Source organism: Festucalex cinctus, chromosome 17, assembly GCF_051991245.1.
Source record: "Festucalex cinctus isolate MCC-2025b chromosome 17, RoL_Fcin_1.0, whole genome shotgun sequence".
Lineage (NCBI taxonomy): Eukaryota > Metazoa > Chordata > Actinopteri > Syngnathiformes > Syngnathidae > Festucalex > Festucalex cinctus.
In genome coordinates, this window is record NC_135427.1 from 17,940,566 (window position 1) to 18,076,538 (window position 135,973).

The 135,973-nt window shown below is 45.0% G+C and overlaps 13 protein-coding genes and 2 long non-coding RNA genes across 26 annotated transcripts in view; 10 read left to right on the forward strand and 5 right to left on the reverse strand.

The window, feature by feature from the left end:
• The first annotated feature begins 4,532 nt into the window (after positions 1-4,532).
• LOC144004939 (PH and SEC7 domain-containing protein 1-like) lies at positions 4,533-21,176 on the forward strand. 2 transcript variants are annotated; one of them, XM_077502672.1, is made up of 14 exons: positions 4,533-4,659; positions 4,874-5,128; positions 5,763-5,909; positions 5,988-6,068; positions 6,643-6,755; positions 7,902-7,960; positions 8,913-9,002; positions 13,281-13,324; positions 14,806-15,002; positions 16,964-17,034; positions 17,103-17,260; positions 18,339-18,495; positions 18,603-18,746; positions 19,954-21,176. In XM_077502672.1, exons 1-14 carry the CDS (start codon positions 4,589-4,591, stop codon positions 20,167-20,169), a joined length of 1,803 nt encoding a protein of 600 aa, XP_077358798.1. In that variant the 5' UTR covers positions 4,533-4,588; the 3' UTR covers positions 20,170-21,176. The 2 variants fall into 2 exon arrangements, with proteins under 2 accessions (XP_077358798.1, XP_077358799.1); XM_077502673.1 differs by having other exon boundaries at positions 5,991-6,068.
• Positions 21,177-21,834: 658 nt separating this feature from the next.
• On the forward strand, positions 21,835-35,196 carry LOC144005199 (inhibitor of nuclear factor kappa-B kinase subunit alpha-like). Its single transcript, XM_077503212.1, has 22 exons — positions 21,835-22,000; positions 22,233-22,371; positions 22,721-22,815; positions 24,382-24,499; positions 24,581-24,650; positions 24,752-24,840; positions 26,076-26,165; positions 26,243-26,367; positions 26,449-26,556; positions 28,309-28,444; positions 28,525-28,719; positions 28,808-28,910; positions 29,735-29,858; positions 29,936-30,087; positions 30,179-30,240; positions 31,443-31,552; positions 31,794-31,843; positions 31,917-32,022; positions 32,948-33,095; positions 33,168-33,304; positions 34,521-34,620; positions 34,747-35,196. Exons 2-22 carry the CDS (start codon positions 22,264-22,266, stop codon positions 34,807-34,809), a joined length of 2,289 nt encoding a protein of 762 aa, XP_077359338.1. The 5' UTR covers positions 21,835-22,000; positions 22,233-22,263; the 3' UTR covers positions 34,810-35,196.
• On the reverse strand, positions 35,129-45,729 carry tubgcp2 (tubulin gamma complex component 2). 2 transcript variants are annotated; one of them, XM_077503209.1, is made up of 18 exons: positions 45,380-45,729; positions 45,158-45,314; positions 44,958-45,086; positions 44,318-44,488; positions 44,079-44,238; positions 43,319-43,526; positions 43,024-43,223; positions 42,762-42,951; positions 38,689-38,834; positions 38,382-38,562; positions 38,049-38,229; positions 37,810-37,982; positions 37,616-37,744; positions 36,523-36,643; positions 36,315-36,458; positions 36,169-36,246; positions 35,941-36,089; positions 35,129-35,344 (listed from the first exon to the last, which is right to left on the reverse strand). In XM_077503209.1, the coding sequence occupies exons 1-18, from the start codon at positions 45,442-45,444 to the stop codon at positions 35,269-35,271; spliced, it is 2,658 nt and encodes an 885-aa protein (XP_077359335.1). In that variant the 5' UTR covers positions 45,445-45,729; the 3' UTR covers positions 35,129-35,268. The 2 variants fall into 2 exon arrangements, with proteins under 2 accessions (XP_077359335.1, XP_077359337.1); XM_077503211.1 differs by lacking the exons at positions 35,129-35,344; positions 35,941-36,089; positions 36,169-36,246 and having other exon boundaries at positions 37,842-37,982; positions 45,380-45,728.
• Positions 38,847-42,747, reverse strand: LOC144005203 (uncharacterized). Its single transcript, XR_013279523.1, has 3 exons — positions 42,189-42,747; positions 41,517-41,744; positions 38,847-41,243 (listed from the first exon to the last, which is right to left on the reverse strand). It is a non-coding gene; the product is annotated as an uncharacterized LOC144005203 (long non-coding RNA).
• LOC144005205 (uncharacterized) lies at positions 39,472-42,483 on the forward strand. The gene is made up of 3 exons (XR_013279524.1): positions 39,472-39,886; positions 40,253-40,339; positions 40,421-42,483. It is a non-coding gene; the product is annotated as an uncharacterized LOC144005205 (long non-coding RNA).
• Positions 45,730-46,740: 1,011 nt separating the features above from the next.
• kctd2 (potassium channel tetramerization domain containing 2) lies at positions 46,741-52,220 on the forward strand. The gene is made up of 6 exons (XM_077503217.1): positions 46,741-47,281; positions 49,161-49,269; positions 49,346-49,437; positions 49,508-49,603; positions 49,912-50,037; positions 50,221-52,220. The coding sequence occupies exons 1-6, from the start codon at positions 46,976-46,978 to the stop codon at positions 50,248-50,250; spliced, it is 759 nt and encodes a 252-aa protein (XP_077359343.1). The 5' UTR covers positions 46,741-46,975; the 3' UTR covers positions 50,251-52,220.
• Positions 52,221-52,374: 154 nt separating this feature from the next.
• On the forward strand, positions 52,375-60,885 carry slc16a5a (solute carrier family 16 member 5a). Its single transcript, XM_077503216.1, has 7 exons — positions 52,375-52,469; positions 53,713-54,133; positions 55,757-56,106; positions 58,333-58,476; positions 58,559-58,859; positions 59,341-59,846; positions 60,575-60,885. Exons 3-7 carry the CDS (start codon positions 55,821-55,823, stop codon positions 60,829-60,831), a joined length of 1,494 nt encoding a protein of 497 aa, XP_077359342.1. The 5' UTR covers positions 52,375-52,469; positions 53,713-54,133; positions 55,757-55,820; the 3' UTR covers positions 60,832-60,885.
• A 404-nt stretch (positions 60,886-61,289) lies between these two features.
• LOC144005200 (antigen peptide transporter 2-like) lies at positions 61,290-70,710 on the forward strand. Of its 3 annotated transcripts, XM_077503215.1 has the most exons (13): positions 61,290-61,695; positions 62,558-62,650; positions 62,891-63,041; positions 64,824-64,938; positions 65,027-65,157; positions 65,303-65,508; positions 66,281-66,478; positions 66,553-66,681; positions 68,062-68,253; positions 68,373-68,546; positions 68,670-68,832; positions 68,907-69,043; positions 70,167-70,710. In XM_077503215.1, the coding sequence occupies exons 2-13, from the start codon at positions 62,567-62,569 to the stop codon at positions 70,344-70,346; spliced, it is 1,860 nt and encodes a 619-aa protein (XP_077359341.1). In that variant the 5' UTR covers positions 61,290-61,695; positions 62,558-62,566; the 3' UTR covers positions 70,347-70,710. The 3 variants fall into 3 exon arrangements, with proteins under 3 accessions (XP_077359341.1, XP_077359339.1, XP_077359340.1); XM_077503213.1 differs by having other exon boundaries at positions 62,558-63,041; XM_077503214.1 differs by lacking the exon at positions 61,290-61,695 and adding an exon at positions 62,184-62,431 and having other exon boundaries at positions 62,558-63,041.
• Positions 70,711-71,884: 1,174 nt separating this feature from the next.
• Positions 71,885-97,191, forward strand: acsf2 (acyl-CoA synthetase family member 2). Of its 2 annotated transcripts, XM_077502080.1 has the most exons (23): positions 71,885-72,044; positions 72,589-72,637; positions 72,840-72,894; positions 72,968-72,991; positions 73,119-73,167; positions 73,257-73,409; positions 73,547-73,688; positions 77,346-77,465; positions 81,360-81,558; positions 83,163-83,291; positions 83,357-83,410; positions 84,782-84,900; positions 84,983-85,145; positions 85,548-85,643; positions 85,722-85,873; positions 85,951-86,042; positions 86,405-86,481; positions 94,363-94,470; positions 95,798-95,949; positions 96,122-96,263; positions 96,336-96,446; positions 96,901-96,969; positions 97,038-97,191. In XM_077502080.1, the coding sequence occupies exons 7-23, from the start codon at positions 73,666-73,668 to the stop codon at positions 97,098-97,100; spliced, it is 1,869 nt and encodes a 622-aa protein (XP_077358206.1). In that variant the 5' UTR covers positions 71,885-72,044; positions 72,589-72,637; positions 72,840-72,894; positions 72,968-72,991; positions 73,119-73,167; positions 73,257-73,409; positions 73,547-73,665; the 3' UTR covers positions 97,101-97,191. The 2 variants fall into 2 exon arrangements, with proteins under 2 accessions (XP_077358206.1, XP_077358207.1); XM_077502081.1 differs by lacking the exons at positions 71,885-72,044; positions 72,589-72,637; positions 72,840-72,894; ... (2 more) ...; positions 73,257-73,409; positions 73,547-73,688 and having other exon boundaries at positions 77,453-77,581.
• On the reverse strand, positions 88,051-94,774 carry chad (chondroadherin). Its single transcript, XM_077502082.1, has 3 exons — positions 93,292-94,774; positions 89,654-89,817; positions 88,051-89,462 (listed from the first exon to the last, which is right to left on the reverse strand). The coding sequence occupies exons 1-3, from the start codon at positions 94,240-94,242 to the stop codon at positions 89,318-89,320; spliced, it is 1,260 nt and encodes a 419-aa protein (XP_077358208.1). The 5' UTR covers positions 94,243-94,774; the 3' UTR covers positions 88,051-89,317.
• A 1,572-nt stretch (positions 97,192-98,763) lies between the features above and the next one.
• a1cf (apobec1 complementation factor) lies at positions 98,764-106,113 on the reverse strand. 3 transcript variants are annotated; one of them, XM_077503223.1, is made up of 13 exons: positions 105,984-106,113; positions 104,335-104,483; positions 104,128-104,262; positions 103,618-103,748; positions 103,312-103,550; positions 103,084-103,248; positions 102,020-102,117; positions 101,790-101,945; positions 101,577-101,727; positions 100,521-100,732; positions 100,301-100,437; positions 99,234-99,382; positions 98,764-99,138 (listed from the first exon to the last, which is right to left on the reverse strand). In XM_077503223.1, the coding sequence occupies exons 2-13, from the start codon at positions 104,434-104,436 to the stop codon at positions 98,990-98,992; spliced, it is 1,824 nt and encodes a 607-aa protein (XP_077359349.1). In that variant the 5' UTR covers positions 104,437-104,483; positions 105,984-106,113; the 3' UTR covers positions 98,764-98,989. The 3 variants fall into 3 exon arrangements, with proteins under 3 accessions (XP_077359349.1, XP_077359348.1, XP_077359350.1); XM_077503222.1 differs by having other exon boundaries at positions 100,521-100,756; XM_077503224.1 differs by having other exon boundaries at positions 99,001-99,138; positions 99,222-99,382; positions 100,521-100,756.
• Positions 106,114-107,938: 1,825 nt separating this feature from the next.
• LOC144005043 (cGMP-dependent protein kinase 1-like) lies at positions 107,939-112,025 on the forward strand. The gene is made up of 10 exons (XM_077502906.1): positions 107,939-108,382; positions 108,459-108,558; positions 108,656-108,795; positions 108,888-108,977; positions 110,298-110,439; positions 110,512-110,705; positions 110,837-110,959; positions 111,048-111,107; positions 111,190-111,256; positions 111,806-112,025. Exons 1-10 carry the CDS (start codon positions 108,267-108,269, stop codon positions 111,902-111,904), a joined length of 1,131 nt encoding a protein of 376 aa, XP_077359032.1. The 5' UTR covers positions 107,939-108,266; the 3' UTR covers positions 111,905-112,025.
• Positions 112,026-112,181: 156 nt separating this feature from the next.
• asah2 (N-acylsphingosine amidohydrolase 2) lies at positions 112,182-120,137 on the reverse strand. Of its 2 annotated transcripts, none has more exons than XM_077502904.1 (21): positions 120,091-120,137; positions 118,756-118,892; positions 118,564-118,670; positions 118,345-118,488; positions 118,101-118,277; positions 117,270-117,397; positions 117,124-117,201; positions 116,927-117,047; positions 116,719-116,844; positions 115,182-115,268; positions 114,990-115,094; positions 114,841-114,922; positions 114,635-114,750; positions 114,463-114,557; positions 114,329-114,368; positions 113,955-114,059; positions 113,787-113,882; positions 113,571-113,720; positions 113,440-113,496; positions 112,501-112,589; positions 112,182-112,433 (listed from the first exon to the last, which is right to left on the reverse strand). In XM_077502904.1, exons 2-21 carry the CDS (start codon positions 118,877-118,879, stop codon positions 112,235-112,237), a joined length of 2,226 nt encoding a protein of 741 aa, XP_077359030.1. In that variant the 5' UTR covers positions 118,880-118,892; positions 120,091-120,137; the 3' UTR covers positions 112,182-112,234. The 2 variants fall into 2 exon arrangements, with proteins under 2 accessions (XP_077359030.1, XP_077359031.1); XM_077502905.1 differs by lacking the exon at positions 120,091-120,137 and adding an exon at positions 119,095-119,316.
• A 256-nt stretch (positions 120,138-120,393) lies between these two features.
• On the forward strand, positions 120,394-135,124 carry LOC144005041 (kinesin-like protein KIF20B). Of its 3 annotated transcripts, none has more exons than XM_077502901.1 (27): positions 120,394-120,505; positions 121,435-121,536; positions 121,774-121,851; positions 121,926-122,045; positions 122,115-122,253; positions 122,324-122,508; positions 124,528-124,570; positions 124,645-124,793; positions 124,868-124,940; positions 125,238-125,349; positions 125,430-125,501; positions 125,582-125,728; positions 125,832-125,994; positions 129,853-130,137; positions 130,441-130,544; positions 130,619-130,709; positions 130,779-130,925; positions 131,768-131,875; positions 131,964-132,094; positions 132,431-132,576; positions 132,648-132,722; positions 132,795-132,964; positions 134,315-134,383; positions 134,459-134,515; positions 134,611-134,686; positions 134,761-134,870; positions 134,942-135,124. In XM_077502901.1, the coding sequence occupies exons 2-27, from the start codon at positions 121,435-121,437 to the stop codon at positions 135,020-135,022; spliced, it is 3,033 nt and encodes a 1,010-aa protein (XP_077359027.1). In that variant the 5' UTR covers positions 120,394-120,505; the 3' UTR covers positions 135,023-135,124. The 3 variants fall into 3 exon arrangements, with proteins under 3 accessions (XP_077359027.1, XP_077359028.1, XP_077359029.1); XM_077502902.1 differs by having other exon boundaries at positions 134,614-134,686; XM_077502903.1 differs by having other exon boundaries at positions 130,782-130,925.
• Positions 135,125-135,584: 460 nt separating this feature from the next.
• The window catches only part of bbs1 (Bardet-Biedl syndrome 1), an 8,800-nt gene continuing 8,411 nt past the window's right edge, over positions 135,585-135,973 (forward strand). For both annotated transcript variants that reach the window (XM_077502685.1, XM_077502686.1), the window contains exon 1: positions 135,585-135,793. The gene's annotated coding sequence lies outside the window, so the exon portion shown is untranslated. The remainder of the gene's footprint in view (positions 135,794-135,973) is intronic.

Here is a 135,973-nt window from a genome sequence, read left to right on the forward strand (position 1 = left end):
TTCAAACGTCACGCCGTCCCACGTGTCCTTCATCAAGCGTCACGTGCACTGCTGCGGCAGGGGCGTCACGTGATGCTCGACACGCACGCGCCTCCGTCCCGCGGCTTTGCGCGCGCAGGTGACGGCGCGGCGCATGCTTAGTGGCGGCTGACCGGCCGGCAGGGAAGGACGGGGCTGCGGCGGGGGTGGGGTCTCTTCTCCCACCTGACGTCGAGTGCGCGCGCACGCCAGGAGGACCAAGCAAGCAGATGCGGTGGTTCGTCGACTCGTCGTGATGGTGATGCTCGTCGTCAACATGGCCACCAGCTTCCGTCCGCCTGTGAGTACTTCTTCCTCTTCTTCTTCCTCCTCTTCGTCGGTCCACCGTGCGGGTCCTCCGGACGCCCCCGCCCCCTTGTCCCCCAAATGCCCCCGGCGTGATTGACGGCGCGCGTGACATTCACACAACTTGGAGTGCCTCAAAGTTGTGTGACGTCTTCATCATCTTCATCCTCCTCGGTAACTCTTTGCGTGACCTCTACGCCGCTCATGTCTCGTGACGTCACACAGTAGACATCAACACTTGCACGTGATCACACGATCGCAGCAAAGCAAAACACGCACACACAGATGACACACATGTCATCATATACTTCACGACTCACACTTGCAACACACACACATTCATCCATTCACAGAAACGTGTGTGCGTGTGTGTGTGTGTGTGTGTGTGTATGTGCGTGTGGGTGTGTGTGTGTGTGTGTGTGCGTGTGTGTGTGTGTGTGTGTGTGTTAGCATGACTCATCAGTTTTGTGCGTCCTTGGAAGACTCTCAGTTGATTGGCCGTCCCAAAAACTTGTCATGTCTTTCAAACCCACTGATCTATATAATATGAGTGGATAAGGCCCATGTGTGGCTTACAAGAAGTAAGCTTGTGTGAGTGAGTGGATATATAAAAAGAAAATAAAAAAAAAATAAAAAAAATAAAAGAAATAATATGAGTGGATAGCTGATAGACTGAAGACTTTTGAGGTGGCGAGGCTGCCATATTGCTCCTCCCTTCTCGCCATCCCAGCCGATACATTTCCAGAGTCCAAATTGGAAAACATTTGAGATAATACTTAGTAGAAACAGCATGATTTATCATGTTTTCAATTTTAAACACACATTTTACAACTTGCCTTAAATATGTCTCATTTGTACGTATAGCGTATAGTTTATACAGTAATTTGCTCACGTGGTGGGAGTAACAAAATGGCCACCCTGTGACTTCAACAGCTTGCACTGGCATTTATGTGCTTTCGGCACTCATATATACAGGTCAGACCAAAACAAACTCAACCAAAACAAAGTCAACCAAGTCCTCCTCTGCCTGTTCCAGGTTGCGAGCAGTTGAAGGGATCCTCCTCCCGAAGCATCTGATTGGCTCCCCGAGGGAGACACAACGCGGGAGGCGAGCATGTCCCAATCAGGGAAAGTCCTCCACGTGTACGTGGAGGTCAGGTCGGCTTCTGATATCAGCACGGGTGGGAAGACCTTTGGAGAACATGAACAGCGTCTTCCTGTGGACCACTCGGGACTTAAGGACAATGCCGAGGAGCTCCTGTCCCAGCTCTCGCACGGACAGACCCCCACCATGTGTCCAAACCCGGTCCGGCAGTCTCCTCCAGACTCTGGAAGATCTCGTCTCAGTCAAGCCGTCGACTCTCCCAGGTCACGCAAGCGCTGGAGTCTACCATGCGACGTAAAGACCTCCACCAGGTCCTGCTCCAACAGGAAGGAAGAGATTGCCGGCAAGCGGTCCGTGGTCTCCTTCAGCTACGTGCAAAAGTCCAACGTCAAAACTTTAAGCGGTCTTGGGAGCGGTCAGGAAAGATCCAAGGAGGTTCACAAAAGACTTTGTGACCCACTGGAGTTTGGGAGTCCCGCTTGCTCACGCAGGACATCGCGATCCGCCGTGGATTCCATCGGCAGGGCCGCAACTCGACGTGCTCTGGAGGAGTTTGGATCGCCGTTATTGCGGATCAAAGTGGCACACGCGCTGGAGCGCTCGGCCTGGTCTCGGACCTCCCGTCCGGCCCGTTGTCAGTCCTGGTCCGGTTCTCCGGTTCTGCACCGCGACATGAAGACACAAGAGCGCCGAACGTGGGGCTGGCCTCTGAGTCCGCCGTCCCAAAGTCCAATTTTGAGCTCGTGTGGACCCGCCCGCTTGGCTGATGACATCACGGAAGGCTTAAACCAGTTGAGCGAGGTGGCGAAACCTTCGTCCGTCCGCCGTATTCGTCCCAAACCATCTGGACGGCAAAGCCTGAAGATGAACATCCCGGTCCACGTGGTGGCGGCTGCGGAGCGGGATCCCGCTGTAGGGTCGCCCTCTCTTCCACCCCGCATCCACCAACCCTCGCACCCTCCCACCGACCTCAGCTCCCCCATCAGGGACCCCGGGGCGTCCCTGGCTCACCTGCGACCGTCCGACAGCCCCGGCCTGCGTCGATGCCGGCAAACGTACGCCGGCTTTCGCCGGAGGGGCTCCGGATACCAAGAAAAGGGAGACGACTTGGATCTGATCTTCCAAGACTTCACCAGTCCGAGGATGGAGGACCCCTCCGCTGAGACGGTGAGTGGCGGTCCGGTCCCGGACGGTGAGGAGGCTTCCGGGTCCCTCAGCCCGACAACGCGACATAAGCGAGCTGAGCAGAGAAGGCGGGAGCGCCTCCTACTCGGACCCGTTGTGGTCCCGGACTCTCCCGACGAGGAGAACGAGCGCCTTTTGGAGGCCACGGGAGGATCCTCGCCCAGCTCCAGCGGCGTGACAGGAAGTTTGGGGGAGCGCGAGTGCTTGTCGCCGGAGTCCGTCCTGTCCGGACACCACCACACCACCTCCGGAATACAGGTGGGACCCGCAATCCCCAAGCCACAACCGGGCTTGAAACATTGTGCCAATTTCAAATGTCAATATTTGTTGTTGTTGTTGCTGTTGCAGACGGACAGCGCGCCGCCCATCCTGTCGCTTCATTGTCAGAAGATGGCTCGCGCCAAGTGGGAGTTCCTCTTTGGAGTCGGCGAGGACGCCGGCAGCGGACCCGCAAGTAAGCCACAAGTCGTTTGTGCTCTTGTTGGACGTTGTCCGCTCGATCCTCACTCAACACATCCAAACGTTCACGTCTTGCTTTGTTCTGATTGCCACTTTGTTATGTTGCCACTTTGTTATGTTGCCACATCCGACTGTTGCCACCTCCGACTGTCACTGCATCTGACCGTTGTCACACCCGACTGTCGCTGCATCCAACTGTTACCACATCCAACTCTCATCACCACATCCGACTGATGCCACATCCGACTGTTGCCACATCCGACTGTCACCACTTCCGACTGTCGTCACAACCGGCTGTCGTCACACCCAACTGTGTCGTCACACCCGACTGTCATCACATCCGACTGTCATCACACCTGTCTGTTGTCACATCGACTGTCGTCGCATTCTGAATGTTGTCACACCCGACTGTCGTCACATCCGACTGTCTTCACATCCAACTGCCGTCACATCTGACTTTTGTCACATCCACTTTCGCCACATCCTACTGTCGTCACACGACTGTCTCTACATCCGACTGTCATCACACCTGTCTGTCGTCACATCCGACTGTCATCACATCCGACTGTCGTCGCATTCTGAATGTCGTCACATCCGACTGTCTTCACATCCAACTGCCGTCACATTAGACTGTCGTCACATCCACTGTTGCCATATCCTACTGTCGTCACACGACTGTCTCTACATCCGACTGTCATCACATCCGACTGTTGTCACACCAACTGTCTCCACATCTGACTGTCGTCACATCCGAATGTTGTCACACCCGATTGTCTTCACACCCGACTGTCATCACACCGACTGTCTCCGCATCCGACTGTCGTCACATCCGACTGTTGTCACACCCGATTGTCGTCACACCCAACTGTTGTCACACCGACTGTTGTCACATCCGACTGTCATCACACCCGATTGTCGTCACATCGACTGTCTCCGCATCTGACTGTTGTGACATCCGACTGTTGCCACGCCGCCTCCGTCCATTTCCACAGCGCCACTGGACAAAACGCTGACACTTGTCAACGTGCCAAGAGCAATTTTCAACATCTGCTCAACTTTTTTTTTTTTCTTCATGCAGATGTTGTGGACGCTTCCACAGCACCGCCCAGCGCAAACTCCAGCGAGTCGCCCACCCCTACGCCCCCCTCGTCCCTGCCCCCGCTCGCCGCCGGTCAGCACCTCGGACACGTGGAGGTGGAATTGGTGTCCCCGCCCCCCGAAACGCCCGCCGTCCACCGGACCCTCAAGTACTCGGAGACGGACCTGGACGCCGTCCCGCTGCGATGCTACCGAGAGACGGACATCGACGAGCTGCTGATGGACGGGCAGGACCCGGCTGATGCAAACGTCCCTGGGGCGAGTCCTCGACGGAGTCCTCGGGGGCCCGGGTTGGGCTTGCAAGCTAAGGAAAGGGGGAGCGGCCAGAGAGACCGCCAGGAGGAGGAGGAGGAGGAGGAGGAGGAGGAGGAGGAGGAGGAGGAGGAGGAGGAGGTGGTGAGCTGGGCAAGCGTGAGGATGCAAGGAGACGACAGGAAGCAACAGGATGCGGTGCAGGAACAGGAAGAAGGCTTCCCATGCAGGAAGAGGTACGCCACACACGTGACTCGTACCTGATATTGATGAGAACCTCGTCACTCAAATCCATTTCACGACTTGACATCAACATCCTTGCGAAGGAAAACAAAAAAATGTTGCTGTTCACTTTTGTGTTGAAATTGTGCAATTCATTTTTAAATTTTAAATTTTCATTTTCAAAACCATCCCAGCGAACAAAAATGTCTTCTTTTTTTTTTCGCGCAGATCGTCAGCGTGCTTCTTGGACGAACATCAGCCGCCGCTCAAGTCGCCCGTCTCGTTGCGGGCGGGCGGCAAGGGCGAGGACGCCTTCAGCCGCCATTTTGAGAGCATCGTGGAGTCGGCGCGCGCCAAGGGCACGTCCTACCACAGCCTGGACGCCGCCGCCGACTCGGAGGCCACGCGGCCGCCGTCCAGCGAGAGGCTGAGCGCCGGCTGGGAGGACACGCCCCCCGGGAGGCGGGCCTACTTGCCACCCAGGTCAGCTGCTCCGCTTTCGAAAAACTGCCAGTTCCTTTGCCGGCCGGCTCCATTTCAGTGCTGCCGCACCGATTGGTCGCCAGACGTGGCAAACGACCGATTGGTTGCTAGCCAAAGGATGAAATGGATGGAGGACCAAAACTGACAAAATTCAAAAGAAATAAATGACCAAATAAATAAATGAATGAATGACTACAAGTGAAATTAAAAACAGACAGAAAAAATATCATTTAAAAATTATATCCAAAAAAATAAATATAAATGGAAATAAAAAGAACAAAAAATAATATGTACATAAATAAATAAATATATAAATAAATAAATGCATTTGTATTTAACTTTTGAATTATATTTTTTATGTCCGTTTTTATTTTCACTTTTACGCATTTATTTATTTATTTATTTAGCCATTTATTTAATTATTTTATCGGCGAGACCCAAGACAAGCTGAGGACCGTCCCCTCATTTGAATAACATTTCGACTTGGCAGACCAAAACTGCCAAAATTCAAAATAAATAAATGACTAAATAAGTAAATAGATGAGTAAAAGTGAAAATAAAAACAGATATAAAAAGTATAATTAAAAATTTAAAAACAAATGCCTGAGGAAATGAATGTGGTGGTTGTGTGCAGGGAGGAGGCGATCCTGCGGGGGGCGACGGAGCGCCGGCGAAACGACGACGACGCCTCTCGGCGGGCCACCGCCCGCCACCTGGCGCGACGACTCTACCGCTTGGATGGCTTCTGCCAGGAGGATGCGGCGCACCGGCTGAGCAGGAAGTAAGTCGCCTCACGCCGCATTTTTCGCCATCGTCATCTTCTTCTTCTTCTTCTTCTTCTCTCGTTGTCGTGTGGCAGCAGCGACTTCAGCCGCCTGCTGGCCGACGAGTACCTGCGACTCTTTGACTTCTCCAACCTCCCGCTGGACCGAGCACTCAGGTGTGTTTGTGTGCATATCACTGACCTGTATATATGACTGGATATCCGATAGATGCAAGTGCAAGCTTTCAAAGTCACAGGGTGGCCATCTTGCTCCTCCGAACTCGCCAGCAGACGACTATATGCTGGCTCTATGTACAGATGAGACATATACAACTTGGAGGCACTTAGTAACAGGCTGGAGGCGGGGTTTGTGCTAGGGTAAAAAATAAATAAATTAACAAGTGGGTGTTGTTTTTGCGGCTTTGAAGACCCCCTTTTTCTTCCTATTGCTCATTTCCTTCAACCCCAATATTCGATTTGCCAGAGACATCTTTTGTTGAATGACAGTTACAATTCTTTCATAAAAAAATATACACGTATACTAAACATTATTAAGCCTATCGTTTATACATAAGTCCTATTTAAAACATGAAATGTTTCTTGGGAGGAGCAATTTGGTGGCCTCACGACCTCAAAGGTCTTGTATTATCCACTATCCAGTCATATATATATAGATCAGTGGCGCTTGCGCATGTCAAGATGCTGTACATTTGTCAACAATGCCCTCTGGTGGTGAACTGCATGTGTGCAGGACCTTCCTGAAGCAGGTGGCGTCGTTGGGGGAGGCTGAAGATGACGACAGGTTGCTGTGGCATTTCTCCCGCCGCTATTTTGTGTGCAACCCCAGCTGCCTCGCCAACGAGGGTGAGAACACGCAACACTCTCGTGCAGACACACGTATGCGTGGCCCGCACGTCGCATACGCACCAGCAGTCGGGAGTTGGAATTTGCTGAAAGAAGAAAAACAAACAAACAAAAAAAATTCAAGATCACCTTCCAAGATGATCAAGCCAAATTTGATATGAAAGTATTTTACAGGTCCATACTTTCTTTTTTTTTTTTTTACATACTTACTTATTTATTTGTTATTTATTTATTTATTTATTTATTTATTTATTTATTTATTTATTTATTTATTTAATTTTAACTTACTTACTTCCTGTTTTGGCCGCATGGTGGATGACTGGTTAGCACGTCTGCCTCCCAGTTCTGAGGACTCGGGTTCGAGTCCAGGCTCCGGCCTTCCTGGGTGGAGTTTGCATGTTCTCCCCGTGCCTGCGTGGGTCTTCTCCGGGTACTCCGGTCTCCTCCCACATTCCAAAGACATGCATGGCAGGTTAATTGGTTGCTCTGAATTGTCCCGAGGTGTGCGTGTGAGTGTGGATGGTTGTTCGTCTCCGTGTGCCCTGCGATTGGTTGGCAACCAGTCCAGGGTGTCCCCCGCCTACTGCCCGAAGCCAGCTGAGATAGGCGCCAGCACCCCCTGCGACCCTTGTGAGGAGCAAGCGGTTAAGAAAATGGATGGATGGATACTTACTTTTTTATTTTTGATATTTATTTTATTTTGGATGACTTTTAACTTTTTATCTTCCAAGTGCAAATGTGATATGTGACGAGTGTCCCGTTGTAGCAAACGCGAGCGAGCGTGTCCCGCGTTTGAAGCGCAATTGACGAGTTGCGCTAATTGAAAAGCTGAATGCGTGGGACAAATTGGTCACACGCGTGCGACTTGATCACGTTAACGACTGCAAAAAAGTACAGACGATCGATCGAGCTCGCGACGATTTTGTCAGGCGCCGTTTGACCTTTGCACTCGGGCCGTTTGAGGCCAGCATGACCATCCGTTGGTCACTTGTTGCATAAATGCGACGCAAGTTAATCCCACAAATGCAGATCTAACAATTCGAATGGATTGAACAAGCGATCAATAATCCATCTTATTGGCAGAATTTGCCAATTTGACAAATGAAAATGTTGGCGAGCGTGTCAAATGTTGTTTTTCCTCCTCAGATGGCGTCCACGCGCTGACGCGTGCGCTCGTGCTGCTCAACGCCGACCTGCACCGACCCGTAAGTGCGTGCGTGCGTGCGTTCGTTGTTGGCAGGGTTGTTATTGTTTTGCAATTTTGTTTTGAGTTAGTTTTGATTTTTTAATTAGTTTTCAGGGTGTTTTTATTTTTTTATTTTTTATTTATTTTAGTTCTTTAATAAATGCTTAGTTTTAGTTTAGTTTTAGTTAGTTTTAGTATTAGTTTTATTTTTTATGTGTATGACTTGTGCACAATATTTCAAAAACTGCATGGGAGCGACATCATCTTTTGGTGCTTTGCTATTGGCTGCTGCGAGATGACGTCACTTCTGTGTGACAGACACACTGTCACAAACATTATTCCGGTTAATGTCAAATAAGTCTTATTTTATTATTTTTTTAAATGTATTTTTTATTTGATTTTTTATTTATTTATTTAATTTTAATTAGTTTTCAGGGTGGTTTTGTTAGTTTTTATTAGTTTTAATTATGTAGTTTTTATTAGTTTTAAATATTTAATAAATGCTTAGTTTTGGATTAGTTTCAGTATTATTATTTTTTTAATTTTATTTTTTTATGTGCATTACTTATGCACAATATTTAAAAAAAACAGCATGAGAGCGACGTCATCTTTTGGTGCTTTACTATTGGCTGCTGCTCGATGATGTCACTTGTGTGTGACACATTTTCAAACATCCTTTTTCCAGTTAAGATCAAAAATCATCCTCAAAGTCTCATGCATGAAATTAATTACCCAAGATGAAAATGGAGGGCTTCTTTTTGCTATAATAATAATAATAATTAGTTTTAATTAGTTTTTTAAAGATAAAATGTGGTTTCAGTGAGTTTTCGTTTTTTTAAAAAGCAAAGTTTTGGTTTGATTTGATTGTTGGTCACATGACAGGAAAAGACCACATTTGTTGCTTGCTGGTTCGAAACATTTTCAAAGCACTGTTGATGATTTGAAATGTTTTTTGTTTTTGTTTTTTTCAGAATGTTGACGAGCGGACATCTTGGCCGCAATTTGCCCGCACGTTGGACGGCCTCAATGACGGACGAAACTTCCCCAAACATCTGCTCAAAGTAAGCACGCACACGCACACACGCATGTGCCACGTTTGAGTGGAAATATGGCCGCCGCGTTTCTGCATTCCCATCTTACTTTTCTTTGTCCTCTTTTTTTTCCTTCAATGTGTTTACTTTTTTTTTGTTTGCTTTTTTTTTTCGTCGCCCCCTCCCCTCCTCGTCCCTTCATTAGCTCACTGTCTTCATTAGCTGGCGTCAAAGCTCTATCTTTATTTTTATGCGTGTGCGTAAACATGCCAAATGCGTGCGTGGCTTCCTTCCTTCCTTCCCGCGTGAAGTCCCCAAGCGCTGAGTGGTTGCCACGGTAACACATAGATGCCATCAATCCCCCTTTTGGTCTCTCGGGCCGATCGCCATGGAGACGAGGCGTCGGCCGCATCCGCCGCTCGGCTTGTGGTTTCCTCTTCCTAACGAGCTCGTTAGATGTGGTTAGTTTGTCGTCTGGCGCTCATGATGAGCTCCCGTCAGCCAACAACATTCTCATTAGCGTTAGCATCACTTTGGTATTGTTCCTCTTTGCGTTGGTTAGCGTCGCCTTAGCATTAGCGTTTCCATTTTTTTGAAGCAAGATTGTCTTCTTGTTTGAGCTTGCAAATTGCCAAAATGCGATTTTTGTTATCGTTTGCAGCAAAAAAACAGGAAGAACAAAAAGCCGATTGTCAAAATTGGTCTTCGTGGTGGTGTCGCCCCCTAGAGGCCGCCGTGATCAACACTTTCATATTTCTCCTTCTCACATACACACTTGTTATCTCTCATATTCACCTTCGCTCTCTCACGCATACACACACGTACTTGTACATATATCATTGTGGGGACATCCACTGACATAATGCATTTCCTAGGCCCTTACCCTAACCTCAACCATCAAAAATGATTGCCTAACACGAACCCCAACCACAACCCAATTCAAAGCTAAACTCTAAAAGCAAGTCTTGACCCTCAAAAGGAGGTCTTGCAAAGTGAGGATCAGCCAAAATGTCCTCACTTCACAAAAATGTCCTCATTCGGTTGGATAAAGTTGTAGTTTGGTCCTCACAATGTCATATGTACACTTACACACACACACATACATACACACAATTTTTGTATCATTGTGGGGACGTCATTGACATCATGCATTTCCCTAAGCTCAACCATGAAAAATGATTGCCTGCCACCATTACAATCCCAATTCAAAGCTAAACTCGAAAAACAAAAGTCTTAACCCTCCAAAAGAGGTCTTGAGTTGTGAGGACCGGCCAAACTGTCCTCCATTGTCCATCCATTTTCCTAACCTGCTTACTCCTCACAAGGGTTGCGGGGGTTGCTGGAACCTATCCCAGCTGGCTTCAGGCAGTAGGCGGGTACTCAATAAAAATGTCCTCATTCTGTTGTATAAAGACATATTTTGGTCCTCACAATGTAGTATGTACAAGTGTACACACACGTTTGTGTTTGTATCATGGTGGGGACATAATATAATGCCTTTCCCTAAGCTCAACCATCCAAAAATTCCTTCGCCTAACCTCAACCATAACCCAATTGAAAGCCAAGTCTGAACTTGTGGGGACCACCCACCAAAATGTGCCCACAATTTTAAAACCCTAACCCTGGTCCCCATAATGGTAGTTCAACCTGGAAAAAACATGCATGTATGGATCCCAGAATAAGGCAAAGAAAAAGGCACTTTCCCTAACCCTAAACGTAACCCACACAAACGCACACTGTGACGCACACTTGGTCTGCCTCTCTCTCTCTCTCACTCACACAGAGAGTGAGAGTGCGACAGGAAGTGGATGGTAAGTTGCTGGCGAACATTTGCACCTTTCTCCCACACGAGCTGCTCGTCAGCGCCTGAATGTGCGAAGAGCAAACGGAACGGGAGGGAGGGAGGGAGGGACGGAGGAGGGCGGGCGACGGTACGTACGGGGGCGGTACGAGCGAGCAGCGAGAGGAAGTGAGCGAGAAGACGGAGCGAGAGCGAGAAAGCCATTTGGGCTGGTGACATTCGGCGGATCTCGCCTTCTGGTCGCCGTGGCAACACAAAAGGAAGGACGGAAAAAAGAATATGCCTGCTGGGACAAAACAGAGAATCACCGCTAGCAACAGGAAGCTTATTTTTCGTTTTTCGTTTCGCTCGGCTTCGCGTCAGCTTGTGACGAAAGCGACGCTCTTTTGGAATCCCGACGGCAAGTCTGAGCGTTGACGCCCCGCCCCCCCCCCCCACTCGAAATCGGCGCTCCTCGCCTCCCCCCGTCTCCGCACACGCCCCCTCACAGAAGTTGTGCAGCGGCCATGGACGCGGCCGCATCAGGTGCGCGCACGCCAGGACACTGATTGACCGCCACTCTCGTACCCGTCCGCTTCCCGTTTTTTTTTTTTTGCCACCATGATCGGCGTGAACAGCCTGCACTCGGCGGGACGCCTGCGCTCGCGTTCGCTGTGCACGGTGCGCTACGGCCGCGATTTCCGCATGATGGACCCCTTCCGCTATCCCAGGACGCCGCGCTCGCGATCCCTCAAGCCGCTCGTCTTTCCGGACCTGCTGGGGAAAGCTCAGGACGGACAGAACCACCCGCAGGCTCGCAAGAGGAGGAAGGTACATGCCCAACGGCGTCGCCGTGGCAACCAAGTGGACTTTGGGTCCGGGTGTCGCCACGTCACCGCTTAACGGCTTGCTGACCCGTCGCCAGCTGCTCGCTAGCTAGCATGTTGCTAACCGAGACATTGGTCACTCGCTAGCACGGATGGAACCATATCCAAACATCACCATACCATCATTATCACCATATTGTGGGGAGGTTGGCGATACAAAAAAAAGGTCTTATACTCAAAAAAACCCACACAATTTTGTGCAATGCATAAACAAGCTAATCTCGAATAAACAACTAATATTGAGGAACTTACTTGCTAATGCTAGCACAAGAGTTCTTCCACATATTGACTCGCTTCACAAGCATATTATTATTCATCTGACCATTAATGTGGATTTTAAAGATAGAAAGGCCAAAACATACCTCGTGAAAATTCAACTGCACTAAAAAACTAGCCACCAGAGGGTGCTACAACTGCACAAATGCAAATCAAACTGACTTTTTTTTTTAACAGATGTGCTGCTTTTAATATCGTGACATGACCACAATGCTATATTGTGGCAGTTTTAATATCACCATATTGCCATTATCGTTACATCCCTACTAGCTACTTGCCATGATTTGTGCAAATGACTTCCTGCTTCTGATGATATCATCGCCAGCTAATTGCTCACTAATTGGTTGCTAACTGACCCCGAACGGAAACCTTAATACTCACCTCAAGATCAAACATACAGTATAGAAGAGGTCACTGGGCCCTCTTGTGTGACAAAAAATGTCTTTTAACTCATTCAAACCCAAAAATGTATAAATACATTTTTTATACTTTGTCACGCACTCCCAAAAACACATTTATACATTGTCGTTGTTAGCGTTGTTGATTTTTATGCTAGTGCGTACAGAAGACTTTGATGTGTCTTCTGACATGAAGAGGTCACTTAAAGCAATGGTAGTTATTACAAAAAGCGGCCAGCAGGTGGCAGCAGAGTATAAGAGCTCAACCAGGGCCATGTTGCAACAAGCTCTTTTCCCCACTGTTTTCACCAGAAATGTGAATCTTGATGAAACTTAGATATTTTCTAATGCTAATTGCTGCAAAAGAGAAACAGATAGAAATATACTTTTTTTTTCCTGATTAAAGAAGAGACTTTATGCTGGGTTCCATGTTTTGATAGCAATAGAACACAACACTGTGAGCCTTTAAAAAATCCGTCAAAATCCAGTAAAACAGCCGGAAGCGAAGGGGGTTGCTTCTGTCAAAATGGCTGCCAGTCAATCAGTTCAGCAGATGTAAAAACTTTAGAGTTGAAATGTGAGCATCTTCTTTATCTGATGCTTTTCAGCAAAATTGCAATTTTTTTGGTCTTCCTGAAACTTGACATCTACACACTTATGCTAGCAGACACTTTGAGCTTCCAGCAAATTTGTGAAAATGTGACGTGAAACTTGTTTGTGTCTTCTCAAAAAATGCACGTGAAGTCATGGAACCAAATCGTGGCCTCCAATCGCGATCCCATCGCTAATTGATCGCCAACTGTTAGCTAACGCCCAGTTAGCTTGTGCGATGCTAACGTTCAGTTAGCTTGTGTGATGCTAAACTTAGTTAGCTTGTGCAATGCTAACACTTAGTTAGCTTGTACGATGCTAGCGGTCAGTTAGCTTGCGCGATGCTAACCAACACGTTTGTTGATGTTTTCGGCAGGCGCTCTACAACTCGATCAAGACTCAGAAGCTGCAGTGGACCCTGTAAGTCGTTTGCATCCCCACAAGCAACAAGCGCCGATTGTTTGACACCTGCACGCCGTCCGACCATTCAACGATTGCGTTGTCGCCGAGTCCACAAAAGCCAACAAGCATTCGTCCTGAGTCGTTCAAAATGAGAAAAGGCGTGAATGATTGTGAACGTTGACACCGCTCGCCTGCCCAAGCTGGGAGGAGGTGCCAATTAGGCAGGCGAGCGAGTGGATGGCTGGGCTTTGTTGCCATGGCGACCGCTCACTCGCTCGCTCACTCCTCTCGCCTCACCTGCTTCCTCCCACTTCCTCTCCCGGAATAGCTGCGGGAGCAAAATACTTCATCTCCATGACGACGCCGTTTGATGACGTCACATGACCACCTGAGGGGGCGTGGTCGTACCCTCTGTGTGTGTGTGTGTGTGTGTGTGTCTGTCTGTGTGTGTGTGTGTGGAATTGGCACAGCACGGTGAGGTGTAACCGTGGAAACACATCCCTCTCCACTCCCTCCCCCCTTGTTAGTAAGAAGGGGCTCAAGGCAGTGCAGCAGTTGCCAGGCAACAGGCTCCGTGCCGATTGGCCTGCTTGCGTTTGGAAGCGCAGGGCGCCCCCTGCTGAGCCGACGAGTGCCACTCGTTTGCCTGCTTACGAGTAGACTTTGATTTGTTTGACTTTTTACCTTTCAAAACATTCTCCTAACTATTTGTGTTGCCAGCTGAAGTTGCTGTGCGGTTACCACGGCAACGTGACACCGCGCACGCAAGCAACCGCCTTAGTTTGGGTGGCGCTCACTAGGAGTGTGACGATATATCGATCTTGCAATAAATCATGATACTTTGTCTCTCCCAATCGATTATCGATACGTCTACACAAGTATTGTGATATTTGTCGTTAATACACAGCCACTAGAACAGCTCCATTGTTCATGACTTATTGAGCAATGACTTGGTGGGCCACTAGGGGGAGAACTTCATAAGTGTGGCGGGGAAATGGACGCAAGTCTTCAGGCGAAGAAGACTCATCAGCTTAGTTTATTATTATTGTTATTAGCATTATTATTTATTATTATTTTTATTTTTATTTTATTTTTTATTTATATTTCATATATTATATATATATATATATATATATATATATATATTTATATATTATATTATGCATTTATATTATATTTATATTTATTTATATTATTTGTATTATAATATTATGAATTTTTTTATTCTTTTATTTTTAATATTTATTTTTAATTATTATTATTTATTAATATTTAGTAATTGTATTAGTATGTTATGTATTTATTTATATTATTATTATTATTATTATTATTATTTATTATTAGTTTTATCTTAGATTATCATGGATTTATTACCTGAGAAATATATGGATAATGGCGGTATCGTCATATGATGAGATAATGGTTATTGTGAGCCTTGTATGGCATATGGTATCGTAGCCAGAGGTTCCCACAACTCACGTGATTTGCCGTCTCCATAGTGACGAGGAGGAGCTGCGGAAGTCCTTCTCGGAACTCGGCGACAGCCTGTGTGACTCGTCCCGGTCGGCCAAGTGCGGCGGCGGCGGCGACGACGACGACACGCTGGCGGCGGACGAGACGGCGCCGTGCGGGACGCCGCTGTACAAGAACGGCTTCCTGGTGCGCAAAGTGCACGCCGACTCGGACGGGAAGAGAAGTACGTCAGAAGCACATTCGGGAGGGATTCGCTTTCGTTTGTTTTTTTGAGTTTTGAAAATGTGGAACTAGTGAAGCACTTTGAAAAAATATGAATGCATATTCACGCTGCCTCCGTTTTGGATGAGTGTTCAGAAATGAACCATATCCAAACATCACCATACGATATTCTCACCATATGAAGGTCACTGTATGATAATTATCACGATATGGGGTATATGCCACGGAAGAGGCGGGACTGTTTTTGCACATCAGTTTGGTTCCGGTTTGGTTTGAGACGTGTGGGCTGTGTCAAAACTTGTGCTTCCGACTTTGTACCCCTCGGTTGCGCGTTCGCAAACCGGACCGGAACCAAACTGATGTGCAAAATCACGGAAGTCGGAAGTCCCACCTCTTCCGTGGCATATACCCCATTGTGGGGAGGTTGGCGATAAAAAAAAAAAAAAAGACACAATAGTAAAAAAAAAAAGAAAAAAAAGAGCTTATACAAAAAAAACCACAATATGCATATTAACGACCTACAATCTTTCATAAAACTTCATATTGAGGCACTTACTTGCTAACTGACTCTCTTCACAAGCATATTACATTCCCCTTCATCTGGATTTGAAACATAGAAGGGCCAAAAGATGCCTTGTAAAATTAAACTGCATTAAAAAAATAATAAAAATCCACCAGAGGGTGCCAAACTGCACACATGGAAATCAACCTGACTTTCTGAACAATTGTTCTGCTTTTAATACATGACGACAATGAAATATGGTGGCAGTTTCAATATCACGATCAAGCTGATTTGAGTTAACTAAAACTAACGAAAAAACTCAAATTCAAAAAACAATTTCGTTAACGGAATCAAATAAAAGTGATAATGCTGTTTAAAAAATCAAAATAACTCAAGGTACATTTTATGTTTACAAAACTAACTATAATTAACGCAAAAATGTCTTTTGTTTTAGTCTTTGGTAATGAATTGAAGCATGAGCCTTTGGGGATGATTTGAAATATGATTTTTAAGTACATTTATTTTGATATGAACCGCCTGAATAAGGACGTTTGAAAGAGTGTCACACAGAAGTGACGTTATTTTGCAGCAGCCAATATAAAAGCACCAAAAGATGATGTCCCTCCCATGCTATTTTTTAAATAGTGCACACAATTCATACACGTTTAAAAAAAAATAACTAAAAGGAAACATTTATTAACTCATTCACTCCCAGCCATTTTCACAGAAAAATCCTGTTCGCTCCCGGCTGTTTTACTGGATTTTGACTGATTTTGCAAGGCCCACAGAATATTGTGTTCTATTGCTATAAAAGCAAAAGAAAGATTAAAGTCTCTTCTTTCATCAGGAAAAAAAGTATGTTTCTATCTGTTTCCGTTTTGCAGCAATTAGCATTAGAAGAGAGCTAAGTTTCATCAGTTTTCACAAATGATTTAAAATTGTAAGTAATTGAGCTTTTTTTTCTAGATGGCCCTGGTTGATCTCCTTTGCTCTGCTGCCACCTGCTGGCCATTTGTGTAATAATTACCATTTCTGCAACCGTTCTTTGCAGTTGAGAGGTTGCACCAAAGCCTTCTGTATGCTCTAGCATTAAAAAACAAAAACAAAAACGTATAAATACGTCTTTGGGACACTTAAAACATAAAAAAAAAACGTATTTACATGTTATTGGGAGCAAATGAGTTAAAGAACTAAAACTGATCAAAACTAACAGAACTACTCTGAAAACGAATGAAAACTAACTACATTTTAAAAAAAACAAACTCAAAATGAAATCAAAAGAACTCAAATGAAAAATTGCAAAACTTTAATAAGCCTGACGGCGATATCGCAATATTGCCATTATCGTGAAAAAAAAATCCTTGCAGATGCAGAATGTTATTTTTTCAGGTGAATGCATTTGTTCCAACGTGTTGCAAGTGAAGCCTATGTTGTTTAGTTGTTTTGTTTTTTTGTGTCAGCGCCGCGAGGCAAGCGCGGCTGGAAGACTTTCTACGCCATCTTGAAGGGGCTGATCCTCTACCTGCAGAAGGTGAGTCGCGCCTAAAGCGCCGCCGGCTGCCGCCGCCGCCGCCGCTAACCCGCCCGCCGATGATCCAGGGCGAGTACCGCGCCGACAAGCCACTGACGGACGACGACCTGAAGAACGCCGTTTCCATCCATCACTCGCTGGCCATCCGAGCGGCCGACTACAGCAAGCGCGCCAACGTCTTCTACCTGCGCACCGCCGACTGGCGCCTCTTCCTCTTCCAGGCGCCGTAAGTCACCTTCGAGAATGTGCGTGCGTGAGACACAAAAAATGAGGCCTTGCTCCAGTTCCAGCCGGCGTTTGTCCCACATAATCAAGCCCCGCCTCCCCACGCTGCCCGGGCCTTGAGGGGCCTTTTCCCATTGGCCGTTTGCGTAAGATGGCGTCAATGTGTGATTTCGCTCGCCAGTTTGGTGGTTGGGTGAGCGGAGGTTGGATGCTGACCTTTCACCTTTGAACCACTGTGGGCCAGATTCTGCCAATCTTCAACTCTGCGAGTTCGTAAATGTTGGTTTGCTTTTGCAAATGTTGACGTTCAGTTTTTATTTTTACTTTGAGCCAAAAAAAAAAAGAAAAAGTCGACAGGTTGTCCACTCGTTGGCTTGCGGGTGTCATGATCAAGTAACTAAAAGTCAAATTCAAAAAACAATTTTGTTAATAAAATAAAATAACAATGAATTTTTTGTTGTTGTTGAAAACTTCATTTACAGTTTCCATCTTTATTACAAACAACAAAGTGGCCTTGAGTTGGCAAGTATCAAAAATATATTAAAAAAAAAATGAAAATGCTTTTTAAAAAAACAAATAACTGAAACTACATTTTATGATTACAAAACTAACAATAATGATAGCAAAAATGTCCTTTGTTTTAGTCTTTGGCTATTCATTTCATTTTGGGGATGATTTGAAATGGGATTTGAAGGAGATTAATTTTGATATGAACCGGAAAAATGACATTTGAAAGTGTGTCACACAGAAGTGACATCATCTGGCAGCAGATAGATGACGTCGCTCCCATACTATTTTTTTTAATATTGCGCACAAGTAATACACTTTTTTTTAAAACTAAAACTAATACTGAAACTAACTGAAACTAAACTAAAATAAAGTATTTATTAAAGAACTAAAACTAATAAAAACCAACAGAAAACTAATTAAAACTAACAAAATTAAAACAAACAAAACTCAAAACGAAATCAAAAGTGACTAAAAATGAAAATTGCAAAAGTATAATAATAACAATAATAATAATCAGGATTGACGATGTGTTGAGTTTGTTTCGCCGGCTGATGTTTTGTCCCACACAGAAACGCCGAGCAGATGCACTCGTGGATCACCTGCATCAACACGGTGGCGGCCTCCTTCTCGGCTCCGCCCCTGCCGCCCGCCACTGCCGCCGCCGTCGCCTCCCACAAGAAGTTCAGCAGGCCGCTGTTGCCGGGCAACATGTCCAAACTCAGCCAGGTGAGCCAGGAAACGATTTGAGTGACACGTGAGCTGATTCCAACACGGGAGGAACATGCATGATGGCATGTTGATGATGAGGCGTGTCGTGTCACGCGTGTGTGTAGGAGGAGCAGCTGCGCTCGCACGAGGCCCGTTTGCGTTGCGTGTCTTCGGAGCTGGCCGAGCTGCAGTCGTGCCCGCCCGGACCCAAACTCAAAGCCAGGGAGCTGGACCAGTACCAGCAGAGGGACCAGCATCTACACTTTGAGGTGCGTGCGTGCGTGGCATGGCCACCGTCCGTCAACACGTGTGTGATGATGATGTCATCAGTTCATTGACGTCGGACGACAATGGCGCCCACTTTTTCACCGCCAAATTCCTTCAAATGGATTTCAAGACTTTGGAATGTCAAACATACGGTGGCCCTCAAGTGCAAAAACAAAAAAACAAACGGTGGCACAAGTCCAAATCAAAAAGACACAAAAACAAAACAGCAAATCAAATCAAAAATCACACTAACAAAAAGGTCATCCCAAACACAAATCAGTATTTAATTTTATTTTTTTTATATTTTTTTAGCATTACTGTTTTGTTTTTGTATTTATTTATTTTTTTTTGTGTTGTTTTGTTTTGTTTGTGTTTTCTGATTTGTGTTTGGGATAACTTTTATTTATTTTTATTTATTTTTGTAATTTTTTTTTAGCATTACCTTTTTGTTTTTTTTTTGTTTTTGTTTTTGTTTTTGAGTTTTCTGATTTGTGTTTGGGATTATTATTATTTATTTATTTTTTTTACCATTACCTTTTTGTGTTTTTTTTGTGTTTTTTATTTTTTATTTTTGTGTTTTCTGATTTGTGTTTGGAATTACTTTTTCTTTTTCTTACCATTACCTTTTTTTGTTTTGTTTTTTTGTTTTTGAGTTTTTTTTAACTTTTTTTGTTTTGTTTTTACCATTACCTTTATTTTTTTATTTTTTGTTTTTGTGTATTTTTTTATTTTTTTTTTTGGTTTGTGTTTTTTGATTTGCAAGTCGTGTTCATTTTTTTCCATTTTGTGTTTTGCACTTGAGGGCCACCGTACAAACTGCTAAAAGTTTTGCATCACGTATTTGCATGCACAAGTCAATAAATACCCCGTGGCATTATTGACATTTCTTTTAATTGTATTTCCAAATTGGTCAGAATGTATTTTTCCATTCCAAAATGTTGACGTCATATTGGCTGTTGCACGCTTGCATACACATGAAAACCTTCCAAAAAAAAGAACAAAAAATGAAATGAAAAACTTCACAAAAAAAGAAATGAAAACCTACAAAAATTGGCGCCATTGAATATTTGGACAATTCATTCTTCTTACTTTCCATTCATGGGATGAAAATATATTTTGCATAAAATGTTTATGACGTGAGAGTTAAAAAACACACTGGAAACATGTTTGTGACATGCTGAGCTGCAATGCTGACTTTGACTTGCGCAGAAAACACGCTACGAGACGTACGTGGCCCTGCTGCGGTCCAAGGTGGACGGCGGCGGCGATGATGGCGATGGGCAGGAGGCCGACTTGGAGGAGGAGGACGACGGCGACCTGCAGAGGGCGCAGTCCAGCCCCACCCTGCGCGATGCCCCCCGAGCGGCCGGCAAAGCTCGCCACGACGTCCAGCGACACAGTTACCGGCAAGCCGTCAAAAAGTGATGACGATCGCTCGCTCGCTCGACGGGATTTTTCTTTGCTTTGGAGCCAGTTGGCGGGGGCCCTCGCCCGCTACGTCCCGCCTCCTCGGCCCGCCGCCCCGCTGGACGGGCAGGGAGCAAAAATGGCACCCGCTCACAACAGGAAGGGGCGCGGCCAGGCGCCGCATGCGCTTCTTTGACTTGTTTGCCGTCTTCTCTCATACCATTTTTTGCTATCTTGTCCTTTCGTTCCTTTTTATCTTTTGTCACCACCTTTCAACTTTTCCTCCTCCTTGCGTCATCACTTCCTGTTTGGCCACAAGAGCGCGTACGGACGCTTCTCATTTTCTCTTCTCTTCATCTTTGTTCTTCTTCACTTCCTGTCTGGTTTTGTTGTTGTTGTTGGCCACCACCAGTAGGAGGCGCTGTGCTTTGACTCACCAGACAGATCTGGAATGTTTTGACAGCAGGTGCGCAATTGCCTGCCCCCTGCACCAGACGTGAACACGCCCACGGAGGTCGGAGCAGGATTTCCAACGTGTCAATCATCTTTTAAACTGGCTGTTGATTGGTTGGCAAGCAGCACGGTGCATAGGGCCCGCCCCCTCGCATACTTTCAGCTCTTCTTCACCTTCAATTAATCGCATTTATTTGATAGGGGCGTGTATGTTTTGTGTGTGTACATATATGCGTCTCTTGTGTTCTGTGTGCACATGCACACTAGGTGTGTGGCTAGGTTTTAACGTCCAAGATGAAGGCCCACGTTGGTGACTGACTTCAGGTGGAGGCGGAGGCTGGTTACCATGGTAACCATAGTGCCCGCATCCACCTGGTGGCTGATGGACACAGGCGTGCTCGTGAAGGAGGTGCGTGAACGTGACAATTGTAACTAAAGCATGTTCGTTAGATTCCATTTACACTTTCGGACCCGTTAACATTTGCCGCCGCGTCTTTCTGCTCATTTGTAAACATTTTCATCTGGTTGAATAAAAAAAATCTTCTTGGTTCTTCATTGGGAAGAGAAATGTACACTTGTGTATTGCATTCACTTGGGGAAAAATTATGCTTCTGAGTAGGCCTCATGTATCGTTTTGGTTTTTTTGTTGTTTATGAAAAAGTTTTTTGAAAATGACTCCAAAAGAGTTTTTTTTTGGGTTTTTTTTTCTTCTTCAAATGAACGCTTCTGTACATTCATGTTAGTTGACGTTCTGGATAGAAAGACACATGCACATATACATGCAATTCACTGCACAAAACACATTTAACAACGATAGAAAGATTCACATTCGTTCAATAAAGGAACACATTTGTCTATTAGTGCAAATTTTCTCCAAAGGGGTGGGAAATATCCCGAAAAACAGGTTGGGAGTTCACCCAAACACAAAAGAAATTCACATGTTAAGAAAACACAAAAATAAATTAATCGTGGATTTGTTGTTTTTCTTCAGGCCATTACAGTATATATATTTAAAAAAAAAAAAGATCCTAGTGGAAACGGGCATCTGTTAGAAGAGCAAAATTTAAAGATTACTGGCGATTTTTATTTTACTTTATTTTATTTGTATTTTTATTTATTTTTTGCCTGTGGAAACCCGCTTCCTTTCTGGGCCAGTAAAATAAAAAAATAAAAATAAAAATAAATAAATAAAAACTTGACGCAACAGCAAAATGTTGCCCCGCCCCCCAATCAACTCGCGCGCACATTTATGACGTCACGCAGAAAAGTCCTACGTCCAGTAGCTGGCGGAGTTTGACGTGACAAAAGAATAAGCGAGACGAAGACGAAGAGCAAAGTGCGCTCGGGGTTGATGCGGCTCATGTAGGACGACGCCCGCCCGCCTTCGCGCGACGACGTGAGTGTTACGGCGACATTTTGTCGAGCCTGTTGACGTTAGCATTAGCTGCCAGCTAGCAGACGAAAGATGAAGGCCAGCTACTTCCGCGTCTTGCGGCCAACATTTTGTTGACAAACGTTGAGTCGCCATGTTGAAAAGTGGACGCGCTTGTTGTCGGACAAGAGAAAGGGATTCCATTCAATTCGATGTGATGCCGTGCGAGTCATCGGCTGCATTGTGCGTCTTCCAGGTTGCGGCCAGCCGGCGGCGGTAGCGCGACCATGGAGAAGCCTCCGTTCCGTCACAACAACCACAAATGCGGCGACTGGGAGCTGAAGGAGCGGCTGGGCATGGGGGGCTTTGCCCACGTCTACCTCTACCAGCATCACGTGAGTCCCGCACGGCACACGCGCCTCATCACGTTCCCAACTGAAAACAACAACATGCACCCCCCCCCTCCCCCCACAAAAAACCTTGTTGATTTGCAAGCTCACGTCGCACCGAGGAAATGAGACGTTTGTTGCGATGTCACAAGATTTGACTGTCAAATTGCTGAGTTTGAGATCAACGTCCCAAAATTGTCCACTCCAAATTGTCTTCGTCTTCAAAGCGAAACCTCCTTCCTTCCTTCCTTGACCTGCGCTCGACATTTTTGTATGATAGTTGGAATGAAAGCTTGACCTTTTTGCGGCACCTGCTGCAATGTGGTGTTGATGGTTCCATCGCTCGTTGGCACAGGTGAGCAACGAGAAGCTGGCGGTGAAGATGTGCCGACTGGAGCTGACGCCCAGGAACAAAGACCGCTGGAGCCGAGAGATCCAGATCATGAAGAAGTGAGTCGGAACATCCTCATCTTTTTTTCCACTTGGGACTCGGCCTGGCTGCTAAATCAAAAATACAAAAACATTAACAATCACGAAAAAGTTGATTTCCAATGACAATCTTTTTTTCTGCTTCCAAATGACAAGAAGTGTTTGTTCAAAACAAATTTTGCTCTCCACCCTCTTTCTGGGCTTTATTTCCCCCCAGCATTAATATGCATCAACTAGCACAGAAATTATATATTGGAGACATTTTTATTGTGGGAATGAGAAAATCACGTTTTGGTTGACCAAAAGGAATTGGCAAAACATGAAATGAAGATTTTTGACGTGAAAAATATTTGTTGAAATTGTGCAAATGTCAGCACTGCCAAGCGTGTGCTTCTCTGTTGGCCGCCATGTTGGTAGTGTGAGCTGTGCGCGTGAGTGGCAGTGTCAATGAAAACAAAACAAAAATCATTTCGTCAGCACACTTTTCACCGGACTAAAACTAGACCAGACTAGAATAACGCCTTCATTAATAAACAATAACTGGGACTAAATCGGTCTGCATTTTCGTCGACTAATGAAGACGAGATGAAAATGTACTTCACTTCATAAAAACTGGACTCAAAATCTATGGACATTTTAGTTCATCAACAAAAACGAGACGAATATTATATGATTTTGTTAAATATTGTCTTTTCTAATCTATTACTGTGAAATTGTCATGTGACACGCCCCCTTCCAAATCTGCAGGTAGCAAATGCAACATGCACAAACATACGACAGACAGGAGTTGGATTTACGGTAAACGTGTTACAAAAAAAAAAAAAAAAAAAAGTATTATTGCTATAATGTAACATTAATCCAACGGTGATAACAATCCATCCATCCATCCATTGTCTTGACCGCTTATTCCTCACAAGAGTCGCGGGGGGTGCTGGCGCCTATCTCAGCTGGCTCTGGGCAGTAGGCGGGGGACACCCTGGACTGGTTGCCAGCCAATCGCAGGTGATAACAATCCAACATAGTCATTTAAGTACCCCAGGAAGATTAGCTTCTGCATTTTGCAAGAGCTAATGGGGATAAAAAAAACAAAACAAAAACAAACAAAAAATAATGTGAATCCGAGAGCTAACTCATCCTTGCTAACTTACTAGTTGATAGCATGGAGCCATAGTAGACACTTTTTGATATATTGAAATTGTGTGTCAAGTTGTTTTTCTTCAAAAATGATAGAAAATTTCATGTGAATTAGTTTTAGATCCCAAATGTTCAACATTGTCTGCTGACAAAAAATATACAATGACTAAAATGTTTCTAGTTTTTGTTGACTAAAACTAGACGTATAAAATGTTTTCTTGGACTAAAATAAAGACTCAAATGCTCGATTTATAGTTGATTAAAAATGGACTAAATAAAAACAGGATGAAGATGACTGACTGTTATCAACTGACAAACGTGATTGAAACTGGACTAAAACTGAGACGAAATTTCCAAATGGATGATGAAATGAACAGTAGTGGGCGGGGCCATGCGTTGGTCTCGGTCGTGTGCGAATGTGTCTTGACGACGTGCGTTTTGCGCCCTCTTCAGGTTGAACCACATCAACGTGGTGACGGCGCGGGACGTCCCGGAAGAAATCAACCTGATCGCCTTGAACGACCTGCCGCTGCTCGCCATGGAGTTCTGCTCGCACGGCGACCTGAGGAAGGTGCGAGCGGCCGGCCCGACCCGGCCACGCCTCACTTTTGCTTTGAGCCCCGCCCCTCCGCCTCATGCCATCTTTGTTCAGGTTCTTAGCAGGCCGGAGAACTGCTGCGGTCTGAAGGAGAGCGACGTTCTGTCCCTGCTCCACGATGTGGGTACGTGGCTGATCTCGGCGCCCACCGCGTGGCGCGCATGTCAGGTGTGGCGTGGGTGTTTGCTGGCTGGCGGGTGACACATGTGCGTTGGACTGTGGCAGGTTGCGGGATCCAGTACCTGCACGAGAACAAGATCATCCACCGGGACCTGAAGCCGGAGAACATCGTGCTGCAGGATGTCAACGGAAAGGTAACCTCTGACCTCTCACCCCGCCGCCGGCCGATAATCCAAATGCTCGTGTCATTAATTAATCGCCCGAGGAATTTGTTCCGGAATGTTGACAAGCTGTTGAATCGGAAGCAAGTTGACCAAAGTTGACATTCTGGAAAAATGGTGCCAGCAGATCCTTTTCTTTTTTTTTTTTTAACTGGGCTGGCTGCCAATCACTTCATTGGAGAGCTGTCCAAATTAATTGTGTAATTAATTGCCAACTATTGGAGCCATTTAGAATGTAAAATTGTGCAAATTGTCAGATTTCTCTACATAACAGTATTTTCTGTAGTGCTCGATGAAAGAAGACCGATTATCTTCTGTTTCTTCAGAAGAAGACATTTGCAAACATCTGCTTTTGCTTTGACCTTTTTATTTAATCACTATACGAATACAAAGTATCAGTAAATAAATGATAAGCGCCAGTTAACAAACAGTTATCTGTGGCAAAAAATGCTTTAGTGATACATTTGAATGGAAAATGAAAATGAAACCGATGAGTCGAATAATTGATAGATGAATCGATTGTAGAAATATTCGATGGTCGATTGATGCAAAGCTTTCATCAATCAATCAACAGATACTTGATTGTCAGCTCTCAAATGATTGAAAGCACAAGATGAGTAACGTTTGACAAAGACCATTTTGTGTGATTTTCTTTTTTTCTTTTTTTTGAAGGCGCTCCTCATTGACATTTTAATCGGACAACTTGTTGACCTTTTGGATGGAGGACCAAAACCGCCAAAATTCAAAAGAAAGAAATGACTACATAAATGATACATTTTTATATCCATTTTTGTTTTCACTTTAAGTAATTTATTCATTTATGTAGTCATTTCTTTATTTATTTAGCAGCCAGACCAAAGACACGCCCCCTTGTTTGAATAATTGAATAACATGTTGACCAAAACTGGCAATATTCAAATAAATAAATGGCCAAAAGTGAAAATAAAAACGGATATAAAATATCATTCAAGAATTAAATACAAATGTATTTATTTATGTATATATATATTTTTTGTTCTCTTTATTTATTTTTTTGGGATATAATATTTGAATTATATATTTTTTATTTTCACTTTTAGTTATTTATTTATTTAGCCATTTAGTTGTTTTTTTTTAGTTTTGTCAGTTTTGGTCCTCCTTACTTTTTTGAGCAGCTGACAGCAGCTGCTGATTGATACGCTCGCTCGTTTGCTTGCTTGCCGCTTCAGCTGGTGCACAAGATCATCGACCTGGGTTACGCCAAAGATTTGGACCAGGGCAGCCTGTGTACGTCCTTCGTGGGCACGCTGCAGTACCTGGTGAGCCGCTCGCTTACTCACTCGTCTCTCACCGTCCGTCGCCGGCTTGTCACGTACGCGTGCGTGCGTTCGCTTAGGCGCCCGAGCTGTTTGAGAACAAAGCGTACACGGTGAGCGTGGACTACTGGAGCTTCGGCACCATGATCTTCGAGTGCTGCTGCGGCTTCCGCCCCTTCCTGCACAACCTACAGCCCGTGCAGTGGTACGTACGTCCCACGCATCCGACGCGGCGAGCGACGCACAAACAAACATGACGTGTTGTTTGCTGTGTGTGGCTGCGCAGGGCCAGCAAGGTGCGCAACAAAGGTCCAAAGGACATCATGGCGGTGGAAGAGGCCAACGGCGACGTGCGCTTCTCCACGCAGCTGCCATACCCCAACAATCTCAGCAGGTTGACACCCAACGTCTACCAACTATTTCCATAATTGATGAATCCTTTTCAGCCACGTTTCTCAAATTAAAAACCAGTTTTGAAAAGCTGATTCGTTAAGTGGGGGTCATCCAAAAAATATTTGCAATCTTGTGACGGCGTTTGAAACAATGCGCTCTTTTTGATGAGCCCCTCCCACTTATTTTGACCTGAAACTTGTCAACCAATAGCAGAAGGCTTTTAACAAGTTGCTGACCAAACGAAAATTTTGGAGTACCCAAAATGAACTTAATTCAGTCAACCATGTGCTCAACAAAAGGCTGTTGATACTTCAAGCAAAAAAATAAATAAATAAAAGTGAAAGTCCTTCTCACCAGTAGTTGGCGCTATGCTGCATCAGTTTGATGATATTTGGAGGGTCGTAATTCATGTATCACTTGTACAGTCATTTTCCCAAACAAAACGGGAAGTAAAAGAAACCAAAAAAAAAAAAAAGACTTGTTTTCTCAATATTTGTTCCATAAACAAAAATGAAGAAAACAGAGAACGATTGATTTTGTGCAAAAATGGGAACATGGACAATGGGCAATTTGGGACCTTTCATCCAGTTTAGATATTTGCACTTGACACAACTTGCGTGACCTGGAAGTAATTTTGTTTTTGTTTTTTTCTTAATCTGACTTGTGGTCATGCACTGATCTGTATATAGTACTGGATTAGCAGCGAAAGAAAAAGGGGGGTCTTCAAATTGTCCACTAGTTAATAATTAGCTTATATGAGCTGTCTCTGTCTAATCTGTACGTCGTATACCTGTACATATCTGCTCGTGAGATGGGAGTGGTAAGATGGTCGCCCCGTGTCGTCAATGGTGTGCATATGCGTGTATGGGCTATCTGTTATCCACTCATATCTACAGATGAGTGAGTGACGCTATGAATTGCAAACCTGGGCGATGACGTGTTCTTGAGCGGGGGTATGAGGCCAGAAGACGTGACCGGCGTCAAAGTCGAGCCGTGAGTCCGGTACCGTAAAACAAGCCGAAAAATGGCTTCCGGGTCGCACAACTTGGATGAAACTAGGGGTGGGACGATACGGGTAAACCATGATTCGATACCGTGATGATATTTGACTCGCGATATCGATAATATCACGATACATGATATCTACGATTTTTGATATATTGTCAAAAAAAATATACAATATATCACTATATGCGACTGAAAAAGCCAAACAAATGCCCATAAAAAGGAAAATATCTAATTATGCATTTATTTAATGCCAAAACATGTACAATGTACAAAGTTCTGCAATGTGCCTCACTGCCTCTTAGCCTTATAACTATAAACATTGTAAACTGAGACAAATTAAAGTGCATAAACATTTATAACACAACTAGACACATGACATCGATATCTACTGTCAGCGTATCTATAATTTATTGCAACAGAGAGCGCAACAATATATTGCGATACGATTTTTTTCCCCGCCCCTAGATGAAACGTTTTCCCCATTTTCCATTTGTGCATAAAATCGGAAAACAAAATTGTTCTCTGTTTTCTTCATTTTGGTTTTTGGAAGAAATATTGAGAAAACAAGTCATTTTTTTTGTTTGTTTGTTATTTGTACTTCCCAGTTTGTTTGGAAAGACAATCGAACAAATGACACATGGATTGGTCGCCAATGACAACAAATGCCTTCTCAGTGGACATTTTCCTGTTTTTTTTTATTTTTATTATTATTATTTTTTTAAACATGCGTGGTGTCGATCGTCAGGACGCTGCTGGTGCCCATCGAGGCGCTGTTGCAGCTGATGCTGAAATGGGACCCGGTCCAGCGAGGAGGCGGAGTCCACCCCGACAGCAGGAAGCCTCTCTGCTTCCATCTTCTGGATCAGATCCTCGCCATGAAGGTCGGCCACCGTGGCGTCGCGCTTTGCAACAAGCTGGCTGGGTTGGGCTCATCCGTCCGTCCGTCCGTCCGCCTGCTCAGGTGGTCCACATCCTCAACATGACCACGGCCCAGGTGCACTCGTTCCAGCTGGCACCCGACGAGTCGCTGCACGGCCTGCAGAAGCGCGTGGAGGCGGAGAGCGCCATCGCCGTGGTCCATCAGGAGCTGCTGCAGGAGACGGGCGTGTCGCTCGACCCCCGCAAGCCGGCCGCGCAGTGTGTTCTGGACGGCGTGGTGCGTGCGTGCGCGCGTGCGTGAGCATGAACGTGCAGCCGTCCCGTCCGACCGTCCTAACGTGCCGCTTGTCTTTGGCCCGGTGCAGCGCGGCTGGGACGCGTACATGGTTTACTTGTTCGACAAAAGCGCCAGCGAGTACTCGGGCCCCTTCAGCGCCAGGCAGCTGCCCGAGAAAGTCAACGACATCGGTGAGTCTCACAACTAACTCAAACTACATTTCATGTTTACAAAACTAACCATAATGATTGCAAAAATGTTCTTCATTTTTGTCTTTGGTCATGAATTGAATGCATGAGCCTTTTAAACTAATACTGAAACTCGGGCTGTGCAATTAATCAAAACTCAATTACAATGTCAATGATTACACTTCACTATTACAAAATCAGCAAAATTGTCAAAAAAAAGATTATTAATACTCATTTTTGTGTTGTTTAAATTGATACATTTGCACCTTTTTTTAAGTTTTAAAATAACGAATTGAATAAATTTTGTTTCATCCAAAAGAAACTTGCATAATTATCGTGTTTCAAAGATTTTTTTATTTGTCTTCATATTTTTTTTTTTACATTTTCTCGTTTTGTACCAAAGAAATCGTCCTGCTGCACTCCAACTTTTATATTATTACAAATATATATTTTTATCATTTTTGTTTGGTCCAAAAAGAACTAACATAATTAGTGTTTCTATTTTTTATGAATTGATCTTAACATTTTTAAATACTGAAGCATTTTCTTGTTTTGTACCAAAAAAGAAATAATCTTTTGAATCATCGTGACTTGAATTCTTGCCAAAAATAATGGTAATGATTTTTTTTTTTTTTCCATAATCAAGCAGCCCTAACTGAAACTAAACTAAAATGAAGCCTTTATTAAAGAACTGAAATGAATCACGAGTAACAGAACCACCCTGAAAACAAATGAAAAAACTCAATTGAAGAAACAAACTCCAAACTCCCGCAAATGACAAATTGCCAGGTAACGCACGTGATGACGGCACGTCGTGTGTTTTTCAGTCCAGGAGGCGCGCACGCCGCTGCCGCTGGCCGTCCTCAAGAAGGTTTGGGCGCAGGCGCTGAGTTACATCTGCGGCCTGAAGGACGACTACGGACGCCTGTTCCAGGGCCAGCGCGCCGCCATGTGAGTCGCCGGCATGCCGGTCGTTCGCCTCAGCTCGCTCGCTGTGTTCACGCGGCTTCTCGCTCGCGACCTTCCAGGCTCAGCCTCCTGCGCTTCAACACCAACCTGACGCGCTGCAAGAACAGCATGTTTGGATTCTCGCAGCAGCTGAAAGCCAAGCTGGACTTCTTCCGCAGCAGCATCCAGTACGACCTGGAGAAGTACAGCGACCAGATGCACTACGGCATCTGTGAGTGCCACGTCGTCCGGCGCCGAGACACGTCCCGACCCGACCGGCATGCTCGCGTTGTCCGCTCACGTCCCCGTCTCGTCCTCTGCAGCGTCCGAGAAGATGCTGAAGGCCTGGCAGGAGAACGAGGAGAGGGCGGCGGCCTTTGCGCAGGTCACTGATGATGTCATACATGATGATGATGATGCAATTAGCCTTTCCCCGCCATGAGACACCACATCTGTCAAAATGTTGAGTCTGCTTGAGAGAGGATTCAAATCACTGACCTGTATATATGACTGGATAGCCAATACGCGCCAGTGCAAGCAGTCAAAGTCACAGGGCGGCCATCTTGCTACTCCCACCTCACAAGCAGACGACTGTTTCAACTATACGCTATACGTACAGATGAGACATATACAGCTCGGGGTCACTTAGTATAGGGGCGGGGTGGTCACTATTTTTAAGTATTTTTAAATACATTTAAAAAAAAAAAAGTATGTTGATATGTGTTGCTTTGAAGACCCCTTTTTCTTTTATCGCTTAGACCCCAATATTAGATTTGGCAGAGGCATCTTTTGTTGAATTACAGTTATAATTCTTTCATTAAAAAAAAATACACAAGTTTCCTCCTGTACTAAACCTCATTAAGCATATCATTTATACATGTATTGAAGGCAAGTTGTAGTTTATAGAAATTGAAAACAGCATGATGCTGTTTCTACTAAGTACTGTCTCAAATGTTCTCCAATTTGGATCCTATAAATGTATGGAATGACATGACAAGAAACATCTCTTGGGAGGAGCAATATGGCTGCCTCACGGCCTCAAAAGTCTTGGCCTATCGGCTAACCGGTCATATAATATCAATCAGTGATTAAAATCCACTTCTTGTGACGTCACTTCTTGTCCCACATCCCAACTTCCGGTCTAAGTCCCGCCCCCTTTACTCATACTTGGACTTCCTATGACCTCTTACTTCCGGTGGCTGAGGACATGTCCGGACATCCTGTTTTGATCCCACCCCCTTACACCCATATTTGGACTTCCTATGATGTCATACTTCCGGTGGCTGGGGACATGTCAGGCCATGTCCTGTTCTGAATCTATGGGCGGGACAGGAAGTGACATCACACCTGTCCAAATGATTTGAGGCGAAGTGCATTTTAACACTCTTGTTGGAGTGGTTTCATTCCCTAAAAATGGCCACGCCCTAAAAAGGAGACACAAATGAAACGTCAGGACGTCTCACTATGATTTGTCGGCGATAATTTTGGAGGCGGGGTCCGCTTGTGTCCTGTCAAGACGGGGGCGGCGGCCGCTCATCACGCTTGTCAATGAGCGAGCGTGCACGCGTTTGTCGTGTTGTCCCGCAGGTGGCCGAGGTGAGCCACCTGGACGACGAGATCATGGCCCTCCACTCGGAGATCGTGGAGCTGCAACGCAGTCCGTATGCGCGGCGACAAGGAGATAAGATGGAGCAGCTGTGAGTCGCTCAATTTTGACCCTTCCCGCCATTTTGCATGTGTGCAACTTATTGCTTTTCAATCCGCTTGCTGACCCGGAAAAAACAGTCTTACATGTGGCTGAAAGAGATCACATCTTTTTTTTTTTTTTTTTTTTGAAAGGCCGTATATCATGCTTGCAATCAGTCTGTCAATCAATCAATCAATCAATCTGTCAATCAATCAATTGTTGGGTGAGTGTTGCTGTTGTTTGTGTTTCAGGGAGGAGCGAGCAGTGGAGCTCTACAAACAGCTGAAGATGAAATGTAAAGGTCAGACATCTGATGATGATGATAATAATGATGATGATGATGATGATGTTAATGAAGATGATGGTTTTGGCAGTGCCGGAGGCAGACCTGAGCAGCGACAGTTCGGAGATGGTGAAGGCCATCATCCAGACGGTGCAGAACCAGGACAAAGTGTTGAAGGATCTCTACACGCATCTCGGGTACGAGTCGCACACGCACGCCTCATCTGCGCCATCTTGAATGTGGCATGTGTGCCTGTAAGCTTGTAAACTACCTTTTCACCTGCACAAACGTCAAAATTGTCCAACAGATGATTTGGAATGTTCCATTTTCCAAAAAAGTCAGCTTTTGCTATGCGACTGAGAAATTGCTGCCGTGTGCGCACAAAACATTTTTCCAATTAGCAAGAAAGGAGTGAAAAACATTTGATTGGATTATGAAATTAAGTTTTTAAGTTCACTAAAACAAACTGAAATTCAAAAAACAATTTTGTTAACGAAATAAAAAGGAAAATGCTTTTCACAAAACAAAAACTAACTGAAACTACATTTGATGTTTGCAAAACTAACTAAAACTTACTATAATGATATATATATAATATAAGCAAAAATGTCCTTTGTTTTAGCCTTTGGTATGCATGAGCCTTTGGGGATGATTTGAAATGTGATTTGAAGTCGATTCATTTCGTTATGAAGCGGAATAAGGACGTTTGAAAGTGTGTCACACACAAGTGACAGCATCTTGCAGCAGCCAATAGAAAAGCACCAAAAGATGATGTCATGCTGTTTTTTTTTAAATATTGCACACAAGTAATACCATTTTTTTTTAACTAAAACTAATACTGAAACTAAAACTAAGTATTTATTATATAACTAAAGCTATCAGAACCACCTTGAAATCTAATAAAAACTCAAATGAAAATTCCAAACGTATAATAAATAAAATTTAATTAAAAAAAAAGAAGGGCCTCCTCCATCCATGTGACTTTGTGTTGCTAAATTTATTTGCGATCAAATGTTGACAAAATGGCTTGTTGACATCTGCTCAATACAACATATGCAAGTAAGTGCAAGCTTCATTTTCAAGCTAAGTAACTAACTGGAAACATGTAACCCCGCCCCCCAGTAAGATCCTGAGCAGCAAACAGAAAATCATCGAGTTGTTCCCACGGATCGAGAAGACGCTGGAGAGCATCAAGGAGGCGGACAACACCGTCATGCAGATGCAGATCAAGCGGCAGCGGGAGTTCTGGCACCTTCTCAAGATCGCCTGCGTAAGTCGCCGCCCCTTTTTGCCGTCACGTCACACGGCCTGACGCCGCCACTGCATCTTCCGCCACCGCCAGGCGCAGAACTCCACCCGCAACTCGTTGGCCGCAGGTCCAGAGTCGGCCAACCTGCCTCAGGTGTCACCGTGGGCCCAGTCGGCGCCGCCAGCCAGCGCTCCTAATCCGCTCACCTCACTCCCCGGGCCCAACGACAGGTACAAACATTAAGCGTCGTTATGATACGCGTGGAGATGGAAAATCTCGTCTCCAACTTGCAACAATATTCAAACAAGCCATTCAAAAAAACGTTAAGAAAATCATCATCTTGTATCAGTTGCAAATAATTGCACAGGTCAATTGTGCCCATTTCACAAGCAGTCTCGTCGTCCAATCAGATTTGTTTCACCATCCAATTCATTTGGATTGCATTTGTTGGGCTGTGTTTGATCAACTTTCAATCCGTTGGGTTGAAAAACGAGAAAACCGTTGTCACAATTGATTTAAATGACGAATGTCATGAACGAGTTGCGCTTGAGTCAAATATCAGCTCCAGCATCAAAATGTTTCATCCTCGGCAATTATTGCCAGCTGACTCCTCCCCTAATCGTCATGTGGGCATTTTCAACAGATGTTTTTGGACCCTTTTGCAGGTCACAATGTCAAAATGTCCAAGTGGTGAGTGAATGATTTGCATCGATGCTAAGAGTGTCACAATACTGCGATAAATCGTCATACTTTGTCTCCAGATAGATTATCAATTCAAAGTATGGCAATATTTGTAGTGAATAAACAGCTGCTAGAACAGCTCCATTGTTCATAACTTATTGAGCAATTACTTGGTGGGCCACATAAGAGTGGTGGGGAAATGGACGCAATTCTTCAAGTGAAGAAGACTCATCAGCGCACTTTGATTTGTTTATCTGTCCAGCAACGGGCTCACTTTTGCATATGTTTCTATGAAAAATGTGTATTTCATCTTCAAGTTTAACATTTTAAAACATATTTTAACACAATTTCTGAGGAATATTAATATTGATTTAGTATTTAAGTCATTTTATTTACTTTTGCAATGTTACACGAAAAATGGTGTCAAGTTTATAAAATGAAACAATTGACTATGTAACTGACATTTTGCATGACACTCGTGTTTAAGACAAATTTGTTGTCTCTGTTAAGAAGATATTTGTATTTGTTTAAAAAAAAAATACACTAAAGTACTCACTGTGAAGACGACACCAGTTTGAATGTGAAAAAAATAACGATTTTCTTTGAAAAAAGATCCGTTTATGTCTTGAGTAGTTTTATCATAGATTATCGTGGATTTATGACCTGACCAATATATGGATATATCGTGAAATCATCGTTATCGTGAGCCTTGTATGGCATATGGTATGGTGAGGTTCCCTCCCCTAATGGATGCCCCTCCCACAGTGATGCGGCCCCCCGCCTGCTGCAGGAGACCCAAAAGTACCTAAGTCAGCTGACCAGCCTGATGCAGGAAGCGGCGGACGAGCAGGCCAAAAGCATGGTGGTAAGTTCCCTCCCTCCTCCCAACACGCCTCATTCATCATTTGAATCGGGTGCGTCGGAAGAGGGAGACGTCGAGCTGCTTTCGTTTGTTTGACATTTGAAAATTGCTCTTTTTGGTGTCGCCAAGGATCAAGACTGGAGTTGGACCAAGTACGAAACGTTAAGCGGCAAATTAAAGAGAAACGCGTGAGCGCTGTGTTCACTGCCAAACACTAACGATGGCACAAACACTGATGATGATGATGAACTTTGACCCCAAGAGGTGCTGTCGATTTTCTTCGTTCATGTCGTCCTGCTGCTGCTTCTTCTTTTTTTTTTTTTTTTTTGCGGTGTTAAAAAAAAAACAAAAGTCATGGCGCTGAGGATTTGCGGGCAGCCGATTGGATGTTGGACAGGAAGTGGAAAAGTGCACTTTGTCGCCTGCTTAATCAAGTTGATGACATCATCCAAATGGATGATTTTTCTGCTGGGACCAAACAAAAACAAAAAAACAAAAAAAAGAATCCAAGTCACATCACACACATGTCCTTTTAATTAAACACTTTTGAAACGTTGAATAAAGAGGAAATGGATGGCGTCTGCCGAGTTGTCCTTCCCAAGAACGCCAACCGTCATCGTGCGCTTGGCTTGGGGACGTTCCGGATGCTGCTCACGCGGACGCTTTGTGACTTCGCTCTACCGCCATCTTCTCCAGACGCTCTGTGTAGAAGCCGTTGAAGTCCAGCCTGCCAGAGGTGGGTCAAAGGTTAATTGGGCTGCAGTTGTCACCTGAGGTCAGATTGATGGCAGCGCAAGCTGATTTATAATATGACTGGATAGGCAATAGGCCAAAACTTTTGAGATGGCGAGGCTGCCATATTGCCCCTCCCAAAAAATGTTTCGAGATACCATCCGATACATTTACAGCATCCAAATTGGAGAAGATTTCAGACAGTACGAGATAGAAACGGCATCATTTATGATGTTTTAAATTTATATAAACAGACATTTACCAACTTGCCTTAAATACATGTATAAATTATATGCTTAACGATGTTTAGTACAAGAAAAAAAAAAAAAATGCTAACGTTGCTAACTAACTAGAACTCTGACGCTCTAATATGATATGGAAAGAAAAACAAAAGAACAGAGGTAAAATGAGTTTCATGTTGAAGCACACTCAGCTACAAAAACACAAACTGGATCACGTCAAAAGCAAAATGTTCTCTTGTGAATTCTGTACCAGTGGAAAATTGCTGTCTGTTGTTAATGATTGAAGTTCGACTAATCACTAATTGACTAATGGTATGGTAGGCGGGACTGCAGTCAGGTGCGCACGCACCTGTATATGATGCTGATCATGCTGTGCTCGCAGTTGTTGGAGCTGAAGATGCTGAGTTTGTCGAGCAGGTCGAGCAGCAGAAGGCTGAACGTGTTGTCGAAGTTGACGATGGACGCCTCCAGGCCCGCGTCCGCCTCCGACGACTCTGCCTGCACGCAGGCAAACGACAACAACGTCGGCAAAACGAGCACAACGGAGCGCAAGGCTGAGTTGCCCCCCTGCTCTGACCTTTGACCCTTGGCTCCTCTTGCGGGCCTCGTCGTCGTCGTCAGGGACGCGCTCCAGCAGGAGGGTCTGCGCGAAACGCTTTGGGACGTAACAAAGATGGCGGCTCAAAGAGAGTACGGGAGAGCCGTGGCGGCGGCGTGTCTCACCTGCATGCGCCCGGCGAACATGACGCAGACGGACATGAGCTTGGAGAAGATGCGCAGCAGCTCGGGATTGGTCAGCATGCAGTCCTTCATGCAGTTGTCTAGGAAGCTGGTGTGGTGCCACAGGACGTCGTCGATGTTGGACGCCTGAAACAGTCCACCGCCACCAGTTGATGTCAGTTCCTTTCATTTTTTTTCCTGTCCCACTCACCGTTTTCAGGTTGTTCTCCATCAGATGCCAGGTGGGCTCCATCACCTCAAACATCATGTAGTACTGGATGTTCTGCACAAAGTTCAACATGCGCTGACGCAGCGCAAACGCCGCCGCAAACCTGCAAACGCCCACCCACAGGTCAGCTAATGTTCATTACGGCAACAAAAATTCAACCAAAATCATTTTGTCAATGCACATTTTTCATCTGACTAAAACTGATTGAATCAAATCGCATTTTTGTCGACTAATGAAGCCAAGGTGAAAATGTACTTCACTTAATAAAAACTGGACTCAAATCTACCGGGCATCTGAGTTCATCAACAAAAACGAGACGAAAATATTTTGATTTTTGTCTCTGCTAATCTGTCACTGTGACACACCCCTTTTTTACAGCTAGCAAGTGCAACATTCATAAACACGTGCGATAGACGGGAAGTGGAATCACGGTGAAAGGCAAAAAATAAAAAAAACTTAGAACATTAATCCAACTGATAAAGTTCCCACTATAATGTTAATCCAACCATTAACTAACGCTGGCTAACTTACTAGCTCGTAGCATGGAGCCATAGCAGCTAGCTTGCGAGCAGCTAGCCTGCAGCCATAGTAGTCACTTCAGCAGCTAAGTGGCTAGCAGCTAAGTGGCTAGCAGCTAAGTGGCTAGCAGCTAAGTGGATAGCAGCTAAGTGGATAACTTACTAGCTCATAGCATGGAGCCATAGTAGCCACTTCAACAGCTAGCTTGATAGCAGCTGGCCGGTTCTGTTCTTAGCATAGCATGGATAGTAGCCACTGTAATTGTGTGAGAAGTTGTTTTTATATCAAAAAGATGAGAGAAAATTGTATGTGAATTATTTTAGATTCAAAATGTTCAACATAATCTGATGACAAAAAAAATCAAAAACAGGGATAAAATGTTTTCTTCGACTAAAAGACTAAAATGCTGGATTTGTACTCAACTAAAAATGGACTGAATAAAAACGGGATGAGGTTGACTATGATTAAAAAGTAACCAGTGTGATTGAAACTGAGACGAAATTTAAAAAATGTCGACTAAAATGAACACTAGTGCAAGGCGTTGGCGCTGGCTCACCATTTGGCCGAGTGCGACCAGTGAGGTTTGGCATGTTTGTTGGTGATCCACACGTTGCACAGCAGACGCTCCACGTGCTTGCAGTAGAACATGTGGCGGAACAACATCTGGTACCTTGTCAGCGCCTTCCTGCGACATGAAAACACTGTTAGCGAGCTGGCGGTGGCGCTCCCGCCAGCGACGACGTCGCCGACCTGCTGATGATGAGCGAGAGCGGCCACTTGACCACGTAGTCGAAGGAGAAGGCCTCCAGGCCGCTGAGGGCGGCGTCGGCCGCCTCGGCGTTGGCCACCATCTTCTCCTGCTTGGTCTCGATGGCCAGCACGCGCAGCAGCTGCGTGATCACGTCGTGCGCCATCAGGTCGATCTGCCAACAAAGCGGGCGTCAAGGCGGCGACGGCAATTATGACGGGCGGTTGCCACGGCGACCCACCTTGAGGTCGTCCTTGAAGGGGTCAGTGTTGGCCGTGCTCATGCGTAGCGCCAGCTCCAGCAGCGCCTCCAGACGGGGCGGGGCGATGTCGTCCACCGGCTTGCCGAGCTCCTCCTCCGTCAGGTCCATGAAGTGCACGAAGAAGTCGCCTTTGTCCATCAGGAAATAATGCTTGATGGACCTGATCGACATGCAAGGTAGGACCGCTTTGCTCATTTCACATGGACAAAATCAGATTTCTTTTGCGGACTCCTTGATGGAGCTGGAACAAAAACTCAAAAAAGTGGCTTTGCAATTGTTGCGTTGACCTCAGGTGAGGTTGCGTGCGCTCACCTGAGTCGTGCCACCAGCTCCTTCTCCTCCAGCAGGAAGTGCAGGAGGACCTTGCTGGCGTAGTTGAAGGCCTTCTCGATGTGCTCCACGTACGCTCGCTCCTTCAGCGTGTACACCACTTCCTTGGCCGACGGGCAGGTGACGTCGCGCCCGCACTCGCGCACCACATTCAGGTACTTGCCTGCGGACAGACGGCACAGAACACATGTAAGAAGACCACATTGGGTGGGACAAGAACCCGGATTTTGTTTGTCAGTTTTTGAAAATGGCGACAGCAAATGGACGCAGGTGAAGGGGGCGAGGTCACCTGTGCTGAGGATCTTGTCGGCCATCTTCTGCAGGAAGGACGGGATGCGGTGCTGCACGATGGTGTAGCGCTGGTCCCAGTACTTGTCGTTGTAGTCCTCCTGGATCTTCTCTTTCTGCAGCTCGTGCTCCTCCACCATGAACTCGCTGCTCGCACACGCACACATGTTCATTTTATCTGCCGTTTTGAAATGTCGTCTCAGTTTCAATCGCACTTGTTAGTTTTGATCATAGTCAACCTCATCCCGTTTTTATTTCGTCCATTTTTAGTAGACTATAAATTGAGCGTCTTAGTTTTTATTTTAGTCCAAGAAAACGTCATCTTATTTGTCTATTTTTATTCAACTAAAACTATCAACATTTTAGTCTAGTTTTCATCAGGACAATCATTTTACCCTGGAGATTTTTTTATTTTTTTTTGTCGGCAGATTGTTGAACATTCCGGATTTAAAATAATTTCACATACAATTTTATGAAAAACAACTTCACAAACAAAAACAGTGGCTATTATGGCTCCATGCTACAAGCTAGTAAATTAGCTAGCATTAGTTAGCAGTTGGATTAACATAACTGTTGGAACATTGTAGCGGTTGGATTAATGTTGCATTATTACTATAATTTACTTTTTTTTTTTTTTTTTTAACCTTTCACAGTAAAGCCACCACCTGTCTGTCCCATGTTTGTATATGTTGCATTAGCTAGCTGCAGATTTGAAAGGGGGCGTGTCAACTGTGCGTCACATGACGGTGACAGATTAGCAGAGACAAGATTGTACAAAATCATATAGGTCGCTTGCACATCGTAATGCATCATGGGAATTTTTTCTTCGGGCGCCATATTGGGTGTCCGCCGGTTCACAAGGTACACTCGCGAGTTACACGGTAGAGCTTATCAACCTGATGTCATTTTCGCAGTATTTTCACGATTTACCGGAAGATCAAAAACAACGATACAGGCAGAAGGTGTCTCTGTGTGGCGGGATTGATCCTAATTACGTCCTGACCAAGGGTGATTTTTTTTTTGATGGAGAAAGCTTGCTGGCCAAATGTGACATCTCTGGACATCTTTCACTACCTCGTGTTGACAACATGCTCCATAACACGCCAACAAATCCCTGGAGGCTTACAATTATTTTGTAAGCGGGTGGATACAGAGTGTAAACTTTAACATCGCATCAGAAGAAACGGTTGCTGTTGCACGTAAGTAAACCACATGGTGTTGGTAATTCTGCACACAAAAATGTTGATTTGTTCTCAGGCTTCCTGTTATTGTGTTTACATGCACAGCTAGGTTTACCTGATGTGGTTTTTCTAATCATTTTATAACAGGCAAATATGGCAGAGCGTATAAGAATAAAAAGTAACTATGCACAGCCTCCCCGTGGCTTAATTAAATTTAATGCTACCCTTTCACTAGTTACATGTTACTCAATCAACTTATTCTAAATGGTTAAGGTTAACCACTCTCAGAGGACGTATTTTTAGTTTCAGTTTCCAGTACAATAAAACGTGTTCATGGTAACTACTGAGCATACTGACAGCTTTTCTTATGATCTCACGGTTAAGGAGGCTGTCACAACACCCAATTTCTGTCTGGTGCCGGATGGCAACAATTCCCATCACTTGTCACGACAACACCAATAGTATTACCAGGTATGTATGGCTTTACTTTTTGTAGTTTCTTATTTAATTCTATGTTTCATATTTTCATTACAATGTTTGTAATATTTTCAGATTCAGGCACAGATGAGTTTAACTGGACGGACTTCTGCGACTTTGTGGTGTGGACAAAGTGTGATTGAGCGAGTCCACCCAGATCGCTCGTTTTGGCCAGAGTTTTTTTTTTTCCCCAAAGTCCCCTCCTTACCTGAACTGCTCGGGAGAGCATTTACTAGATCAGCAGTGGACTTCCAGTGTTCCTGCTCAGCCGCTGTCACCTACCACTTGCTCATGTACTTCAAAGATGCAAAGTAGTTTTTTGTGCTGCAGCAGATTGTAAAATCAAATGATATCACTTGAAGTGTGCCAATCTAGACTGCCAAAAGGACAGTGGTTTTGTGACAAGTGTGAAACAAGGATTATTGGGAAAACTGTAACACAGTACTGGTACTTGTCTTACATTAAACAAATTTAAAAGAGAGCAACTTTTTCCTCTGTACATAGTATAATGAAAGTCATTGCGTACCCCATCAACATTACATCATACCGTCATCTCAGGATGGTAGGCACCTGTGCTAAAATAAACTACATTAATTAACAGTTCAATTTTATCCCTGAAATTACTACATCTAATCATTATTCACTTCATTTTTTTGTGCTTTTAGAAATAATAGAGATTTATGCCATTACTTTAAGAGGGACCATATTGCACATTGAGTCAAATCCTGTCATTTGTATTATGTACAGCTTTGTAAACAAACCCAACAATAGAATTTGTATAATCGCTGCCTTTATTAGCTCCAAACAAACAGTCGCATGTTGTCCTCCTCCAATGCTTTGATGCTCGTCTTCGTTTCCATCATGTCATTGGCAATCAAGTCGGTGTGGCATGAGATCCCTAAAGAAATAATAATAAAAAAAGATCACAAAAAAATACGGTACCAGTAATAGGTTTAATATAGTACAGTAGTATAGTTTTTTTTGTCAGTGTAAAAGAAATGTACACATTTTGTTGCATTTTTTAATGTATGAACATTGCTACAGGCAAATACTTATTTCTATAAACACTTCCAAATGTCTCTAAAATATAAGGTGCATGTACACACACAAACAAACACATACATTCACTCATGCATACAATATATCATGTAATGAATTCTGAGTGGCATACCAGAGTCAATGATGTCAGCAGTACTTGAGGGTACAGGTTACTGGAGCCATCTGGCTGCATAACTGCAACAATCTCTGCCACTTCAAGTCGCCTTTTCTTTGCTTGTCTCTCCTGTGCACGTTCATATCTTGGCACCGACTGGGCTGAGACATAGATGTAACTTGGGACCCAACTTTAATGTTGGAGCTCAGTCGGGATGATTGGACAGAAAAACGGGCGCAGGGCGACCTGTTAAAATAAACAAATATATAAACAAATAAAATATGGAAAGACTGGTTATTTTGCCGCAGTAGGGTGGCCGTGAATAAGTTCTTTAGCATGATGTGTAGGCTACCGAATAAGTTCTTTAGCATGATGTGTAGGCTACCGGGGGTCTGTTTACTTGCATCACCCCCTTCTGTCTCTTTTTTCCAAGTTTACATTTTGCCACCAAAAAACATGTTATCGGCATTAAGAGCCCAAGACTAATCAATCCAATTTCAGCAGTAAACACTTTGCACTGGCACTACTTGGGTGAAAATGTTCGATGTTAGCTTTCGGCTAACGTCCGCTAGCCAGCTTGTACTACCGAACTTGCTTGCTCATGAATCCAAAACATAAGCAACTTGCCCATATATGGGCGGTCGAAACGTTATTAATCCTCATGCATTAAATAAAGGTAAACAAGCTTACCGCTCACAAAGTGATGGCTGCACACACGAGCCCAAAGTAACGACTTCCCTCCGGAGTCCGCACTCCTCTGTCTCCAGGCCCTGGTTCCTAATTATTTTCGGAATTCGGCAGAAAGGCCGACCATTTTCCCCCTGGGCTTTGTTCGAACAGCCAACGATGCAGCAACAATGTACCATTTTAAACGCAGAAAACAAACGTGATAGATACGTGTTAGACCGAATCGCTACGTAAATGGAGGCCACCCAGCATGGCGACTACGAGAAATCCGAGGCGGAAGTGACGACACGTGCAAGCGACCTATATGTCTCGTTTTTGTTCATGAATTAAAATCTCTATAGATTTTAGTCCATTAAATCGATTCATTGTATTTATTATTATAGTTTTTTTGTACTTTTGTTATTTTATTATTTTTTTAATTAATTTTATTTTTATTCGTATTTCCTTGGATGCTGATTTGGCTGTCTCCTGCCCCACCCACATCCCTTTCATCTACTCCAACAGGCGGGAGCTGAGCTGGCCTAAATGTTGACCCAAAAGCGATTGCGAGGGGCCAGTCTGGGTGGAGTCACTGACCTGTACGGGTCTCGGATGATGCCCCTGTAGATCCACTTCTCCAGGATCTCAAAGTAGGGCACGCTGGCGGCCTTGGTGAGGTACAGGCACACCTCCTGCGCCTGAGCGTCGCCCGTGAAGTTGAAGGTGCGGTCGTGAAGGAGGCTGAGTGTGGCCCCGCCCATACACTCGCCCTTGTCCACAGACGACGCTAAAGCGAAAGCGAACCAGAGTCGTGAGCTGGCAAGCAATAGCGGTGCCGGCCGGTGACGAGTGGTCATACCGACAGCGGCCAGGATGTCCATGGTCCTCATGGTGGGCTGCAGGTAGAACCAGAGCTTCTGCAGGGTCAGCAGACCGCGCCGGTGCACATGCTCCAGCTGCGTCACCAGGATCAGGTACTCCTTTAGCAGAGTGCGCATGGCCGCCGTCAACGCGTGGTTCACCTGCCCATACTCAAACGACGACTTCTCCTCCACAAAGCTGCAAAACAAAACAAACAAAAAAAAAAAAAAACGTTCCCGATTGCCAGCGTGCCGACGTGTTGCCATTTTCACATGAGCGCAGGCTTTGCCGACCGCGTGACGGTGGAGTAGTAGGACGCCACGGGAAGGATGCGCTGCACCAGCTCCTTGACGGACGTGTCCAGCGTGGCGTCCACGATGAAGGAGCGGTTCTGGCGGCCCAGCACCGGCTGCGCCGCCACGTCGCGCCCGTCCACGCCCACCAGAACGAAGAGCAGATCCTCCAACACCAGCTGCTCCTGCGCCGCCGGCGCCAGCGTGCCTGCGCGCCGCGTCGGGTAGGCAAAATGACACGTTACTGCTACTTTTCCAACATTTTGAACATTTCGTCTCAGTTTGAGTCCAGTTCCAATCATGCTTGTTAGTTTTTAATCATAGTCAACCCCATCCCGTTTTTATTTAATCCATTTTTAATTGACTATAAATCAAGCATTTTAGACTTTATTTTAGTCCATGAAAACATTTTATACGTCTAGTTTCAGTCAACAAAATCTGTCAACATTTTAGTCCTGTATTAGTCAGGACAATCGTTTTTTGTAAGCAGATGTTGAACATTTTGTATTTAAAAATTTCACATAAAATTTTCCATGCTATGAGCTAATAAGTTAGCGGTTGGATTAATATTATTGTTGGAACGTTACAACAGATTACCAAAGACAGTATTTTGCAAAATCATAATTTTCATGAGGGTTTTTGGCTAGTCTAGTTTTAGTCCGGTGAAAAATGTGTTGATGAAATTATTTCTGTTTAGTTTTTGTTGACGAAATGAACATTAGTTGCTCCAATGTCATCAAGTATCAAATGCAACACTGACCCACAGGCACGGCGGGATCAGTGGCAGGGGCGGGGCCAACCACAAAGTCCCCCAGGAGGGCGGGCCGCTCGTACACCCAGCCGGGAAAGACGGGATTGAGCTGCGCCGGGTTCTTCTTGTTGTGTTTGTCCCGAAGCATCTTGCGCGTCACCTCGGCTGACTGCGGACCAATCACATGAGCGCACTGTTAGCGCACACCGGACGGGGGCAGCGTCGCGAACAACCGGCGGTCGGGTCACCATCGGAGCATTGGAGGCGGCGGCGGCGTTGCCGAGCTTCTTGCGCAGCTCGTCCAGCTCCTGCATGGACATCTTGGAGCTGCCCGTCGTCACGCTCACCACTTTGGCGGCCGATGGCGGCGCGCACGCCTCCGAACGATCTTTGGCGTTCTGCTGCAGACGCTGCAGAGTCTGCAAAATCGGCCAACAACAAATTGGATTCATTGATTCACAACGCTCTTTTGCTTGTTCCGATCACGTCAGCTTTTTCGCCGTCACTTCACAATCAAACTTCAACTACAGTCCATCAGACTGGGACTTTTTTTTTTGTTTTTCGTAACAGATTTCCAATTATTTGTCCCCGACTAATCGATTCTAAAAAAGATTTATTTGGGACATGCCAACTTCACTTGGCATCAAAATAAGTTGTCCACATTTTTCATAACACTAATTGTATTTTCATCATATCATTGTATCGTAACATACGTAACAACGTATCGTGTAATCGTAATTTTCATAACAGACTAATCAATCCCAAGAAGATTTGTTTTTGACATGCGACCTCGCTCAATATCAAAAGAAGCACTCGTGTCCACATGAAAGCTGAGAATGATTTTCATAACTGGCCACTGCCGCACGCGTTTCCGATCTTGCGCCTTACTTGTGAGTCCTCACACAGGCAGGACAGCAGGTAGACCAGCGGGTCCAGGTGGCGGACATTTTTGGACCTCAGCTCCTCATACTTCCTGAGAAAGTCCTCCGGTGTCTTGGAGAACTCGGCCAGCTTCACCTTTTGGGGTTTCAAAAGGCAAACATGCACTTACACGGCGGGCGGGCGACCGCTGGGAACGACGTTCGTACCTTGGCGCTGTGGGCGGAGACGGTGGTGGTGACGTAGGGCGTGCGGTGCTTCTGCAGGAGGTCGATATAACCTTCGGCCCCATCGCCTCCTCGCACGTCTAGCGCGCTCAGCAGCTCGTTGACGTGATGGTGGATCCGAAACTCGCTCATGGTGCTGCTGCAACAACAAAGATGGCGGATTGGAGCGACGTCTTGTCATTTTGTAAAATGATGCGCTCACACCTGTCATGGACGAGCAGCATTGAAAGAGTGTTGAAAATTGAATTGTCATTGTTGTCATGTAGCATAAATCAAACTGAGCTGAGAAATGCCAGTTGACAGTGGTGTCCAATCCATCAATCCAAGATGGCGTCCTGCAACCGGAACTGGTCGCCAATCACATAATTGGGAAGTATAACATGTCTGCAGAAAGCGCCCGTCCATTGCCTTCACAATCATGTTGCGACTCGAATAAGTTTTAGAAGCTCATGCATGGATAGTGGACGCTGCTTAACAACCAAGAGGAGTCGAGTTGCCTCCATTCCACTTTGAAGCCTGGCGTGACCTGAATGACGACATGATATGCGCGTCGCTAACCATCCGGCGGATAACCATGCTATCATGTTAGCCGGCTTTTGCAAACGTACCGTAAAAAACTTCCGTCGTCTCAAGACAAAAGATGAAGCTGTGAGTTGTCACATCTGGAAACGCTGAGAGAAGAAGTTCACATATTTTTTGCTTTTTTTTTTTGTCACACCAGAATTGTTTTTGCTTTGCTAAAGTCGCGCCATCGGCCCCTTTCTTCTTCTTCTATGCTTCTTTACGCGTAGCACGACCCTACACCAACTACACTGCCCCCACGCGCCCAAACTTGATGTAACACTAAAACGCACGAGGGGAAATGCTCGCATGTTGAAAGTGTTCGAGAAACAAACAAACCAATAAAGAAACAAATACAAAGATCAGCACTGCAGAGGAATTAAACCCAATTCTAATCTCGAAAAAAAAAGCTTTACTAATCTTGGTGAGGTGATGCAGTCGCTCATTGAAAAGCATTGGACTTTAGATACTTGTAATGTGATTTGTGATGATTATTATTTTATTTATTTTTTTCAAAACGTTATGAAATGTCGTTTGACTACTCTTAACAATCTGCCTGGTTTGTATGCTAGTCACAGGCAAAAGCAATGTAATATGCCGTTTGGTTCGATCGTCTAAACTCATTTGTATTGCAGAAATATAAAAAATGTCCAGATATTCAGAATGTCAATTGACACATTTACTTTCAAGGTCTATTAATAATAAATCACCAAGGTAATTAGTGATTAAGAAAACGTTTCTTTAATTATTTCAAAGAATGTGTGCGCAGATGAAATAGTACATTTAAAAAACAAACAAACAGAGAGCCTCATAGTAACAGAAGATTACAGTAATCCGTAGGAACAATTTATATAAACGATTTCTGTGCTGTGACAAGACTGTTTTTTTTTTTTAAAATTTTATTAAGCATTCTTCTTTTACGCTAAATCCCAAGTAAGATGACGCAAAGATGCCGCCTGCAGGTGAAAAATAAAATTGCAACTCGCCAGCTGCTCCGCGTCTGACGGTGACGTCGACGTCCCAACCCGGAAGCGTTGCGTTTGCGCGAACGACGTCAAATCGAGCGGGCGAGACGTGCCCGCTGACGTCACCTGGCTCCTCGCGCATGGTGCGCTCTGCGTCAATACATTCGACGACGACGACGTGTTGGGGTTCGGCGGCGGCGGACGGGAAGCAGTCGCGGTGCTTTGTGACTGCGCCGTTTCCGACCGTCGTCAGCGAGCGAGCGAGCGCGACGTCATGGCCGAGCCGCAGGTGCTCGAAGCGGCCGAGCAGTCGGACCAGCCGCCGCAGCAGCAGCACCGCGACGTCCTCCGCGGCTCGGCTCGCCTTCCGCCGCTGGGGCCGGCGGCGGCAGCAGCAGCAGCAGCCGCCGGCGGCCGCCCGCCGCCCAAGGGCAGCTCGACTTCCGAGCCGGGCCCGCGCTGGGTGCGTCTCAACGTGGGCGGGACCTATTTCGTCACCACCAAGCAGACTTTGTGCAGGGAGCCCAAGTCGTTCCTGTTCCGACTGTGCCAGGACCACCCGGACCTGGACTCCGACAAAGTGAGCCTGACCAATCGCTTACAATTTACAACCACTCGAGGCCTTTCATGCCTCTTTTTGACTGCACTCGAGCTCCGCTCCTCCACCTGGAGCTCTATTTCTATTTGACGTTTCTTGTTATGATGTGAGAAAGTTGATTTCCGCATGAGACGAACAAAACGAAGCCGTTCCTTCCGGTTCAGGTGACTGCTGCGAGACATGTGCAGGTCTTCTTCTTTTGGTATCTTTTGAAACGTTTGGCTGGGTTGCTCTTAACTCTGAATTGAAGACTCAAAGAAGTCCGCCAGTTAGCCGAGCTGCGAGGAATGCGTTGTTTTGTTTGTGGGCGTGGAACTTGTCACCTTCAAATGTGACGTAACATGTTACGTCATCACGTTAAACAGCAACAAATATGTGCAATGGTGGAAGGCCCATGTGTGTGGCCTACAAGAAGTAGGCCACGTGTGTGAGTGGGTATATTTAAAAAATAAAATAAAATAAAATAATAAAAATTAAAAAAAAATGTGCAATGGTGGACTAGACTAAAATCCTCTTTACTGGGACTAAATCAGTCCGCGTTTTCATCGACTAATGAAGACGAGGCGAAAATGTACTTCACTTCATAAAAAAACTGGACTAAGGTCTGGACATTTTAGTTCATGAACAAAAACGAGATGAAAATATCATTTTGTAAAATCCTGTCTGCTAATCTGTCACCGTGACACTGCTACGTGACGCATAGTGACACGCCCCCTTTCAAATCTGCAGTTTGTGAGCGCAACATGCGCAAACATGGGGCAGACAGGAGGTGGATGAACCGTCAAAAGTTTAACAAAAAACAAAACAAAAAAAAAAACAAAAAAAAAAAGAAGGAAATTATAGATATAACATAAATCCAATATCTATAGCATTCCAACAGTAGCTGTTGGAGCCAATATATGTTGAATATGGTTTGGCCTTTTGAAATGTGAATCATGCCACCTAGTGGCCAGGTGTGTTTAAAACAGCACCCTTTAAAGCCACATTGCAGCCTCATGAACAGGCCCCTAGTTGATTGAACCAGGTGTGCTGATTAGGAGCTGAAGTGCAGCAACTTTGTCAACCGCACCTACAGGCTCCTTTTCTTTTTGATTTAGAGGCTACAGTTTATTTTGATTATAGTGTTTTGGATTTAATGACTTTATGCACACACATACATACATCACATACATATGCAATCGACACCATTACATATCACACACATACACATCTGAGCAAAGAAGATCCAAAGGAGGACAATGGCCAGAAACTGAAGTCATCAAAATTAAGTAAGTTAAGCAAATCTTTTATGTCTGTGGGAGCGCGTTGGCAATATGCTTACAAAGAATAAAAATGTGGATCTTGTTGCCCTTAATTGAACATTGGATTGTTGGAAAGGAAATTAAGGCTACAACAGTAGCTAATGTTAATCCGAACGCTAACTAATGCTAACTTACTAGCTTGTTGTATGGAGCCACTGCAATTGTGCATCAAGTTGTTTTTCATCAAAAAAAAGATTGAAAAAATTTGGTGTGAAACAGTTTTAGATCCAAAGTCTGCTGACAAAATATACAGGGGTCAAATGGTTGTCCGGATTGAAACTAGACTAAATTGATGACAGTCTGAGTTTTAGTAAGACCAGACAAATAAAATGATGTTTTCTTGGACTAAAATAAAGAGGAAAATGCTCGGTTTATAGTTGACTAAAAATGGACTAAATAAAAACTAACTATGATTAAAAACTAACACGTAATTGAAACTGGACTAAAACTGATACGAAATTTCAAAATTTCTGATAAATTGAACAATTAATAAAGAAACCAAACAATGTCTGATCAAATGAAGACAAAGAGTCGAAAGAGCGCATGCGTGTTGTGTGCAGGACAGCACGGGGGCTTATTTGATTGACAGGGACCCCACCTACTTCGGCCCCGTCCTCAATTATCTCCGTCACGGAAAGCTCATCATGGACAAGAACCTGGCAGAAGAAGGTAAGATGCGCCTGAAAGCGACCGCCACGCCAAAGCGCTTGTGCCACCTTTTTTGTGCGCCTTTGCGTGTGTTCAGGTGTCCTCGAAGAGGCGGAGTTCTACAACATCGCCTCCCTGGTGCGCCTGGTGAAGGAGCGCATACGGGACAACGAGAACCGCACCTCGCAGGTAGCTACTGCTGCGTTTGTTTGCTGCGTCGTCATGGTAACGGCGCTCTTTGGCCTCTGACCTCCTGCAGGGCCCCGTCAAACACGTCTACCGCGTCCTGCAGTGCCAGGAGGAGGAGCTCACGCAGATGGTCTCCACCATGTCGGACGGCTGGAAGTTTGAACAGGTGAGTCTCACCTGACAACGTGTGAACAATTGATGCAAAGTCAGGAAACGGGTATGAAGGTACGATGGAAAGTGTGAAGACGTGACCCGGCAGTTATGAAGTCAAGTGAAAAGACGGGTGCAAAGGCAGGTGAGATGATTGCATGAAGCTAGCTTACAAAACTGAAATGATGACGATACTAAAAACAAAGACAGGTGACAAGACGGGTATGACGTCATGCGATGAAATGTGATGCAAACAGGTGTCAGGATAGGTCTGGAGAAATGCGACAGGTATGATTATGTGACGAGGCGTTTTGTGTCCGTCAGCTGATCAGCATCGGCTCGTCGTACAATTACGGCAACGAAGACCAGGCGGAGTTTCTGTGCGTGGTGTCGCGGGAACTCAACAACGCGGCCAACGGCGTCGTCATGGAGCCCAGCCAGAAGGCCAAGGTGGGTGGCCCGATGGGTCTGATGGGGGCGGGCCAGCTCTTACCGGGGGAGGGGCTTTTGGCTTTTGTGGGGATGGGGCCTTTATGAGGACAGGCTGTGGGCCTTGCGTGTAGGAGGAGCCTTCAGGCTTGACGGGGTCTCGCACGGGCGCCAGTCACTCAGCCGTCGCTCTTCCTTGTCCAGATCCTGCAGGAACGAGGCTCACGCATGTGAGAGAGAACGCGACCCCGGACTCCACCCACCCACAACACCCCCACAGGCTCCTTCTCCTCCTCCTCCGTCCGTCCGATTGGAGCAGATGGGATGCCAACTTCCTGTCCCCAATGGAGGGAAAACCAAACTTGACGGAGGTGGGACGGTTCTTGTCTTCACGTCTCCACAGGAAGTGACGTGACACGCGTGCACTTTGACCTTCTGGCATATCATCACACATCAGACTTCGGCTTCACCCCTCATCATCCTCGTGTCACATGACAGGAAGTGAGGAAGGAACGTGTACAAAAAAAAAATGTCGTCCACTTGTGAAAACTTTGGGACGAAAACGAGTGGACGACGCGTGACTTTTGTTGTTTGTCTGCCGTGACAACAATGTGCAACAAATGAAATTTGATTAGCAAGTCGCTGCTCCAACATGCTAGCACGCTAGCAGGTATACGCCGACCATTTGGGGAGGGGCGTTAGCAATTAGCATGCTATGTTGCTAGCAAGCGTCTAGTGTTGTGAGTGTGAGACGCGTTGGTTTTGCATGTGCGTGTTTGTCCGACATGCTTGTCATGCTAACGCGATAACACGCAACATGCTATCAGGATGCTACGCATGTTAGCATGTGTCAGATCCGTTAGCATTCCCGGATAACAGACCTGCTTGTCATGCTAACGTGATAACGAGCAACATGCTACCAGGATGCTACGCATGTTAGCATGTGTCAGATCTGTTAGCATTCCCGGGTGACAAAAGGGACTGATGGCGGGGAAAACCAAAAACATAATGTGACGTTATATCATGAACATCCCGATTGTATATTTGTGGTTCCTTTTTCATATCATTTGCTTCTTAACAGTAAAGACGCAAATGTTTCTAATGGAGAAGATTTTGGATGTCCTGTGCGGAATTGGCCCCGCCCATTTTCCAAAAGCCGTTGATGGTTTCAAATTTGAGGCATCCAGACAATCAACGCAAATGTCACACGAACACCTTGTCAAAAGTCCCAAATGACAACAAGCGCTCGGATTGACAAGCTGATGAGTGAGTGAACGCGCCGAAATGTGCACGCCAACGACATTTCCGCGACTCGTGAAATCATTTCAAGCTGCTCTCCGTCGACGATCGGTGGAAGCGTAAAGATGAGTAATTGTTGTGGCACCTTCACAAATTGTGTGTCACGGAAGCGTCTGGTGCAGGGGTGAGCAAGCAGGTTTTGAATGTTTCCCCTTCTCCAACACACCTGATTCGTAATCAGCACATGATCATGTTGATTGGAATCAGCTGTGTTGGAGGAGGGAAAGCTTGCGGACCGGATTGGCCCACCCCTGCTTATTGCGACGACATCAGGAGGCTCCTTCCAGCCACGACGCGAAAGGCAGCTTGAGTGACATTTACACAAAACATTTGCGATGGTTTTGTTGTTGAACATTTTCCGTTTGTTTTGTTGGTCGTCGCACTCGTCTTCTGCGAGAGGCGCTGTAAGATCAAAGCTGTGGATGCAAACATGAAATTTGCATCTTCACAAAGTGTCACGTTTCATTTTGACACTCAAATTGTTCATTTCAACTTTTTTTTTTCAATTTTGAATGACAAGCAGCGTCAGCACATGTTGATGACTCACTTTTCAAACTGAAATTCAACTTGCTGATCAAAATGATGTGAACGTGTCTGTTTACATTTTGTAAATCCATTTGTGTCATTGAGCTGGATTTGGAGTTGTTGGTGTGTTTAAAAAAAAAAAAAAAAAAAAAAGTCAACGTTTGCGGACGTGGACACGAGTCTTGGAGAAGCGTCGCCATCTGCTTCTTTTCCACTCGTGTGGTTTGCTCGCTGGGCTAGCCGACGTCCGCTAACAAGCGACGAGCCGCACGCCAGCCGAGCCCGAAGTCGCCATCCAACGTGCATGCGCACTCGTGTCCTTTTGCGTCTTTTGACTTCTTGCACATTTTGTCGACTAAAGTCTTTTTGTTGTGCTGCAACTTTCTTGCCATCAACTTTGTCTTTGCAAAGCTATAATGAAGGCAAAACGGGTGAGGACAGGTCGCATGATGACTAACGAAGACGAGTAACAAGAGCTGAAATGACGACGGTAAGACGCACGTGATGACAGCAGCTGACAATACGCATGTGAGAAAACAGGGACCAGATGGGGATGAAGCCAATCTAACGCGCAGCTGACAAGACGGCGCGGAAGGCGCGTGACAACAAAATGGCGGTGAGACATTCAGGTAAGATGATGGCCGATGACGGGACTAGTCACAAGACAAAAAGATGTCAACGTGAGCCTGCGAGATGAAAGAGGCATGAAGACGGATCTGAAGTCATCGGAAAAAAAAAAAAAATGTGTGGAGACGAGACGTGTCATATTGGACAGATGGACAAGCAGGAGGATGATTATTTTGTATCAATCTTCGGTTCCTCATGTTGATGTGGGTTGTTGCGCAGAGTCAGTCAGACTTCTTGAAACTCCTTTTCAAAGAACTCCAATTTCAGTTGAGTTGAATTTTGTTAGTTTACATCACTCACGTGCCAACTAAAACATTCGTTTGTGATTACTGTTAATTTTGCCAACAAAAACTAAACAAAAATAATTTTGTCAACACACATTTTTCACTACTGCAATTGGCTGGCGACCAGTTAAAGGTGTACCCCACCTACTGCCTAAAGCCAGCTGGGATAGGCTCCAGCACCCCCGCAACCCTTGTGAGGAATAAGCGGTTAAGAAAATGAATGGATGGACATTTTTCACTGTACTAAAACTAGACTAGACTAACTACTAAAACCCTCTTTAATAAACAATAAGTGGGACTAAATAATTTTCGTCAACTAATGAAGAGACAAACTTGTACTTCATAAAAACTGGACTGAAATCTATGGACATTTTAGTTTATGAACAAAAATGAGATGAAAATTGATTTTGTTTAAAAAAAAAGAAAAAAAAAAGCCAACGGTTCTTTAGTTCAAACGTTTCAACAATGTGAATCCGACCACTAACTAAATGCTTGCTAACTTACTAGCCACAGTAGCCACTTGTTGATAGACTGTAATTGTGTGTCAAGTTGTTTTTCATCAAAAAGATGAGAAATTTTCATGATACGAAATGTTCAACAATCTGCTGACAAAAATGTTATATATATATATATATATATATATATATATATATATGGTTGTCCTGACTAAAACGAGATAAAACAGTTTTTGTTGACTAAAACTAGACACATAAAATGATGTTTTCTTGGACTAAAAAACTAAGATGTTCGATTTATAGCTGACTAAAAATGGGATGGGTGGACTAACTATGATTCAAAACTCACAAGTGTGATTGAAACTGGACTCTGAGATGAAATTTCAAAATGGCAGATAAAAAGAACACTTCGTGAGAATGGATTCACTTTTTTTTTTTTTTTAACTGTGTCTCGTTCTAAAGTGATAGAGATGTTTTGCTTTGTTTTGTTGTTCTGTCTGGTGCAGCAGCAGCATTCATCGAGCTGAGCTCTTTCTGCTTTTCATGCTCGGAGCACTGAGCTCCACATCTCCCTCCCTCCCGGATGTCTCATCTTACTGGAAGGATCTTGAAATAGCATGTGGAAGGAATCCCATCTTGCAATCTGCTCATGCAGATCTTGCTTTTGTTTTGATTTTGTCCAAATGGCACGACACTAAACGGGCTTGTGGGGAAGCTGATCGAGCACGTTGACCTACATGTGACGTGGGGATGGAGGGAGGGGGTGGGGTGGGGGGTGTTCTTGGGGTGCCCCACCCTCTCCCCCCGCGCTGGCCTGCCAGTTCTGTCCCCCACCCCCCTCTCGCCCATCCCTCGTCGGTCAGCTAGTCTTTTGGCTCCACGACGACGACGATACTCCATAGAGGACTCGACCCGAGACGAGAGGAAGTGAGTGAGAATGCTTCTTTATTATCTTCGTCTACTTCCGGCCTGCATTTGTTCTTTTTCCACTTCCTGTTCGTCCCAACTACTCGCCAGTTCCTTTCCGCTTTTTCTCCTTCGAGCGCTTTTCAGGGCGAGCGTATGACGTCACCGGCGTCGTCACGAGCACGGAAGGAGAAGCCAAAACATTTCATTGGGCTTAAAATGCGCGCGAAAGTGTTGGGGGGAAAAAAAAGTCAACAAGAGCGAATAGTAGGGCTCTCGATGACGTCACAGTGTTTCCTTTTCGTCCAGAAGGTTAGAATGAGAAATAATAATAATAATAATAATAATAACACAAAACTAAGGCGCAGTTTGCGGATGCTGATTTCCACAACTAGCAGCTCTACAATCAGAAAAAGAGACACATAGTGATAATTTAAAACTATTATTTAATGGTGTTTAAGCGTCAAATGCCTAATGTGCCTGCAATTTGATTTGATCTCTATTTATCTCGAACAAATACACACACACAAAATAACTAAACATAAAAGGTCCTAACGTGTTTTGTTCGAAAAGGGGTAGAAGGAAGCCAAAGCTTACTTCTAATTACTAAAAGCTGAAATGTAATATAAAGCTTTAAAAGATGCCCTATGGAGGAATTTGCCCCCAACAATAGCTGTTTCATTTGACCATTTATGACTGAAACATCTTCTATTTATCAATCAATCAATCAACTTTATTTATATAGCACCTTTCATACATTAAAAATGCAACTCAAAGTGCTGGACATCCATAATACAATAACAAAAAAAGAAAAAGCCCCCCCCCCCATCCCCATGATCGTACCCACAGACACACCCAAAACCCAACAAACACATGAAAACCACAACATGGCGGGGCACAGAAGTACCCTGTAAGGAAAGGCACCCAGGAGGAGTTCATCCACAGTGAGATTGATGAAGACCAACCATCCCTCTCACTGTGGAGGCTCCCCCATGAGAAAACACTGGAGCTAAAAATGTATTAACTACCAAATGAAAACATTTAAACACTAAAAGAAAACAGTTAAACACGATAGAAAAAAACAAAAACAAAGCTACAAAACAATATAGATTAAAATAGTTAATAACTAAAAAGGGATTAAAAAAATAAATAAAATAAAAATATAAATAATATATCATCATCTTCAGACTGGATTTAGGTGCAAACTTCCCGCCCTCTGTGTCGGAATGCATTTGTGCGATATTGCACATCGAAGACAAACATGACTCGATTCACCATTTTGCACGGTGTTGATGTATATTTTCCTGACAGAATCGTAGTGAATACAGAACAGCCTAAAAAAATAATCTGAAGCGTTATTCCCGTTGGAAAAGCTCAATAAGTGGGAGGTGATTTTGACGCCTCTTCCAAGACCGGCACAATATTTTGTTCCGGGACAGCAGAAGCACCCGACCTATCGAGGCAGACCAAAAACACCGCTGTCAAAGAAACAATGTCAAACAAAATGATGCTAATGTATAGTTTTGTTTTTGCTTTTGTGACCCCTTCCAACTATCAAACAAGAAAAATGAGCATGAGAACGGACTTGTTGCAAGTGCTGTTGCTTGTCGTGACGCTACATTTGTTGGTCCCGCTTGATTAAAGGCACCATGAGCGGTAGAGGCGCGGCGAGAGCGACCGGAGCCTCGCCGGCGCCCCCTAGCGCACAATGAGCGGCGACCGCGAGGAAGACGGACAGGCGGACAACGGGACGGCCGCAGAAGAAGAAGATGATGGTCGGGACGACGAGCAGCGGCGAGGGGCCTCGGCGGGGGGCCCTGACGGCGGCTGGGGCTGGGTGGTTCTGGCGGCCAGCGTGCTGGTCCTGGCGCTGACGCTGGCCTTCCCATCCTGCGTGGGCATCTTCTATGGCGACCTGCAGAAGGACTTCCACGCCTCCAACAGCCAAACTTCATGGGTGCCCTCCATCATGACGGCCGTGCTCCACGCCGGAGGTCCACACCTCGTCACTTGCACACATCACATACATGAGAACAGGGTTATTATAGTTTTGGAATTTTCATTTTAGTTCGATTTTATTTCGTTTTGTTTTTGAAATTCAGTTTGTTTTAATTAGTTTTCAGTTAGCTTTGATTAGTTTTAGTTATTTAATAAATGCTTAATTTTAGTTTAATTGTAGTTAGTTTAGTATTTATTGAAAAAAAAAGTGTATTACTTGTGCGAAATACATATATATATATATATATATATATATATATAAAACACCATGGGAGTGATGTCATCTTTTGGTGCTTTTCTATTGGCTGCTGCTAGATGACATCACTTCCAGTTAATGTCAAAATAAATCGGCTTCAAATCACATTTAAAATCATAAAATCAAGGCTCATGCACTAAATTAATTACCAAAGACTAAAACGATAACGAAACAAAACGATAATTATTGGGGATGTAATAATACCGGCAATATTGTGATCGTTGTAGGAGCCATATTACCGATGTTATATTTTTGGATTATCCCTGTAATTGTTTACCTGATTTTTACTTAATTAGCATAATTGGGTTTACGCCCCCTACCAAGAATTCTTGTCACCTGGCACTATATGTTTGCCCGTATTCACGCCGCCAGGTGTGTATTATGCCAGGTATTGCCGCACCAAACAGTTTTCGACCGCATCCAATTGAAATAATTCAGAATACATTTAACGATCCCTGTTTAACACCAAAGACACGCCACTGGGGCTGTAACCCTTTTTTTTTTTTTTAAGTTAAATTTGTTTAATACTAAATGTGACTGCCGCCACGCCATCATCGTCGGATGCCGATCCCTGGACTTGGACGTGCATATAGGAGCGAGTCGGACTGCTGAAAACCTGGGAGCACCAAAACGAGGTGGGCCAATCTACGCATCTGCCACTATTATCGTGATATTGAAACTGCCACCATATATCGTCGTCGTCGTGTCATTATATTAAAAGCGGCACATCTGTTAAAAAAAAAACCCAGTCAGGTTGATTTCCATTTGTGCAGTTCGAGCACCCTCTGGTGGCTAGTTTTTTAGTGCAGTTGAATTTTCACAAGGCATGTTTTAGCCCTTCTGTGTCTCAAATCCATGCTAATCATCAGATGAAGGGGAAAGTAATATGCTTGTGAACCGAGGCAGTATGTGGAGTAAGTGTTTCAATGCATATATTATATTTATATATTTATATATATATAATATTTATGTTTGTGTTTTTCATTGCTGTATAAGCACAATAGTTTTTTTAGTTTGATTTTTTTTCTTTTTTTTACAATATTGTTACTTTTTTTTGTATCGCCAACCTCCCCACAATATCGTGATAGTTATCGTATCGTGGCCATATCGTGATATCGTATCGCGATGTTTAGATATAGTTACACCCCTAATAATTATAGTTAATTTCAGTTAGTTTTGTAAACATAAAATGTGGTTTCAGTTTTCGTTTTTGCAAAAGCATTTTCGTTATTTTATTTTGTTAACGAAATTGGGTTTTTTTCTCTAAATTTTAGTTTTCTCGTTAGATTTAGTTCACTCAATGCTAGTTACATCATAGAAATACAATCTGTATCGTGTGGCAGTAGCATTCATTGTAGTAGTTGTAGCATAAATGGACAGAGTATCGATGGCAGCTGTATAGATGGAGGTCGTTGAAAAAGGGAGACGGACTAGCCAAGATGGTGGCGTAGCATGTAGGTCAGGGGTCACCAACACTGGCGCTAGGCAGCCTCCAAGAACCGCATGAGGATCCCAGCTGAAGCGAGATGAGTCCAATTTGCTTTTCTTATTCTTTTTTTTCTCCAAGCAAACTTGTGAATTTTTGAAATGGAAAGTCACAGGTCACTGCATAGTTTGCTGCAGATGATTTAGCCACAAATAATTGGAGCACATTTATTGTTTCAGAAGTGTGTATGTAACTGTGTATGTAAAAAGTTTTTGCATTCATTGGTGGTACCCAAGAAGTATCTTTCACTTTCCCAAAAGTTGCTTGGTGAGCCCTGCCTGGCGTGGATGGACTTAGAACAAATGTACAAAGTATGCGCTCGTGAAGGAGATGCTACTGACGATAGACGAGTACAATTGGAGTACGATTCGATCCAGTATCAAGAGTAGGATAGTGTCAATGGAGTACAAGTTGGGATGAAGTAGCTAGCATGGTGTCGACGCTAGGTTAGCTTAGCTAGCTTGCGTTTTGCGTTTTCAGGCCCCGTGTGCAGCGTTTTGGTGGAGCGACTGGGATGCCGAGCGACCGTCATGCTGGGCGGAGTCCTGAGCGGGCTGGGGATGGCCGCCAGCTCCTTCACGCGCTCTATCGGACAGCTCTACGTCACCGCCGGCATCGTCACCGGTGGGTGAGCCGGCGCGACGCCACCTGACTTTAGCACATTAGCAAATTAGCGAGTCTCGTTGGGGATGTTTTGTTCTTCCAGGTTTGGGTTTCTGTTTGAGCTACCAGCCGGCCGTGACCATCCTGGGTCAGTACTTTGTGCGGCGCCGCGCCTTCGCCAACGCCGTCTCGTCCACGGGCACGGCGCTGGGCTTGTGCGCCCTTCCGCCGCTAGCCAACTTCCTGCACGGCGAGCTGGGTTGGCGGGGGAGCTTCCTGGTGTTGGGCGCCGTCTTGCTCAACTGCTGCGTGTGCGGCGCCGTCATGCGGCCTCTGGAACGCCAGCTCGCGCCGTCGGCGGGACGCCGACCGCCGTCCGGCTCCGGCTGCGTCGGCACGTCTAGGTGAGGGACGCCTGTCATGTGACTTCATTCCCTAGCAATTTGATTGGTTGGAGGCAGCCAAGACGCAATCTGGCCAAGCAATGGCGAGCTAGAGGCTAATGGCAGTCCACTCGACGCTGTGATTGGCTGACTCCCAAGTCACTCACCCGCCCTGTGTAACCTGTGCGCTCGTCATCTTGAGTTTTTTTTTTTTTTTTTGCGTTGTCTTGATGGCTCAGCCACCTGTGCAGGTAAATAAGTAATTGCTCAATAAGTCATGAACAATAGAGCCGTTCTCGTGGCTGTATATTAACGACAAAAATCGTAATACTTGCGCAGGCGTATCGATAATCGATCGGGATACAAAGCATCAGGATTTATGGTGATATCGATATATCGTCGCACTCCTAATTGCAATATTAAAACTGCCGCAATATCTCGTCGTCGTGGTCATGTCATGCTATTAAAAGCAGCACATCTGTTCATGCCGCTTTTGCGCCAGGTTGGCGTCTTGCGTGGGCAAGCACCTGGCCCTGGACCAGCTGCGGCACAACCGGCGCTACCGCGTCTACGCCGTGGCCATCACGTGGACCATGCTGGGCCTGGTGGTGCCGCTCATCTACCTGGTGCCGTTCGCCGTGGCCAAGCACGTGGAGGCGGGCCGGGCGGCGTCCCTGCTCTCCGTCCTGGGCGCGGTCAACGTGGCGGCGCGCCCGCCCGCCGGCGCCCTCTTCAGTCTGCCGTGGTTCCGCGGCCGCCACGTCTACGTGTTCGCGGGCGCGCTGCTTCTCAACGGGCTGAGCAACTGCGTGTGCTGCCTGCGTGGGCCCGCCTTCCCCGTGCTGCTGGCCTACGTGCTGCTCTACGGGCTCTCCATCAGTGTGGTGGGATCGCTCATGTACACCGTCCTCATGGACGTGGTGGCCGACATGAGCCGCTTCGCCTCCGCGCTCGGCCTGCTCGCTGTCATGGAGAGTGCCACGCTGCTGCTCGGACCGCCACTGGCCGGTAAGAAACAACGAAAAACCCGGGCGGCATGTAACGATACCGCCAATATCCTGATATCGCCAAATGAAAACTGCAACAATATATCGTCGTCGTGTCACGATATTCGAAGCAGCGCATCTGTTAAAAAAAAAAAAAAAGGTCTGGTTGATTTCCATTTTTGCGGTTCTAGCACCCTCTAGTGGCTAGCTTTTTAGTGCAGTTGAATTTTCACAAGGCATCTTTTGGCCCTTCTATGTTTCAAATCCACGTTAATGATCAGATGAACGTAATATTCTTGTGAACCGATCCAATATGTAAGTGAGTAAGTGCCTATATATATATATATATATATATATATATATATATATATATATATTAAAACTAAGCTGATGAGTCTTGTTCGCCTGAAGACTTGCGTCCATTTCCCTGCCACTCTTATGAGGCACTCCCCCTAGTGGCCAACCAAGTCATTGCTCAAGTCATGAACAATGGAGCTGTTATCGTGGCTGAATATTAACTACAAATCGCAATACTTACATAGGCGTATCGATAATCTATCGGGAGACAAAGTATGAGGATTTATGGCGATATCGATATATCGTCACACTCCTAATATCGTGGCCTTCATATGGCGATAATATGGTATGGTGATGTTTGGATATGGTTGCATCACTAGCGGGTGGGCGGGCATTCGCATGACGGGCTGAAGGTGGCGCTTACCCAAGGTGGCGCTTGTGGAAAACCCGCAGGGATCCTGGTGGACTCGACGGGCCAGTACTCGTACGTCTTCCTGGCCTGCAGCGCCGTCGTGACCTCGGCCGCCGTCTTCCTCGCCGCCGCCTTTTGGTGGATGGATGCCAGCGAGCGCGCCGCAACGGCGACAGGACGAACAGCGCAAGAAGAACGCCGTCAATCGAATGATGAACTCGCTGTTGTGGAGTCGCTTGTCGTCTGCAGGCCGCCAGGTGGCGCTCTGACGTCAACAAAACAAGATGACTTGTGCTAATCCTTGATCACGTTTCAACATGCAAGATTGAAGAGAAATAAAAGTGCAACCACCTTTTTGATGACAACTGACATAATGATTACTTTCATTGCATTGTTTATAACTCGCGGATCTTATTTCAAAATTATCATTAAAATCTGATTCCAGTCATTTTATAATCTTAGTATTTTCACCAAATTTTCTTTATAACACTTTTTTTTTTTTTTTTTAGCTATATTAATCTTAGTATTGTAATATGATGGTATAATGTTTATGTGACTGAAGTGAGAAGCCAAAGATTGCGAAATAATTGTATTTGTAATCATATTTGAATGTTATATAGTATAAAAATTTTCGGTGCTTTAAACGTATTATTTATTATTTCGTGTACAGTATTTTTTCTCGTTGGGGAAACTCAAGTTCGATTTTTTTTTATGACGTCATCGCCTGAACATGTCCCGGATGTTGGACTTTATGTTGTCAAATGCGTTTGAACATGAAATCATTCTCAGTTAAATCAACATGAAATCATTACAATTTGATTTGGAAAAATCAAGCCTTATTTTAAATTGGCGCTTGTAAACGCCCACTTTACGAGAAGCAACCATTCCGGCTACCGTTTTTTTCCCCCTTCAACTTCCGCCCAGTGGTTTTCTGTCTTTCTGTCGTCCGTGACGTTTGTTTGAATCGATGAGATTAGACCAAAATCATCCGAATATTAATCTGCAGAACAAATTCGACATGCGCTGACGTGTTACAGACATGAGTTGACGACAAGAAAGAGCAAAAAGAAGAATGTGGAACAAAGGTGACTATCGAGTAAAGTGAAAGTGAAAGTGGGAACTAGTTGAAGGAGGAGCTCTGTCGACGTTTGTCGTCTGGAAGGTGAGTTAGTTTCTCCAACTTGTTTTGTGACATTTCTCAAATGCCGAGTTCTCGATGTCCCCGATAAGGCTGTTTTCAACTTGGTGGTTCTGAGTTTGTTGTTTGAAGTCCGATTTCCGATCTTCGCCGTGTGCGTTATTTCTCCTTGACGCCAAAACAAGCTTTCAAACTGTTTTTGTTCTCCAATAAGTTTTCAGACTTAATTTTGAAAAATAAAATAAAATACACTCTACATTATTTGAAAGGGGCAGTGTAATTTAATCAGCAATATCAATCTGTGACCGATCCACAGTGATTTGCTCGGGACAAGGAAGCGGTTCAGAAACTGGATGGATGGATGGCATTCCATACAATACTTTTGACTTTTGACCAATCACGGCCACGGATGAAAATGTCGTCTTCGTTCTCGTCGAATAGGGGGATGGGCATAGTACGAACATATTTACCAGCTAATAAAATGTACAAAGCGCCTCTCACTGTTCAACATTCAACAAGGAAACCGAGAGTAATTCCGCAAAAATTAATTGCAGCGTCCATTCGTCCTTTAGTTTTTGTTTGTTTATTTGTTTGTTTGCCCCAGTATCGGCGCTGGCTTCCTGGTTTCGTCACATCCGCATACCCCGCCCCAAAAACAACGTCGTTCTGTGATTGGTCCGAATCGGCGGAAATCAACTTGCTCGGTACAAGAAGTTTGTGAACTCACAAATACCGCGAGAATTCATCTTGCGAGAGCAAGGTTATAGAAATTCACGAGCTATTTTTATGATGTAAAAAAAATGAAATACAAAATTATAAGTAGAACACAGACTCACAATTAGTAAAAAGATAGGATTGGACTAAATCGGTGTTTGTCTGCTTTCAGGTCACGCGGATGTCTTCAGTGGTTCTTTGCGTGGTCCTGCTGCTGGTGGCGGACGCGTGTCTCACTTGGTCCTGGTGGCACGCTCAGCTGCTGGTAAGGGGCGTCGACGTCGCTGACGTGGGCGTGGCGGAGCGCTGTGCCGCCGCCGCACTCAAATGGGCGCTGCTGGACGGCGCGACACGCGCGGCGCTCGCTGAGGGGCGGCGGGCGGTTCCGCGCCGGCTGGCCGCCCTGCTCGTCCTCTTGCCGCTCGTCCTGGGGGCGGAGCCCCCCGGGGCGGGTGCTCTGCTGCGGGTGGCGCTGTGTTCGGCGTTGAGTTGTCTGTTTTGGGAGGCGGGCTTTAGCGGCAGTGGTGGCGGTTGGACGCGAGAGGGCAAGCCAGCGCCGGACGCTCGCCGCCTGCTCGCCAGGCTGCTCGGTTACTTCGCACCCGACTTCATCTTCCTCGCTGCCGGCTTCGTCTTCATCATCCTCACCGTGGCCTGTAAGTTGATCGTCTCGCTCACCGACGCCTCAGCTGGGCAACAAATGCAATTTTTCAAGTTGTCATGGCAACATTCACCACTAGATGGCAGACATGCCACAATCTGTTTTCTATAATATCAGGAAAGTTTTGGGGGGATTGTCGTCTTTCCAAAGTGTGCTCCACTTTCACTTTGCTTCATCTTTCTTTCCTTTGACCTTTCCTCTGGTCTCCTGACCTTCTCCCGAAGTAGAGCTGCTCGATCATGAAAATTATAATCATTACGATTATTTTTGACAATAATTGAAATCATGATTATTTCAACAATTACTTTTGATACAAAACAAGAAAATGTTTAAGCATTTAAAAAAACTAAGACAAAAAAAAAAAAAAATAGAAACACTATAATTATGGATAATTTTGGACCAAACAGAATTTATAATCATATATATTTATAATAATGAATAACCAGGATTAGTTTTGACAATAATTGAAATCATGATTATTTCAGCAATTATTTTTGGTACAAAACAAGAAAATGTTTAAGCATTTAAAAATATTAAGACAAATAAAAAAAAATAAATAGAAACACTAGGGGTGTTAAAAAAAATCGATTCGGCAATATATCGCGATACTACAGCACGCAATTCTCGAATCGATTCAATAGGCAGCCAAATCGATTTTTTAACATCCATTTTTGATGGAAAAATATTCAACAAAACGTCTAACTTTCACACCTTAAGCATGGAAGAATGTTATATTAATGGAACATTAAGCCTTAATATTTAATTTCAACCCTGTTCAAACATGAAAAATGTTACAACCTGTTTGTTAAATACAGTGACTCACAGTTATAAGACTGAAGTTTCAGATCAATAAATAATACATTTTCATACAAATCTTACAGTGTACATGTATAAGTTTACTGAATGATATTTTCTAAATCTGAGTAAAAAAAAATCGCAACAATCCACTTGTAAATTCATATCGGGATTAATCGGTATCAAATCGAATCGTGACCTATGAATCGTGATACGGATCGAATCGTCAGGTACTAGGAAATTCACACCCCTAAGAAACACTATAATTATGTAATTTCCTTTTGGACCAAACAGAATTTATAATCATATATATTTCTAATAATAAATATTTTTGTTGGCAAAAACTTGAAGTTGAAGTCCAGCAGGTGCACTGTGCAGTAAAGATGATTTATTTGGGTTTTTTTTGGTACAAAACAAAATGTTTACTTAAAACTTAAAAAAACAAATAAAAAATATTAAGACAAATAAAAAACACTATAATAATGAAACAAAATATATTTAAAAAGGTGCAAATGTATAAATTTAAACAACTAAAAAAATATAGTATTTATCCTTTTTTTTTTTTTTTTACCATGATGCTGATTTTGTAATTGTTGAGCGTAATCCTTGAAATTGTATTTGAATTTCGATGAATTGCACAGCCCCACTTTGAAGTATCCGGTTAAGGTGAAGGGGATGGGATTTTTATTTATTATGTTTCAGGTGAATTCATGAGCACAAACTTGCATGCACGTACACAAAAAAAAGAAAAAAAAAAGAGAGCAATGCCTCAAAAAAAAGAAGAAAAAAAAAAGAAAGTGTGCTCCCAAAACCTTTTCAAATCGCATCCACATGTTGATTTGTTAACATCTGCCCTCCACCGCTTTTGTTTTTGTCCTGCTAAACGGGAAAGCTCTTCTCTGATTGGCTGACAAGTTTCTGTAGCGATAAGCGTGTTGATTGGGTGTCGTTGAAACCGTTTTTGTGGTGTTTTGTTGTCCAGGCGACACGTGCGTCCCGCTGCTGCAGGGCCGAGTGACGGACGCGCTCCAAGGCGCCGCGCCCGACTCCGCCTTCTACTCGGCGCTGGCCGTGCTGGCGGGCGTCTCTGCGGGCAGGTAACGCCGTCTCGTCTCGTTTCGTCTGGTCTCGTCTCGCCGTTGCCCGGCAACGAAGCGAGCATCTAAATCGATTGTGTGCCGGCAGCTGCCTTTTCTCGGGCCTGAGGGCAGGATTCTTCAAGATGACGCACGCCGGCCTGGACAGGCGCCTGAAGGTGGCGCTGTTCCGCACGCTGCTGACCCAGGAAGTGCTCTTCTTCCAGGAGAACCCGCCAGGTGAGCGCGCCGACACCGGATGTTGGATGAGCTGCCGTCGTGCCAGTTCTGCTCACTTTGTCACTTTGTCACAAGTCTCAGTCACATCGTCAGTCACTTTTATTTTTCTTCTATTCAAATGGAACCAAAACGTGTCACGTGACAGGAAGTCTTTGCTCGCGGCTGCACTCGGACGTACACCAGATGGGCCTGACGGTGGCGCTGAACGCCAACGCCGTGCTGCGCAGCTCGCTCAAGACGGTCCTGATGCTGGCGGCCATGTTGTGTCTGTCGCGCCAGCTGACGGCGCTGGCGTGCGTCGAGATCCCCGTCATGGCCGCGCTGCAGAGGCAACAAGTCCGATGGCAGAAGGTCAGATGGGGCGGGGCAGCCGCGACAAGTCGCATACTTGAAAGAGGGATTCGTTTCTTAGACTGGGAAGCATCAAACTATACATATATATATATATATATATATATATATATATATATATATATATATATATATATATATATATATATATATATATATATATATATATATATATATATGGCTGGATAGGCAATAGGCCAAGACTTTTGAAGTCAGAAGGCGGCCATATTGCTCTTCCCAAGAAACGTTTGTCGCCATACCATCCGATACATTTACAGGATCCAAATTGGAGAACATTTCAGACAGTACTTAGTAGAAACAGCATGGTTTACAGTGTTTTAAATGTATTAAACATAAACAAGAGGACTTCAGACATTTTACAACTTGCCTTAAATACATGTAGAAATTATATACTTAACAATGTTTAGTATAGGAGGAAACTTGTATACATATATTTTTTATGGAAGAATTATAAATGTAATTCAACAAAAGATGCCTCTGCCAAATAAATCTAATATTGGGGTCTTCAAAGCATAACATAGCGTCCACTTTTTTTTTTTAACTTGTTAAAAAATAGTGAGCACCTCGTCACAAACCCCCCACGCCGCCTCCGAGCTGTACATGTCTCATCTATACGTATAGCGTATAGTTGATCCCGTAGTCTGCTGGTGAGGTGGGAGGAGCAAGATGGCTGCCGTGTGACTTCAACGGCTTGCACGGGCGTGTACGGTCTATCCAGTCATACGTACAGGTGAGTGTTCCCACCTGACAGGAAGTAAAGGAGCAGAAGCAGGACAGCCTGGCTCGCCTGCGAGAGCTGAGTCATCAGTCGCTGGGCGGAATCCGCATTGTTCGAAGCTTCCGCGGCCAATCGGACGAAAGCGGAAGATTCCGCGCCGAACTGGAACGTCTGCGAGATATCAGCGTGCGAGCCGCATGCCTCCAAGCCGCCTTCCACTTCCTGCGGCGGGTGAGTGACGCGTCGTCGGCACGTTTGTCGGCGTTTGCTCACGTATGTTGTCTGTCTGTCCGTCCGTGTGTCAGTTGGGCAGTTTGGCGAGCAAGACGGTGATGCTGCTGGCGGCTCGCCGGCTGGTGTCGGACGGTCGCTTGAGCATCGGGACGCTCCTCACCTTCTTCTTGTTGCGCAAGCCCATGTCGCACAACCTCAAGGTCAGTCCGGCACGATAGATCGAAACAAACATCAATTTTCATTTTCTTCAATTCAAGTTGGAAACAAGCTGACGTCGCGTTGAGCTCACTTGGACGGACGGACGGACCTGTTGTGGAAGTGGACCAAAACACATTTTCAATTAGTCACTGATGCAAAATTGTTTCAAATGTGTTGAAGAAAAAAAAAAGTCAAATCTTTCATACTTGCAGTCATCAAATGTCAAAACATTTTTATGTCCACGATCGATAATAATAAGCCGGACGCTTCACACAAAACAAAAACGGGATATTTGGATTTTCTTTTCTGTGTATGGAGGCAAGAAAATCATTCATTCATTCATTCATTCATTCATTCATTCATTCATTCATTCATTTGTTCATTCATTCATTCATTCATTCATTTATTCATTTATTCATTTATTCATTTGTTCTTTCCTTCCTTAATTAATTCATTCATTTATTCTTGCCTTAATTCATTCATTCATTTGTTCTATCCTTCATTGATTCATTCGTCCCTTCATTGATTCATTCGTCCCTTCATTAATTCCTTCCTTCCTTCCTTCCTTCCTTCCTTCCTTCAGTCCTTAAGTCCTTAAGTCCTTCATTCATTCATTCATTCCGCCATTTGTTCTTTCCTTCCTTCATTCATTCATTCTTGTGTGTGCATGTGTGTAGTTGAAGGAACGTTTGTAAAATGTGTAGGGATGTTCGATACCACTTTTTTTCAGACCGATACCGATACTCAGACCCTCAGTACTCACCGATACCAACTGCTGATACCAGTAGTACATTTTGACAAATAAAAAAAATCACTAAAAGATATTTTTAAACAAATATATTCCCTTTAATTTTGACAAAAAAAAACAGCACAGTCACTCTTCAATAGACTTAACGCTCAAAATAAAACACAAAAATACTCTTTTAGTTTAAGATTCACAATTTTGAAGTATTTCCGAACCGGTGAAGTTTTGGTGAAAAACTGCTGCAAGCTAGCGGCAGTTACAGGCAAGGAGGACTCACTTAACGTCTTCCCCCTCTGCTATTGGTCGCTTGTACTCGTCTGCGTCACGAGTACTCGAGTACTTGAAAAAAGGCTGGTATCGGCTCGATACTGATAGCTGGTATCGGTACTCGCCCATCCCTAAAAATGTGTCTCGTGTGTTTTGATGTTGGTGAATGCACAAAAGGTCCTTCCGGCAAACAAAAGTGTTGACGGTCACGAGTTGGTGCGTGCAAAATCTTTTCCTCAACTTGTGGAACCAAAAATAATTTGGATGCGTTTCTGGCCGATGTTTTTGAATTTGGGGGCGGGTCTGTTGACGTCGCCTCACCACCGCTGCCATAAATGTTTTTTGTTTTTTTTTGTCTCGTCTCCCGCAGGAGATTTTGGTGTGCTGCGGCGACACGCTGGCCACGCTGGGCATCATCTCCAAAGTCTTCAGCTACCTGGACCGCTCGCCCAAACGACGAGCAGATGGACACCTGGCTCCCCACGCGCTGCGGGGTCACGTCGTCTTCCGCCAGGTCACCTTCCGATACCCGTCGGCGCCGCACCACCGACCGGCGCTCAAGGTGAGACACGAGGCGCTCCCCCTAGTGGCCTGACAAGTCCTTGGCGCAGGCGTATTGATAATCAATCGGGAGACGACATATGATGATTGATGGCGATATCGATATATTTTTGTACTCAGGACGTGTCGCTGGTGCTGGAGGCGGGAAAAGTGACGGCCCTGGTAGGCCCGTCAGGTAGCGGCAAGAGCACCTGCGCGGGACTCCTCAAGCGTCTGTACGAGCCTCAAAGTGGCGACATCCTGCTGGACGGACGACCGCTGCACGCCTATCGCAACGACTACCTGCAGCAAAAGGTACCAGCAGGCACGCGAGCTCCCAAAATGTTTTTGCACAAATCATCTTCCGTCGAGTCACATTTTCATTTGAATGTTTTGACGTCACGCGTGTGCGTTTGCGTGCACGCGTGTGGTCTCCAGGTGGTTTGCGTTCCGCAGAATCCGGTTCTGCTGCGCGGCTCGCTGCGCTACAACCTGCAGTACGGCCTGCGGGCTCTGGACTTGGGGCGGGCGCGAGAGCTCGCCGCCAACATCAAAGCGGACGGGCTGCTGGCCAAGATGGAGGCCGACGAGGACGACGCGGGTACGTTGCGCAACGGCGAAGCGCGGCACCGCGAACGTCGCTCGTCTGATTTGTTGCTGTTTTTTGTGTGTCAGACGTGGGCGAGGGCGGGGCTCACCTGTCGCAGGGCGACAAGCAGAGCGCGGCGCTGCTGATGGCTCTGCTGCGACAACCTCGCGTCCTCATCCTGGACGAGGCCACCAGCCACATGGACGCACGCGCGCAAAACGCCGTCAGTCGCACGCACGCACGCACGCAATTCACTCGCGTCACTCGCACATTCAAAGTTAATATTCAGCCACTATAACGGCTCCATTGTTCATGACTTATTGAGCAAATACTTGGCGGGACACTAGGGGGAGCGCTTCATAACAGTTGCGGGGAAATAGACGCAAGTCTTCAGGCGAACAAGACTCTTCAGCGCACGTTTCTTCTTCTTCTTCTTTTTATTATTATTATTATTATTATTATTATATATAATTTATTTGTATTTATTATTATTATTATGTTTATTTTTATAAATTATATTATGTATTTATTTATATTTTTATTATTATATGAATTATTTTCGTATTATTTTTTAATATTATTAATATTTATTTTATTATTATTTTATTTTATTTATTTATTTCCATTATTATTATTATTATTATTATTTATTATTAAATTTGCCACTCAGTGAGATGCAGGGAACTTTTCATTTATGGATCGATTTAAATTTCCACATTCTAAAAAAATAGGAACTCCCGACACTTTTTATAAAAAAAAAAAAAAAATGAAATCAATAAATTATGTTAAAATTTTAGAAAACTTTATTTACATTAGAAATCTTTAGGGACCTATTTACTTGCTTTTTAATTTTTTTGTTTATTTATTATTTTATTTTAATTTAGCTTAACACATGCTAATGACACTTTGGAAGCTTCCTACAATATTTGTTATTTTTAAACAAATCTGTCGATATCATTTAAAAGATTTTTTTTTTGAACTGCAAATGAATATCAGCTTAAAATATTGGTTATCAGCCTCCTTGACGACTAATAATCTATCGTTATCCGCCTTGGAAAAAAAACATATCAGTCTATCTATCGCTCCTCCTTTTACAGCATTGTTTGCAAAAATGCTTACTTTTACTTTTGTTTTTATTACTTTCAATATTTGTAATATTGAGTGCAAGATTGAAAAAAAACACACACAAACAAACAAAGCAAAGTGAAATCTTATGTTTGATATTCACTGACAAAGACCAAAACAAACAACAGTTTGGATTTAAGATGCAGTTTTTGTGTTTTTGAACGCATTTTATGATATAACAGTGATGTTCCTGATGTGTTGTGGCCCCTCCCCTTCAGCAGGTCCTGGATTTGGTGTCGGGGTGCGGATGCACGGTCTTGATGGTGGCGCACCGGCTGGCCAGCGTGGAGCGCGCGGACCGCGTTGTCTTCATGGAGGACGGCGTGTTGACCGAGGAGGGCACGCACGCGCACGCGCAGCTCATGGCTAGCGGGGGGTGGGGGGGCGCTCTCGACGACTGAGGGTGGGAGGGAGGAGCTCTTCCACCACCCACCCACCATGTTAGCCAGAGTCCGCCCCTAACGTGATTGGTTGTTGACGTACGTTTTCGACAACAATACAATTTTTCTTCCAAGAATAATAAACACTTAGTTTGTGGACCCTAGTTTCAGAAGCTGTTTTTAGGGTAACAGGGTGAAAAAAAAATAATCAAACGTTCCCAACTGTGAAAACTTGAACTTGCTGATGAATCGCAAGACTGATTTGTTCATTGAAAGCAGACAAAATGTCATCTTAAACTTTTTTTTTTCTTCAAGTGTTGTATGTTCAGCTAATGCACTTTTTCTGATCTCGGTTTTGTGCAAATAAAAAAAAATATTTCATCTATCGAGACGTGGTGTGCTTCGTGTTGACCGAATAAAAGTCCACAGAGAAATGAGTGGCTTGGGTGCGGTACCTCATATCCCCAGAAGATGGCGCAATCCCTGAAAGTTTGACTTTTCAGTTGAGGATATCTGGGTTTCGAGTCGTTTGTAATAGTTCAATCATGTGATCAACAATAAGTGTGCCGTCATAAAACGCGCATAATCATTCAAGTCGCCAAGGAAATATAGTTCAACAAAAAAAAGAGAAGAAGAATCGTCCATGACCAATCAAAGTCGTGGTGAAAAGTTGAGAGGAAAATGGAGAAGCAACTCAGATACGATGCAATACTGCCCTCGTGTGGATGACTGGAGTAACTACATTCAGGGTGAGAAGAGAATTGACTTGTTCGTGAGCTGGACGAGATTACATAGTCGACTACCAGGATGTGGGAATTGAAAGTAATCCCCATAAGTAATAACTAAAAGAAACAAGTATCTGATGGTGTTAATGGCTGGTGAATGTTGGGGGTGCCCCTGAGCACTTTTCGGATTACAAGATGGTTACCCATCACCTTCATTAATTTTTGCCGAAAGCAGTGTGAACCGGTGGCCAAATTGTATAAGACAACGACTCCGGCAACGGTGGTACCGTTTTCGATCCCCGCCGTCTCCAACATTTTCAATCATTTGCGAATACACAAAAGCAGGAAAGACCTGGAATCGAAGCCCTGCCTGTGGAAAGTGAAACTTGGTTACAAACCATTCGGCCAGTTTCTCGGTCTCCAAAACTGGATCTTATTAAATTTATTGGCTTCGTATACTGATGTGGAAATCTACAAATACACAATATAAAACGCCAAACACCTTCAACAAGACTCGAACACGAGAACAAGTAAACCGAAAACGAAGTCATATACCACTCGGCCATCTTGGCTTCGAAAACTTTGGGGTTTTCGATTCTATTCATAGAATCAATGTTTGTATAATTGTAACATACTTCTGATAAGAAGTAAAAACAAAAATATATATACATATATGCAACAAGCCAGTATGGTTTAATGGTTAACGACACGGTCTCCGCTTCAGACGAACCGGGTGCGAGCCCCACGTCAAGCACTTCTTTTTACCCGGATTGTCTGTCTAAATGCAGAAAAAATACTTTTTGTTCTCTTGGTTAAATAAAGTTTTTTTTTTTTTTTTTTTTAATAGAAGGTGAAGACGTTGTCACCGAAAACCTATTTAAGCTGTCACGAATCGAAGGGGCGATCTTTCTTTTCTTCAGCAGCCTAACGTCTACATCGTCTGCCTGCTGTTCTCCACTCATCTCGACAAAATGAGCGAAAGTTTTCACAACAGGTTTGTTTCATTTACCTATTCTTTTTACACTCGTAGTTTTTAGAATGTTTTAACATGTTGACCTTTTCAGCTTGCAAACACCTTGCTCGCATGCTAGCTAAAATGTTTGCTCCGTCAATGAACGTCAACCGCGGGCTAAAATGACACAAACGCATTTAGGTGACATGTTTGACAATAAATGCTCGCGACAAGTAAAGTACTTTGTTGAAACTCCTAAACGGTCATTTGAAACTGCAGATATTTACTAACACGACGTACCCTTGAACGAACCCCCCACAGCGTGTGAGATTAGAGAAGCGTTTCGCTAAATTGCCACCGTTTGTACATTAAACAACTTGAATGAGAATCAACTTTTAACTTTCTTTTAGTTTGTCCACAGGCTTTCATCTTGAAGCAAATGGACTCCTCTTGAAATCAACTTGCTTACTTCCCCTATCTTTTTTTTTTTTTTTTTTTTGTCCCCCTCTCCATTGCCTAAACGTGCTTGCATGTTTCTAAGGTAACTAACAGGCAACTAACTATGTAATCTCTGCGTGTCTTTCAGCCCAGCCAACATGCTGCAGGCGTCCAGCTGAGTCGTGTTCTCGTCACGGGTGAGACAAACACTCGTACACGTTAAAATGTGATAATCACATTTTTAATGTAGTTTTTCACATGAAGATGAGCTACAACATGCTGATTGGCAGCAGGATGCTTTCCTATGATGCGATTCATGTGACGAGCCAAAATGTGTGAATTTCAAAATGGTGAAATGTTGTGCTGTACGCTACCTCTATAATTAAGTCCACCCTGCAGGCTTCTTGGGAAACAAGTTGGACAGGTTGGCCTCACGTTGCAAGACTGAAGTAGGGTAAGGACATGTCACGTGACTTGTGTTGACCGTTCCTGACTGACAGCCCGCTTTTTTCTTTTTGTGTTTACAGGTAAAAAGTCATCTTGACTTGAAGGTGAGCTGCCTGAGGACCAAGAATCGTGTCCGAGGCTGGGTTTGAGCATGCTGCAAAACAAAATTGCTGACGTGAACATTTCATAAACACATTTGAACATCTTTTTTTTTTTTTTTCTTTTTTGTAGTTCCGCCAAAGCTGAATTGAACTGCGCTTCACCTGGGATCCTCAAAAAGGTACATTTACTTCTCTTTTTTTTTTTTTTTTTCTTCCTCCTTTTGTGCCTACAGATTAACCTTGGTTTTCTCCTGCTTATGTCCACTAGGTGGCGCCAAAGCATCTCTAGTCCCTGGAGAAGCACAACCACTACCCCCCCCATTTCTCTTCCCTACTGCAGTCTTCCACTCTTGGATTGGTCAGGATGGAGAAACTGTCTAGCCACCAGCAACCTGCACCTGTTGGGGCAGAAGACAAACATGTACATGGTCTTCATTGCTGCTGATTTTTTATTTTTTTGACACATGTTGAATAAAGTGACGTAAAAGTTGTGGTGGTGGTCATGCGCTTCTTTCAATGTAACTTGGATGTTTTCTTGCTGGTGGGCGTCCTCGTCAGCATTGAAGCCGGTCAGCTTTGGACGTTGTCGACTCCACGTCTTCAATGCTGTCGTGGCAAGTAACATGGCGGCCTTCCTGACGATGCAGCTGAGTGAGCGCTAGGGCCAAATTCGTTGGATGATCCACTTCGGTGCTGGTTGGTGAGTTTCATCACGCTTTGAAAATATTTGCACTTGATTCACTTTTAGATAAATACCATCTGCTCCTGCTGGCCTTCACCTGTGACAAAACAAGTCAAGTTGAGGTTTTTTTTGTTTTTTTTGTTTAAATTCGGTTTGCCATTTTTTCTAGTTTACTTTTTAGTTATTTTTAAGTTGATTTTTTTTTTTTTCCCCCAGTTTGCCATTCAACATGTACTCTGCCAAAAAAAAAAAAAAAATTAAGTTTACAAATTGCATCTTTTCTGAACTCTTGTGACAATGCAACTCATTACAAAAGAGTTCTTAAAATGTAGCTTGTAAAATAAAGGGGTGTGGCCAAGCTGCATGGTAGGTGGGGTTATGCAAATTACTGAGCGGGAATTAATCTGATTGGATGGTTCTGGAATAAGTGGGCGGGGCTTATGCAAATTAGCTTGCCTGGTGATTTGCATAAGTAGGTGTGTCTATGCAAATGAGGCAATATAACCAATTTTGGTGTAAAAGTGGGTGTGGCATGCAAATTATTTGCATAAAGCCATCTGATAGGTCAATTGCAAGGGGTGTGGTCAGTTATGCAAATTCCAAATTTTTCCCTAGTGGGTGGAGCTATGTCCAGTAATTTGCATGTTGAAGTTTAATAGTAGCAAGAAAGTATTTTGGGGGCCTCGAATGGATCGCAAGTGGATTGTTCAGGTTGCCCTCAAAGACGTTTTGGCCTGTGGTCGGCGCGGGCTTCCTCCATTCACGCTGAAAATGTCGACACGTATCCTTGGAAATGAAGAGAGAAAGCCGGCTCCGACACGAGGCCAAAAAATGCTGAACAACCTGAATAATCTGCTTGCAATCCTGACAATACAAGCACCTGGATGCACAAATTGTCACACTTTGAACATGTCACAGACAGAAAACACGGAGACGCTCGTTCCACTTCAACAATATATTTGATTTTTTTTTTTTTTTGCACAACAATTTCATGTTGGACTCACGTTCCAAACACTGCTTGCACACGACAGACGCCATCTTGCGTGTCACGTCACGGGAGAAATGGCTTTGTGACATCACACACGTGCCTTCAAATAGCACACGCATACACCTGTCCTTGAGCTGTCAATATAGCACAGACAGACGAGTCGTCCGCATGCCATCAAGCGCGTGTCGATTGCATGTTCGACCAACACGTCCTCCATCCTGCCACAAAAAAAACAAAACCAGTCACATCAAATGACTCAAAACTTTGGCCTGCAATGCTAGCTCAACCAAAAAAAAGAAAAATTAAAAACCAACAGCAAGTAATGATATCAAATTGTTATTAAAGTGCCTCAGTTAAAAATTGTTAAATGTTAGCATGTGCAAATCAGTAAAAGCAGAACAATTTTGAAAAACTATTCACGTGCATTTGAAGTCACACACGTTCATTAATAGCATGTTGAAGTCGACATGGAACAACATGCAGAAGTTTGACTGGCCACTCATGACATAAGTTAATAAATGATGCTCAACAAACAAGCCAGAGACTTGACTTTATCTAAGTCTGAGAGAACAGCTAAGATTCGGACACTTGAGGACAATCGACCGACAGCTCGTCACTTGTCTATCAAAACAGATAACACGAGTCAAGACAAACAATTTGGCCATTTTGGAAAAGTAATTGGCGACATGAGCGCAACCAAATGACGACTCTCGATAAAGCCAAACACGACATCATTCAATTCATCCTCCACATGTGCTTTCATTTCACTTTTTTTTTTTTTTTTTTGCACGAATAGTATTTATTTTCATAAATAGGCAACATAATATCAAAATAATAGATTTTGAAAAATACATCTGATAAAAAGTTGGTTTTAGTTTTATTTATTTATTTTTTTAGCATTTATTTATTTTTATTTATTATTATTGCAATATTAAAGTAATAAATTTTGAAAAATACATCTGGAAAAAAAAGTTGATTTTATTTTTATCATTTACTTTATTATTTTTATTATAATATCAAAGTAATAGATTTTTAAAAATACATCTGAAAAAAGTTGGTTTTATTTTTATTTATCGTTATTTTTTTAATTATTTTTATTTATTATTTTATTATAATATCAAAGTAATTGATTTTTAAAAATACATCTGAAATTATTTATTTATTTATTTATGTATTTATTTATTTATTTATTTTTGGTGTCAGTGTCCTGTGTGAAAATAAAAATAAGAGTTGAGCCTTTTTGACAATTTTATGCGTGCGTGTTGAAAATTGCCCCAACAAGACATCAATATAGTTTTGTATTTTTTCATTTGAGTTAGTTTTGATTTCATTTTGAGTTTTATTTAATTTAGTTAGTTTTAGTTTTCAGGATGTCTCAATTTTTAATTAGTTTTATTTTTTTGTTATGTAATAAATGTTTAGTTTTAGTTTAGTTTTAGTTAGTTTCAGTATTAGTTTTAGTTTTGTTTTTTGTTCTGTTTTTAATGTGTATGATTATCTTAAAAACACCACGTAAGTGACGTCATCTTTTGGTCCTTTTCTATTGGGTGCTGCTAGGTGACGCCACTTCTGTATGACAAACGTCATTTGGATTAATATCAAAATAAATGGACTTAAAAATCACATTTCAAATCATCCCCAAAGGCTCACACATTCAATTCATTAACAAAGACTAAAACCAAGGACATTTTGCTATCATTATAGTTAGTTTTGTAAACATCAAATGTGGTTGTAGTTTGTTTTTAATAAAAAAAAAAAAACATTTTCGTTATTTTATTTTGTTGACAAAATTGGTTTTTGAATTTGATTTTGTTTCCCCTTAGTTTTAGTGAACTAAAATAGTCTTGCAACAAGACAAAAGCTTTGACCTTTGACCCCACACATGCACAACATACATCTGTCTTGTGAAACACGTATATCAGATTCCATTTTTGGAATTGAACTTTGGTCCCCTCAGTCCTGATTGTTCTCCCAGAAGTCTTGACAATCATATTTTTCTTTTCAAAATGTTGATTAAGTGATACGTTATTGTTGTTTGTAAGTGTTTTTTTTGCCTTTTAGTTGAGTGATGAAAAGTGAGTTGAATGAACTGCAGCTGTTTGCATTTTGCTTCCTTTGCGACTTCCTGGATGGATGATCATGATTGGATGGATGGGCCTCATTTTGCTTTTGTTTCCTCCTCAGCAGGGTCGACTGGCTGGCTGGAGGCAGGCCAGACGTTTTGGGACGGCCTTGCTCAGCCTTCTTTTTCCTGCAGACTGATATTCTTCTGGAGTTTTCTTGCAGATCTTAATTGTCAGACGTGATTATTTTTATTCTGAAGTGATTTCTTTCCTGTCTGAAGAGGTTTGGGAAAGAAAAAGGAATCAGGCTGTGCAAAAAAAGTGAGATCAGCAGCAACACTTGATTCGGGATTTATTGCAGGCAGGCAGCCAGCGAAGCCCCGCCCCCAGATGATTTGACGCTACCTTGCCTTCTGTCTTTTATATTTGCTGACGTGCGCGTAAAGTTTGCTTCCTGGCTTTTTGTGCTGAGAGAGAAAATTGCGCACGTGAGCCAAGACTCAACAAATCAGCCCCGGCGCGCCACCTGCAGGCCGCGCACGCGCCTCACACCGGAAGAGCTGCTTAGTTCATTTCTGGTCTTTTTTTTTTTTTTTGTTCTTTCTGTTTTGTTCTCTCGTGCAGGCATCGCAACATGATCGCGAACATCTTGTCCCGGAGGTTTTTGCTCGGCAATTCCGCCGCCGCTCTCCGTGCGGGGGGAACTCCACGTGCACGCGCGTGGCCGCTTGCTGCGACCAGTCGGTGAGTCCCACTTTCAACTTTGGAACTTTTTTTGCACTGCAATCAGGCGACTCAATGAAGGAAATTCCACTTGGCAGCAACAGGACGCTCGCCTTCACTTCACGTCAACATTTGTGGTAACGTTGCACGCGCGCACGCGCACAAAATGAAGATTCACGTGACGATTTGAATCGAACAACAACTTTTTAATTGCATACGGTCGAAAAGAAAAAGGAGAAGCACGACCCCTAGTGTTGCGCGTGTCTTTTTTTTCGGGGTTTGAATCTCGGTGTGGTCACGTGTGCGCTTTGCAACGTCGACGCCAACGTCTGATGCTCCGCCCACATTCCGCAATCTTCCTCAGGCGTTCCTTGTCCAGATGTGATGGCAATCACTTGATTGTTTGTCGGAAGCCTGTCAGTCGTCGAGTTATTTGCACGGTTAAATAATCAGATGGTCAAAAAGTTAACATGCAGTATCTGCACAAATGGGAGGGAGCGGCCTGCTCACATACTCAAAATTCATAAGGAGAGGCAACTTTATTTCTCTAGCAAATTTCATAGACAACAAGGCAAGTATTATTATTATAGTTTTGGAATTTTTCATTTGAGTTTGTTTTGTTTTTTTAAATTGAGTTAGTTTTTATTAGTTTTAGTTCTAATAAATGCTTAGTTTTAGTTTAGTTTTGGTGTTAAGAAAAATGTGTGTTACTTGTGCGCAATATTTAAAAAACATCATGGGAGCGACGTCATCTTTTGGTGCTTTTCTACTGGCTGCTGCAAGATGGCGTCCCTTCCGTGTGACACATTTTAATCGTCCTTATTCTGGCGGTTTATATCAAAATAAGCATACTTAAAATCACATTTCAAATGATCCCCAAAGGTTCATGCGTTCAATTCATGATCAAAGATGAAAACAAAGGACATTTTTGCTATCATTATAGTTAGTTTTCTAAATATAAAATGTAGTTTTAGTTAGTTTTGGTTTTTAAAAAGCATTTTAATTTTATTTTGTGAACGAAATTGTTTTGTTACAAAAAAAAAAAAAACAAGCAGTCAAAACACCTGAAAACATTTGCAAACACAAGCCGGCGCTAAGCACATCCACAAGTCAAGCACAGAAAATAAAAATAAAAATTAAAAATGCTTTTTAAAATGACCAAACAACATTTAAACACACTCATAGAATACTTTGAATAACATTTCAATGAAATAAAAGTAGGTTTGTAAAATTCCAAAAAAAAAGAAAGAAAAAAAAATTATTTTTTGGGAGAAAAGCGTGTCTGTAATTCCATTTGTGTGCATCATAACAGCTAAATGGCACTTCACCATTTTTACTTTGAACTCTGGGCTCCACTGCCCAGCACGGATGAGGACGACTTTCAAATCTTGATCAACATTCGAATGTTTGTTCCGTTGAACCTGTTAAAGAAGGGAACCTTGTCCCAAGACGCCATTTTGTTTTTTGCGGCTTTGCGCTGTCAATTGGGGATGTAACGATATCCAAACATCACCATACGATAATTAACACGATGTGAAGGTCACAATATTGTGGGGATATTGGCAATACAAAAAAAAAAGGTCACAATATTGTAAAATAAAAAAATGCGCTTTTGTACATTACAGCAATGCATATAAACAAGCTACATCTCTAATAAGACTTCATGTTGAGGCACTTAATTGCTAATAATTGAGTTCCTCCACATATTGGGTCACTTCACAAGCATATTACTTATTATTCATCTGACCATTAGCGTGGATTTTAACCATAGAAGGGCCAAAGCATGCCTTGTGAAAATTAAACTGCACTAAAAACCTAGCCGTTAGAGGGTGCTAGAACTGCACAAATAGAAATCAAGCTGACTTTTTTTTTTTTTTTTTTTTTTTTTTTTCAACTGATGTGCTGCTTTTAAAAGTCATTCGCTCCCAGCAGCCATTTTGAGTGAAGCAAACCCCTTCGCTCCTGCCGGCTGTTTGACTAGATTTGGACCGGTTTTGCAAGGCCCACAGAATATTGTATTCTATTGCTATCAAAACATGGACCCTACCAAGAGAAAGACTCAAGTCTCTTCTTTTATCAGGAAAAAAAAGTATATTTCTATCTGTTTCCGTTTGGCAGCAATTAGCATTAGAAAATACTGTAGCTTAATTTCATCAATATTCACATTCCTGGTGAAAACAGTGGGGAAAAGAGCTTGTTGCACATGGCCCTTGTTGAGCTCTTATTAGTGCTGTCAAAAGATTACAATTTTTAATCTGATTAATCACACTTTTTAATTTTGATTAATCATGATTAATCAACTAAATTACTTGCGTAATATAAAATACAAAATACCGTAATATTTTGACATTAAGGCATTTTATTATCTGAATGTCGTTTGCAAACATTGATTAAATGCATGTACACAATTGCATGCATGCGTGTATTGCTCAAAACATAACAGCATCATAACAATTGGGTACAATTCAGCAATTATATTGCAAAGAACGTGCTAAATACTGATGAAAACTTGGTAACAGCATCATATCAACTGGGTGCAATTCAATAATTATTAACTCATTCACTCCCAGCAGTTTTCACAGAAGCAATCCCGTTCGCTCCCGGCCTGTTTTACTGGATTTTGACTGATTTTGCAAGGCCCACAGAATATTGTGTTCTATTGCATCGTCAAAAGCACCCATCAAAAGAAAGATTAAAGTATCATCTTTCATCAGGGAAAAAAAGTATGTTTCTATCTGTTCTGTTCTGTTGCTCTGCTGCCACCTGCTGGCCGTTTGTGTAATAACTACCATTTCTGCAACCATTATTTGCAGTTGAGAGGCTGCATCAAAGGCTTCTGTATGCTCAAGCATAAAAAAACAAAACAAAAAAACGTATAAATACGTCTTTGGGACACTTAGAACATTAAAAAGAAAAACGTATTTATATGTTATTGGGAGCAAATGAGTTAATTAAATGCAAATTACTTTTGTTTTATCTAAAGTCCTGTTGGGGTGTTTTTTTAAAGCGAAATTTACCACCGAGCATACCAACTGGAGTCACGCCGCTCATTTTGGAACAACAGGTGTGGGAAATGGCGTGCATTGACCTAACCACTGACCTGGGCAGCCTTCAATGTAACCATCCGCGGTTACGTTCAAGGCTCAAGTGCGGTCGAAAAAATAATAGTGCGATTAATCTGCGTTAATACGTGATCAATGCGACAATTTTCTGTGATTAATTAATCGATTAACGCTTTAACTTTGACAGCCCTAGCTCTTATACTCTGCTGCCACCTGCTGGCCGTTTTTGTAACTATTTGCCATTGTGTCACCCGTTCTCTTCAGTTGAGAGGCTGCATCAAAGCCTTATGTATGCTCTAGCATTAAAAAAAACATAAATACATCTTTGGGACACTTCAAACATTGAAGCACTTAAAAAAGCGAGCCACCAGAGGGTGCTACAGCTGCAGACATGGAAATCAGACCAACTTTTCTTTTTTTCTTACATATGTGCTTTTAATATTGTGACATGACGACGACGACATATTGTGGCAGTTTTAACATCAAGATATGGTTACTTCCCTACTGTCAATTAGGAGAGTGTTGAGAGATTATGTCCTCAGTGTCAGTTGATGTGTAATGTTGCGCTTGTGCCTCTGTGAGGAGCTCGAACACTTTTTCTTTTATCTTCCTTTGTTCTTTGATCTCCTTTTACTTTGAGTGGCTGTTGGGTGCAGACGTGTTTGTTGTGCTCCACAATAAATACGCCATACTTGGCTAAAGAAACCTCATCTTGCCCTCATCCATTCATCCGAATTCATCGTTAAGCTGCTAAAACTTAACAGAAAGTAAAAAGGAGAAATTTGTATTGTGTTGTTGTGAGTTGATGCGCTTGTTGTCGTGTTGGACTTTTTGTGCTTGTGGCCGTTTGCAGCGCCCGCCTCCACGTGGACGCGCCGCCGGCGATCCCGGCGCTGACCAGCAGCTACGTGCACGGCACCTCGTCCTTCTCGCTGCTCAACGCCACGGTGGGCGAGACGCTGGCCCGCGCCGCCGACGCCTGGCCCGAGCGCGAGGCCGCCGTTTTCGTGCGCGACGGCGTGCGCGCCACCTTTGCGCGCTTCCACCAAGACGTGAGTCGACCCGCTGGGGAAGGGGCGGAGCCGAACGTTTGCCACGAAACGAGCGACGTGGAAATTGTGCGAGCATGTTTGGATTGGAATGGAAGTCGCTGGCTGTGCTTGATGACGCAAGATCTCACATTTGACGTCCTTGAGAGCAACAGTGTGGATATTTTGGCAAAAAGGGGCGTGGCCACCATCCTTTGCAATTAAGAGGAGATTGACGAGTCAAAGATAATCATCGGCCTCACATCGTCGAGGACAATTTGGATACTCGGAAAACGTTTTCCACAACATGTGAGAGATGACAAATGTTAAGGTCACATGAAGGTCAAGTTAGAGGTGAAAAGGTCAAATCTTCCAAACCTAATTTGGACCTTGAGTCGTATTTCAAAATGACCTCAAGGACGCGAGCGATCATTTAAAGTGATGAAGTCTGTTTATGAGTAAAAGAAAAAAAATGAAGAATCTGTCAAATTTACATGAAAGGATTAGGGCCAGTGAAGAGAAGAAAACACATTTTTGGCAGGATTCTCACATTATTCTCTGAATTCTCACTTGGAAGTGAGAATTCAGAGATTAAAGTTGGAATTTTGACTTTATTCTCAGAATTTTCACTTTAAAGTCAGAATTCTGAGAATAATTCTAATTTTAAAGTCACAATCCTGAGTTTAGAATTCTGAGAATAAAGTCAAAATTTTGACTTTATTCTCAGAATTCTCACTTTAAAGTCTGAATTCTGACTTTAGAGCCAAAATTCTCACATTTTTTTCCCTCAGAATTCTGACTTTATTATTGCTACTATTATTCTCACTTTAAATCAGAATTCTGAGAATAAAGTCAGAATTTTCACTTTAAAGTCAAAAGTTTTTTAATCTCAGAATTGAAATTGAGAATTCTGACTTTATTCTCAGTATTCTCACTTTAAAGTGAGAATTCTGACTTTAAAGTCAAATTTCTTTCTTTATTATCCATCCATTTTCTCGACCGCTTATTCCTCACAAGGGTCGCGGGGGGTGCTGGAGCCTATCTCAGCTGGCTTTGGGCAGTAGGCAGGATACACCCTGGACTGGTTGCCAGCCAATCGCAGGGTAGACTTTATTATTGCTACTATTTTTCTCACTTTAAGGTAAGAATTCTGAGAATAAAATCAGATTCTGACTTTAAAGTGAGAATTCTTGGAATAGAGTCAGATTTTTGACTTTATTCTCGGAATTCTCATTTTAAAGTCAGGATGTGACTTTCAAGTCAGGATTGTGACTTTAATCTCAGGATTCTGAATTTTTTATTACTACTATTATTCTCACTTTAAATCAGAATTCTGAGAATAAAGTCAGGATTTTGACTTTAAAGTCACAATTCTGAGACTAAAGTGAGAATCTTGCCAAACTTTTATTTTTTATTTTTTTTTTAAATTCCTCTTCACCGGCCGTAATCCAAATTGTCTGACGTTAAACTGTTTTTTCTCGTGAAATCCGAATTGTCAACTCGCATTGAAATTTGGAATTTGCTCTTTCATGCGTCATCGCCAGCACAAACTTGCGTCGCCATCCCAAAATGTTTTTTTTTTTTTAGCCTGACGTGGTGTCTGAAGTTTTGTTGCCGTTTGCCAACAGGTGGAGCGCGCCGCCGCCGGCCTGCTGGCGCTGGGCCTCCGTCCGGGCGAGCGTCTGGGCATGTGGGGGCCAAATACGTATGAATGGCTCCTCCTGCAGTTCGCCACCGCCAAGGCGGGAATCATCATGGTGGGTGCCAGCGCCACCCCCTTCCCTCCCTAAGCTTCCTCCCGCTCACCATTTCCTGCGTGCAGGTGTCCATCAACCCCGCCTATCAGCTGGAAGAGGCGGAGTTTGCGCTCAGGAAGGTAAGTGGTGCCGTGTCGTGCTGACATCTACAAAAAAAAGTGTTTCATTGGACACTAAAAAGAATGCTACATTTTTGTTTATTCTTTTAATAAAAACTATCAAATAAAAACATAAATTTAATTTTTTTTAAATAAAAAATTAGAAAATAAAAAAATCTAATAAAATTATAAATGTACATTTTTTAAGCCCGCAAATTTAGTTCATAATGAATCAGAAATTCAATTTGAAGTAAAGTAAAAAAAAAATACTTTAGTTTATTCCAAAGTATAAAGTTACTTGTGTGTGCGCATGTACACTGAAAAAAGTTTTTCATTAGACTAAATTTAAAAAAAAATCTGTTATTTCTTAATAAATACTAAATAATTGAAAAATTTATTAAAAAGTGCTGTAATTTGTTAATAAATGTTACAAAAATAAATAAGAATCAAATAAAATTATAAATGTTATTTTTGAAGCCCACAAATTTAGTTCATAATAAATCAGAAATTTGACTTTGGACTAAAGTTATAAAATTTACTTGAATTAGTTTATTCCAAAGTAGAAAGTTACTTGTGTGTGCACGCGTACACTGGAAAAAGAAATTCGATTTGGGGTAAAGTAATAAAATTGACTTCAATTAGTTTATTCCAAAGTAAAAAGTGACTTGTGTGTAATTATTTTTTATTTGGCTTGGGAAAAATAAATGTATTTGACTTATATTAAATTGAAAATCATGCTTTCAACTAGGACTGCTCGATTTATGGGAAAAATAATAATCACAATTATTTTGGCAATAATTGAAATTATTCAAACAATTTATTTTTTTGGTACAAAACAAGAACATGTTTAACCTTTTACAAATATTAAGACCAATTAAAAAATTAGAAACACTAAAATTACGTAAGTTCCTTTTGGGTCAAACAGAATTTATTTATTTATCTATGTATTTATTTATTTATTTATTGTTTTATGTTGGCAAAAACCTGTGCAGTGTGTGTAGTTGGACGACCATTTATTTTTTGGTACAAAACAAGAAAATGCTTAATATAAAAAATAAATTTAAAAAAATATTAAGACAAATAAAATTATTTGGAAGTTCCTTTTGGATGAAACAACATTTATTAAATTAATTGTTTTTTTGTTGCAAATGTATAAAAAAAAAAAAAAAAAAGTGTTAATATATATATATTTTTTTTACGGTAATGCTGATTTTGTAATTGTAATTGAAATTCGATGAATTGCATTTTCAACCAAATCATCACTATAACGAGAAAAACTACAAAAATTAGCTATAACAAATTTCAGCATTTTATTTTTTATTTTTTATTTTTTATTTTTTTAATAGTTGAGTCCAACGAAAGCATTTTTTCTTAGTGTACCTGTGCATGCAGGTGGGCTGCAAAGCGGTGGCGTGTCCGGAGGCATTCAAGACACAAAAGTACTGCGACATGTTGCGCGCCATCTGCCCGGAGATGGACACGTGTCCCCCAGGCGACATCCGCAGCAGCCGGTAGGAGCGAGCGCCGGCGTTTTGGCGAGGTTGTCGTCGTCTGACTCTGTCGTCTGCTCCGCCTGTCCGTTCGTGCCGGCAGACTTCCCGACCTGCGCAGCGTGATCGTCCTGGACGGTCGCCACGCCGGAACCTTCCACATGGACGACGTGATGGAGGCGGGCGACGGGCGCTCCCTGCGCCAGCTGCACCAACTCCAGAGCAAACTCTCCTGCGACGACCCCGTCAACATCCTGTTCACATCGGTAAGGACGACCATGCGCCTTCCGACGACCTTCATCGGCTTATTAGTTGACGTCCAGTGTGAAATTTTGACAAAACATTTCAATGTTGTTTTAGTTATAGTCTTTTGACTAAAATTAAATCAAGTTTCAGTCGTCATTTACTCATCTGATTGTATTTTAGTTTGAATCAAATTTTAGTCGACGAAAACAGAGCAATTATAGTCGACTAAATTGCAGTGTTAATTTTGACAAGAAAATGAATTAGTTTTCGTCATAATTTAGTCATCTGATTGTATTTTAGTTTTAATCCAATTTTAGTCGACAAAAATAAAGAGCAATTTTATGGACTAAATTGCCGTTTGGTGCCGAAAATGATGACCAAAATTTTTGGTCGCCGAAATAATCATTGTCTGGCACCCGCAGGGGACGACGGGCCGTCCCAAAGGCGCCACGCTGACGCATCACAACGTGCTCAACAACGCCTTCTTCGTGGGCAAGCGCGTGGGATTCAACTGGCGGGTGAGACGCACGCACGCACGCCGGCAAATGCCGGCAAACGCCGCTGCGCTGACACGCCGTCTGTTTGCGCGGCCGCAGCCGGCCACGCGCGTGTGCCTGCCGGTGCCGCTGTACCACTGCTTTGGCTCCGTGGGCGGCGGCGTATGCATGGCGGTCCACGGCATCTCGCTGGTCTTCCCCTCGCCCGGCTACAGCGGCAAGGACAACCTGGACGCCATGCAGAATGAGAAGTCGGACCAAGCGCAAGCGTCGGCCAGCGTTGCGATGACGCGCCAGGCGTCAAAGCGCCCCTTTTTGTCTTTCACAGGTGCACGTTTGTGTACGGGACGCCCACCATGTACGTGGACATGACCAGCCAGCCCGACGTGAGCCGCTACGACCTGTCGTCGGTGGTGGCAGGTGAGCGGACGGCGACCCCTCCTGCCCTGATTTGAGTCTTTTTTTTTTTTTTTCTTTTTTTTTTTATATATATTTTATTATTATTATTATTATTATTATTATATTTTATTTTTTAGTTGTACTTTTATTTATTATATTATTATTTTGAAACTCCGATTTTTATTTTATTTATTTTTTTTGGGGGGGGGGGCTAAAAAATAAAAATACAAATAAAAAAACAACTAAAATCCAACAGTTGCCCGAGGTCGTCCCATAAAGTCTACTGGAGATTCCTTTGCAGTGATGGTGACGTAGTGAAAGTCCTTGTTGATGATTTGCACGTGCGTGTGCTTGTGCGTGTGCGTGTGTGCGCGCATGCGCAGGCATCATAGCGGGTTCCCCGTGTCCGCCGGAGCTCGTCCGGACCGTCATCTCTGTCATGGGCATCAAGGAAATCACGGTCAGTCAGTCACTTGAGTCACTTCGCTTCTTCTTCTTATTCTTCTCCTTATTTTCATTTCCCCTTCACCGATGACGTTTGTCATCAAATTTGAATCAAATGCATATAAATTGATTAGTTATAAAGAGACGCAATGTTGAACATTTTGCTTGTTGAACGTCAACGTTGAACTGTTCGCTAACAATTTTTAAAGTAAAAAAAAAGCAAAAAAATAAATAAATATTAAATAAAAATAGCCGATTTTAGTGTGCGCACTTTGTCATTTGTCCGCTAGAGGGAGACAAATTGCAGCAAATGATGCGTCAACTTCAAATTGTTGGGATTTTTTAATTTAGTTTGCTTTCTGAATTATTCAAACAAGTTTGTGATTTTCATATCTATAAATACATCTATATTTTCACGTGCTTTTGAGATCCACAAGCATATATATGCGATTTTCTTTTCTTCTTTGTAAATATTCAATGGGCTCTTTGCACAAATCCACTACTTCCTGAACTCAACAACACTCCTTCGTTTCCTGTCTTTCATGAGTGGACAAGTTGATTAATCCAGGTGTGCCTGATCTCAGTAACTTCAACGACATTGGCCAGACACACCTGAATTAAAGTTTGTCCACTCATGAAAGACAGGAAACAAAAACGTGGTATTCAATTCAGGAAGTAGTCGAGCTGTGCAAAGAGCCCATTGTGCTTGCGAGTTGTCTAATGTGCGTTGGTGGATTGGCCTGGCTATTGTATTGATATGCTGTTTGTTGTTCTTTAATAAAGCATTTAAAAAAGAAAAAGGAAGTAACAACCCATCACGGTGTTTCAAGAAATTAGGCCCATTCCTCTTCCGTACACGAGGAGGCAGTGTTGCTGTTTTAATTGGAAGGGGACGAGCCATTTCTCATTTAAAATTGGAAATTGAAAAACGAGCCTTTATATTTGATCTCTGTTATGTGTTTACATCACACAAGTCAGGAAACAAAAAAAGACCATAATTTGTTGCCTTGCGATGACGCTGCCTCCACAAGAAGACATTCTTCTTCTACTGTTAAATGTTCTTTTCTACTCCACTAAAACAGCAGCGCAGCCACTGAAGAAGAATGTCTTCGCATGAAGGCAAAACAAACTCAAGGGAAGCAAATTAGGCTCGTATTTTGTTTCACGACTTGTGTGAAATAAGCACACAATGGCAGGTCAAGTACGAGCTCGTTTTCCCTTTTTCAATTTCCAGTTTTAAATGAGAAACGGGAGACGGCTCGTTCATGTTCGACTGAGAAAGCAACACTGTCTACTCGTGGACGAACGAGGAATGGCCCTTGAGACACGTGAATACCTGAGGAGTCGTGTGTGTAAATACTGTATTTTGAAACTATTAGTATTACTATTATCATACTGTATTTTGAAACTTTTTATTATTATTATTATTATTATTATTATTATTATTATTATTATTATTCTCTTTGTTGGTGTTCGTGCATGATTGGCCATTGGAGTTGTTGCTTGTTTGGTGGTTGTGTCGCCCTCCTGTGGGTGAGAGTTGCAATTGCAGCACGTTGGCGAATGAGTCAAGCGGGCCAACAAGGCGGTGAAACGTTTTTCTTTTATTGAGTCGTTGAGCGCAAAGGTGGAATGGAAGGAGCAAAAAGTGCCGCTGATGCGAACGTGAAGCTCGGCCGGGACGTGAGGGATGGAGGGAGGGCGTGTTTCCTTCTTTCTGCTTAGCGTTAGCAAACAGCCTGCGATGCTTGTGGGCTGGAGCGCATGGAAAAGTTCACTTGTGTGTTTGCAGAGAAACGGGGGGGAAAAAAACAAATCGTCTGCCAGCAAGTTGGCGGCGAGGAAGGAAGTCACGTGTTGCTCCCGTGCGTGCGCGTGCGCCAGTCCCAAGCAAGTCTCCGGTTTGGACAGCGTCCTCAGTCCTGGCAAAAATCATGCGAGTCGAGTCGAGGGCGTCGCCACGACAGTTGAAGTCGCTCCAGTCAAGTCAAGTCCTGATCCAGTTCAGTCCAGTTGTACAATTGGGCATCAAGGGAACACAGTCTTTGCTTTTTGGGATGGTCCCAAAAAGTCTGGAGGAGGACTTGATTGTCTTGTCCTGGCTGCAATCAAGCGTTATTTGAAAGGGAAACTAATTAGTCAAGTCCAAAATGTTTTTCAGCCAAAGCCAACCTTGTCAAATTGTACAATTGTGGTCAAGTTTGTGTTTGTGGAGGAGCAAGTCAATGGAGGGATCCATTTGGACGTATCGGAGGGGGCGGTCATTTTGCGGTCCACTGACAATGACGTCATAGTTGCGGGCGGGCTCAACTCGCCAAGGTCACATGACTCAACACAGACAACCAGTCATGTTGTTTTACCGACAATCAGCTGACAAATAATCAATGATCAAATTCATGAATTGATCATCGATGAATAGTTGCAGCATTTTGGACTCGAAATGCTCCAAATTGTTTGCATTTCAGCCACTACAGTTACAATTGTTCCATTTCTATCGTCGTCCTCAAACAATCTTTGTTTTTCCCAAAGAAGGCATTTGCAAACATCGGATTTGACTTTGAAAAACAATGCGGGACATTTTTGCCGATGTTGATTTCATTTCCTGATTTCATCAAGCAAAAGGAAGTTCAATGCCAAATGACTTTTGATCAATTATTTGACAGGATAATTGATGAAATAATGGGCGTGAGCAATGGATTGCAAGAAATGTTTGTGAGTGGAGTCAAGTTTGTTTTTGTGCTCAAGTGAGATGATGTCATCGTCGCTATTGCGTCATTTTGTCTTGCACGTCGTCTGTTTGATGCAACTTGGCCACAGAAGTGTGAAGAAGCCACCCCCCTGGCCCCGCCTCTTCAGTGGCGCACGGCCATTTTGCTTCTTTTGGGCTTGAGCCGGCAGGAGGCGAAGGCGATACTGTCTCGGACCTGCTTGCCCCTCTGCCCCGGCGGCGAGGCGCACACGGCGTCAGCGCGCTTGCGGCTGTTGGCATCCATCCACCTGCATGCGCAACAACAAGATGCAAATGTTGTTTTTTGGTTTTCCAAGACAAACAAAGCTTTTTGATGGTCAACTTTTGTGTCAAATTGCTGAGCACAAAATGGCCGCCAGGGTGGGATGGTTTAAAATGATGTGAGGGGCTGCCGACTTTGACTTGCAAATCTTTCGGCAAATGTTGGAGTTGCGTTTACCTGTGCAGCGGCGCCAGCTGGCAGGTGCAGCTCCACGGATTGTTGGTGACGCTCAGGTTGCCCACCCGAGTCAACTCCAGACTGCGGGGCAGCCAGCGCAGTTTGTTGTCGCTGACGTCCAGCAGCGTCAGCGCTGTCGCGCCCGCAAACGCCTCCTCCGACATCTTAAAGAATGGAAAAAAACAAAACAAAAACACAACTTTCAGATTTTGACTGCACGTCTCGATGTGCCGCATGCAACAAACGTGTCAATATGCAGCTTTAGAGGTGGGCAGATCAAGCGAAATCTCGATATCGTCGATACCCAATCAGTACCGCCATGGACGCGGCGCCGATATACCGGTATGGGGCCGATACCGGCATGTCGGTATCGAATTGTGACGCTATTGACTTTATAACGATTCGATACGATATATCAGTATCGATATCGGTATCGATCTAGTAATTTCGTTTCAGTTCTTTTCTGCACTGCTGCGGTTTGGTCAAACGGATAACGGGCATGTCATGTCACAGTCGTGTGTTTCCATCGTGTGGCATCACGCAACTTCACATCTCTTCTTTGTAGTAGATTGCATCAACACATATGACATTGGACTTGAATTTTGTTGTTTTTTTGGTATGTTTTAAAGAAGTGTTGAAGGCAGCATTTTTAGTTCATTTTTGTATTTGTAATTTTTGAACAGTATAAGTATTTGTTTACATTTCTTTTCATATGATCATTGTGCACTTTGTTGAAGAACGTTCAAAAATGATTTTGTCATGGTTGGAATGTTTCTGGGGGGGAAAACATTGAAGTATTTTCTATTTCACAATTAATTTTGTTTCTTTTTAAAAAAACAACACAAAAACACTTTGAAATTGAAATTTGATTGAGAATAAGCAATTCAATGATACAGCTACCTTAATTTTTTTAAATTGTTTTTTTTTTAAATGATATATTATAATTTACAAAAAGTATCGATCAGTATCTGTGATACTGGCCCTTGTATTTGCAGTATCACACACCACTATGCAGTGTGACGTGCACGCATACTTATATGCTCCTTGACCCGACTAGTAGTCATGTTACTAGACAAGCAAAGTTGTGCACTAGTTGCCAATCACATGCTACTCGTTGAGTTAGCATGTAGCTAGCTGGAGGGCAGCCTGCTCATCCTACTTGTGCGTTGAACGAGTGAGGACAAGGAGCGAGCGAGCGTGTGAGCTGCTGGCTTGCCCAAAGTGTTTTTGGCGAGCGTGGGAAGGTCGACGACGCCGACGACGGCGTGAAAGGCTCCTCTCATCTTGTGTCAACATCCGCACCGCCGACGCTAAAAGCTTGCCGCAGGTGCGGCGCACGCTCGCTGGAAATTTCCACTGGTGGGAGCAAACCCCCAAACCCCGCCCTCTCCTCCCGCCGCCGACCCAAAGGAAGGTCTGTGCAGCGGCTAGACATACAAACGCGCTCTGTTGACACAAGTCCACAAACTAACAATCGTTACGTAAGCTCGCTCGAGCGCGCACTTTCTCTCTTCCTCGCACTCCATTAACATATACAAAATGGAAACGTACGCATTGATGAAAAAAAAGATATCAAATATGATGATCTGACATGGCATTGTGTGATCTTGTGTGACATTTTCCAATATTGTAAACATCCAATCGTCGTGAAAACAATCCGGCATTTGCGGAATGTTGCGAGATGGCAATGGCGGCGGCGGATCCCGAAGCACTTCCTGTTTGGACGTTTTGTTTTGTTTTTGGTGTTTTTCTCAGCTTCAGGCGGCGGCGTCCTCGTTCGCTCACGTGATGTTGACAGAGGTTTAAGGCAACCCGCCTATGTCCGTCCAACCAACGGCTACCAAAAGTTGTGTGGCACATGCAGCACCCCGAGACAAACAAACAAGACTTTTGCTAGCCTCAAATGAAACAGGAAGTGAGCTATGAAGTATTTGACTGTCCAGTTTACTTTTGCCCGTTTGTCCAAGACGGTTTGTCCGGTCGACTCAACTTGGTCAGTGCCATCTCAACACTTGGGACAACGTCAGGGGGAAAAAAAAACAAAAAAAACATCACTTTTCAACATACTATATGACGGTGGCTGGACATGAAATTTCAAAGTGAATGAAGCTTTGAACGAATGACCGAGAGGCATGAAAATTGGGAGGCACATACATACATCAGCCCTTGACGTACAAAAAAAGTCTTTTGGACTCAACCTGACGGCAAGTTTTGGATTGAGTTTTGGAATTTTGTCCTTTTCTCGAGGTTGCAAAATTTTCCAACAAAATATATCGGATCGTCCTCAAACCTCGGCGGTTTCATCAAATGACATTTAACGGGATGACACAGTGTTTGAATCCCTTCCAAAAGTGAACTATCGGCATATAATGATGAAATCTTAACTTTGACATGGTGATGTCATTTTTTTTTGGTAATGCAGAAGTAAAACGCTCAGTTCAGTAAAACCCCGCCTCTTCACCATGTAATTGCCGCCCCCCCGGCGAATCGACTGCACGTCTGCATTTGAGCACTCCGAAGAGTACGCTACGCAACTTGACGCAACCAAATTCTTCGATAAACATCTGAAACAAAATGACTCCTTGCCGCAAGAAATCGTGGAGGAGGAGAGAGAAGAAGAGAGAGGAAAGGAGGAGGGGGAAAAAAAACAAAGCTGAGCAGGTTTCGAACCAGGGACTTGCTGCCTACAGAGCGAACACACTAACCACTATGCTTTCAATTCATTTGGACAGAATGTTTACTGATTGATGATAGCTACTTTTGTCACGATCCCATGAAAATCTCAGAGATCCACATCTTATGATGTCATAAAGTGAGCACTCACTCGTTTTCTCAGGTTGGGAGGGGCTGCTGCTTGGAGAGCAGAATGACCGAGAATTTCTCAGAGAGCGTAAATGGAGGAAAACTAGACTTCTGTCATTTGTTTGGTGAGGAATTAGCATTTGAACACGGCTAAAGGCTGCAAAAAAGTTGATTTTTCATGTTGTTGTCACTTGAAGGTCAAAAGTTATTGAAAACTTTTGAGTTTGTTGCAGACGGTTGCCGGTAATGCTGTCTTTGAGGGTGGGAACGATTACATATAAGGCACAGCAAAAAAAAATCTATTCTGGAAGGTTCTGGTCCAACGTGCCAGTACCTCAACATGGCCAGTGTTGCGCGGGTCCTTTAGCGTTTATGACATATTTTTTTCACCTCTCTGGACTGGATGTAAAAGTCCAGATAGGTGCGGCCCCGGTAGACCCACTTGTTTTCTTTTAGTTTTGGCTGAATGGGGTATAGAGGCCACGGACTTCTGACTTCTAGGTTTCCACACATCTGCGCCGCTTCTGGCCACTGCTGGCCACGTTCTAACACTCGAATCCCCACTCCTGCGCCCCCCAACCTATGGTCTCAGCTATGTGAAGTGCTTGGGACAACTGAGACAGACACACGACTCACTCGCACTCATCGACGGGAACGAGCAACCAAGGGACGCAAAGTCGGAAGTGCAAGTCTTGCGACGCAGCCCACATGTCGCAAACCGGATCCGGAACCAAAGCTGATGTGTGAAAACCTGGAAGTGGGAATTCCCGCCTCTTCTGTGGCATTGCATGTGGCTGCGGTTGGCAAACGGGGCTTGTACCCCCCCCTCCACTGACCTTCTCCAGGCCCATGTGGTCCAGCCGGAGCTTCTCCAGGTAGCGTCCGAAGCTGGCGAAGGCGCGGTCGGGGATGCTTGCCATGGGATTCCGTCCCAGCGTCAGCTCCTCCAGCACGCGCAACTCGCCAACGGCAGCGGCCGGATACACCGCCAGCTGGTTGCGGTCCAGATGCAGCGCAGCCAGGTTCTCCACGTCACCCAGAGAGCCAGCATGGAGCGCGTTCAGCCGGTTGCCGCTCAGGTGCAGCCAGCGCAGGTCCTTGGCACCGGCAAAGGTGCCAGGGCGCAGCTGCCGCAGCTTGTTGTCGTCCAGGCGCAGCACGAACAGGTTGACCAGCGGCGAGAAGATGCCCTTGGTCAGCTCACTGATGCGGTTACTCTCCAGGTGCAGGTACGTGAGCCGGCTCAGGTCTCGGAAGGCGTCGGGCTGGATGCTGCCGATGTGGTTGTGCGACAGGTACAGGTAGACCAGCTGGCTCAGGCCGGCGAAGGCCTTGGCGGCGATTCGGCGCAGCTGGCAGTGCTGCATGTGCAGTGACACCAGGCCACCGCTGTCGGTGAAGGCGCCCGACGGGACGGCGCCCAGCGGGTTCCGCTGCAGATTGAGCAGCCGCGTGGACGCCGACACGCGCGGGATCGTCTTGAGGCCCGCGCCGTCGCAGATGACGTGCTGCAAGTCGCCGTGGCAGTGGCACGGGCTGGGGCACTGGCCGGGCGCCGCCGCCCCGCAAGTCAGGACGCCCGCCAGCAGAAGCAGGCAGCTTGCGCGCCGCATCTCGTCCTCCTCGCCTGACTCGCGCGCACTGAGCTGCCTCGCAACACCGCGCCGGGAAAAAAGGCGGGTGGGCCGTCCCCACTCAGCTGAACACTCACCCCATTCAGCAGCGGAGGGAAAAAAAAAAATTAAGTTTGTTTTCTGCCGGCGGGTCTTCCAAACATTCCTCCGCATGGCGTCAGGAATGTGCCGCCCGCTCGACACTTCTGACGTGTCGTCGGGAACGTTTCATGTTCCCGCTGGAAGTTTTGCGCTGGGTGCTAACACATCACCTGCGTTTTGTTTTTTTACCAGATCGGATACGGCACCACGGAGAACAGCCCCGTCACCTTCTGTGGATCGCCGTTGGACAACATGGAGCGCAAGTGCCAGACGGTCGGATACATCATGGACCACACTGAGGTGTGCCCACACGACACGAGTCACGCCACACTCGTCCGGCACTCCATCCGCTCCGGAACTCAACCGGCCGCACTCGCTGGTTACCCGTCACCCGTCACTAGTAGGGATGTAACCATAACAACAATATCGTGATATTCAAACTGCCACAATATATCGTCGTCGTCATGTCACAATTTCACTCATTTGCTCCCCAAAACGTATAAATATATTTTATTTTAAATGTTTTAAGTGTCCCAAAGACATATTTATGTTTTTTTATGCTTGAGTATACTGAAGGCTTTGATGCAGCCTCTCAACTGCAAAAAAAAAAGTTATTACAAAAAAGGCCAGTCGGGGGCAGCAGAGTATAAGAGATCAACCAGGTCCATGTTGCAACAAGCTCATTTCCCCACCGTTTTCACCAGGAATGTGAATATTGATAAAACGAATATTGATGAAATGATAGTTTTTTTCTAATGCTAATTGCTTCAAAACGGAAACAGATAGAAGTATACTTTTTTTTTCCCCTGATGAAAGAAGGGACTTTTTTGATAGGTTCCATGTTTTTATTGCTATAGAACACAATATTCTGTGAGCCTTGCAAAATCAGTCCAAATCCAGTAAAACTGCCACTGCGAGTGAAGGGGTTTGCTTCAGTCAAAATGAGTTTTAAAAGCGGCACATCAGTTAAAAAAAAATAAATAAAAAATTCCGGTTGATCTCAATTTGTGCAGTTCTAGCACCCTCTGTTGGCTATTTTTTTTTAGTGCAGTTGAATTTTCACAAGGCATGTTTTGTCCCTTATATGTTTAAATCCACGTATAAATGTGTATCAATACTAATTATTAATAATATTAATAAATAAATATATATATATAAATAATAATAAATGTATAAATCCACGCTATTGGTCAGAAGCGAGTCATTATGTGGAGGAAAATTGTGTTGGTGCATTAGCAAGTATGTGCCTTAATATGAAGTGTTATTAGAAATTGTAGGTTGTTTATATGCGTTGCTATAATAGACAAAAGCAAAATATTGTGGGTTTTTTTTTAGTATGAGCTTTTTTTTATTTTTATTTTTTACACTATTGCGACCTTTTTTTGTATTGCCAACCTCCCCACAATATTGTGATAATTATCGTATCATGATAATATCGTATGATGATGTTTGGATATCGTTAGTCACTAATTCGCCCACCTGACTGGCACAAATGAGCCATTAGCTGCCATGGGCCATTTTGCCGTCACCTGACTGCGCTTCCGTGCGACTTGACGTGTCGGGTGGCGGGTTGAGCAAACACGTGCGTGCGTGCGTGTGAAATGAAAGGTTGCGGGTGTGTCTGCAGGCCAAAATCGTCAACCCGTCGAGCGGTCAGCTGCTTCCATTGGGTTCTTCGGGAGAGATCCTGATCCGAGGATACTGCGTCATGTTGGGCTACTGGAACGAGCCGGAAATGACCCGGCGGTGCATCGGCGAAAACGGATGGTACAAGACCGGGTGAGTCCCTCGGCCTCCTTCGCCGTTTGTGTTTGTTCTCAAACGTGGTCGCACGTTAGTGAAATGCTGGAAAACGTCAGCGGTGTGCGTGCGAACGTGTGAGTAGCGAGTATGACGTCTTCTGGCGTGAGAGTGCGAGCGCTACTCAATGCATGTTTGCGTGCGTCTTCAGTGACATCGGCAGCTTGGACGCGTTCGGCTACTGCCGCATCGAAGGTCGCATCAAGGACATGATCATCCGAGGAGGCGAAAACATTTACCCTGCCGAGATCGAGCAGTTCCTGCACACACACCCCAAAGTCAAAGAAGCGCAGGTCAGCTGGCTCACGCATGCGCACACTACTCAAACGTGGCAATACGCAAAAATATGTGTGCGTGTGCGGCAGGTGGTGGGCGTGGCAGACGCCCGCATGGGCGAGGAGATCTGCGCCTGCGTCAAAGTGAAGGACGGGCAAGAGTTGAGCGAGGACGACCTCAAGACCTTCTGCAGAGGGAAGGTTAGCATCGACTAGCATTAGCATAGCATCAGTCGGTGCCTTAGTTGAGATATGAGTTGTTGGGCAACCGTGCTCAATTCTCAAATCAGCTGTTCCCTCTCAAATGGCCAAAACAAAAACCTCATCCAGTTTCCCCCAAAACAACAAAAAGTGACGTCGTGGAACCGCTTTGGTCACGCTGCATCCATGAAACGGTCAACCCCACTGGAGTTGCAGGCAGTCCTTTGCCTTTCTGCAGCAGATCCTTTCCTGCCTGAAAAGCCAGTGGGATTCGTCATCACGACAAACATTAGCTGTTCTATGCAAAAGATCAAGATAACATGACGATGCAAAAAAACAAAAGGGCTTGTAGCAAATCTGGAGGCAGCATGTCGCGTGTTAGCATAGCATGGATGTCGGCGTCCTGTTACTGGCCTGCGTTGGTGACGTGTCGCGTGTTTTGATCTCTGTCCAGATTTCGCACTTCAAGATTCCTCGTTACGTCGTGTTTGTCAGCAGCTTCCCGCTCACCATCACCGGAAAGGTAAGACTGACGCCGGTCGCCGGTCGGGCGCCATGGCTACCTGAGCCATCAGCCGCTTCCTCTTTCAGGTCCAGAAGCACCAACTGCGGCGGGAGGCGGAGGAGCGGCTCGGACTCACCGAGGCCGAGTAAGCGCCGGGAAAGGTCGCCCTTTGAAAAGTTGACGACTGTCAATAATCTTGGCCACGCGCAACAATAAATGCAAATGTCAAAAATATGCAAAGTCGCTGCAGTCTTGACCCGTTGCCACAACGCTGACGTTAGTTACCTGTCACTAGTGTTGTTCCGATACCGATACTGCATTAAAACAGTGGTATCGGTATCCGTGAGTACTCACAAGTAACATGCCAATACTATTAATTCCAACACTAATATAGAATTTTGAATGCAGCATCTGGTGTCTTGCTCGTGCACGACATTCACTGATATGTGACTCGGTTCACTGCATGCCAATCTAAGATATCCTATTGGCCCTTGAATGCTCTGACCCAATGGCAGGACAGATTTTTCATGTTAAGAAAAAAAAAAAACAAAAAAAAAAAAAAACCTTCAGTTTCGGTATGATATCGGCCGATACTGCAAAGCTGGGTATCGGAATCGGTATCAGGGGCCAACAAACGGTATCGGAACAACACTACCTGTCACCAGACCACAGTCGCTACTTATCAGTCACCTGACACCTGTCCTAAGTAAGCTACCAACTGGCATTAGTTTCTTGACATTAATTTGAATTAATTATTTCTTAATTAATAATAAAATAAATTCATACATTAAATAAATAAATATATAATAACAATAATAATTAAATTAATAATTTATTATACAATAAATAAATTAATAAATAAAGGAAATATATAATTATAATAATAAATAAAATAAATAATTAATAATCTAATTTAATTATTTAATTAATAATAAAATTAATAAAGTCAATATATAATATATATTAATAACAAAATAAAATAATATAGTTTAATTAATTCATTTAATTAATTAATTGTAATTAATTTCTTGGCATTAATTACCTGCCACTGTCACTAATTCAGGTCACTTGTTACCTGCAACTAGTTAGTTAATTGCAGACTTACTTTTCCCATCATAGTTAGTTAGTTGCCACTTAGCTCACTCCTTACCCGCCTCCCATCAGCAGTCACCTGGCAAACGTGAGCTGTCATTTCTTACCCAGCCTGTAAATAGTTTCTCGACATTAATTTTGATATAATTAATTAATTATTTCATTAATTAATAACTATAAATTCAATAAATTAATAAATTAAATTATATAATAGTAATAAGCATATACATAATATAATAATAATAATAATAATAATAATAATAATAATAATAATAAATAAAATAAATCATAATATAATTTAATTAATTTAATTTATTACTGCGATTGGTTGGCAACCAGTCCAGGGTGTCCCCCGCCTACTGCCCAGAGCCAGCTGAGATAGGCGCCAGCAGCCCCCGTGACCCTTGTGAGGAATAAGCGGTCAAGAAAATGGATGGATGGATGGAATTTAATTTATTAATTTATTTTAATTAATTTTCATTAATTTCCTGACATTAATTACCTGTCACTGTCACTAGTTCGGGTAACTTGTTACCTGCAACTAGTTAGTTAATTGTAGACTTACCCTTCCCATCATAGTTAGTTTGCCACTTAGCTCACTTACCTGCCTCCTATCAGCCGTTACCTGTCTCTAGTTATCTCGGAGTTGTGCCGATGTTGACTAGCGAGGTGCCTGCATACCATGTTTGTGTTTGGACAGAAGACAGGAAGTGGCCTGTGTGCCGCGCTATCAAAATAAAGCTTTAATACTGTCAGGGTGAAGACGAGCCGGCGGCCAATCGGTTTCTTCACAAGACGATGGAACAAAAATGTCGTAAACGCATCCGGGGAATGTGGATTGTGACATGAAAAGACAAAAACGGCTTCCGAGCTGGAAGCTTTGCAGAAGAAAAAGAGGAAACCAAAGCACTTCCTGATTGTGTGCCTTCACAATAAAAGCCACTGGCTATAAAATGCCATAGGCGTCGGCGTGTCGCGCGGCCACGGCAAAGGCGGGGTAGGCCTCGTAGGTGGCGTACGCCGCCAACCCAGTGACCGCGTCTTGCTTCAGCGGCGAGGCCACGCCCCCTGGCGCCGGCCCGGCCAAAGCATAGCCTGGAAGACAACATGACACGGACGGCACTGTCACTCCCGGGGGCCGGCGCGGTGGGTGCGTGGGCGTGGCGCCAGCTACGGACCTTTTCACATACCTGGGAAGGCCACCGCGGCCAGAGCGGCCATGTCGGGGGCGGGGCCGCCACCCTCGGCGGACAGCCCCAGCGTGTGCAGCGTGTGCTCGGCAGCGTGCGCCTTGGCCTCGTCCACGGCGGCGCTCAGCTTGCTCGGCGTGAACGGGAGCCTGCGGGCGGGCGGGACAACGTGGCGCGAGTTTATGAGCTGCAAATGTGCGTTAATTGCCAGTTGTCACATTTAAACAGTTGCGCAAATGTGCTGAGGGGAGGAGCTTGCTTTCGATAGGCAACGGAACAATTGCTTTGCTGCCATCTTGTGGCCTCTATGTGTAATTGTTGCAAAACATTGACCTCAATATATGACTGGATAGCAGATAGCCCATACACGGGGCGGCCATCTTGCTCCTCTCACCCTGGGAGCACATTACTGTATCAACTATACGTTACATACAGATGAGACATGTACAGTGCGGAGGCAGTTTGGATAAGGCCGGAGGCAGGGGTGGGTAGTTTTTAACAAGTTCAAGCAAAAAAAAAAGTGGACGGTGTGTTCTGGTTTTGTTTTATCTTTCAGTTCCTTAGACCCCAATATTAGATTTGGCAGAGGCATCTTTTGTTGAATTACAGTTGTAAGTCTTTCATTAAAATAATAATAATAATAATAATAATAATAGTAATAATAATAATATTAATATAATTATATTTCATTATATTATTTTTATAATTATATGTATATATAATTAGAAAGATAATAAAAAATATAAATACAAAAAAAATAAACATTTAAGGCAAGTTGTAAAATGTCTGTAGTCCTCCAAATTGAAAACTTGATAAATGACACTTGTTTCTACTAAGTATGCTCTCAAATGTTGGATCCTGTAAATGTATAGGATGGTACGGCGAGAAACATTTCTTGGGAGGAGCAATATGGCTGCATATATATATATATATATATATATATAGAGAGAGAGAGAGATATAGATCAGGGGTTAGAGTCGGCGTTTGCACGATGGCAGGTTCTGAATGTCCGCAAGTACGCACGCATGCACTCAAACGCAGTCAGATGGCAGCGAGGCGGCGCTTACACGTTGGGGTTCTGCGTGGCCAGGGCGGGGATGGTGACCTTGTAGAGGAAGAGCTGGCGCTGGTCGGGTCCGATGGCCGAGTGCAGCTGGTACACCGGCGCCCCCCAGCTGTTCTTCTCACACAACTCCTCCAGAACCTGCGCATGTGCATGGATTGGGTGAGCGTGTGTTGTGTCGTAGGCTTGTCTGAAGGATGTTGGGTTCGAGCATCGGGCGTAACCTGCGGCGCCGGCTTGAGCACGGCAGCTTTGAGGTTGACGGCGGCCGGCGTCATGGGTGTCAACTCCATGCCGGGCAGAAGGTCGTACAGCTTGTCATCGGGCCGCTTGGGGGCGGTGGCGGCGGCGCTGCCCGGGCGGCACGCGCCCACGCCGCCTCCCGCCGCGTACGTAAGGTAGCCCCGCCCGCCCAGCCCGCGCACCCCCGCAGCCCCTACAGGTACACTCATGTAAACTTCTACAGGAGAAACCAACCATGTCAGTTGCAATCAGCCGCAATCACACACGTACAAATGCACACACAGACAGACAGACAGACAGTCTTCCCAGCATTCCCATTGATTGTAAACTCCTACTGGATGTGGTGACATCAGCTCAGCCAGAATCTTTACTGCTGCACAACCTTTTTGCGTATGGCATGCTAGTTAGCATAACATAGACTGCAGCACTATAGCTACTCCAGAATGTTAGTGTAGGACGTTAGCATAGACTAGACTAGCATAAGGTTATGTATGCCGGTATGCTAGCTAGCTTAACATAGAACTGCAGCACCAGAGTTACCACAGCATGTTGGCAGAGCACATGTTAGCATAGACTAGACTAGCATAAGGTTATGTACGCCGGCATGCTAGTTAGCATAACGTAGGACAGCAGCACTATAACGACCACAGAATGTTTGCATAGCACATGTTAGCATAGACTAGACGCATAAGGTTATGTACGCCGGCATGCTAGTTAGCATTTACCTAGCATAGCGTAGTGCATGTTAGCATAGTGTATGTTGTTGGCATAGGCCAGATTAAAGATTTTTGCCTACGGCATGCTAGTTAGCACAACGTACTCAACTCAACTCAACTTTATTTATAAAGCGCTTTAAGAACAGGCGTTGCTGTATACAAAGTGCTGTACATAAACATCAGCAGGTTTGTTAGCTTGGCACATTAGCATAACACAGATGACGTCGCACTTAGCGTAGCAACGAGCACGTGCGCCACGTCCAGTAGTCGTCCTTTTGATTGACAGTGCCAATGTGAAGAAGAGTAAAGGCGACCTCTGACCTCGAACGGACGGTGTTCTGATCAGGCCGCGACCTGTCACGTGACCTTTGGCGGGCGGGAAGCGGAAGTGGGCCGGGGCGGCGGCGGCAGCGTATGCGTGTGGGGCGTAGAACACTGGCGCCCCGAGATATGCCACGGTGGGGTCGTACACCTGCGGACGGGTTGGGCTGCAATTCAAAAGTCGTTGACGAGACGTTTGTCCTGCGATGTCACCTGTCCGAGGGTGAGGGCGGCGTAGTCTTCCTGCAGCAGCGAGCTCCCGCGCCCTCCGCGACCTCCTCGACCTCCGGTCCCTCGCGTGTAGCGCACGTAGCTGTCCTTGTCCACCGGCTTGGCCAGCGTCACCTCCATCGGCGAGCCGTCCAGCACCTGCGCATGCGTGTGCAGGTCAGTGTGTTGCGGGCGTGTGCGTGGGCGTGCATGCGTGGGCGTGTGCGTGCAACCTTCCCGTTGAGGGCCTTCATGGCGTTGATGGCGTCTTCGCGCTGCGTGAAGTGGACAAAGGCGTAGTCTCGGATCTTCTTCACTCGCTCCACCGCACCTGCAGCAAAGGTTAGTTAAGTCAACTCAAACTAAGGAAAAATCTAAAATTAAAATTAAAAAACAATTTCGTTAACCAAATCAAATAAAAACGAAAATGCTTTTAAAAAAATGAAAACTAACTACAGCAAAAATATCTTTCGTTTTAGTCTTTGGTAATTAATTTAATGCATGAGCCTTTGGGGTTGATTCTACATGTTCAGAATTTCAAAATAAAAATCATAAATAAATAAATATAAAATAATAAAAAGTGGTATAAATAAACAATATATAATAGTAATATATAATAAAAAGTAATGATAGATAATAAAAAATAAAAATAAAATAATAAAAATAATTTAGATTTATTTTGATATGAACCGTAATAAGGGTATTTGAAAGTGACATCATCTCGTAACAGCCAATCGAAAAGAACCTTCAGATGACATTGTTCCCATGCTGTTTTTAAATATTGCACACAAGTAATACACATTAAAAAAACTCAAATTAATTCTGAAACTGACTAAAACTAAACTAAAAGTAAGGATTTATTAAAGAAGTAAAACTTACAACAACAGAACCACCCTGAAAATACACATTTAAAAAAAATACACATTAAAAATGAAAAAAATAGTAATCTAAAACTAATACTGAAACTAAAACTAAACTAAAACTAAGCATTTATTTTAAATAACTAAAACTAATAAAAATGAACAGAACCACAAATACACGTTTAAAATACACAAAAAAAAAAAAAAAAAAAAACTAAAACGGATACTGAAACTAACTAAAACTAAACTAAAACTAAGAATTTATAAAATAACTAAAACTAATACAAACTAACAGAACCACCCTGAAAAGAAATTAAAACTAACTACATTTCAAGCTCAAGATGAAATCAAAAGTAACTCAAATGAAAATTCCAAAACTATGCAGCACACGCGGCCGGTCAGTCGAACTCGACGACGACAACGGCGTTGTCGTCCACCTGCTTTGATGGCGTTGAACTCCTTGTGAATGTTCTCCTCGCTGGTGTGCAGCATGAGATTCCTGACATAGAGGATCTTGACCGCGGCCATGGTGTCCTCGTCCACCTCCACCTCCGGCTCCGCCCAGTCCACCGCGATGGCGTGACCCCACAGCTGAATGCGGCCTGGGGGGGGGGTAATTAGTGATGGCAAGCCAGACGTTGCCGTGGCGACGGCGGCGGGCTTACCTGGCAACAGCTTGCGTCGCGCCATGGCCGCCGCCCGGTGGCTGTCGTACTCCACGAAGGCGAATCCGCGGTTCTTGGATTTGTCGGCGGCGCTGGGGTAGACGATGACGTCCACGGCGCCTTCCGTCACCTTGCGCATCTCCGCCAGGATCTCCTCGCGCTTTTTGCTCTTGGGGATGCCGCCCACAAACAGGCGGCAGTTGTCCACGCTGGCGCACACGCCCAGCAGGCGCCCGCTCCTGACGGGCGGGCGGACCCGGTCAGACGGACGCACGGACGGACGGACGGCGTCGCTCGCCGTCTCACCTGATCTCGTAGTTGTTGAGCTGCTTGGTGGCCGCGCGGGCTTCCTGCTTGTTGGCGAAGGTGACGAAGGCGTAGCCGCGGTTGTTGCCGTTGAAGTCCATCATCATCCTGACCTCGAAGATCCGACCAAACTCCCGCCACAACAACAAATGATGGTTAGGGGGACCACTGATCTATATTATATGACTGGATAGGCGATATAGGCCAAGACTTTTGAGGTGGCAAGGAGGCCATATTGCTCCTTCCCAAGAAACGTTTCTTGCCATCCATATGCCATACCATCCCATACATTTACACAATCCAAATTGGACAGTACTTAGTAGAAACAGCATGATTTGCATGGGAGTAGCAAGATGGCCGCCCTGTGACTTAAACGGCTTGCACTGGCGTGTATGGGATATCGGCGGCTATCCAGTCATATATACAGGTCAGTGAAGTGGACAGACAGCACACACGTGCGTATGCGAAGCTACGCTCGGCCCCACGTAAGATGGCGGCCCGCTCGCTCACCTTCTCGCAGAGCGGCACCAGCTCGTCCTCGAAGAGATCTCGCGGGAGTTTCCCCACAAAGATTTCACTTCCTCTTTCCGGCGGGGGTCCGTCCCAGCCGGGCGGGGGGCCGCCGTAGCGCCGCTGGCCGTTCTCCTGTTGGAGTGTGTGTTAGCACGTTTAGCGTGTTAGCATGCTAACTAGCCACTGCCCCGCCACCCCATTTACCTGCTGGAGGCGGTACCCCGTCCTCTGCACCAGCGCCCGTAGTCCCGCCTCCTTCTGCGCTCCCTCTAGTCCCTCCCCTCCTGCCTTCTGATTGGTTTCCATTGGCTTTGATTGACAGCTTGACCAATCAAGGAAATTAACAGAGCTCACTGTAGGAGCAAGACCGGGAGAAAAAAAAAGTTAGCTGGCTGCAGGCCAAACGCGCGCAAAATGATCAAAATTTTTTGGTTTTCCTTTGCAGAGCAGTTTTGCTCATCAATGATTTCATTTGAGGAGCAAATTTCAAATTTGGAGAATCAATTGAAATAGGGATTTCATTGAAGTACTAGAGAAGAAATTGTGTATGAAGGCACGTCTGATCGATTGATTGAAAAAACAACAACAAAAAGATGAAATGGACTGAAATGTTTGTTGTGCAAAATGAAAACTCAAGACTATTGAGTGTAAAACCAGTGTTTATCGAGTGGCTTTTCTTTCCAGAGTCCAAACACATCCTTGTTTTGTTTTTTGTATTTCAAGTTCAGTTTCCGCCAGACGTTTGTGAAAAATGGACGCCATCACTCAAGCGCTTCATCCCGCTGTCAAGCATCATAGCTGTTAGCTTAGCAATTACCACAGTTTGTCCATCTTTACTTGTTGATGAGAAGGATTCATGTCAGAAGTCAAGTGTGACTTATCGGAGGCTGTGATTGGTCGCTGATTGTGAAGTGACAGCGCAATGTGTTTAGACGCACTAGTAGCCACATGAATCTCCTTGCTAGCTAGCTCCTAGCCGGCTAGATAGCTCCTAGCTGCTAGCTGCCGAACTCGTAGCTACCTCCTAGCTATCTAGCTAGCTAGTTGCTTTGGCATAAGTAACATAGCAAGTTTGTGGTGTTTTGCCGAGGGAAGATTTTTGGACTGCTTGATTCTCACGTTTGCTATTTGACGTTCAATGAGGGAGACGACAAACGCACATTTTGGAAAAGACGACTACTTCCTGAAATTGTATTTAATCTGTTGAATTTTTGTTTTAAATTTCATTTTTAACTGTTGTACAGCGTCCTTGAGGGTCTTGAAAGGCGCTCCCAAATCGATTTTATTATTATTATTATTATTATTGTTGTTATTATTCCTGCCTCAATGTGTCCATTTTGTCTTGCGTGTGCTTCAGCTTTGTTTTGGCTTGTGCGTGTGTGTCCCCATATGTGGTGTCAAAGGTCACGAAAGGGACGCGGTGACGTCACCTTGCGCTGACCAATCAGCGGCGTCGCTGGCGGAGGCGTCACTCGATCTCTCGCTTGTTTTGGAATGACTAGCAAATGATAAACATGACAGCCATCATAACGATCAGATTATGAACTTTGATATCCATCGAGGATTGTCAATTTTTTTTATTTTCTTGCATTGGGAAAGCGTGACGATTTCTTTTCGATGAATCGCAATCACCAATCGGAGACCACATTTGACAGTCTCCGTGAGGAGTGATGCACGTAGCATGTTAGCGCTGAGCCGCCGCACACACCGGCTGTCTGCCTCCGTTTACCCAAAAACAGTAAACGATTGCGGTCGTCGATTTCGTCAATTTGCAAACGGAAACGTTTCAAAAGTTTTTTTTCCAAAAGTGTTTTTCTTTTTCTTTTTGCCTGAAACAAAACGCAAAAACTCACCTGAGCAATTTCAGAGATCACCTCCCTCCACTCAGGCCTGTGTCATTCTGACCATTTGGTGTGTGTGTGTGCGTGTGTTGTGTGTGTGTGTGTGTGTGTGTGCGTGTAGGTGTGTGTGTGCGTGCTTGCGTGTATGTGTCTGTGTGATCACATCATATCAAACTCCAAAGGTTCACTGTCTTGGTGTTAGCTTTACAAGGCATCATTAATGTTTAACCTGCTGCTATCTGTGTGCTTTCTCTCTCTCTCTCTCTCTCTCTCTCTCTCTCTCTCTCTCTCTCGCTCTCTCTCTCTCTCTCTCTCTCTCTCTCTCTCGCCCCCCCCCCACCCCCCCATACACACACACACACACACACACACACACACTAACCTCAGCTATAACCCAATTCAAAGCTGAACTCGAAAAGCAAGCCTTGACCCTCCAAAAGAGGTCTGAACTTGTGGGGACCACCCACCAAAATGTCCCCACAATTCCAAGTCGGTCCCCACAATGGTAGGTAAACCTGGAAAAACACATGTATGGACCCCACAGAGTAGCAAAGACAAAGGCACATGCGCGTACACACGCACACACACACACACACACACACACACACATACTTGTGCATATATAATTGTGGGGACATCCATTGACAATGCATTTCCTTAACCTCAACCATCACAACTGATTGCCTAAACCTAACCTTTTTTACCCTAACCCTAACCCAATTCAAAGCTAAACTCTAAAATCAAGTCTTGACCCTCCAAAAGAGGTGTTGTTTTGTGAGGACCGGTCAAAATGTCCTCATTTCACAACAATGTCCTCATCATGTTGGATAGACATATTTTGGTACTCACGATATCATATGTACAAGTACACAGACACACACACACACTCCACGTGAGTTATTATTGTGGGTAAACAAAATATTTGTTTTTGTGGCAACTTGATGAGTTTCTTGAAATTGTGCAGATGATTTTTTTTCTTTTCACATGACGGGATGACATTTGTCCTGTTTTTCGTTGGGGATTGGGGTTTGTGCAAAGTACACTTGTGGGTGGGTGTGTGGGGGGGGGGGGGGGGGGGGACACACAGCTGCACTCTTGCATATTTGCAGTTTGAGTACTCGGACAATATTTCTTCCATTGAATTCAAATCTATTCATTTTCATTTTTGAATATCAGTTTATCTCATGAAATCATTTCTTCATTTATGTATTGTCATTAATGATGTAACCAGAATGAGTCAAATAATTGTATAAAGTCAGTATTTAAAAAAAACAACAAAATATTTGACATGTAAGAATATTTCATAGTGAATTTTGAATGTAGGCGCCATAGCATATGTCACCTGGTGTGTGTATGTGGTTGCTATGGTGATGCGTGGGTGTGTGGGTCACATGACAGGTGGCGAATGCCGGGAGCTTCAAATAGACTCGTTTCCCGGTAGGACGAGTTAGTGAGTGCAGCTGGGTAGCCGTATTTTTTGTTGAAGCCGTAAGACGCAAAATCATGTTGATCTGTATGACATTGCTGCACCAGTCACCATGAAAGGCTGATGAAATCCACCAAAGAGCTTTCAAGACTCGTGCCTCTTCTTTCTGACAAGCCGACATCGCGACACAGCGCGTCAGCATGTACAGGACCGTCAACAAGTACAGAACTCACCGTCTCACTCTCTTGGAAGCGACAAGGCTGCTTTACATTAAAGGACGATTTGATGACTGCAATCAATTATTCATTTTTCATCTGTCAACAAGCTGAGGCGGTGTTTTGTTTGTTTTGGAGATTCCACGTGGCGCCTTGAGCACAAGCCCCATCCCTCCCCAATGTTGTGCTGACACTCCAAATGTCCAAATGTTTGTTTGATGCGCAGGACAACTAATAACTTGATCGTTACAAAGTCATAACAACAATATTGGACCCAACGCATGCACACACTTGTGTGTGGTCTTCTTTTAGCCGGGGAACCTCTGAGGAATGTTTTTGCTAAATTTATCCCCGAGTGGCTCATGTCAGGCCGACAGGAAGTCTCCGGTTTCTCCGTGACGCCGGCTGGCTCGCCTGCTGGCGTCTTCCCGTGTCACGGTCGGATCGTGAGCCGAAGCGGACCTCCAGCGTGGCGCCAGATCCTCCTTTGGTCCGGAACCTTCTTCCCATCAGAACTGACCCGCTTCCAACTACACCACGCCATTGGCGGAGGACGTTTGGGTTGGTGGACAGCAGGAAGTTAGACAGGAAGTGGTGGCCTGCGGACAGGAAATAGAGAAAACGTTTGGGGCCTTGGACAGGAAGGTTGGCCAGATGCGCGATTTTTTTGCGTTGCCAGGCCGACGTCCCACCGCCGGCCGACCCGCCGTCTCCTTCTCCGTGACGACTACCAGGACATTCCCCTTCTTCCACGTGGTCAAACGACGCAGGTACCACCATGGTGGACACTGCGACTCCTCTGGCCCCCGCAAAACCTCTTTGACTTTCCGTCCTTGTGTTTGTCAGTGGCGAGGAGGAGGAGCAAAGTGTGTTGTCCGGTCTGCAGCTGGCTGACTTTGAGGTGGTCCAGACACTCGGCGTCGGAGGATTCGGACGCGTTGAGCTGGTACGACCAATCAGAAGGCTTTTGCGTGCGTCTTTCACTTTGTAACAGGCGGGTTTTGTGCATGGTGGGCGTGTCCAACGGCGGGCGTGGCCTTCAGGTGCGGCTGAAGAGCGAGCAGACCAGGACGTATGCCATGAAAGTCCTGAAGAAGCATCAGCTGACTTTGAGGGACCAGCAGGAGCAGGTACGCTCGGAGAAGATCCTCATGAGCCGGACGCGATCCCGCTTTGTGGTCAGGTAACGCCCGCTGCCGCCACCGCCACCGCCGATCCTTCAAAATCAAATCCATCCTTTACCGATCTGAGCGAGTCTCGTGTTTGTGTGTGCAGCTTGTACCGCACCTTTCAGGACAGCAAGTACGTGTACATGCTGATGGAAGCGTGTCTTGGCGGCGAGCTGTGGACGCTCCTCAGGAACAGGCACAGATCTCCAAATCCAATTACTTACTTTGCATGTGGTCATGTGATTTCCTGTCAATAGGAACTTGTACCAGCAGATGTCATGATGACATCATCACGCCTGAAAATGAGCTTTTCGAGGACTAGCTCTGCATGTTGGCTCGCTGACATTTGGAATCATCGATGAAATTCTCACTCTTTTGTCTGGTCGGATTTCATTCAAAACGAATCCTTTGCAGAGGGTCCAAAGATCAAGAGAAGGTTCGAGACCATGTGGTTCTCTGTACTCCCAAACATCTTTTTCCAACTTCTAAATGATCTTCTGACCAAGTTTCAGCTGTCAATGCCCAACCCATTTTAGAGCTCCCTCATTTCAAACTGGGGAAAAAAAAATCTAACCAAAAAAACACGAGTCACGTAATCAGAGTTCGTCTTCTGATTGGCTTAGACTGACATCGTTCTCCGAATGATACTTCTGATTGGCTGTTGCTTGGGTTGTTTGTATGGTTGTGGACGTTTTCCTGCCAAACGGATGTCTTGCCAAGCTGCCACATCCAATATGGCGGCCATGCTGACATTTCATAGCAACGCTCCAACCTGCCAGATGAGGCATCGACTGCGTCTCTGGCCGTCTCCTCTTCCTCGTATTGTTGGTTCTGGTCACTGACCTGTATATATGACTGGATAGCCGATAGCCCATACACACCAGTGCAAGCCGTTGAAGTTAGAGGGCGGCCATCTTGTTACTCCCACTTCGCGAGCAGACTACTGTTTCAACTATACACTATACGTACAAATGAGACATATACTGCTCGGAGGCAGTTAGTATAAGGCTGGGGGCGGGGTGGGGGGTTTGGTCACTATTTTTAAACCAGTAAAAAAAAAAAAAGTAGCAAGTGGATGCTATGTGCTACTTTGAAGACCTCCTTTTTCTTTTATCGCTCAGACCCCATTATTAGATTTGGCAAAGGCATCTTTTGTTGAATTACAGTTAGAATTCTTTAATAAAAAAAAATAATATATATATAAAATTTTCCTTCTGTACTAAACATCATGAAGCATATAATTTATACATGTATTTAAGGCAAGTAGTAAAATGTCTGAAGTCTTCTTCTTTATGTTTAACAAATTTAAAACAGCATAAATTATGCTGTTTTTACTAAGTAATGTCTGAACTGTTCTCCAATTTGGATCATGTAAATGTATCGGATGGTATGGCGAGAAACCTTTCTTGGGAAGGGGCAATATGGCCGCCTCACTACCTCAAAGGTTTTGGCCTATCGGCTAGTTGTGTATATAGATGAGTGGTTCTGGCCAAAACGTTGTTGTTGTTGTTGTCAGGGTTTGTTTTGAGGACGGCGTGGGTCGTTTCTACGTGGCGTGCGTGCTACAGGCCTTGTCGTACCTTCACGCCCGACGAATCGTCTACAGGGACGTCAAGCCCGAAAACGTCCTCTTGGACGCTCGCGGTTACGCCAAGCTGGTGCGTGCGTGTGACATCGTCGTCATCACCTCAGCACATGTGACTGACCGATGCCCCAACCCTCCCCCGCAGGTGGACTTTGGTTTCGCCAAGAAGATCGGCGTCGGGAGGCGCGGGAAGGCGAAGACGGCCGAGATGGAGAAGACGTGGACCTTCTGCGGAACTCCCGAGTACATGGCCCCCGAGGTCATCCTCAACAAAGGTCACGGTACCTCTGCTGACCTTTGGGCTCTCGGTGTTTTCACCTTTGAACTTCTCACCGGCAGGTAACAGCTGATTCTTATCTTTCTTCCTCCCTTTCCTTCTCCTCCTCATCTTCTCGTTCTTTTTCTCCTTCAACTCCTCCCCCTGTCGCTGGCGTGTGATGCGTTTGCTGTGGTGTGGGCGGGGCATGCAGCCCCCCGTTCTGCGGGGCGGACGCGGCGCAGACGTACGCGTCGGTGCTACGGGGGTTGGAAATGGTGGAGTTCCCCGACAAAATCAGCCGAGACGCCGCCGATCTCATCCGGAAGTTGTGCAGGTGGGCGAGGGTGGGACCGGGCGACCAGCGCCGTCTTCTTGGCCCTTCAGGCTCCAACCCAAACCAAACGGATGTTGTGGGTCCGCAGGGACGAGCCCGACCGCAGATTGGGGACGCTGAAAAACGGCGAGGATGTCCGGAAACATGGGTGAGGACAGCTCGGCACACTTTCTCACTCTTTCTTGGCACACGTCGGCAACAGGTTTGCATGTGCATGTCTGTATGCACAGGTGGTTTGACGAGTTCGACTGGGAAGGCCTGGAGCAAGGATCGCTGACTCCGCCCATCACACCTCAGGTGAGTAGCAGTCCGCATGACTGAAGGTTGGGAAGATGGCTGATGATGTTTGATGATGATGGTGATGATGATTATGGCGATAGTGAGGATGTTGTTTATGATGGTGATGATGATGATTATGGTGATATTGATGATGACGGTTATGGTGATGATAATTATGATGCTGATGATACTGATGATAATAGTGAGGATGATGTTTATGATGAAGATGATGGTGATGATGATAGTGATGATAGTGAAAGTGATGATGATGATGTTTATGATGGTGATAGTGATGATGATGATGGTGATGATAGTGACGATGATGATAGTGATGATATGATGATGATTATGGTGATATTGATGATGATGGTTATGGTGATGATGATGGTGATGACAGTGATGAAGATAATAGTGAGGATGATGTTTATGATGATGATTGTGATGATGATATTTATGTTGATGATATTTATGATGATGATGACGGTTGTGAAGAGGTCGCGATGGCGGTGCTGTAGTTAATGTCGAGAATCTTGAGGTCGTTGTTGACTTTTTTCGGGTTGCGTTCAGGTCTCGTCCGCGACAGACACCAGCAACTTTGACCGTTTTGCGGCGGACGGCGAGGAAGCACCTCCGGATGACAAATCGGGGTGGGACTACGACTTCTAGAAGGCGGATGTTGGACCTTCATGTCCAGGTGTGCTGTTTTTGGACTTTGTGACAAAACCTTTCACTGCTGCATTCTTCATCTTCTTACGATGAATAAAGACAAAACAATTGTGTGAAAGTCTTTTTGGTGGCTCACGCTCGCTCACTGATGATGACAAGCGTGCACAAAACGTGGACAGGACCAAAATGACGACATTGTCACTAACAAAAGTGCCAAACAACAACGAGGCACTCAACGATGACACATTAAAACGACGACAACAAGGACGCTCTCCACTGCAAGTCAAAAGGATTTGATTTTCATGAAGTGACAAGGGTTACAACAAAAGGTCACTCGGAGTAAAACGTGTGGACGACACGAAAGACGTCGGACGTGCCGTGGTAGGGCGTGATGACGGGTCGCAGGCCTTTCATGCTCTTGTAGTGTCCAAAGTGTTTGATCCTGTAGGACGCGGCGGCGGCGTTTGGCGGGATGTGCCACTCCACCGTGGCGTTGCTCTGCTGCGCCGAACCTTTCAACCAGTGGAACCTGCAAGCGCACGCAACCAGCATCACGTCTCATGACGGCCGCCTAACGGGATGCACTCTCAACGCACCTGGTCTCCCACGACGCGTCCGTGTGAACCAACGTCCAGCTGTCGCTCGCGTTGTTGTGCATCTCCACCGCAACGAAACTTTGATCTCGCTGGTGCCAGACCAGCGTGAAAACAGAACATAAAAACAAACAGAACCGGACGATCAGGCAATCAAGACAAACCACTGACCTGTATATATGAGTTGGATAGCCGATAGCCCATACACGCCCGTGCAAGCCGTTGAAGTCACAGGGCGGCCATATTGCTACTCCCACCTCGCCAGCAGATTACTGTATCAACTATACGTTCGTACAGATGAGACATATACAGGTCGTAGGTACTTAGTAGAAGGCTGGAGGCGGGGTGGGAGGGTTGTGCTGGGGTGATCACTATTTTTTAACAAGTAAGATAATAATAATAGTGGATTGTATGTGCTGTTTTTCTTTTATCGCTCAGTTCCTTAGAGCCCAATATTAGATTTGGCAGAGGCATCTTTTGTTACAGTTAGAATTCTTCAATTAAAAAAAGTTTCCTCCTGTAAACATCATGAAGCATATAATTTTTACATGTATTTAAGGCAAGTTGTAAAATGTCTGAAGTCCTCTTTTTTTATGTTCAATACATTTAAAACATGATAAATTATGCTGTTTCTACTAAGTACTGTCTCAAACGTTCGATACTGTAAATGTATGGGATGGTATGGTGAGAAATGTTTCTTGGGAGGAGCAATATGGCCGCCCCGCGACCTCAAAAGTCTTGTCCTGTCAGCTATCCACTCATATGTATATATAGATCAGTGAGACAAAAAGACAGCAAAAAAGGAAGCAAATGGAAAAGAAATGAACCGAAAGAAAACAACCAAATGAGACAAACAGAATGAAACAATCTACAGAATGAAGAAAAGCGAGCAAGGGCAAAAAGAAGCAAAGGAAGTGGCTGAGAGAGGCCTGTTTTGTTCACCACATCTCCCGAGTGTCTTGGGTTTCCCGCCACAAAGGTGACGGACACCACGTCGCCCTGGAAAGCAGGTTGTCGGTCAGTGAAGATGGGACTTGAGCGATTGTGTGTATGCGCACGTTCGTACGTCCTACCTGTCGGTAGACGGGCAGCACCTGCTGCAGGACGTCCCCGAAACTGCTGTTGTCGGGTTTGCCGTCAATTGCGGCTGCTGGCAACAGGTTGAAAAGATTCTTCTGGAAGAAGGGGGGAGGCGGGCCCGTTGGAAGCGAGCCCACTTGGTCCTAAGGGACCGACCACAAAGGTGCTCTCAGGTGCCAGGCCTCCTCCAAGATGGCGGCAAGCCTCACCTGAGCGATGGCGTGTGCCAGCTGGCCGAATTTGAGCACGTACGCGCTGAGCGTGTGCGGACCGTAGATGGTGGACGCGCCCTCGTACCTCTGAACCTGCGCGGATGCCGCACACCTGCATCGTCAGCGGGCACACTTCAATGTGTGTTGACGTGCACGTGCGCGCACCTGGTACTCCTCATAGGTGGTGATGTAATGCGTGTAAACGTTGCTCAGGCCCGCAATCACCACGTCGGCGTACACGAAGGCGCCGCTCGAACCCGAACGCAGCTCCTGACGTCACACGCTTGGTGACTACTCGCACTGCGTACGGACCACTGACCTGTATATATGACTGGATAGCCGCTAGCCCATACACGTCCGTGCGAGCCGTTGAAGTCACAGGGCGGCCATCTTGCTACTCCCACCTCGCCAGCAGACTACTGTATCAACTATATGCTACAAACGTTTCTTGGGAGGAGCAATATGGCCGCCTCGTGACCTCAAAAGTCTTGGCCTATCGGCTATACAGTCAGGTGCGTACACTTGATGTTGACGCATACCTGTTGAACGGCCTCTCGTAACCTTCTGCCTGCCATGGTGCTGTCACACACACACACACGCACAGACACACACACACACACGCATGATTAGAGTGAATCACCGCACACACATTGTGTGAGGGCGATTTGTTTACGTGATCTCTCCAGGGACGGCGACGACAGCGACCGATCCAACAGTGACGATCTGAACGTCGATGATTTCCGGGTGCCATGGCAACGGAAACTTCATCTACACGCACATGCACGTGTCGGTTTGTATGTACAGGTCAGTTGCTTGTGAGAGCGAGCGAGCGAGGCTCCACCCACCTCGCCCGTGCTGAACAGGATGGGTTTGGGCCGGTGGCATTCCTGCGTCTGATTGGACGGCTCGCCCAGGAGGGCGTCTCGGATGCCGTCCCAAAACGGGTCGCCCTCTACGGCACCTGCACGCACGCACACACATTCATCATTTGAGTGCTTGCGTGCAAGTAGGCGTGTCACATGATGTGACGCGCGTGTTGCGTAAGAGCAACCTTGAGTGAAGTTGAGGTCTCCGCCCCCGTCGGTGGTTCCTGCCGCAAAACTGTGACCCAGCGCTGGCTTGCATGTGCTCACCTGTACACGTGCACGTTTCGCCAAATGAGTCGTTAGTGTGCGTACGTGTGTGTGCGTGCGCACTGACCGCGTGTGTGTCATTGATGTCAACTGTCACGTCTGTCATGTTGACCCACTGATGAGCTGAATGGACCGAACCCGTCACTTCCTCCGCCGCGTTAGTGTAAAGTTCCTGCAAAGTTCCGTGCACGCACACGCAAAATGACGTAAACGATAAACACGTGCGTGCGCATGCGCATGCGCATGAACACGCACACACCCTGGCCTTGGTGAAGATGTTATGTGCGATGATTCTGGTGCTGTCAAACATGTCTCCTCCCGGTCCAAATGCTTGACACGCCTTCGTCTGAAACACACACACGCACACACGCATACACTTCTTGTTGTATATGAATTTCTTCAAGTTGACAAGAAACAAGAAAAGCACATATACATTGAAAATCATTTTAGTCAATTGTCTTTAGTTGACCTTCATTGACATTATTTTGTGCCTGAGGTTATTTTCTTGATCCTCATTGTTTCATTTTTTTGGTTTGCTTTTTGATGTGGAATTGTTGTTTGATTTCTCTAATATTGTGGATATTAAAGGGATACTTGACTCATTGAGACATTTTCAGCAGTAAAGTTTTTTTTTTAATCTATAATGAATGTGGCAACTTCATTATTTTCCATGTACAATGAATACCTTTTAAAAAGGCATTTTTTTCTACTTGCTGTCGACCGATGATGACATCACTTAGTAGGTAGGTAATGACCAATCATGGCTCAGTTTGCTGAGCAATCCCAGGCCAGAACACAGGTGAGCCATAATTGGTCGTTAACCATTTCAATCAGCACAGGTGCACAAGTGATGTCATCTTCAGTCGACAGCAAATGGAAACATCTTTTAATTCAAGGTATACTTGACTCATTGAGACATTTTCAGCAGTCAAAAGTTGATATTTTGTCGATAATTAATGTGGCCACTTCATTATTTTCCATGTACAATGAATACCTTTTAAAAAGTCATTTTTCAGCTTGCTGTCGACTGATGACGACATCACCTGTGCTAACGACAAATCATGGCTCAGTTTGCTGACCAAACCCAGAAAACAGGTGAGCCATGATTGGCCGACTTCCTCAGCACAGGTGATGTCATCATCAGTCGACAGCAAGTAGAAAAATGACTTTTTAAAGGTATTCATCGTACAAAAAAAAACTGCAGTATAATCATCAATTTCTTTGAGCATTTTCTGCACCATTAATGTGACTTCATGTCCTGTTTTGGGGAAAAAGGGAGGGGAATTTGAATTTGATTTTTTTTTTTGTCAAATCAAATTCGTCAATGAATTTAAAAAAAAATCATAAAAGGGATACTTGACTCATTGAGCCATTTTCACCAATAAAAAGTTCATATTTTGTCGATAATTAATGTGGTAACTTCATTATTTTCCATGTACGATGAATACCTTTAAGAATTATTTTTTTCTACTTGTGGTCGACTGATGATAACATCACCTGTGCTGAGGAAGTAGGTCACGACCAATCGTGGCTCACCTGTTTTCTGGGTATGGTCAACAAACTGAGCTGAAGAAAAAATACTTTTTAAAGGTATTCATTGTATATGAAAAATAATGAAGTTACCACATTAATTCTAGACAAAAACATTACTTTTTACTGCTGAAAATTGATCAATGAGTCAAGTGTCCCTTTAATAAGGAAAGATAACTGATGTTTATATTCTAATGTTGTGAATATCAAAAATAATAAAAACAAAACAAAAACATGCATTTCCTGTTTTGTGTGTGTGCGTTTACCCCTCCATCAGGACAGGAGCTGTTCAAGTAGTCGCAGGCTAATCCAGAGTTGACGCAGTGAGGACCTCGAACGTTTGGACTGACATCACCGAGGTTACTGGAAGAGAAAGCGGCCACGAATGCTGCCTGACGCACACACACATTGATCTGAGGTGAGGTAGTCATTGATGATGAGTTGAGCATTTGGCTAAATCAAAGGTGATCTCACCTGGCCAGGTAGCGCCGCGGGGTTCTTGTGCTCCTCCATCAGGTAGGCCGCAAGTCCCATGTTGTCGGCGCTCACCAGACGATTGTTCATCTTCATGCTGACCGCGTGCACCGCAAACCAGCTGGCAGAGGACCACTCACGTCCGGGACTTGTCGAGCGCGCGGTGGCGGCCATATTGCGGCAGCGGCGGCGGTTACCTGAGCATGCCGATGCCGTCCCCGTCCATGTCGGTGAATTTGAGAAGCACCATGTCCTTGTCCACATTGTCGTCATACCTGAAAGGAGATCCGAGACCGTGACGGGGCGAGCCGTGGCCGTCGGACGACCCGTTAGACGGGCTGACCTGTTTTGCTCGTCCCGTGGGTTGTTGCGGTACGAGTGAGGACTTCGGTTGACGCTGCTGGCGTCCACGCGTCCTCGATTCTTGAAGATGCGGCCCGGACGCACGCTGTCGTGGGCTCGCTCGATACTCTGGAGAGAGGCGCCATATTGATCTTTCAACCAATAATATTTCATTTCTTTTCATAAATGATTTGATATTACATTTATTTATTTTTTTTTAAATGTTTTTATTATATATTTATTACACTTCTATTATTAGATGATTTAATTTTATTGTATTTAATACATTATTTTATATTGTATATTTTTATTATATTTATGATGATATTTACATTATTATTTTATATTATATATTTTTTGTTGTTGTTGTATTTATTGTTATATTTACATTATTATTTTACATTGTTTAATTTAAACAATTATTTTATATTATGTTTTTATTATATTTTATTCATTATATTTGCATTATTATTTTATATTTAATTTTATTTAATTTTATAAATTAATTGGCATTGTATATATATTTTTAAATTTTTATTATATTTATGTTTATATTATCATATTTAATTTTATTTTATAAATTATTTTATATTATATATATTTTGATTATCTTTATTATTATATTAAAATTATTATTTTATATTATTTAATTTTATTTTATTTAATAAATTATTTTATATTAAAATATTTTTTTATGATATTTATTATTTAGATGATTATTTTATATGATTTAATGTCATTTGAATGTAATAATTGAAAAAGAACGCTATTTGCTGTCTTGCATGTATGAAAGGTCGCCGGACGGCTGGACGGACGGACGAGCAGGTCTCACTTTGACAATGCCTTTGACCAGCGGTTGGATGGACGACTTGAGGTAACCTTTGCTGGTGATCATGAAGAGCGTGTACTGGAAGTATCCGGCCGGGCCGGAGTGCGTGTGAGTGCCGCTCAGCAGCACGTTGTCCTGCCGGTAGCGGTCGCCGTATTTGGCCTGCAGGGCCTTCAGGACCTGATCACGTGACAAACGTAAGCGACACACAACGTGGACTCGGCGACGCGCGTGTGTGCGCACGCACCTCCAGCCGGAGCCGCTGCGAGATCATCCCCACGTCCACGCTGACAAAGACCACTCGACGGCGTCCGTCGTCGACGATGAAGGCGCGACTGAACAAACGCGTGTGAATGCCCGCGGCCGTCTGCTGAGGGTTGGCGTAGCCCATCTAGACGCACGCACACACGCACACGCATGAGCGACGTGTCGCCTCACGGGAAGTAAACATAGCGAGTGGAGCGACCAGAGGAAGTTCGGCGGGGGGGCCCGTGCAATCGGCGCGTCCCACTCCGATCAGGAATGACGGCTCTGGACCAGGGGGCGGTGTCGGACTGGGAGGCGGGGTTGGACCTAATGCAAACACCAAAGTTCTGAGGACGAAATGCCGCCGTGCTATTGTTAGCATGTTAGCAATAGCATGTTAGCGTGTCCTCACAGGTATTTGTGGCGCGCATGGCCGTCATGGAAATGAGAGTGACGCTGACGGCCGTCATGGCAACAAAGAGAACGGTCAGCACCACCTCCAGACTAGAAAGAGCGCAACACTTCCTGGCGGCCATCTTGATTGTCAAACTGCGACACAAAAACAACATGGCTGACATTGAGCTTTTCTTTCCCCTTTTTCTCCCATAGAAAGTCTTCAATTTAGTACAACGCAACTCGAAACGACGTCACAATGCAAAATGGCATAACACAACTCAAGACATTTCAACACAACACAAAATGGCGTAAGACGAGACGAGACAGCCAAACGCAAGAGAGGACGACACCTCACCTCACATCAGATCACAAGACAACTTGAAAGTTTCCAAGACGAGCGCAACTCGCGTGTGAATCGGCGGTCAATAGTTGAGAGTGCAAGTTTGGCAGCGGGTGACGTTATCGTGCCGTTCCAAAGCAAAGTTCACGTGACGGTTGCGGTCGTAAAGCCGCGCTGATAAACAAAACTGTTTTGCTGCTTTTACGACGCAATTTGATCATAAATATTTCCAGCGTGCGTTTGTGCTGACGATACACACACGACATGCATGACGATTGCGAGTTGTGGAAAGCGATCGTTAAGTGGGGGGGCGGGGGCCCCCTCTGCCCCCCACACCCCCCACTCGGCACGCCACTCAGGTCTGGTTTAATTACAAGAAAGAGGAACGGGAGATTCGCAATCGGGAGACCTCGTTTCCATACCGCATAACTTTCAAGGCATCACTTTTTGTATGACGTCATCACTTCTAAGTCATTTGTATAATTTGTGGTCTGCTCAGACCTCATTTTCACATCATTTGGGATCAAAAAATGGTCTCCAAATGGAGGTTTTGCTTCAGTACATGTGAAAATGATGCTTTGGGAAATACATCAGGATATCGGGTTGAGGGTCACGATTTATACAACTTCAACAAATTCACAAAACATGCCAGCAAGGTTACAATGGATATAAAAGCCAAATGAACGAAATAAATAAATATATATATATATATATATATATATATATATATATATATATATATATATATATATATATATATATATATATATATATATATATATATATATATATATATATATATATATATATATATATCAAATTTTAAAAAATTGTGTAAACTCAGACAAATATATTGTAAAGTTGTAGTAATGGACACAGCTTTTTGATTCGTACAGATAGATATTGAAGAAAAATAAGTTTTCATAGCTTGAAAATAAAATCAATTAAGTCTTCTGCATGACATGGACGATAAAGAGAGCTTCTTTAAAATCGTAAGCTTTATGAAATAACCTTGCGTGTGGACCGTCTTCTCGCGTTCAAAAAAAAACAAAAAAAAACAAACAAATTGCACAAAGTGGGGAGAAATAAATGATTTACAATGAATCGTGTCACTTTGCCCCACAACTGTTTTGTGTATCAAACCAGAATAATAAGACTAATATAAAAACATATTTCGTTAAATTCTTAAAATATCTTTTGCAAAAATAAATAAAGAAATAATGATAATAATATATAAAAAATATTTTGTTTTAAGTTAATCTAGGCACCGCCTTGCAGGAGCGCGTCACGTCGCGCCGTGATGACATCACGAGCGTTACCTTTCATTGATTGGTCGTTAGCTTGCTGTTTGAAAAGTGGAGCGTTTGTCGGACGGCGAGCGAGCGAGCGAGCGATTGCGGATCGTCGGCTCGCTGAAACATTGACAGTGAGTTGAGCTTTATTGGAAAACAAGCACATCATATATGAAGATGTAGCGCGCTCGCATATCACATTTTATACAAGCGTTTGCGTCAATACGTACACGCTCTGTGCGTTTGTCAGTTGGCTAGCTGTGGCTAATGCTAACAACAACAAGAGCGTTCCAGACGAAAAGCACTTTTCACACTCACAAATGAGTTGCGTTAAAGATTCGTTTATTTGCTTGAAACAGTCATTTTGTGCAGCAAACACCAACTGAACTCAGGATTCTCAGATATTTAGCAAAGTGCACGTGTTTTGTCTTATGTTACAATGATGACTTTATGCTGCCTTCATGTGGTATCGTAATCATGATAAGTAGCACACGTGGAGTAGAAAACTGCACGTGAGCGCCCCATCATGTCGTATTTACTACTGGATAACTGGGAATTTATTTTGATACCAGCGTTTACTATTCAAGTTTCAACATGGGGGAAGCGCCAAAGGATTTGAGAATGACAAGAACTATTAATATTTATAATACGAGCAAAGAAAGAGTACATCAGCTGCTATGTGTAGTTTTTAGCTACAACAACAAAAGCACATGAAAACAACTCTGTCGCGATTAGGAGTTTCCGAGTGCTGAGGTCCATCTTTCCCATAGCACGTGAAGGCAGGGTTAGACCCACTTCCAATATTATCAGGCCAAATCTGATTCCACCGTGTGCAACAGATGAGAAATTAATGCTGCTAACAGTAGTGTGAAAAGTTGCTAAATACACAGCAAAAACGTCGGCAAGTTCAGACACAAGTGCTAGTTGCTCTTGTGTGCGACCTCACTTGCACTAGCGAGTATGTGTCGTATCTTATGTGACTTTACCACATGCACAAATCATCTTCTCCTCCAAAGCTTGTGAACTGATGCGCGTGTGTGTGTGTGCCTGCCTTTGGACACAGATGATGGAGACTTGTTGCGGGAAGCCGGAGAGGGTGGGCCCAGTGGAGGTGGGCGACATCAAGCGGAACCTGCTGGATGAATTCTCGGCGCTGTCCAAGCAGGTCACAATCCGGCCGTCTGTTTGTCTGTCTGTCTGTCTGTCTGTCTCGTCATAGCTTGACTTGTGTTTGCTGCAGTGTGTTCAGGTGGTGTTCAGTTCTGTATTGGCCCTGGCAAAAAACAAAAACAAAAGCGTTCAGCAGCATCCAAGAGTGCCTGCTCGCTCCGTCACGTGACTCCTCATTGATCACTGTATTGATCCGCAACAATCAGCTTGGCCTTTGTGCGTTTGTCCTCAGGATGAAATTCGGTCGGAGAACCTGCAGGTCTACCTCAGGATTCGACCTTTCTCAGGAGCTGAGAGTCGAGAGTTGCAGGTTCGACACACGCACACAATGATTGCGTTGAGGGTGTGAACGCGGAGAGTGAGTCGTGTTGCGCGTGTGATCAGGACTGCGTGAGCATCGAGGGACGTCAATCGGTGGTCCTGAAAGCTCCCAGGAGCAGTCAGTCCAACCGGCAGGGTGACAAGATCCCCCCGCACACCGCTCAGAGGTTCACCTTCACGCAGGTAAGCATACGCATACGTGCACTCTGATCTCCTCCGTGACCCGTGTGTGATGGTGTCACTTCCTGTCAGGTGTTTGGACCCGAGGCCAGTCAGAGGCAAGTGTTCGAGGGCTCAGTTCGCGGTTTGGTGCAAGACGTTCTGCAAGGACAAAACTGTCTTCTGTTCACCTACGGCGTTACCAACGCCGGCAAAAGCTTCACCTTCCTTGGTCCGAGCGCAACAAAGCCGTCCGTCCGTCTGTCCATCTGTCCGCCTGACCTTCTCCTGTGCGCTTTCAGGTCCCGAGCACGACAGCGGCCTGCTGCCGCGCTGCCTGTGGCTGATCTTCAGCAGCACGGAAGGCCGTCGGCACGACGGCAGCCATCTGAAACCGCATCGCTGGCGAGACTTCAGCCGACTGACTCCGGATCAGCAGAAGGCCGAGCGCGCCGCCAAGCACAGTCTGCTGAGGACCGTCCGAGAGGTCGCACGCACGCACGCACGCACGCACCCACGCACACACAGCAATGACAAACTTGGGCTGCGGGAGACGAAAAGCATTTGAAGTAGACACCTTTATAATACGTCTTTGGGATTATGGTAATATTTAAAATAGAACATATTTCTACGTTTTTGGGAGCAAATGAGTTAAGGACAATGAGCATCTCTCCTTATCCTCTCCCTTCTTCCCTCCTCCTCGTGCACCACTCCACGTGCACTGGCTGTAGAAGGAGAAGAAAGTCAATTGAAGGCAATAAACAAATTGGCTTATTGATGCATCTTGCAAGAAGAGCTCAAATTCAAATGACATTTGTGTCCATCAATTAAGGGTGTCACGATTTCGATTTTTTATCGAAATCGATCGAAATTACGTCACGATTTCGAGCATCGAAATAGAAGAGAGGACACACGATTCGATGCCCCCCCCCGCGCCCGCCGCCACCGCCGCCACCGCCACCTCCCAGGAAAGCAAATGAGACGCAGCCATTCAGCTACTAGCTAACGGCACTTGTTAGCTGACTTCTCCTGCAGTCATGATGGCAAGCGCGGACAGACACAGCAATGGTGCTTCAAGCCGCTCCCGCTTCTCTCGTCACCAGTTTGGAAACATTTTGCGTTCCCGGTGAGTTATGTCGACAACGTTCACGTTGTCGATAAAAAGACCACAGTTGCAAGATATGCTATGTGCGCGTACTGTACTCGGCCACGGTGTTACGCCCGGCTCGTCAAGGGGAAGGGAAGTAACACAATAACAGAAAATATAGAGTAGATAAACACGGGTCGACTTTAACATCTGAGTAGTTTTAATTGAAATTTCAGGCAGGGGTTTGACAAGGGAGTGAAAGTGGAAGGTGAACAAATAATAACCGCATTTGACAGAACTGACAGAACGGAGGAGAAACAATAACTAATAGGGGTATAATACACGGATACACAATAGCGTCGCGCTGGCACAGTCGTCCAATCGGAGTGTCGCGCTGGCACAGTCGTCCAATCGGAGTGTCGCGCTGGCACAGTCGTCCAATCGGAGTGTCGCGCTGGCACAGTCCTCCAATCAGAGTGTCGCGCTGGCGCATTCAAACTGAATGGCCCGAGCCGCCAGCCGTAACAACGGGAAACACGACAAACATGACGGGACATTTACGCAGGCATCACAAAGATTTAGATTTATCAAATTCAACTAGAAGTGGGAAAACAACGGTCCAACCAACTATTTCATCCTCATTTACAGTGAAACTTCCACACACTTCAGCTCGCGCGAAACGCCAGATCCATAGGTCTATTTATAGCAGCAGACCTGCAGCCTTGGAAAACGCTGGATTCAAACATTTAATTAGTGTACTTGAACCACGCTACAGTATGCCCAGCAACTGTAAATGTTGGGATATAGTTTGTTCAGGCTGTATTTGTTCCATGACTTTGGATACAATATATTTTTTGTTGTTGTTGCACATTGCACATTATTTTAAGAGGAACGCACAGCACACTGTTGTAACCAAAAACAGTCAATAGATGGCAGGCACCCACTGTGACTTTTTGTTTTTGTTTTTTAATTTTTTATTTTACACTTCAGTAAGAACAAGACGGTTAACTTTATATTGTAAATAAATTCTTTGAATTTGATCATTCCTGCCTAATGTCAATTATCATATATTACATAAATTTACACAAAAATAATATGGAAATTGCATCACCTATATGTAGCCGATCTTTTGAAATAAGATTTACTGTACAATGAATAGAACCAATGATCATAGACTAGCCTTAGCCTACAGAAGCATATGCCTCTGTGTTATAAAGTGGGGGAGCGGAGAAAAAAAAAAAAAAAAAAAAATCGAAAAAAAAATCGAATCGTGACCCCAAAATCGAAATTTAAATCGAATCGTGGAGTTGGCGAATCGTGACACCCCTACCATCAATACACAGAACGCATGTCACACACTTGTTTGTGAACGCAGCCCTTCAGCAAAATTTCATCCCGTACGTGTTTTTGTGTGTGCAGAATGACAAGAACGCAACATCGGCCAGATCCACCTCACTTGACGGTTGGTCCCTTTTTGGATTGTTGACGGACACTGTCATCAGGTGATCGTCAGCTAATCGTGCCTGCATGCGACAGCCTCGTCGGTGATATCCGACTGCAGCGTCAGCAGCGTTTCGGAGAGCGACGGCATCGGTCTGCCGGACGTCCCGGCCAATGTCGCCTTCTCCGTGTGGGTTTCCTTCTGCGAGATTTACAACGACAATATTCACGACCTCCTGGAGCAGGTAACACAGATGTGCGTGCGTGATGTCATGCGGTGTGGTCATTGGCTGATGGAGTCATGTGACCATGTGTCCAGGTCCCCGGCGGACACGTGAAGAGGACGACGCTTCGTCTGTCTCAGGACATCAGAGGAAATTCCTTTATCAAAGGTAACGCACATGCGCACACGCCAAATTATTATGCAAATGAGGTTTATTTTGTAAATATTGTATGCAACACGTCAACAACTGTTGGAGACAAATTGGAACGACTTCCAAGCTTGCCGGACTTGTCAAGCTGCTGCCAAACGGCGGCAGGTCCCGTCTGCAAAATGGAACTTGACCTGTTGAGTTTTATTTTTGCATAAAAGCCCACAAAAAAACATTATTTGCATCATTTGCAATGCGCAGCATACAAACTATACACACAGACAAAGACACCCCCTCAAACACACGTGTGTGTTTCAGACCTGAAGTGGGTGCAGGTGAGCAGCTCGGAGGAGGCCTTCAAACTGATGAATATCGGCAAGAAGAACCAAAGTTTGGCCTGCACCAGACTCAACCAGCAGTCCAGCAGAAGGTGGGCTTGTGGCCCCTCCCTTCCCGCTTCCCCGCTCCTTGTCCGCGCGTACTCACCGGCGGCCATCTTTGTTTGCGCAGCCACAGCATCTTCTCCATCAGGATCCTGCAGGTGGACGCAGGCACTGTACCCAGGTTCCTCGGCGTCAGCGAGTGAGCGCCGCCGAGAAGACCCACCCAACCAACCAAACCAACCAACCTTACCGAGTGAGATACTTTTGGATTGCGCACAGGCTGGTGTTATGCGACCTGGCCGGGTCGGAGCGCTGCTCGCGCACCAACAACACAGGCGAACGTCTGAAGGAGGCGGGGAACATCAACAGCTCGCTCCTGGCGCTCGGGAAGTGCATCAACGCCATGAGGGTCAAACAGAACTCCAAGTACGGACCACCCCCCTGCCCACCCATGCGTCATCACTCGCGGCTTGACTGTGAGATTGTTTGTTTGAAAATGTGATATATTTTTTTTTTTTGTGTGTTGCAGTTTGCAGCGTCACGTTCCCTTCCGGGAGTCCAAGCTGACCCACTTCCTACAGTCGTTCTTCTGCGGCGCCGGCAAAGTGTCCATGGTGGTCAACATCCAGCAGAACTCAACTTGCGTGGACGAGACGCTGAACGTGCTCAAGTTCTCCGCCCTGGCCCAGAAGGTGCTCGCTTGCTTCACCAGACGCAAATCCATCCATCCATCCATCCATCTTCTTCCGCTTATCCGGGGTCGGGTCGCGGGAGCAGCAGCTTCAGGAGGGAAACCCAGACTTCCCTCTCCCCAGCCACTTCAACCAGCTCCTCCGGTGGGATCCCGAGGTGTTCCCAGGCCAACCGAGAGACATAGTCTCTCCAGCGTGTCCTGGGTCGTCCCCGCGGCCTCCCGCCAGTGGGACATGCCCGGAACACCTCCCCAGGGAGGCGTCCAGGAGGCATCCGAACCAGATGCCCGAGCCACCTCAGCTGGCTCCTCTCAACGCGGAGGAGCAGCGGCTCGACTCCGAGTCCCTCCCGGATGACCGAGCTTCTCACCCTATCTCTAAGGGAGAGCCCGGACACCCTGCGGAGGAAACTCATTTCAGCCGCTTGTATCCGGGATCTCGTTCTTTCGGTCACGACCCACAGCTCGTGACCATAGGTGAGGGTTGGAACGTAGATCGACCGGTAAATCGAGAGCTTTGCCTTTTGGCTCAGCTCTTTCTTTACCACGACGGACCGATACAGAGTCCGCATCACTGCAGACGCTGCACCGATCCGCCTGTCGATCTCCCGCTCCATCCTACCCTCACTCGTGAACAAGACCCCAAGATACTTGAACTCCTCCACTTGGGGCAGGATCTCATCCCCGACCTGAAGACGACACTCCACCCTTTTCCGACTGAGGACCATGGTCTCGGATTTGGAGGTGCTGATCCTCATCCCAGCCGCTTCACACTCGGCTGCGAACCGCTCCAGTGAGAGCTGAAGGCCCCGGCCTGATGAAGCCAACAGCACCACATCATCTGCAAAGAGCAGCGATGCAATGCTGAGGCCACCAAACAGGAACCCCTCCACGCCTCGGCTGCGCCTAGAAATTCTGTCCATAAAAATTATGAACAGAATCGGTGACAAAGGGCAACCTTGGCGGAGTCCAACCCTCACTGGAAACGAATCCGACTTACTGCCGGCAATGCGGACCAAACTCTGGCAACGGTCGTACAGGGACCGAACAGCCCGTGTCAAGGGGCCCGGCACCCCGTACTCCCGAAGCACCCCCCACAGAACTCCCCGAGGGACACGGTCGAACGCCTTCTCCAAATCCACAAAACACATGTGGACTGGTTGAGCGAACTCCCACGCACCCTCGAGGATCCTGCGGAGGGTGTAGAGCTGGTCCACTGTTCCACGGCCAGGACGAAAACCACACTGCTCCTCCTGAATCCGAGATTCGACCTCCCGACGGACCCTCCTCTCCAGCACCCCTGAATAGACCTTACCAGGGAGGCTGAGGAGTGTGATCCCTCTGTAGTTGGAACACACCCTCCGGTCCCCCTTCTTAAAAAGGGGGACCACCACCCCGGTCTGCCAATCCAGAGGCACTGTCCCCGATGTCCACGCGATGTTGTAGAGACGTGTCAACCACGACAGCCCCACAACATCCAGAGTCTTTAGGAACTCCGGGCGGATCTCATCCACCCCCGGGGCCCTGCCACCGAGGAGCTTTCCAACCACCTCAGTGACTTCGACCCCAGAGATAGGAGAGCCCACCCCAGAGTCCCCAGACTCTGCTTCCTCAAAAGGAGACGTGTTGGTGGAATTGAGGAGGTCTTCGAAGTATTCCCCCCACCGCTTCACGACGTCCCGAGTCGAGGTCAGCAGCACCCCATCGCCACTATACACAGTGTTAATGGTGCACTGCTTTCCTCTCCTGAGACGCCGGATGGTGGACCAGAATTTCCTCGAAGCCGTCCGGAAGTCATTTTCCATGGCCTCACCGAACTCCTCCCATGTCCGAGTTTTTGCCTCAGCAACCGCCGAAGCCGCGTTCCGCTTGGCCATCCGGTACCTGTCAGCTGCCTCCGGAGTCCGACAGGCCAAAAAGGCCCGATAGGACTCCTTCTTCAGCTTGACGGCATCCCTTACCGCTGGTGTCCACCAGCGGGTTCGAAGATTGCCGCCGCGACAGGCACCGACCACCTTACGGCCACAGCTCCGATCGGCCGCCTCAACAATGGAGGCGAGGAACATGGCCCATTCGGACTCAATGTCCCCCGCCTCCCCCGAGACAAGGGAGAAGCTCTGCCGGAGGTGGGCATTGAAACTCTTTCTGACAGGGGATTCCGCCAGACGTTCCCAGCAAACCCTCACAATACGTTTGGGTCTGCCAGGTCGGACTGGCATCTTCCCCCACCATCGGAGCCAACACACCACCAGGTGGTGATCAGTTGACAGCTCCGCCCCTCTCTTCACCCGAGTGTCCAGAACATGCGGCCGCAAATCCGATGACACGACTACAAAGTCGATCATCGAACTGCTGCCTAGGGTGTCCTGGTGCCAAGTGCACATATGGACACCCTTATGCTTGAACATGGTGTTCGTTATGGACAAACCGTGGCGAGCACAGAAGTCCAATAACAGAACACCGCTCGGGTTCCGATCAGGGGGGCCGTTCCTCCCAATCACGCCCCTCCAGGTCTCACTGTCATTCCCCACGTGAGCGTTGAAGTCCCCCAGTAGGATGAGGGAGTCCCCAGAGGGAGCGCTCTCCAGCACACCCTCCAAGGACTCCAAAAAGGGTGGGTAATCTGAGCTGCTGTTTGGTGCATATGCACAAACAACAGTCAGGACCCGTCCCCCCACCCGAAGGCGGAGGGAGGCTACCCTCTCGTCCACCGGGGTAAACCCCAACGTACAGGCGCCGAGCCGGGGGGCAATAAGTATGCCCACACCTGCTCTGCGCCTCACACCGTGGGCAACTCCAGAGTGGAAGAGAGTCCAACCCCTCTCAAGAGGACTGGTACCAGAGCCCAAGCTGTGTGTGGAGGCGAGTCCGACTATGTCTAGTCGGAACTTCTCGGCCTCGCACACCAGCTCGGCTCCTTCCCTGCCAGAGAGGTGACGTTCCATGTCCCAAGAGCCAGCTTCTGTAGCCGGGGGTCGGTCCGCCAAGGTCTCCTCCCTTGGCTGCCACCCAGCCTACACTGCACCCGACCCCTTTGGCCCCTCCCACCGGTGGTGAGCCCGTGGGAAGGGGGACCCACGTTGCCTCTTCGGGCTGTGCCCGGCCGGGCCCCATGGGTGCAGGCCCGGCCACCAGGCGCTCGCCAGCGAGCCCCGCCTCCAGGCCTGGCTCCAGAGGGGGGCCCCGGTGACCCGCGTCCGGGCAAGGGAAACGCGTCTTCAAAGTTATTTTCCATCATAAGGGTCTTCTGAGCCGTTCTTAGTCTGGCCCCTCACCTAGGACCTGTTTGCCATGGGTGACCCTACCAGGGGCATAAAGCCCCAGACAACATAGCTCCTAGGTTCATTGGGACACGCAAACCCCTCCACCACGTTAAGGTGCCGGCTCACGGAGGGGCAGACGCAAATCATCTTACTAAAACAGCAAAAGCCTTGACGCCAGCTATGCGTTTTTGGTGCCACCTTTTCATATAAGGTGCACTTGATGTGCAAGGGCAAGGATGTGTGGACTTCCCCTGTGAACAAAAACATGTGAAACTCTTCTTCTTCTTCTTTTACTCCTACTTCTTCTACTTCTACTTCTTCTTCTTCTTCTTCTTCTTCTTCTTCTACTTCTACTTCTTCTTCTTCTTCTTCTTCTTCTTCTTCTTCTTCTACTTCTACTATGTCTACTTCTTCTACTATTTTTTTCTACTTCTTCTGCCTTGTTTGACAGCATGGTTGTGTTTTGTGTGCTCAGTTTGATTTTAATGTTTGGTGACTTTGAAATTAATTAAATTAAAACTTTAATTAAAAAATAAAAAATTCTACTTCTTCTGCTCAACTTCTTCTTATTCTTCTTCTTCTTGGGTGTCCTCCAGGTGGTGGTGCTGAACTCCAAGCCTGCCGTCTTGGACAGCGCCTCCCACAGGTTGGCCATGGAACTGTCCGCCTTCATCGACGAGGCCGACCAGCGCAGGAACGCACGCATCCACAGAAGCTCCACGGTGGCCTGGGAGACCACCTTGGAGGACGTCATGGAGGACGACGACGAGGAGAACGACGAGGAGGACGACGAGAGTGGCGTGGAGGGAACGGTGCTCAAGGCGGGAGATGACGATGATGACGATGCTGATGGGGAAACCACCATAGAGGACGAAGACCAGGTAGAAGCTCTCCTTTTAGTAACGTGACAAGTGGCCACCATCTTTTAGGGGGGGGGGGAATACATTAAATGCCTCATGCTTGTCGACACGTTAGTGAATTGTTGCGCCGCCGCAAAATGTTTGCCGGCGCCGCACTTAATATGTTCACCTTTTTGCCAACATTTGGAATGATCGCCGAACGCAACATCGGCGATTCCCCGAACACTACAAGCGTTTTCGCCGTTGTGACAGACTTGACACGTTGCGTAGGTCTCACCTGACCTAAGACGCGTGTGTCTGTTTGCATGTGTGTGCGCTCGCCAGTCGGACAAGGAGGCGGAGTTCCGTTTGGTTGCCGAGGCTCGGATCAGAGAAGAAGTGTGCGCCGAGTTCATGGAGGTCTTCAAGCAGATGGAGAAAGACTACAGGTAAGCAAGCCGAGCCGGTGGCGTTACCACCTGGCGTTGACCACCTGCCCGCCGGCGTTTGTCCTTTTGCTCAGCGAGCGTTTGGAGCGGGAGCGCGACATCCTGGAGAAGCGAGCCGAGAGCAGGCTGGAGATCCTCAAGAAGCTGCTGGGCGGGACGGCCCAGGTGAGTTGTCCACGTGGCAGGTGTGTGCGCATGTTGCCGTGCGCGTGACATGATACGATGGTGGCGCAGCAGGCGGCGGCGAAGGAGGAGGAGCAGGATGAGGGCGGGCGGTCGTCGGCGCTCCTGGAGGAAGTCCTCAGCTTGGTTGGTCGAGACCTGCACCAGATTCGACACGATGCTCGCAACGTGCAACGACAACTCATGTTGGACCTTCAGGTCAGATCTAAAGAGCCTCCTCATCTTCATCTTCATCTTCCTGTTCTTCTTCTTCTTCTCCTTGAGTGGAGCGTGACATCGTTTCCTGTCATCACATTTGCAATTCAGACCATCAAAAATGTCTTCGTCCCTCGTTTATCGCGACTTCATCTTTTGTGACCTCGCTGTTTCGCCACATTTTTTTTTTCTTTTTTTCTTTTTTTCTTTTTAACAGGGTGATTTTTTGGTTTCTTTTTTTGGTATCTCTCGAACCCTTGCATTCCAGAGATAGAAAATATATACTGTGCTGTATAATAAGTACATTTAAAAAAAACAACATACTTGTAATGGGAAAAAAATGACTAAATAAAAAAATAAATAAATAATAATAATAATTGATGAAAAAAATCATAATAAACTAAAAAATCTTACCAACATAAACATATATAAAAAATGAAAAAATATATATTGCGCTGTATAATAAATAAAAAAACAATGTACTTTTAATGAAAAAAATACTGTAAATGAAAAAAACATTACAGTAAAAATCAGATACAATTAACAGGATTTTTTATTTTTTATTTTTTATTAATGCGGATTTCCATTATTGCGGGTAGTTTTTGGAACGGAACACCCGCAATAAACGAGAGAACATTATATTGTAATATATATTTTTTATTTTTAACTGATAATGTGATACTTTTTTCTATTATTCGAGATTGATGACCTTTTCAGGTGCATCTTCTGTTGTTTATTTTTTTTCCCCCAACATGACGATAATGTCATATTTATCTTCAGTTTCCCTCCAAAGTTGTACATTTTTGTGTTTTGAAAATGGAAGCGTAAGAAACGTTTGTCGCCAGGTGAGCTCCCCGGAGGCCGAGCTGCGACAGGAAGTGGAGCGCAGTGAGCCCCGCCTTCAGCACCTCCAAGGCCAATCGGATGCCACAGCCGAGGCACAGGAAGAGGAGGTCATTTTTTGGTTGACGAGCAAGTGGTGGGACGTTAGGGTTGGGGGGGCGTGGCCACATTTTGACTCGGACCGTCCTGTCCACTCAGGAGGGCGAGTGCCTGAGCGGCGCCTTCCACGCCAACATGGCCCAACTGCGCAAGGAGTGGCAGGCGGCCGTGGAGAGCTCCGCCCACCAATCCAAAGCACTCCAGGAAGTCATGCAAGAAAAGATGTGCAGGTATCACGGTTAATTGTTTGGGAATTTTTCACTTTAGTTTGTTCTGATTTCCTTTTGAGTTTTTTTTTTTTTTAGTTCTTATTAGTTTTTAGGGTGCTTTTGTTAGTTTTTATTAGTTGAGTTAAAAAAAAAGTGTATTACTTTATAAATTATTTATTATTTAATTAATATATTACATTAATATATATATCTTTAAGTATAGTTAATAATGTCAAGTATATAATTGTTATATATTATAATTAATTAATCATTTCATTTATATGTGTAGTACTTCATTTCTAATAATATATATAATATAATAATTATTATGAATAAGTTGTTGAGCCATTTGTGCAGCGACAGGAAGTGTGAGCAGCTGACGGAGGAATTGGCCAATCAGAAAGCAGAATACTGCCAGCAGCTCGGGGAGCTGAGGGCGGAGCTTGAGCGGCAGGGCGCCGCTCTGCGGCAGAAGATGGAGGAGGACGTCGAGCGGCAGCAAGGTAAGCGGGTCTGCGGGTGCGTGCGTCCGTCCGTCCGCCCGTTTCCTAACGCATGTGCGTGTGTGCACCAGAGCTTCAGCGCGTCCTGCGCGAGAAGGGAAATCTGTCAGAAGAGCACCGCAAGCAGATGGACGCCATGAGACGAGGTGAGGACCGCGTCGCCGATGACGTCTCCCGAATGCTCGCTGGCACCGCTGACGAACCGCATCTGCGTTCAGAACTGGAGTGCGCCAAAATGCAACAATGGCGGGAAGAGAAGGAGGAGAAGGATGAGGAGCGCAAGGCGAACGAGGAGAAGCCGGCGCTGCCGCTGGTGGAGGAGCTGAAGGAGGAAATGTTGAGGCTGCACCACAGGAAGGAGCAGCGCAAACAGGAAACGCTCTCGCAGGTCGCCGTGACGACTACATGCCCGCTAATCATTTCGGATGGAACCAGAACACCGATATCACAATATGAAAAGAGCCACAATATATCGTCATCATCATTGTCATGTCACCATATTAAAAAGGAATACTTTCAGACCAATTGACACTTTTTCAGCAGTCAAAAAAATTCATATTAATAAATGCTGTAACTTCATTATTTTTCATGTACAATTAGTACCTTTAGAAAGTACTTTTTATACTTGCTGTCAACTGATGATGACATCACCTGTGCTGAGGAGGTCGGTAACGACCAATCATGACTCAGTTTACTGCACAACCCCAGAAAGCAGGTGAGCCATGATTGGTCGTTACCGACTTCCTCAGCACAGTTGATGTCATCATCAGTCAACAGCAGGTAGAAAAATGACTTTTCAGAGGTGTTCATTGTACTTGAAAAATGAAGAAGCTACCACATTAATTCGGGACAAAATATTTATAAATAATAGTAAATAATTATATAAATAACTTTTCAATGCGTTAGCACGTCCACCTCCCAGTTCTGAGGACTCCTGTTCGAGTCCAGGCTCCAGCCTTCCTGGGTGGAGTTACTTCTCCGGGTACTCCGGTCTCCTCCCAAATTCCAAAGACATGCATGGCAGGTTAATTGGGCGCTCCGTATTGTCCCTAGATGTGCTTGTGAGTGTGGATGGTTGTTCGTCTCTGTGTGCCCTGCGATTGACTGGCAACCAGTCCAGGGTGTCCCCCGCCTACTGCCCAGAGCCAGCTGAGATTGGCGTCAGCGACCCCCACGACCCTTGTGAGGAATAAGCGGTCAAGAAAATGGATGGATGGATGGACTTTTCAATGCTGAAAATATTTGAATGAGTCAAGTGTCCCTTTAAAATCTGTTCTAAAAGTCCGCTTGATTTTTTCCATTTGTGCAGTTCTAGCACCCTCTGGTGGCTAATTTTTTTTAATTTTTTTAAAGTTGCAGTTTAATTTTCACAAGGCATATTTTGGCCCTTCCATGTTTCAAATCCACATTAATGCTCAAATGAATAAGTAATATGCTTGTGAACTCAATATGTGCGCGCATTAGCAAGTAAGTGCTTCAAAATGATATTAGAGATTGTAGCTTGTTTATATGTATTGCTGTCATGTACAAAAGCATATATATATATATATATATTTTTATTTTATTTTATTTTTTAGTATGAGCTCATTTTTTGACAATATTGTGACCTTTTTTGTATCTATAACCTCCCCATAACATATCGTATCGTCATGTTTGGAATTTGGATATTGTTACATCCCTACTAATCATGATGATGATGATGATGCAATAACAGGTGTGTGCATGTGTGTGTGTGTAGGACTCGTCATGTTGTCTTTCCAACGGCGGCCGAAGTGCGTCCAGGAAACGGAAAAGCTGCCAAGTGGAGGTGAGAAAGAAACTTGCTTAAAACTTTTGGGAAGCATTTAGCCACACCCACTTTTATATGCGTGTGTATTTTTAGGACTTGTGCACGAGCGACAACAAGCGAAACAAGCGAGCGATTAGAAACGGGACACAGGTGAGCAGCCCTGCGTTCTGATTGGTTGCCTGCAACACAATCCTTGCTCTTCCTTCAAAACGTCTTGTTCTTGCAAAATGGTCTCCTACCACTAGCAGGCGCCATCCTCTGCAATTGAGCCCAGCCCGGCAGCGGACAAGTCGGCGTTTCCGTCCGTCTTGAGCAGTGCAGGTGAGAATGTGACAGTTGCCACTGCAGGTAGCGCTACCTGTCACTCAAGTCATTTGTTTGTTTATTGCACTCAGCTCAAAGTGTGTTTGGACGGCCGGTCGCCGTGGCAACCAAACCCAAGCAAGGACGCAAGAAGCTTTACAGGAAGGAAGCGGCCGTGGCGTTCGTCGACTCGCCGCGTGTGGTCAGTGTGTGCACGCGCTCTCGTGAGCGTTTCCACACGCTCTGACGTGCGTTTGTTGGTTGTATGTTCAGACGGTGGCGGAGAGAAAGCAAAAGGAGAGCGATCACATGATCATCAAGCGCCAGCTGCGCTCCAAGACAGGGAGGAAGTGACCTCATCTGATTTCAAATTTTGTAAATGTTTTTCTTGCTATATGTTTTTGGAAACAGCAGCAAGATTTTTGCTTGCAATAAAGTTTTATTGTTCCAAACACATTCTTGACAATGACAACAAACTCTTTGAAAGTTAATCAAATGTTATGCTCAGTTTTGACTTTCAAAACGTGTATTGTTAACTCACTTCACTTGTGTTTGTGGGAGTAAAATTGTTTGAATAATAATCAGCACTTTTAATTTAATCATATATATATATATATATATATATATATATATATATATACACACACACACACACCGCGACCCTTGTGAGGAATAAGCGGTCAAGAAAATGGATGTATATATATATATATATATATATATATATATATATATATATATGTGTACACACACACACACACCGCGACCCTTGTGAGGAATAAGCGGTCAAGAAAATGGATGGATATATATACATATATATAGATAGATATACTGTAGATGGATAGATAAAGATTTAAAAATGTATAAAGACAATGGCTCCCTCTAGCGGTTGCGGTTATCAGCACATGAAAGTGGCGTCGCATGAAAGTGACGTCACAATAAGTGGCCCGTGGCCGATTGGCTGAAGTAAAGAAGCTTGAAGCGGATTTATGGATTAGAAAGAAGCGCAGCAGCGTTTTCAATACATTTTCTTCTTCTTGTTGGGCTTCGAAATACTCGTCGCGTCCTCAAGAGCGGGAAAGGACGCCATTGTTGGGGAGACGCCGCTCCACGGTTTCCTTGACGACGGTGAGACACAAGGCGGGTCATCCGTCGGTCCGTCCGACCCGGTGTCCTGGTCATGGCAGGGAAATGCGGGGGGATCCACTCGTGGGAGTCCTGTCCGTCCTTGACTGCTGGTGGTGAGGGTGGGGGTGGCTCAAGTCAAGTCCCATCTGATCTGGCGAGTTCGAATAACGTCAGGTGTCT

What these genes read in the sequence shown, in the direction of transcription:
- LOC144004939 (XM_077502672.1), top strand. Translation starts at nt 4,589, where the DNA reads ATGCAAGGAGACGACAGGAAGCAACAGGATGCGGTGCAGGAACAGGAA. An exon ending in GGCTTCCCATGCAGGAAGAG is followed by an intron (nt 4,660 to 4,873) that starts GTACGCCACACA and finishes TTTTTCGCGCAG; the next exon opens with ATCGTCAGCGTGCTTCTTGG. An exon ending in GCGCACCGGCTGAGCAGGAA is followed by an intron (nt 5,910 to 5,987) that starts GTAAGTCGCCTC and finishes GTCGTGTGGCAG; the next exon opens with CAGCGACTTCAGCCGCCTGC.
- LOC144005199 (XM_077503212.1), top strand. Translation starts at nt 22,264, where the DNA reads ATGGAGAAGCCTCCGTTCCGTCACAACAACCACAAATGCGGCGACTGG. An exon ending in CAGGGCCAGCGCGCCGCCAT is followed by an intron (nt 29,859 to 29,935) that starts GTGAGTCGCCGG and finishes GCGACCTTCCAG; the next exon opens with GCTCAGCCTCCTGCGCTTCA. An exon ending in GGGCGGCGGCCTTTGCGCAG is followed by an intron (nt 30,241 to 31,442) that starts GTCACTGATGAT and finishes GTTGTCCCGCAG; the next exon opens with GTGGCCGAGGTGAGCCACCT.
- tubgcp2 (XM_077503209.1), bottom strand. Translation starts at nt 45,444, where the DNA reads ATGCTACATGACAACAATGACAATTCAATTTTCAACACTCTTTCAATG. An exon ending in ATGCTGCTCGTCCATGACAG is followed by an intron (nt 45,315 to 45,379) that starts GTGTGAGCGCAT and finishes TTGTTGTTGCAG; the next exon opens with CAGCACCATGAGCGAGTTTC. An exon ending in GCCTGTGTGAGGACTCACAA is followed by an intron (nt 44,489 to 44,957) that starts GTAAGGCGCAAG and finishes CCGATTTTGCAG; the next exon opens with ACTCTGCAGCGTCTGCAGCA.
- kctd2 (XM_077503217.1), top strand. Translation starts at nt 46,976, where the DNA reads ATGGCCGAGCCGCAGGTGCTCGAAGCGGCCGAGCAGTCGGACCAGCCG. An exon ending in CGGACCTGGACTCCGACAAA is followed by an intron (nt 47,282 to 49,160) that starts GTGAGCCTGACC and finishes TGTTGTGTGCAG; the next exon opens with GACAGCACGGGGGCTTATTT. An exon ending in CAAGAACCTGGCAGAAGAAG is followed by an intron (nt 49,270 to 49,345) that starts GTAAGATGCGCC and finishes GCGTGTGTTCAG; the next exon opens with GTGTCCTCGAAGAGGCGGAG.
- slc16a5a (XM_077503216.1), top strand. Translation starts at nt 55,821, where the DNA reads ATGAGCGGCGACCGCGAGGAAGACGGACAGGCGGACAACGGGACGGCC. An exon ending in CACCGCCGGCATCGTCACCG is followed by an intron (nt 58,477 to 58,558) that starts GTGGGTGAGCCG and finishes TTGTTCTTCCAG; the next exon opens with GTTTGGGTTTCTGTTTGAGC. An exon ending in GGCTGCGTCGGCACGTCTAG is followed by an intron (nt 58,860 to 59,340) that starts GTGAGGGACGCC and finishes CTTTTGCGCCAG; the next exon opens with GTTGGCGTCTTGCGTGGGCA.
- LOC144005200 (XM_077503213.1), top strand. Translation starts at nt 62,567, where the DNA reads ATGTCTTCAGTGGTTCTTTGCGTGGTCCTGCTGCTGGTGGCGGACGCG. An exon ending in CATCATCCTCACCGTGGCCT is followed by an intron (nt 63,042 to 64,823) that starts GTAAGTTGATCG and finishes TTTGTTGTCCAG; the next exon opens with GCGACACGTGCGTCCCGCTG. An exon ending in AACAAGTCCGATGGCAGAAG is followed by an intron (nt 65,509 to 66,280) that starts GTCAGATGGGGC and finishes CCCACCTGACAG; the next exon opens with GAAGTAAAGGAGCAGAAGCA.
- acsf2 (XM_077502080.1), top strand. Translation starts at nt 73,666, where the DNA reads ATGATCCACTTCGGTGCTGGTTG. An exon ending in CCTGTCGTCGGTGGTGGCAG is followed by an intron (nt 86,043 to 86,404) that starts GTGAGCGGACGG and finishes GCGCATGCGCAG; the next exon opens with GCATCATAGCGGGTTCCCCG. An exon ending in AGACCTTCTGCAGAGGGAAG is followed by an intron (nt 96,447 to 96,900) that starts GTTAGCATCGAC and finishes ATCTCTGTCCAG; the next exon opens with ATTTCGCACTTCAAGATTCC.
- chad (XM_077502082.1), bottom strand. Translation starts at nt 94,242, where the DNA reads ATGCGGAGGAATGTTTGGAAGACCCGCCGGCAGAAAACAAACTTAATT. An exon ending in ACCACATGGGCCTGGAGAAG is followed by an intron (nt 89,818 to 93,291) that starts GTCAGTGGAGGG and finishes CCATTCTTTAAG; the next exon opens with ATGTCGGAGGAGGCGTTTGC. An exon ending in CAGCTGGCGCCGCTGCACAG is followed by an intron (nt 89,463 to 89,653) that starts GTAAACGCAACT and finishes TTGCGCATGCAG; the next exon opens with GTGGATGGATGCCAACAGCC.
- a1cf (XM_077503222.1), bottom strand. Translation starts at nt 104,436, where the DNA reads ATGGAAACCAATCAGAAGGCAGGAGGGGAGGGACTAGAGGGAGCGCAG. An exon ending in GCGACGCAAGCTGTTGCCAG is followed by an intron (nt 103,249 to 103,311) that starts GTAAGCCCGCCG and finishes CCCCCCCCCCAG; the next exon opens with GCCGCATTCAGCTGTGGGGT. An exon ending in GCCACGCAGAACCCCAACGT is followed by an intron (nt 99,383 to 100,300) that starts GTAAGCGCCGCC and finishes GCCCGCCCGCAG; the next exon opens with GCTCCCGTTCACGCCGAGCA.
- LOC144005043 (XM_077502906.1), top strand. Translation starts at nt 108,267, where the DNA reads ATGCGCGATTTTTTTGCGTTGCCAGGCCGACGTCCCACCGCCGGCCGA. An exon ending in TGGACGCTCCTCAGGAACAG is followed by an intron (nt 108,978 to 110,297) that starts GCACAGATCTCC and finishes TGTTGTTGTCAG; the next exon opens with GGTTTGTTTTGAGGACGGCG. An exon ending in GAGGATGTCCGGAAACATGG is followed by an intron (nt 111,108 to 111,189) that starts GTGAGGACAGCT and finishes CTGTATGCACAG; the next exon opens with GTGGTTTGACGAGTTCGACT.
- asah2 (XM_077502904.1), bottom strand. Translation starts at nt 118,879, where the DNA reads ATGGCCGCCAGGAAGTGTTGCGCTCTTTCTAGTCTGGAGGTGGTGCTG. An exon ending in CCACGGGACGAGCAAAACAG is followed by an intron (nt 117,202 to 117,269) that starts GTCAGCCCGTCT and finishes ATCTCCTTTCAG; the next exon opens with GTATGACGACAATGTGGACA. An exon ending in CCACCTATGAGGAGTACCAG is followed by an intron (nt 113,883 to 113,954) that starts GTGCGCGCACGT and finishes GCATCCGCGCAG; the next exon opens with GTTCAGAGGTACGAGGGCGC.
- LOC144005041 (XM_077502901.1), top strand. Translation starts at nt 121,435, where the DNA reads ATGATGGAGACTTGTTGCGGGAAGCCGGAGAGGGTGGGCCCAGTGGAG. An exon ending in TCTCCGCCCTGGCCCAGAAG is followed by an intron (nt 125,995 to 129,852) that starts GTGCTCGCTTGC and finishes GGTGTCCTCCAG; the next exon opens with GTGGTGGTGCTGAACTCCAA. An exon ending in CCATAGAGGACGAAGACCAG is followed by an intron (nt 130,138 to 130,440) that starts GTAGAAGCTCTC and finishes TGCGCTCGCCAG; the next exon opens with TCGGACAAGGAGGCGGAGTT.